Source organism: Medicago sativa, chromosome 3 (assembly GCF_051527215.1).
Source record: "Medicago sativa cultivar Bolivia chromosome 3, Bolivia_mono, whole genome shotgun sequence".
NCBI classification, from domain to species: Eukaryota; Viridiplantae; Streptophyta; class Magnoliopsida; order Fabales; family Fabaceae; genus Medicago; species Medicago sativa.
In genome coordinates, this window is record NC_140751.1 from 80672689 (window position 1) to 80802309 (window position 129621).

General features: G+C 33.4%; 13 protein-coding genes, 2 long non-coding RNA genes and 1 pseudogene across 25 annotated transcripts; 9 read left to right on the forward strand and 7 right to left on the reverse strand.

Moving 5' to 3' along the window:
* Nucleotides 1-292: 292 nt before the first annotated feature.
* On the reverse strand, nucleotides 293-1475 carry LOC146940747 (putative calcium-binding protein CML25). Its single transcript, XM_085754468.1, has 2 exons — nucleotides 1181-1475; nucleotides 293-1060 (listed from the first exon to the last, which is right to left on the reverse strand). The coding sequence occupies exons 1-2, from the start codon at nucleotides 1216-1218 to the stop codon at nucleotides 421-423; spliced, it is 678 nt and encodes a 225-aa protein (XP_085610594.1). The 5' UTR covers nucleotides 1219-1475; the 3' UTR covers nucleotides 293-420.
* A 1831-nt stretch (nucleotides 1476-3306) lies between these two features.
* Nucleotides 3307-5719, forward strand: LOC146940748 (E3 ubiquitin-protein ligase SIRP1-like). 2 transcript variants are annotated; one of them, XM_085754470.1, is made up of 2 exons: nucleotides 3307-3832; nucleotides 4321-5719. In XM_085754470.1, exon 2 carries the CDS (start codon nucleotides 4371-4373, stop codon nucleotides 5439-5441), a length of 1071 nt encoding a protein of 356 aa, XP_085610596.1. In that variant the 5' UTR covers nucleotides 3307-3832; nucleotides 4321-4370; the 3' UTR covers nucleotides 5442-5719. The 2 variants fall into 2 exon arrangements, with proteins under 2 accessions (XP_085610596.1, XP_085610595.1); XM_085754469.1 differs by having other exon boundaries at nucleotides 3307-3498.
* Nucleotides 5720-8574: 2855 nt separating this feature from the next.
* Nucleotides 8575-30884, reverse strand: GCT (RNA polymerase II transcription mediator). Of its 2 annotated transcripts, none has more exons than XM_085754472.1 (22): nucleotides 30552-30884; nucleotides 29208-29281; nucleotides 28986-29125; nucleotides 28762-28848; nucleotides 28450-28537; nucleotides 28292-28372; nucleotides 25281-25358; nucleotides 25119-25195; nucleotides 24425-24503; nucleotides 24015-24326; nucleotides 21737-21796; nucleotides 20935-21175; nucleotides 18986-19258; nucleotides 16372-17760; nucleotides 15011-15254; nucleotides 14828-14936; nucleotides 14511-14598; nucleotides 14295-14373; nucleotides 13524-13819; nucleotides 12279-13347; nucleotides 10498-10869; nucleotides 8575-9494 (listed from the first exon to the last, which is right to left on the reverse strand). In XM_085754472.1, exons 1-22 carry the CDS (start codon nucleotides 30573-30575, stop codon nucleotides 8926-8928), a joined length of 5829 nt encoding a protein of 1942 aa, XP_085610598.1. In that variant the 5' UTR covers nucleotides 30576-30884; the 3' UTR covers nucleotides 8575-8925. The 2 variants fall into 2 exon arrangements, with proteins under 2 accessions (XP_085610598.1, XP_085610597.1); XM_085754471.1 differs by having other exon boundaries at nucleotides 24015-24329.
* Nucleotides 30885-40712: 9828 nt separating this feature from the next.
* Nucleotides 40713-49404, forward strand: LOC146940750 (elongation factor P (EF-P) family protein). The gene is made up of 11 exons (XM_085754473.1): nucleotides 40713-41011; nucleotides 41093-41123; nucleotides 41230-41243; nucleotides 41341-41391; nucleotides 42948-43017; nucleotides 43693-43762; nucleotides 43883-43950; nucleotides 44684-44789; nucleotides 47105-47144; nucleotides 48191-48258; nucleotides 49022-49404. Exons 1-11 carry the CDS (start codon nucleotides 40802-40804, stop codon nucleotides 49032-49034), a joined length of 741 nt encoding a protein of 246 aa, XP_085610599.1. The 5' UTR covers nucleotides 40713-40801; the 3' UTR covers nucleotides 49035-49404.
* A 1428-nt stretch (nucleotides 49405-50832) lies between these two features.
* LOC146940751 (uncharacterized) lies at nucleotides 50833-60372 on the reverse strand. Its single transcript, XR_015032148.1, has 3 exons — nucleotides 59942-60372; nucleotides 59589-59655; nucleotides 50833-51059 (listed from the first exon to the last, which is right to left on the reverse strand). It is a non-coding gene; the product is annotated as an uncharacterized LOC146940751 (long non-coding RNA).
* On the forward strand, nucleotides 55444-56922 carry LOC146940752 (uncharacterized; annotated as a pseudogene). The gene is made up of 2 exons (XR_015032146.1): nucleotides 55444-56040; nucleotides 56212-56922. The product of XR_015032146.1 is annotated as an uncharacterized LOC146940752 (transcript).
* Nucleotides 60373-61224: 852 nt separating the features above from the next.
* On the reverse strand, nucleotides 61225-63912 carry SCL33 (SC35-like splicing factor 33). Of its 2 annotated transcripts, none has more exons than XM_085754475.1 (4): nucleotides 63614-63912; nucleotides 63031-63192; nucleotides 61899-62042; nucleotides 61225-61635 (listed from the first exon to the last, which is right to left on the reverse strand). In XM_085754475.1, exons 1-4 carry the CDS (start codon nucleotides 63844-63846, stop codon nucleotides 61434-61436), a joined length of 741 nt encoding a protein of 246 aa, XP_085610601.1. In that variant the 5' UTR covers nucleotides 63847-63912; the 3' UTR covers nucleotides 61225-61433. The 2 variants fall into 2 exon arrangements, with proteins under 2 accessions (XP_085610601.1, XP_085610600.1); XM_085754474.1 differs by having other exon boundaries at nucleotides 61899-62045.
* Nucleotides 63913-64884: 972 nt separating this feature from the next.
* LOC146940754 (IQ domain-containing protein IQM2-like) lies at nucleotides 64885-67047 on the reverse strand. The gene is made up of 7 exons (XM_085754465.1): nucleotides 66829-67047; nucleotides 66561-66741; nucleotides 66364-66452; nucleotides 66172-66259; nucleotides 65843-66082; nucleotides 65512-65613; nucleotides 64885-65406 (listed from the first exon to the last, which is right to left on the reverse strand). The coding sequence occupies exons 1-7, from the start codon at nucleotides 66915-66917 to the stop codon at nucleotides 65329-65331; spliced, it is 867 nt and encodes a 288-aa protein (XP_085610591.1). The 5' UTR covers nucleotides 66918-67047; the 3' UTR covers nucleotides 64885-65328.
* A 10043-nt stretch (nucleotides 67048-77090) lies between these two features.
* LOC146940755 (glucan endo-1,3-beta-glucosidase 4-like) lies at nucleotides 77091-80479 on the forward strand. The gene is made up of 4 exons (XM_085754476.1): nucleotides 77091-77268; nucleotides 77866-79116; nucleotides 79969-79996; nucleotides 80104-80479. Exons 1-4 carry the CDS (start codon nucleotides 77202-77204, stop codon nucleotides 80249-80251), a joined length of 1494 nt encoding a protein of 497 aa, XP_085610602.1. The 5' UTR covers nucleotides 77091-77201; the 3' UTR covers nucleotides 80252-80479.
* Nucleotides 80480-82237: 1758 nt separating this feature from the next.
* On the forward strand, nucleotides 82238-87229 carry UBP2 (ubiquitin-specific protease 2). 4 transcript variants are annotated; one of them, XM_085754479.1, is made up of 4 exons: nucleotides 82238-82387; nucleotides 83066-83172; nucleotides 83334-86325; nucleotides 86664-87229. In XM_085754479.1, exons 3-4 carry the CDS (start codon nucleotides 83339-83341, stop codon nucleotides 86902-86904), a joined length of 3228 nt encoding a protein of 1075 aa, XP_085610605.1. In that variant the 5' UTR covers nucleotides 82238-82387; nucleotides 83066-83172; nucleotides 83334-83338; the 3' UTR covers nucleotides 86905-87229. The 4 variants fall into 4 exon arrangements, with proteins under 4 accessions (XP_085610605.1, XP_085610603.1, XP_085610604.1 ...); XM_085754477.1 differs by having other exon boundaries at nucleotides 83088-83172; XM_085754478.1 differs by having other exon boundaries at nucleotides 83105-83172.
* Nucleotides 87230-92844: 5615 nt separating this feature from the next.
* LOC146940757 (acetylserotonin O-methyltransferase-like) lies at nucleotides 92845-101643 on the reverse strand. Its single transcript, XM_085754482.1, has 3 exons — nucleotides 100815-101643; nucleotides 96613-96894; nucleotides 92845-93384 (listed from the first exon to the last, which is right to left on the reverse strand). The coding sequence occupies exons 1-3, from the start codon at nucleotides 101595-101597 to the stop codon at nucleotides 93082-93084; spliced, it is 1368 nt and encodes a 455-aa protein (XP_085610608.1). The 5' UTR covers nucleotides 101598-101643; the 3' UTR covers nucleotides 92845-93081.
* LOC146940758 (uncharacterized) lies at nucleotides 99533-100601 on the forward strand. Of its 2 annotated transcripts, none has more exons than XR_015032151.1 (2): nucleotides 99533-99894; nucleotides 100448-100601. It is a non-coding gene; the product is annotated as an uncharacterized LOC146940758 (long non-coding RNA). The 2 variants fall into 2 exon arrangements; XR_015032150.1 differs by lacking the exon at nucleotides 100448-100601 and adding an exon at nucleotides 100246-100414 and having other exon boundaries at nucleotides 99560-99894.
* Nucleotides 101644-109294: 7651 nt separating the features above from the next.
* Nucleotides 109295-112014, forward strand: LOC146940759 (phytoene synthase 2, chloroplastic-like). Its single transcript, XM_085754483.1, has 6 exons — nucleotides 109295-109796; nucleotides 110106-110156; nucleotides 110249-110421; nucleotides 110606-110841; nucleotides 110960-111152; nucleotides 111447-112014. The coding sequence occupies exons 1-6, from the start codon at nucleotides 109472-109474 to the stop codon at nucleotides 111630-111632; spliced, it is 1164 nt and encodes a 387-aa protein (XP_085610609.1). The 5' UTR covers nucleotides 109295-109471; the 3' UTR covers nucleotides 111633-112014.
* A 329-nt stretch (nucleotides 112015-112343) lies between these two features.
* Nucleotides 112344-114312, reverse strand: LOC146940760 (F-box/kelch-repeat protein At3g23880-like). Of its 2 annotated transcripts, none has more exons than XM_085754486.1 (2): nucleotides 112969-114312; nucleotides 112344-112850 (listed from the first exon to the last, which is right to left on the reverse strand). In XM_085754486.1, the coding sequence occupies exon 1, from the start codon at nucleotides 114197-114199 to the stop codon at nucleotides 112976-112978; it is 1224 nt and encodes a 407-aa protein (XP_085610612.1). In that variant the 5' UTR covers nucleotides 114200-114312; the 3' UTR covers nucleotides 112344-112850; nucleotides 112969-112975. The 2 variants fall into 2 exon arrangements, with proteins under 2 accessions (XP_085610612.1, XP_085610610.1); XM_085754484.1 differs by having other exon boundaries at nucleotides 112344-112860.
* A 935-nt stretch (nucleotides 114313-115247) lies between these two features.
* On the forward strand, nucleotides 115248-117587 carry LOC146940761 (Tetratricopeptide repeat (TPR)-like superfamily protein). The gene has a single exon (XM_085754481.1). The coding sequence runs from the start codon at nucleotides 115283-115285 to the stop codon at nucleotides 117347-117349; it is 2067 nt and encodes a 688-aa protein (XP_085610607.1). The 5' UTR covers nucleotides 115248-115282; the 3' UTR covers nucleotides 117350-117587.
* Nucleotides 117588-123170: 5583 nt separating this feature from the next.
* LOC146940762 (DEAD-box ATP-dependent RNA helicase 37-like) lies at nucleotides 123171-128880 on the forward strand. Of its 2 annotated transcripts, none has more exons than XM_085754488.1 (7): nucleotides 123171-123309; nucleotides 123439-124172; nucleotides 124305-124388; nucleotides 124950-125192; nucleotides 125680-125847; nucleotides 126472-126585; nucleotides 127855-128880. In XM_085754488.1, the coding sequence occupies exons 2-7, from the start codon at nucleotides 123456-123458 to the stop codon at nucleotides 128368-128370; spliced, it is 1842 nt and encodes a 613-aa protein (XP_085610614.1). In that variant the 5' UTR covers nucleotides 123171-123309; nucleotides 123439-123455; the 3' UTR covers nucleotides 128371-128880. The 2 variants fall into 2 exon arrangements, with proteins under 2 accessions (XP_085610614.1, XP_085610613.1); XM_085754487.1 differs by having other exon boundaries at nucleotides 123445-124172.
* Nucleotides 128881-129621: the final 741 nt, after the last annotated feature.

The following is a 129621-nucleotide window of genomic DNA, read 5'->3' on the forward strand; positions in this document are numbered from 1 at the left end:
TATTTTTTTTTAACAAAAATGCTATACATCTCGAGAGATATATTCCCGAATACCAAGCGAATAACTGTGATTGGTTGTTTCACACCACCCTCCCGTGTTTTCTGACAATTACCGAACTTTAAGCAGTCATGCTATATCAATTTTACACTGTTAATAAGCTTTGAGAAATTTAGCGAAAATCTTTTCGCTATGTATATCACCTCTCTTTTTTTAATGATCCATGTTAGTACTTAACTCTCGTTATAAAAAGCAAATATGAAACTTTGACCACTTCTACATACCATATCATGAATAACATCAACATAACACAATTGTGATTCCAACCAAAAAAAATAACAACACAATTGTAGAATGAATTTGATCCAGTGGCAATTGTCTATGGATATACAAAATTACAAATGCAATACAAAGAAAGAAATGTCAAGTTTGATGTTGGACTCTATTATGGCGAGAACCCATCATCATGATTCTAAAATCCTCAAAATCAATCCTACCATCACCATCACTATCAACACGACCAATAATTCTTTCACATTCATCTAAGGAACACTCTTGACCAATGCTTCTCATAAGCGTATTAAGCTCCTTTGCGGTGATGAAACCATCGCCATCAATGTCATACACAGAAAACGTGCCCTTTAAGTTTTCCATTTCCTCTTCAGATTCATAGTTTGTTGTGCTTAGCTCAATAAACTCTTGAAGCGTGATAGATCCTCCATCAATGCCATCAACGTCATCTCCTATATCCAACTTTCCAGTTATCGATCTCAGATCTGAGATCGATATCTTTCCATCACCATCTGTGTCCAATTTCTTGAAGAGTTTTTCCATCTCCAATTCCAATGTGTTGACATTGACATTGCCAATTTTGTTTCTCCGTAGCAGATTAAGAAAGATGACAACAACAATAATGGAGGAGATGAAATAGATGGTGTATTGTTGTTTGGAAAATTTGTTTCCAGCTTCTGTGTAATTCAATGCTAACAAAACAGCTAAAACGGCAATCATTTTGTATAAGATTTTGGCCATGTCTTTCAACTTTCCTTCATTGCTTGTGATCCTTTGAGGGAAAACAAAAAAAAAAAGTACAAAAACTAATTATTATTACTAACTTGTTTGAACTTGAAAGGTGAAATGGTAAAAATAAAAACAATTCATAGTAGTGAAGCGAGGTTCTGACCTTGAAGCCGGATTATCTGAGTTGGAATTGGAAACCATCAGAATGACTTTAAGAATATAATAATACAAACTTCAAGCCAATTATTGTCATATCATATGAACGAAACCCCGATAATAAATTAAGTATAGCGCGTAGAGTATTGTTTAGTAGGATCTGAAAAGAAATTCCAGGAGAAAAAGAGAAAAGAAATATGAACAAATGTTCGATATAAATAATTTTTTTTATGTGAGAGAATCTGGATCCGTTTATACACACGTAACACACATATGCAATGGGTTTCTTTCTGTGAGTCGGTGGAAAGCCTAGGGAGTAGGGTCGGATTTAATTGAAAGAGGAGAAAATTTTGTTTAATTAAAAAAATGGACTAGTTTAAAATTAATATTGTTTAGAAGATTATCCTAAAGTAATTTCCAAAAATAAAAAGAGGACAATTTATTCAAAGAAAGATAACATAACCATATATAAGTATATAAACAAAAATAATAGAGCACCATACAACATTGATAAAAAAAATTCCTCAAAAAAAAACATTGATAAAATTTTGATTCTTCAAAAGAAAAATCGACAAAATTTTTATATCAATTACAAACTCCTATTTTTAAAATATGTGTAAGTTGAAGTTTCGAAAAAAAAAGATATGTGTAAGTTGAAAGTTAGATTTGTTACATGTGATATAAAAACGAGAAAATTATGGTGGTTAAAATCGAACCAATCTAATAAAAAAAATCATAAACTGAATCAATTCAAATTAAGTCAAACCGTAACATAAGAAAAAACACTAATTAAACTTATGTCATTTAGACGAATACTTATAGTGATTCAATGACAATCTAATATAATGAAATTTTCTCTTGTGAAGTTTCTTCTTTGTTTTTTATTTCAAAAATATATTTATGTACTACTTGAACTTTTAGGAAATGTTAAAATTTTAAAGAATATGATTACTTTTTGTCTATGCTTTTAATTTGGTCTATGTTGTTGGAAATATTGTTGGATGAAAATGAAATTATAATGTTAAATTAAATTTAAAACATTGTTGAAAATATATTATGTTTTCGCTTTTTTACTTGATTTTAATGTTGAAAACAAAACACTGCATTGTCTTAAAAAAAAATCGCACCAATTGATCCAACTTAAACCGCATTGATTTGGTTTGGTTTGATTTAGATTTCACTTTAAGTCAATCAAACCAAACCAAATTGCATGTTTTTTTTATCTTGTAATTCAGATGACTTTTAATCTCAAAATCGAAACAAATCACATTGCGAACACCTCTAATTAAAGTAATTCTCTAAATTCTAAGACACATCAAGTACAATTAGACATCTGACACATAAATGATTCATCATGGTCTATTTTTCCTCTCTTTACGTGAGTGAGTGGAGCCAAGGGTCCAATTTAATTGAAAGAGGTGAAAAAGTTTTGTTTAATTCAAAAAGCGGACCAATTTCAAATAAATACTTTTTAGGAGATTATCCCAAAGTAATTACCAAAGATAAAAAGAGGACGATTATTTTTGAAGATGTCATTTAGGATGTTAAGCGTAAGATAAGATAAGATAAATATTTATCCTATCATATTTTATACTTATTCAGCTCTTTATCATTGCACACCAAACAAATTCTTTGATTCAAATCGTTAAAATATATAGATTATTCTTTTTAGGACATTTATAAAATACTAGTTATTAGTGTGTGTGTTAGAAAAATAATCGTTAATGCTACTTTAATTAATGAAATTTTAAAATTGTCTTTAGGAGTAATTTGATTTTTTAAGTTTACTATTTTACTATTACTCCAAAAACTAAATGTAAGTTATATATATAAAAAAAATATATGTAATGTAATAATAGTAAGAAAAGAAAATAGGGAAATGAGTTAAGACACAGTACAAATTCTTTGATTCAAATCGTTAAAATATATAGATTATTCTTTTTAGGACATTTATAAAATACTAGTTATTAGTGTGTGTGTTAGAAAAATAATCGTTAATGCTACTTTAATTAATGAAATTTTAAAATTGTCTTTAGGAGTAATTTGATTTTTTAAGTTTACTATTTTACTATTACTCCAAAAACTAAATGTAAGTTATATATATAAAAAAAATATATGTAATGTAATAATAGTAAGAAAAGAAAATAGGGAAATGAGTTAAGACACAGTTTGGATTGAACGATTGATCGATCACACTTTCCCCAAATTCCAACTTCCATCTTTCTTTTCATCTCTGTTACGCTGCAAACAAACAAACAGTTCATTCATTCCTGCACCACCCAAGTCATGAACTCTCAAACGTTTCTTCGTTAATCTTTCTTCTTGGTACTTTTTCATCGCTCTCAATCTAACAATATTATTATTTGTTTATTATTCCGTCAATTTTCTTTCTATTTATTTATTAATTCTTTATATTTGCGTCTCAATTACGATCATCTTTGCTTTGCTTGCACCTTCTCCGCACGCGCTTCAATTTTCCACTTGAGCCGCGCGTGTCGTATTTCCGTTATTTCAACTTTTCCAGATCCTTCTTTTCATATTTTTTTTTATATATAAACCGATTCGCGTTATTTTTGTTTTTGTTATTGTTCGTTTTACATAAACCCTTCGCTTAACAAATCGTTGTTGCTTCGATTCTTTCATTCTTCGTTTGTTAAAGGTGATTATTATTATTCTTTTTTTTTTTCCTTTCTTTAATGTTCTTCATCATTATTTGATCTGTGCTGGTTTTAGTTTTTTTTTTTCTGGGTTTATTTTTGGGGGTTTTGGGTTTTTTTATGCGGTGATTGTGTTATGGATATTGGAACCTTGATTATTGCACTTGTTAATAGCTTATGAATTAAATTAATTTTGGTTTGCTTTTGTTTAACCAATCATTGACCTTGATTGCTAGATCAATGAAATCATGTTGATTTTGTGTAATGATGAAGATATTTGATAATTTCTTGATGAATTAGTGCATATTTGGTTTCACTTTTCGAAATTTTCAATTCATGGTTTGGGAAAAAGTTCGTTTCTGGCAATTTTTGCCAGAACCATGAATATTTCGAGGGTTTAAACCTAATTCTATGAACTCTAATGGATGTGAGTCCTTAATTTTCCGTGTTTTGGATTTTGATTCAAAGTTGAATTGGCTTGATGTTTCAGGAATATAGTATCTGTGATCTTTGGAGGGAACATTCTAAATAGAGAGCATCATGGACGAAACAATAGCGGCAAGATATTGGTGTCACGCATGTTCTCAAATAGTCAGTCCCATCATGGGAATGGAGATCAAATGTCCACTTTGCCAAAGTGGATTTATTGAAGAAATGAGCAGTGCTACTGGTATCAGTGACTTGCAAAATACACCAGAAACTGAGTTTGGAGTGGATCGTTCTCCCTCTCTTTGGGCACCAATCTTGCTAGGCATGATGGGTAATCCGCGGCTTCGTCGAAGATTGAGACGAATAGAGCTTGAAGATGATTATGAAAGTGGTAATCGTGATGATGATCATGGCGGTGTAGGACATTATGATCGAGAGCTTGAGTCCATCCTTCGAAGGAGGAGAAGAAGCTCAGCTACCATTCAGCAATTGCTCCAAGGCATAAGAGCTGGACTGACATCTGAATCAAACGAGAATACCGACAGTGATGACCGTGTTAGGGAAAGAGAAAGAGAGCATGTAATCTTGATTAATCCTTTTAATCAAACTATTATAGTTCAAGGTTCCTATGATTCAAACCGGGATCAAAGTGATAATCATAACCCAATTGGGGCTCTGGGAGATTATTTCGTAGGGCCTGGTTTGGATCTATTGTTGCAACATTTGTCTGAGAATGATCCTAATAGGTATGGAACTCCACCTGCACCCAAGGAAGCCGTTGAATCTCTACCTACTGTGAGGATTAACGAGAATTTGCAGTGTTCTGTCTGTTTGGATGATTTTGAAGTTGGTTCTGAAGCTAAAGAGATGCCATGTAAACATAGGTTTCATAGTGCTTGTATCCTACCCTGGCTGGAGCTTCATAGTTCTTGCCCTGTTTGCAGGTCTCAATTGCGAGTGGATGAACCTAAGCAAGACTCTGATGTCTCAAGGAATCACAGAAATCAAAGGGATGATGAAATTATTGGACATGCCAATGCCAATGCTGAAGGAGATAGTGAAGGGAGAAGTCCAAGTGGGGGTAGAAGATTCTCATTTCCATGGCCTTTCAATGGATTATTTTCTTCATCATCTTCTAGTTCCAATGCAAATGGAAATGGTACTCAATCAGAAAGAAACTGAGTATTCTTGCATATTCGGTGTACTATTCATGTGCTGCCTTGCTTTTGTACAGAAAGAACTACCGATTAAAAGATACAACGTTGACATTATCGGTTATGATTCTTTACGTGACTTTGTTTTTGCTAAATTTCGCGCACCATTGTTGTTATATTTTCTTCAACTTTTACCACCCAACTTGGTTTGTGTATATTTGACGTTGGTTGTTTTGTTTTCCCTATCTCATGAATTTGTACTACACTGGTATATATGCAGATTTATTAAGCAGCTTTGCTTTCAAATTTGTCTACTTGTAAAATTAAAATTTCTTGGTCATGATCATGAATTATATTTGTGTAGGATCTGTTGCGTTGTTGATTTTTATTTGACTGAGCGTTTTTTAATTTAGTCATTGGTCAGAAGTCATGCTTGAATTGATGAATCTTATTACTGCTGTTATTTTTTGAATTGTTCTCATGCAGATTTATTAAGCAGCTTTGCTTTCAAATTTGTCTACTTGTAAAATTAAAATTTCTTGGTCATGATCATGAATTATATTGGTGTAGGATCTGTTGCGTTGTTGATTTTTATTTGACTGAGCGTTTTTTAATTTAGTCCTTGGTCAGAAGTCATACTTGAATTGATGAATCTTATTACTGCTGTTATTTTTTGAATTGTTCTCTTACGATATGTTTGAGCAAAATCCTTTGATTCAGAAGTTGAAAATATATTTAGTTTTTATTAAAATACAACCTGTTAAAAATATTTATTTTTGTAATCAACTATGATCGAGTTTTATTGGAAATGATTAGCAAAGAACAGTGTGACACATGGATTACAAAGAAATTCGGTTTTTTTTAATAAAAATATTATAGTCCTTTTATTTATTTCTACCTATTACTGTTAAAACAAAGTTTTTTTTGAAAGAATTATTTCAAAAAATAAAATAAAGTGGAACAAGAAAAACAAAGTTGACAAGCTGCACTAACACTTTTTATGTGGATACGCCACAATCTTCAATTGATTTTCATTGCAATTAAGACGTATGGAAAATGTTTAAATATTCAAATATTTAGATTTATATTTAGATTTCGTCAACAAAAAAAAAATCGTATGTAGATATAATAGACCAACAATTCATAATACAAACAAGTTTGGTCAAGATGCAAACATATTGTGATAGTTGAATATTAAGTGTCACATGATATGAGTTTTCTTGTTTCAACCATGTGAATATTAACATTTAGGCCATGCCACAACTTCAACTCTACATGTTTCAAAGACGCTCATAAAATATACCACATTTTTGTTTCGACCCACATCACATCACTAACGGTCCTTTTAATGGTTACCGTAGAATCAAGATTTGAGAGTGTGATTGATGGGTAATTTAGAATGTCATTGGTTGTTTTAGTGGCCAAGTAATTGCAGCTTGTAATATCTTGAGAAGGAAGATTTATGATCTTGTTTATGGGTTGTTTTATGAAGCCTACTTTGCACAAGAAAATAGTGTAATCAATTGGTCTTATGTCGTAGATTAGTCCTAGATCAAACAATGAGTAGACTTATATAATGAATTTTGGTGAAAAACTAATCCACATTGACAATAAACCTCCATTAAACTCTATATAAGTATAGACTTAAAATTCCAATTTGGATGTGCAGGTTTATTAAGGGCTGTAAAACCTGACACATGAGGGCGTTCCATTGAAGTTTCAGACTTAAAATTCCAGCTTACAAAACGTTTGTTAATGGACGGTGATGAAGGAGTGGAATTTTCAGACAAAATATCTATAATATAATAGACTCGCAAATTCACAATTGTATGCAATACCACGATGCAATAGGATATTGATATTTTTTTAGCACAAGGATGGTTTTTCCCTTGAGAATGTGTGGTGTGATTGAGCTTGGTCCTTTAGATGAAAAGTATACAATTCGAAATATGGTTGAATCCCAATTAGACTATATAGACCCGAAATATTGTGAAGAAAACAACTAGTAATTAGATATAAAGAGAGCAGTTGACATTACTGTTGAGGAATTGGAATTTATTGAACGAAATAAATAGAACATAAAAGAAATAGACTCCAGAAAAGAAGGAAATAAGCAGCCATTTTCCTTGGAAAATAACTTTCTATAAACGATGACGGATTGTTTGAGAAAGTTCCAAGACAAGGTTTTGAGTGATGTTGTTGAATGATCTAGTATTTCATACTTTGGACTAAAATGTTTCCCAAATAAATTCCTAAAATTTCTACATATTTTAATATCAAGAGACATTTTTTTTTTTGAAATAAATACCAAGAGACATTTTATAAATTGTAACAAATCTCAATTAAATATCACAAATTTTGTTGTCCACTAAAAAATCTCGACAATCATAATTGAATACTACAAGACTCGTTTATATCTTTTACAAATTTGAATTGAATACAACAAAACTTATTTATTTTTTATTATCATAAAATATGACCGACACAATAAATCCTAAAACCTATTGTGAAAATTGAAACAAATGCTCTTTTTTTCTTTCTAAAATGAGGTCCTTTTAAAAATAGGGAAAAATACCTCCTTTGACGTTTCATTAAAAGACACTCACATCCCTCTAATTTTAATTAGAGAGGCTTTTAAGCGTATTTTTTTATTTATTTAAAAAAAAATGTAATATGCCTACCTAGTAGCTACCTTAGTCATTTGCTCGAGTCACTTTCCTAGACAAAATTATATAAAGCCAAGCCCAGTCTCATGTTGGAGAGTGGGAAAACTGAAAAGCTCAGATCAAATATTATCTACTATATGAAGGCAAAGATGAACTTGAGTCTTGCATAAAGAAAATAAAAATAGGCTTTGCCATTAATCCATTACAGTCTTAATACGACCCATCATGCAGTGATTTCCATTGATCATTACCATGTTGATTTCAATGTCCTGTGAAATTTATTTTCTTTTTGCATCAGGACTCATCAAAGAAATTGATTAGGAAATAATACCCAAGAACCACAACAAGAGTACTATTGTTGTTCGGGTTCAATTCGATCAGAATGCACAGCAGAGCATGAGGAATATTTCAAAGACACAGGCTGCCAAAAAATGGGTGATCGTTTCATATTTTTAACGTTCAGCACAAGAATTAACCATGGCCAGGAAACCTAAATTGAGCACAAAGATAAGTTATTGGCGGCAAATTATTGCCTTACAAAATATATAATTTACAAGGAAAATGAAATTACGGATGCCCTAATGCTATAGAAAATATGGTATTATTCTATTGTACAATCAACAGCTTCTATCAATTATGCTAATCTGAGTCAATGACGGCTGTTCTAGAAAGCTCATGTACACTCTCAACTATAACTTAATCTAATTCTTCCATCAACACATCAGCATGCTTTACATTTAATTTACAAAAGTCACAGAGGATCTAGTATGATACAGTCTACTCAGCTCAGTCTAGCTGTCTTTCCACTCAAACCAATGGGTAAAAGTCATTGTATATAAATTAAAGTCAAGATTTGTCTGACTGCTTGGAAAGCTCTTTGTCGGCAAAGTGAAGAAGTCGTCTTAGTCTCAGAACCATGTCACAATGGAAAGGAAGTGCTGTTCGTCGTTCTAGGTATGTGGGGCTGACTGTCATCCATGACAAGGCATGAAGCTCTGCAGCAAGGGACTCCAGAACCAAGTGTGTCTCAGTTTCAAAATCTTTAGCTTCCCAGTTCAAAGATCTACCACCTTGCTTGTTAATTCCGCGAACATTCTTCTCTTGAGGGATACTAGAACCACCATAATAATCAATGAGGCTCACTGAAAGTACTGAAGGCCATTCTTCTTTCAGGTTGCTTCTATAGTCCTTCCTCATTGAAGCAACTGCTTTTGAAACCACAAATCCTGTGGAGAGCGGAAGAGCAGAACCCTTGCTGTGAAGCAAATGAGCTAGAGGTGGAGACTCGGCAGTGAGGCATGTGGGGAGTTGAAGTGCTGTTGGAGGAAGGAACCGCATGCTGGGAGAAGGAATTAGAATATATGCAGAAGATGCAGAACCAAGAGACTTCACTGGAGTGAAACCTTCTACATAACCTACAATAGAAACCCCACAGCCACTTTCAGGTCCTCCCAAACATTTTTTTTCTATAAATACTTCAGTATGTACTTCATAATGAGTATTCAAGTATGACTTACTATCACAAAAATTCTAAAATTTGTATTTTGGTTATTTTGGAAATACTCTTCTGCTATTATGTGGTGTACACTTCAAACTTTTTTCCAAAATCCCCAAGTCTATCATTAGCATAATGCAGCAATTCCATTATGGTTCAGGCCCTGAAGGATGCTTTTCTTAGTCGACTCTATCATATACTTCAATATTTTAGTTTTTTAACTACTGGATTTAGTGCTATACAGATCAAATGATGCAATTATAAAATGCCAAAATTAGGTTTATGAAGAAACAATTAAGATATAGATCCATTTTAACATTTCCAACATTTCCAGTAAGAATTTTATTTCTCTTTCATTATCTTTAACAACAGACCATTGTACATCTCATCAACTCTTTTTTGGGCTTCTGCTAGCCTTCTTCTCACATGGCCAAACTATCTTAAGCACAACTCTACCATATTTTCCTAAATAGTCGCTATTCCTATTTTTTCCCAACCACACTCATTTCTAATTTTGTCTGTTCTCTAGTTCACTCACAGTATATTGTAACACTCTTGTCGAGATCCCAAATAAACTGAAGATATAGCCTAAGTACTCCTTTTAAGATTAAAACAATTCTGACTTTTGGAGTTGAATTAGGCATAGTCTAAATTCTAAGATAGTATCAAAGTCTATCTTATATCAGTTGATTAGGTCCCAGTTATTTGTCCACGCACTAGATACCTTCGGTATGAGGTGAGTTGAGATCTACATCAACTGGAGACATGACAAAAGTAGTCCCTACAAGACATTGACGATCCTCACCCCTTGAACTTGTTTTTAGATTGAGTTAGGAGTAGTTCAAAATTCTAAAAACGCTCAATTTGTGAATGTAATTTAATGAAATGAAGGGGAAAAAATTATGGTAGTAATGATCACTCACCAGGAGATGATGAATCAGCTGGGAGAACTGGTTGTAGCGTATGGTCCATTGAAACTGTAACAAAACTAATGCTTTGTGCCCAATGAAGTAAACCCCTTGAATTGTCAACCGTAGAATGTCCACCCATCATCTGTTTTCTTCCAGCAGATTGCCCTAAATTACCTTTTATAAAACCAGTTGGTTTGGGATGAGGGCTGTACAAAGGACTAGGGGAGGAAGGAAGAGTTCTTTCTGGAATCAAACTCATATCTGGTTGTTGCAAAGAAGAACCATTACTAGTTGAGGACACCCCATCAAACAGAGACTTGCGGAGTTGCAGGGGCCATCTCTTCATCTCAGATCCACCAACTGAATAAATAGCTTTCTGCCACTCTGTTTGATATATTATGGCAGACATAAGAAGCGAATATAATCCAATCAGCTACATTAGCATCCACTGACTATCATATGAATAATAAGAAAAATATGAATTTACAACTGAATGCAAGTATATATGAATAACTTGAAGGTTGGAACAGATTGAACATGGTCAAAAAGAAGACATCTAAATACGACTGGAACAATAACTGTCATGATTACCAATATCAAGCAATTGGTCTCAATTTGATTGACTAAACAGTGAATTGTCCAGACATATGTATTAAAAATTAAAACAAGTTATATAAATGCAAAACTCTGTTAAAAACCACAGGTTTAAAAAAACGATTTTTAACATAAAACATCAGAGAAGATGTATTTTGTATTTTACTTTCCCCATTCTCAGGCTCAGCTACTTATTTAAACATTACATGCTACAATGAAAAAAATATTAGATAATCGAAAGTGAGTCCTTTCTAGTCCACAATACCAAAGTAAAGTTAATGAAGCCAGCTAATGTCATTATTACAATTGAAAGAATAAGAACTGGTGTAAGATTGTTATTTTAAACTGAAAGGAGAGCCCAAGCTCTTGCAAGGGAAAACCAGAGTCTCAGCTTCTCAAAGAAATAATTTGTCTAAAAACAACCCAATGACTAACATCCTCTCAAGCTACTAATCGCCTCCCAATAATAAAGCAGCTTGGTCTAATTGACATGCAAATTCACCAGCCTAACTAATTCTCTTCCCCTACACATTTTGTGCGATTAATGAGTAGTGCTGCAACATCTGAATTCTGAACTTATCAGGACCTACACCAACCCAAATTTAAATCGAACTGGTTTAAAATTTTAGGACAATTATTGAGGACCATGAGAGCTTTGTAATGATCTTCGCTTGCCAGAGTTTTGTTTATGATGTCTGGGGTATAATCCCCCCCCCCCCTCTCTCTCGCACACAAACTAGTAAGGCAAGGATTGGTCAGCCAATTCACGGCGTAGATGTGGGATAATACTCAAGTCTAAAACATTGTGTGACTACAGCCCACTCACTTGCGGATGGTAGAAGTGTTCTTAAATTAACTTTTACTCAAGGTCATGTAAAAGAATGTCCTCCATATCTCCGTACAGTTTAAATGTATGCATGCAATCTCTCTCTCTCTCTCTCTCTCTCTCTCTCTCTCTCTCTCTCTCTCTCACACACAAAAAATAGTCAGCAAGGCTTGATTGGCCAATTCGCGGTATAGATATGGGACACTAGCACTCAAGCCTATAACATTGTCTGACTACGGCCCGTTCACCTGAGGACGGAAGAAGTGCTTTTAAATTAACTTTTACACAAGATCATCTAGAAGAATGCCCCCATGTCCCAAACCCATGTATGTATATCAAAAATGCAGCAGAGATGCCGAGACAGAATTCTTACCAAGGTACTCAAGCTCATAGAAACCTCCAATGCGTGCTATCACAAAATCTCGAGGCTTTGCAAGGCCGGGATCACAAGATTGAAGTATCAGACAACCTTGTTGGAGAACTTGAACAAAAAGGCACTGCAGACCTTTTGTATCCTGCCTACTGCTTATTCCACCAAAGGGGAAAATATTAGAGTCAAGCAACTCTCCCCTTGAATCTGTCCAGATGCATACAAGCCAACGCCAGTCCTCTGTCCATCCATAGCAACAATGTAAGCTTGGATGAGTCTTTTGGTCAGACCCAGATCCATCAATGCTTGAAGCAGAATCCACACTCCCAGATGTACTTGTACTCTGCACATGGTTACCACTACTGTCATCTGCCAATGCCTTGGAAGCTTCTGAACCGGGGCTACCTACAACTGAAATACCATGTTCTGGAGAACCTGGTTCAGCAAGAATAAAAAGGGGTTCAAACATGTAGCGAATTTCATCATGAAGAAAAATATCCCCGGTTCTACTTGGATCGCAGTTCAGAACCCCAGATCTCGTCGGTTGCCAAGAATTATCCCAATTACCAGGTCTCAAGCTAGTATCAATGTCACCATCTCTTGGAAGAGAATGTCCTGCCATCCGAGGACCACCACAGTCTTTCCACATCCCAGAGATGGGAGAGGGCATTTGTGGCAAAACAGACTGAGATCTACTAGAAAATGCCAATTGAGCGGAATCACTGGAGATGCCACGTGAAATGCGACGAGCCTTGCTGTACACAGTAAAGGCAGTCTCTTTTAAAATGACAAGCTCACTCACTGATGGACTTGTGACTCTAAAAATGGAATCAACTGTAACTATTTGCAAGACCAATTTAGGAATACTAAACCCAGAAAGCACAGGGATATTAGATGCTGAAGCTTCATCAACAGTTGCCAAACCACTCAATGCCTTTACAACCTGACTATGCAAGCTAGATCTCCTCTCTCTATCTGACTGTTGGATAACCGATCCAATGGCAACAGATGATTCAATAATAGTTTGCAAAATTGCAGAAGGATCAGGAAACGGGCACACCACATAGATTACCTAAATGCAAGGAAATTAAAAAAGGATGAGATCAAAAATCTCTAAGCATGTAGATCTGCCAAAAAAATATAGTGAGAAATATACAATTTTCTTATATGAACAGACCGTTTGTTATGTTAATTCATTAGTTAATAGCCATTAATCTACAGGATCAAATCAATAAACAAATCACTTACCAAACATGAACTGTTACTTCCTTCGGTAGGGTTCGCAGAAAAACAAGAGCTCAGGTTTAAAGCTCTCAGCGCCTTCGAAAGAGACTTGAGATAACTAGTCAGGTCCCAACCATTCGATAAGGATAAAAAATAATCACTTACGGAACCAACAAGAGATGCATTGCTGCTCTCAATTTTCATTGATTGAGGACAATCAAGTAAAACAAAACCACAAGATGACAGCTTCGCAGACTCCGTCTCCATCTGATTCCCCAAGACCAGAGGTGAATGAGTACCTAGCTTGCACATCTCGTAGACTGAAGAGTAAAAGAAAAATAAGATTGACAGAATAACTCAGTGCGAAAAAGCAGAGTAAATAAACAAAAATAGTTGGAACTTTTTTGTAACAAAAAATAGTTGGAACTTAAATCAACAATACTGCATAAAATTAAGCATGCTGCTGGCATAGCACACAGCTATCATTACTCTTAATTGGTGTGACACATAGGAAAGTCCAGCAACATAAACAGCTCTAAGAACTTTGAGATTTAAATAGAAACTAAATTAAAAGAAATAGTTTTTTCTTTCCCAAGATAAAAGATCCTACTATGGTTTCTCCACATTTCTTTCGTTCTTTTTACTGTCTATAATACATCCATTTTAAATAAATGGACATGTATACCAAATTTGCTATAGCCAGAATGTAACGATAATAGATTTCAAATATGCAACCACAGAAACGTCATCAAACAGACCTTATAGAGCAATTGAAGCATAATTACCATTACTCACCTGTTCCTAGTTGTTGAAAAAAATCGGCAGCAGCAGAAGTAAGGGGATCGATATCAGGACATACAACATGATATGCAATCTGTAACCACCAATAATTACAATTACATAAATGAAAGCAAGTTGTTAAAGTCAGTTTCCAGCAGATAATCAGGTCGGACTATATGGTAGAAACAGAGTTTAACTAGCAACACCGTCAACTGGTTATTATAAACGTACAGGTTTCTGCAGAGCATAAGGTTCTAGAGGAGCCTTTTCCCAATGCTGCATACAGTTTGCCGATGCCTTGAGCCAATCATCCTGATACCTATTGCATATGTTCCATTGGCATGAGTGGTTAAGGCAAAACTTCACAACAAATGGCATCTCTGATCAAATTTAATAGATGATGATGATGATGATGATATGTCAGTAAGCAAGGGATCAATCAACCGAATTTTTTGCACTCAAATACTATCAAAAGCCTTGTATTGTAAGTAATTATGTATTCAAACATGTTTATCTTTAAACATGAAAATGACTGCAAGTGCACATACCCCACAAGTATAGAAGGAAATGGAACAGCGATGAGGGTAGGTTTTAGCCGGGAACACAGCTGCTGCTCTGATTCTGAATTGCACATATCTTGACCAGTCAGGCTTGAAACTGCAGTAACATTCAAATTTTATCAGTAAAACAAAAATAAGACTTCCATCACTAATGTATAAGCAAACTTATACCTTTAAAACTGGATGATCCACAAACGGATGATTGTGATGGACTCAATGGTTCTGAAGAATCCCTACATTCACTAATGCTGGATTCAGCAGAAACTCCATCAACCATGCTTCCAGTATCAACTAATTGGCTGCGTCCTTTGCACCAATCAGTCACAGATAAGGGCCCCTCCAAATTCGTGAATGCTGACTTTAAAGCTGTTTTTATGTCAGATTGCAACAAACTGATCACAGTAGATGCATGAACCTGAAAATTCAGAATACTGCCAAGATAAGTATAAATTGAAACATAAACCAATCATCAACTCCACCATCGGTGCTGTCATGAACAAACCATCCTAACAGCTTAAGCTTTTAGATGAAGACATGCAAATGGATTTATATTATATTTCTAACACCCCCTCATATAAAAGCTCTATGCGCTTGGAGCATGAGCAATACACAGGCCCGCCTACATTGCCCTGAAGACACATGAATGGTTTACATAATATTTCTAAGTTCTAACAGGTTCAAGACATCATATGATTGAAATTGATAACCCAAAAAGACTACCATAAATATGGAACAGGAACAGTATGTTATATGAAGGTAATATAACACGAAAATTTAAACACATCCTACTCATGTTGTGAATCATACGCCAATAAAAACAGCAATGAATAAAGAAAAGGGTTAAATATGTTTTTGGTCCCTAAAAATAACAACTTGTCGCTTTAATCTCCCGATAATTTTCTTCCACTTTTGGTCCCTCATTTTAAGTCAACTCATGTGCAGACTTCATATTTTTTAATGAAATTTTAGGGGGACTAAAACGAAAAGTGGTATTTTCATAGGGACTAAAAACATATTTAACCTTAAAGAAAATTCATGCAATATATCTTGAGATACACAAATTTACTTTTACTAGGTGTCAAATCATATATATGCAACATTTATTACTTAATTCAGTGTATGTATTTAGTTTATATTCATAACCAATAAATGACATAAGCATATCCCTGTTAGAGTGATGGTAATAAATAACAATTTTCCATGCTTAAGAATGCTATGGAAGTCGACGACGAATAGCATCATATCATAGAACCAACATTTTTACAACAATTTAACACCAGTGAATGCATATATCCACAACAAATAAAAGATTCCAAACCCACAACTCTTCACACCTGAATATTTCTACAAACCACGACAAATATAACTTCAAGACATACAGTCTCATTGTGTTCTTACTCTCCCTATCTCTATTGTTTTTGTCCCAAAAGAAGAGGGGGGAAAAACGTTGTCACAAAAGTTGTCACAAAATGGTTGTATTACTTTTAGCAGAAGGAACATTTAAGAAAAGTATATATACAACAAAAGCTTACATCAGAAGAAAGTGGATCCACTAACTCCAAGCCAGCAATGTCCAGGGAATGAGAAGAGGCAAGAGTTCCCCCACAACCAGCATGGACCATTGAAGGCCCGCAACAAAACCCACGCCTCCACTGTTCTTGCAACGCAAGCAGACCATAAGGACCATCACCACAATCCGCATCCAAGGCCAGATCAACAAAGGAAGTAGCCTGTTGGACAAGCAATGCAATCCCATCAAGAAGCTCCTGAAGTGGTTTTCTTTGAGCATAAGAAAGGATTCCTTCTTCATTGAATGAATTATGGGAAAAGGAAGGACCAACTTCCATGTTTGGTGAATTGGAAGGTTTTACGACTTTTGAAGTTCCTACAGAGCGCCAAACACCAACAGGTGCATTGAGGTGTCCATCAAGCATTCCTCCATCAAAATCACCTGCAATCCTGACCGGTATATTCTCTTTCTTTTTCACCTCGTACTTGCCAGATATGTTGTCTGTGGTGGTACTTGGATCAGTTGGAAGCTGATTAGAAAATGTAACCCCAGTGGACCTATTCAAACCAACAGGAACGAGGTTGTTACCAGAAGATAAGAGTGTGTGTCGTAACCTACACATGGAAGCTTGCAACATAGCACAGGTAACATCAGTTGCTAATAAAGTTTTTGCAGATAGAGGAGTGAAATGCTCTGCGTCCTTTGGGTCTTCAGTCATCTTCCTTAAAACTGACTTGACAGAGACATTAGAACCAACGTTCGAGAATGGAGGCTGTACTATCCCCTCAGATTTAGCAATGTTGTTAGCAATACAAGTGACTGGTTTTTTCTCATTCATGTCTTTCCTACTCTCGACAAAAGTATAATAATTTTTTGAGTGGAGAGTCATACTTGTATCATGTTTTCCAGAACATGTTTTTGTATTGATGACCATTCCATTCTTCCCCTCTGATCCTTCAATATACGGAGAAGAGGGTGGCTCTGCACCATACAAGTAATTGTTTGAACAAGAATTTGAACTCTCGGCTTTTTGAAACTTTGGAAAATATGGGCTTCTGAATAATGTTGTGGATAACCCACTAGTAGGGGCCTCAACAGCTCCAAATTCAGGAGCAAATGTGATCATTGCTTCAGCTTTCATTATATGATCGAACTCCCCTGTATACAACATTTGAGTTTGATTAGTTTGACCCGTTGACATGGAGTTATTCAAGTTATCTTGATCTTTGTTAAGACATTCCTCCATGACTGCTGGAGAAGTTGGATTAAAGCTCTCAAAGGAAGAAAACCCAATAGGCAAAAGCACTTGATCTGAAACATCCATCACATCGGCACCAACTGGACTGCTGTTAACATCACCACAATCAGGGGCATACACCATAAGTGCCTGAGATTCAGCAGTTCCTGGGGGCTTTGCCAGAAAATTGATTGTATGATTAGAAACCAGTATATTAGAAACCAAGAAGCAGAAAGAAATAATTACAATATTATAATTATGGAAAGAAGCCTATAAATCTAAGTACAGTTCATCACTATATATGTACACTTAAATCAGAAAGGAATGTGAGGCATAAGAAATGAAGAGCATGCCTTCCACTCCCCCTCCCAAATAAATCATTAAAAGAGAGAACAAACTAAACAACCTAATTGGTACAATAAGGAGCTTCAAGCCCTCTGCGTATTCAAAACAGGAGGCTCCCAGTGTAGTATAGAAAACAACCAAAAAAGAACATAGTAAAATATGTATGTATAATGTTTTTTGTTCACAGGAAAAGCAAAATTGTATTGATCAAATTTATGAATTCCTAAAATAGAAAAATGCCTAAATATACTTCAAAATTATATTTTATTATGAAAAGAAACTGAACAAGGTTAAAAGTTAACTTATAAACGTTTCTTCTGCTCAAGGGAAACAGTGTGCTGACAGATGTTAAAATGTAACTACAAGTCTATAAATAGTCAAAATATGGACAATTTAATAGTCCTAATGTGTCGCACAACAGTTTAAACTGGGAAGCATAGTTGTCAAAGCGGAAACGCGGCGCGGCGCGGCCACCCCAAAAATTGACGCGGCGCGGTAAGCGGGCGCGACGCGGGCGCTTTTACATGACGCGGACACTAAAACTAAATATTATATTATTAATTAAGGACTAAAAAAGTATGAAAAAAATATATTTAGTATTAATATAGATGAGAAAATTTTATTTTGCATTCACATTTAGACTTCATCTTGATCATATTAATTCCTAGATCTCTGGATCTCTAATCAATCTTTCACTTCTTCCCTTTCTTCTTCATTTTGACTGTAAAAAAAAGGATGATTAACAGAGAACAGAGATGAGATTTTGTGGTTTCTGATGAGATTTTTTTGTTGACCCGCTTTTTGCCCGCGTTGATCCGCTTTTTGCCCGCGTTGACCCGCTTTTGTTCCGCTTTTGCCTAACGCGCGACTCGGTCGCGTTCTGACGCGCTAGGCTGTTTTCAGCCGCTCCGCGCCGCGATCGCGCCGCGTTAGACCGCTATTGACAACAGAGCTGGGAAGCATAACTTAATAGCTCTTACTTTATTATAGAGAGAAAAATATGGAAATCAAAAGAAGGAATCCTCTAAATATGGTACTGTAAATATTCAGATACCTCTCCAAAAGGCAATTCATCACGAACGAAGAAGTCATCAAAACCACGACCAAACTCTTTTAAAAGAGCTTCCATATTCAATTCCATGCCTCTATTCTCCTCATCATTATCATCCCAGTCCCAGTAAGACCCAGTTGGCTCATTCCCTACTCTTGTAATGGCTGAATTGTTAACTTCCATGGAACCAAAATCAGACATGTACGCATCTTGCCCAGGAATATTTGTAGTCGTACTTAGTGACTGTATCAATCCTGTTCGAGAACGCTTGGAGCCCTGCACAGCGATAACAGTCACTGTTAATGCCCAATTGTACAAATGTTAAGATTGGCCAAATAGGAAAGTTTAAAAAGATTTGCTAATCTAAAAAAAATAACTATGATGTCAAATAATCATCTTTTCAAAACAAAAACAAAAAAACTAATAATCAATTTTTCTCAATGAGTCAGGATCCGTTGACACCATATGTCAAAGTTAAATTTGACACCAAATCTCGTCCATTCAAATGTTTGATCCGCAAGTCCGCATTTACTCATTCAACCATTGATTTTGTTCCATTTTAGGAAAATTATATCATTTATTTGCTTAAATCTTGATTTGAGATTCTTTCCAAAAACGCATTCACTAGTCTCTCTATGTTCACTGATCGCTTCTTCTCCAAATTGCTAGAGAATTTTTAATTTAAACCACAATACATTACTCAAATATCTATTTGTGCGTTATCAGATTTTGATAGATAGGAAAGCAATATGAAAACATGTGTCACTGTCAATATGATGGGTTAATTCATATATCTATGTGTGCATTACCAGATTGATAGAAAAAATGTTAATAGTTTTACTAACAAAACAAAGGAACAATTATTCCATAAACGTGCTGTGAGTTCAGAGAACGTGCTATGATGTTTGGTTACCATTAACATATCTAAAAGAAGTGGTAAAATGTGAATTCAAAGAATCACATGATTCTGCACCCTGTTGCCTTTTCTTCACAGATATTGATCACAACGACTCAAATAATTGTGATATAAATTAATAAAATATATATATATATATATATATATATATATATATCTCAATCTGTAGAGGAAGCGATAGAGATTAGTATGTTTCTGGAAAGAATAAAAAAAAAATCAGGAATTAAGCTAATAAATGAGATACTTATCCTAAAATGGAAAAAAATTTAAGGTTAAATGAATAAATAAAAAAAGGCCTTTGGATCAAATAATTGAACGGATGAGATTTAGTGTCAAAGTTAACATTGACACTTGGTGTCAACGGATCCTGACTCTTTCTCCATTTACTTCATAAACGCAGTAAGTTAGCCATCTTCATGTGCATACAACAAAATAAGTGACTAACTTGTGAAGTATTTCCTTCAAAAAACTTATGAAGTAGCAAGCATGTAAGCTACTATGTTGTAGGGATAAACTATAAGTACATGCATACCAATTCCAGAACTTATGGAGACCACATATGAGTAACAGATGCATTCAAACATTAAACTTGAAAAAAATGCAACACCATTATTACGCCTCCTTTTAATCCAAGAATAAAAACCATCACGGACAACAGAGGGAAATTTTTGGGGACTAGCTTTAGCAGTTTTGAAATTAGTAGTTTAGTAGAGGGGAATGTTTATGGCAATGTGAAGTGTAAGCTGTTATCTTGTTCATTCGACCGAAGGGTAACATTTTTAGTATGCTCATGAAAGCCAGAAGATTAGGCAAATGGCTTCTATTTGGTGTAAAACACGGATGGTTTTCTCAAGGGGTCACTAGCAGATAGGCAGAGTGATTTGGTTGACTTTGTTTTCTTGCTTTAATTTACCTTCTCTACTTTTTAGATAATCGATTATCCTCCAAGTTCTTTGTAATTTTGTTTTACTCATCTTGATAAACTTTCTTGGTAAAATAATCTAAAGTACCTTTTGAGAAATAGATAAAGACATACCGATTTGGCATCACTTCCCAACCGATCAGCGGATGATATCATAGACTGTCTACACGCTAAAGAATCAGCATCTGCCTCTAGTTCACTTGGTCCTGTAGTCTTGTAATCACTATCACTAGAGCTGGCACTTAAGCTACTGATACTGCTACTGTTGCTATTGCTACTACTATCATAACTATTTTGAGTTCGGGATCCATTGTACTCAGCCCAAGGATCTTCAGTAGATTCCACATTACCCGCACTACATAATGTAGAACATTTAAGATTCAAGATATGAAAATTTAGGCTTTAACCAAAAACCAGAGCAAAACTGAGCATATTTATGTGTTCAAAAAATTTAACCAAAAAAACATTATAGGGATAATGTTTGCTTAAGAAATATATATATGTGTGTGTGTGTGTGTGTGTGTGAGAGAGAGAGAGAGAGAGATTCATCAATAAACCCATTACTACATACATACATGTCAATTCAACGATATTTTTAAGAAAGGGAAATGTTAAATGGTGCCCCTGGGAAAAGGAAATATTTTCTTGAAAATTGTGTATTCTATTTTTTAAAAGTTGAAATATTGCTCTTTTCAATGTAAATCATGTCTTTTACGGGCGCACCAGTTAACAATACCCTATAAGAAAATAGAAAGAAGGAAAAAACTGAGAGAATAAGATATCCACAAACAGAAAATTCTATAGAAAGAAACGGGAGGAAAAAATGCAACAAGGCTTCCTATTTTCTCTCTATGCCAGAAACAGAAACTCACATGAAACAGCCATGAGCAGAAAACATAAATAGAGAACAACAAACCAGTGAATAAAGGATGAGGAACCAGCCAGGGATGGACCCATCCAATTCTGCAGCCAAAATCTGTATGCTCACATTATAGAGAAAGAATTAGAGCTCCTTTAGGATTGGAGTGCATGGTTTGTATAGCGGGACATTCACATTCCACATGTAGGTATGTAACAAATATGTCCAATCTAATGAAAAAATTGAAATTGTTGCAGCTCAAGTAGCATCAATAACTGTAGCTGAAGATAGAAGTGGCACAAATTAAGAGTAAGAATTCACATCCCAGAAGAGTAAAAACTAAAGGGAGTAAAGATGCCTGTACTGCATGTGAAAGAGAGGCAGCCTTTGGAAACCATAAAATTCTTCAAAACAGAGATGATAGCAGCTTATGAACTTAAAGCCTAGCTATTGGACTTTGGGTTCTGGTCAGTAGATGATGAGTTCTCCAGCTAACGATTGGATCGGCTCCTACAAAACTTCTTACCATCCCACTCGGACAGTTTTTAATCTCTTTATCGCTCTAAATTTCTTTCTCTCTTAGGCTGCGTTTGGTAAGTAAGAAAAGCTAGCTTATAGCTTGTTGAATTAGCTTATAAGCTTGTTGGATCAAAACATGATGTGTTTGGTAACAAGCTTTTCTCATGAGCTTATAGCTTTTTTTGAGAAGCTATTTCAAGTAGCTTTTGAGCTTATAGCTTATAGCTTTTTACATTTTCTTCCATTTTTAACCTTAATAACTACCCACATTCAAAGTAACTACCCATGTTCTCTTTTCTAGTAAAAGCATCCGCGTTAGTGCTTGCTCTTATTTTCCCATTGTATCAGCATACATTATGCACTTTTTATGACCTTGCTTTTAACTCTATTGCCATTGCCTTAATTTTGGGCTTCATAAAATATACGTTTTTTATAAATGGAAACAATATTTATAATTTTAAATAAAAATATACAATAGTAGAGGTTAAAAAAGTTTAGTTAAAAAATAAATAACACTGTCCTCGTGAGCTTAGCTCAATTGGTTGGGACAATGCATAAAATATGCAAGGTCCGGGGTTCAAACCCCGGCCGCTACCAAAAAAATAAAATAATAAATAATACTTATATAATATATTTACGATTCTAAAGATGAAAAATAATTTAAAATAAAATAGAGAATATATTATGTAAAAAAAATTAAATACAATTTCTAAAAAAACTTAAACAATGTGTACTTTTATGTAATTTTATATTTGCAACAGCTAAATTTACAAAACACTATAATTTAAATCAACTAGCTTTTCAGCTATCAACTAGCTTATAGCTTAATTTTACCAAACAAAGCCTTAATCCTTTTCTCGTATTTTTTCTTTTTCTCTTTCCTCCCACTCTCATTTCTACTTGTTGCGAGGATTCAAGTCCCTCCAACTAGGGGTCACAAAAAATAAGATCAGCATCATATGGAGTTTAAGTGTAACTATTAGATAAGCACTAGTTAAGCATGTAATTAGTTTAGAACTAGTTAAGCCAGCTGTAATGTATACAGCTGGCACCTGAGCTGTCATGTAACTGACCTGTCTGAGTTAGAGATAGGTTAACCTGCTATTGCAGGTATTCACCAGCTTCATATATATAGCTGTTTTGTAACAGAATTATTCATTCAATTAAGAAAAGAGATTTGTGATAAAAGTTTGTTAGAAAATTCTCTATGAAGTTTCTCTAAGTTTTACATGGAGGATGGGTTCTGAGCAGCTGCAACCAGAACTGTAATAGTGGTTGCATGGCTACAATTTAAATGGCTACCAAGCACTATTGCAAAACTCTGCCACAATGGGGAAATGCTATATCATATGGCATTTGGGAGCAATAAAGTTGTGCTCTACTAACTGCACCACCATTAACTACTCTTGGTGATCCATGATTCTCTTTGGTGCATTTTGATTGGAGCTTACACCAGTATTTTTAAGAAGATTTACTTGCTAAGGAGCTAATTCAAATAAGACTAAATCACTGGATTCTATTTGCAGTAACATGGACTTTTCAAGGAGGTTTCCCAAGTAGATATGGAAAGGGATTGAGCAACTTTCCTCTGGTGATTTTTCTCTTTTTCTTTGTTGCTTTGTTTTTCCATTTCCTTACGCACAGCCCCATATTCTCTAATTCCCATGTTATTTTTGTGTCTTAATGACTATTAAAAAACATTATATTGCACAAAAAAAGAACCAAACGGGAAACAAGCTTGACCAGATTGTCTTAAAAGCCACCTAGAACTCTTATTGAAGAAAGGGAAAATTAAGACGTGGAAAAATAAAAATACCTTCTCAAAGATGACCTAGCTAACGACGTTTGAAAAACGGGTACAAGCACTGCCTCAGCTGGATAGAGAAATGTTTTCTCATTATCTGATAAATGATCCGGTGATCCCTTGCCATCACTGTGTCCCATGACAGGAGATTTGGGTAAATTCCTAATATTTTTGTTTGACTGCAATGCCTTGTCAGTTTCAGATCTAGGGAAGCCAAGGCTTACTTCAACAAAACAATTCTGCCCCCTCAGCTGGCAACCAACACCCTGGGAAACATGATAAGGGAGACCTATAATTCCATTTGACACCCTAAATTTGGCAGAACTGCTACACAATAAAATTAAAAAAAAAAAAAAGTGGAATCAGTCAGTGGTGATATCTTCATACATCAGTTATACACATAAAGGGTTATAAAAAAGGACCTGAAATAACTTTGCTTGACAAGATCACTTGATGAACAACCAGTCAGGTTGCCACGTATTCCATGAGGAGAAACAATCACTGCCACATAATAATGTAAAATAATTTAAAATATGCTGCCAGGAAAAGCCATCTGGAGAACTAAAATGAACTTGGTAACCCTATGGACATTGGTAAGTACGAAGAGACGTGCATTAACATATGAATCATGATAAAACACCTAAAGACAGAATATCAATGACAGACATATTGACAATAGCTCAACAAAAAGGTGGGTAGAGAAAGAAAAGATTAGCTCCTCTTTTGAAATAGCAATGAAATTAATTAATTTGAAAGAAAATAACAATGAAAACTAGTGAGGGATACATGTCCCATTGAATTATCTAAATATCATAAACAAATTCTCTAACAAACAAAACTCAGTACAACAAAGCATTCCAAATCCATCCCTCTAAACATCTGAAAGAAACCAGCAATTTCATGAGCACAAAAAAAAAAAAAAAAAAAAAAAAAAAAAAAAAAAATCGAAAAGCAAAATGATGTTCAAAGGAAAATGGTCCAGTCCCCTTAAGCCAATCCTTGAAAATACAACCATTGCTCATAGCATTGCATACCAAACAAAAGCCGGCATAACACAAATGTTTAATGCAATCCTAAGAGAGCAACCAAAAACTCATGGACAAAAATCCTGCCAACCTGGAAGTGTATATGTTGTCTCCGTAGAATGTTTCAATAATTTTTCTAGATCACCGCTTGAGAGCATCCGGATATTCCTGACAAAAAGGAGAGAAAACAATAGGTAAATATTTTAATGCAAACTAAACTATAAGCCATCTAAAAATTCTAGCAGCATCATACTTTGAGGATACTATGACATGTATAAGGATTGCCTCCTCTGTTGCAGCAAAAACAAACTCAAATGCAGGGTGTCCTCTCCTGTAAATATCAAAAATAGGCAATAGCAGGGTCACAGTCAAAAAGCAGTACAGAGGCAACACAACACAAAATGCAGACAACGGTCCACTCAATCAGCTTTGGTGGATTTGGATTTCGCAATTTTGTTCGAGTTCAATGCAAACAGCCTAAATCTATAAGAAATCTAAGGTCTCATGGGAAATAAACCTGTTATGGTAAAGTTTATAGTTGTGAAACTTGTTCCAACATAAATTTTGTTCCGCGAGTTACTTAGGTATAGATAGTTACAGCGACTCGCACTATACAGTTGAACCATGCTACTATTAACTGAAGGCTGCAAGCAACTTATTTGAAACAGAAGGATAAGACAAAAATAATCTATTGCGTGTACTCCAAAATTAAAGCTGTGTGCATATCATGTACATACAAGTTGGATACATGTGAGTACACATTAGGGATATATAATCATAATAATAATAATCTATTATATATATATATATATATATATATATATATATATATATATATATATATATATATATATATATATAAATATCCTTTGATAATATTATTATAAATTTTAATTAAAAAAGTTAAATCCCATTAAAATAGGAAATATCCCACTACAATAGGAACGATATTATCAATATTATATTTGAAGGGGATAGAGATTTTGGGCTGAAATTTTTATAATTTCAATTATACCCTTAAACAAATTTTCCTATATTAATGTTATATTGTTGGTGGTATTAAAAAAGATAAGGATTTATATTATATTTGTTAAATTATTGTTGTTATTGAAAATTTGAAAAAGATAAACATGATTTTTTGGGTTTGTTACAATTTGAAAGTCACAAATATTTGTACTTATAATTTTAATCAAAGTCAAATTTCATATAAAATATCGTTTATAATTTACACGCGTTGGCGCAATAAAAAGAGCAAAAAGACGGTCATTATAACAGGCACTCAGTTTGCGTACACGTGGATGTTTGAGTGTGTACCAACCCGTATCCATATTAATAAAAAAAAAATGAGGTATTCTTCATTCCTTTTGTTGAGAATGTTAAAACTAATATTTTCTTGCTATGTAAATATTCTTTCATGATTTTTCGCTGCGAAAGTACCATTTTTCCTGATCTTAAGTATGATTTGTAATGTAGTAAAATAGGAAAGGATTCAAGAGAGTAATTAGTTGAGCAATCCCAGGAAATGGAGATCCTAACAAATATTGTAAGATCCTACAAAATATAATTAATATTTTGTGTGTATATATAAACTCACACATACACACACAAACACACATAATAAGAAGAATAAACCATACTACAAACGGTAAATTAAACTAATAACAACTTAAGCTACTAAACAAAAAAGACCCAACCATTTGTAAATATTATTGTGCCTTTTTTTATTAGACTCCACCCAAACCAAGCAGGAATCAGGGGAACTTTATTAGTTCACTATATCGTTTTTAGGACGTAATCTAGGATTTTAAAATTACACTGCAGGAACAAATTGGAGCAACGATTTGAAAAACAAGTTCAACAGAGTCATTCAATTTTCGTTGTACCTATGAATCCATCTATTGGATCAGGGGAACTGTAGCCAGCCTTGTAATTATGGGATTTGGAAAATACTTGTAGCCAAAGATCATTTTTATGTGGTTACACATGACCCTATTAATGATTGTTTAGAGTCGGGATCCATTGACACCAGGTGTCAAAGTTTATATTGACACCAAATAATAGCTGTTGATTTTTTTTAATCTGATGCCTCAGATTCACTTAAAAAGTCATGTGACTGTCATGGAGCTTCTATTCACCTTGTTGAAAATGTGACCTAACTTCACTCTATTTCAATACCGTCGTATTTTACTCATTACCACACAACCCTAGAGAGAGAGAGAGAGAGAGAGAGAGAGAACGAAGGAGATATGAACAAAGTAGCCGACCATAGGTCGGTGGAGGCCGGAGAAGTCCGCCCCGGGCGAACTGGGTGACAAAAGAGAGGGGTATGCCATTGGCGGTGGTTGAACGTGAAGACGGCGAATTCTTCCTAAAAAAACATGTATGACAGTGGCACAGTGAGCTGATGACAGTGACACGGTGGTTGTACTCGTAGATATGGTCCCTTTGCATTCTACTATATTTTTTTTACGGTGGTTCTTCGAAACGGTTGCAGCTTTTTTATTCTGAGGTTGTTTGACAAACTTTGGAAACAAAGCATAAAGTCACCATTTGAAATTTTTCTTTATCACTGTTTGTTTTACACACAAATAGTGTGATTAAGATTTAAATAGTAGAGTACATGGATGAAGCATCAACGTCGAGCTTCTTTTTACATGGATGAAGCATCAGCGTCGAGGTTCTTTTTAGAAGAACTTAGAAGAAAAAAACGGTGAGAGTAAAATCCAGAAGAAAACACCATGTGACTCTTTTAAGTGAGTGAATATGAGACGTTAGATTAAGAGAAATCAACAGCTATTATTTGGTGTCAATATAAACATTAACACCTGGTGTCAATGCATCCTGACTCAACTATTTATTATAAAATAACTTATTACATTTTTAACGGGCACACATCATTTATTGCTCTTCAACAAGTTAATATTTCTTTTATGCAGATCATTGCTGGCTACCCACAGTGTTCCCCACTGACAACGTGAGAATAATCTCCGCTTGCCCGGGGACCAAGTAAAGGCTAGCTAACACTTTTTTTTTTTTCTGTATTGTTGATTGCAATCAGATTTCGTTATTATTAGCTTTCGTAGTTCCCTTAGATAGTTGGTAACTGATTTGATTCCAAAATTATAGGATAATGTTTCCTTTTCAGATTATATTTCACTTGTTATATATGTGTGTGTGTGTGTGTACATAACCCTGTAAATATTAGTGAAATATTTAGATTTAATTTAGCCAAAAGTGTTAAATCTAAGTACAGTAAAAATATACCTGAGCAGTTCTTCACTTTGAAATTGATGGACCTTCAAGAATACATCTCCAAATCTCATGTAATAAAGCCCAAGCAGTGCTCTGCCAAATTCAACAAGATAAATGGCAAGATATGACCAAATTTAACATCACTTTGAAGAATTGAGGGGGAGAAAAACCTTTCAATGCAATTCCTTAAAGCCTGAGAGAGAGCGGCTGCAACCTCTTCTGAATCCCCAGGAGCGAGCCAAAGCCCAGACGCGACAGCTTCATCCAAAAAACTTTCCCATGTAAGAGTGTTTTCAAAAAACACAAAAGTATAAAAGCTACAAAGCCACTATCTTTGACGAAAGAAATGTATATTGTAACATCCCGGTATCTATAAATGGGATTATTATGTTATTAAATATTTGTAGTATGTTGTTTGAACTTTATTATTTAACGGGGTATTACATATATGCCCAATACAACAGTTCTGTTAAGTGTGATACCTCGTAATCCAGTTAAAGCTGGCTGAGCAGTTTCAGAAACTGTTAAATGACGTCCCGGAAGAAAAAGCCACAGCTTAATCTTTTCATCTGCATGTTAAGTACAGAAAGCAGAAATTTAGATAGCAAGAAAATGGATGACCATTTCCGTTCTTTCCTTTTGCTAAAAAGACAATAAAACTGTAAATAATCACAGATGACAAAACCACTAAGTCAGCAATCTCTACCAGGATTATGCAAACCCTGAGATGGATCCCACGGTCCAACAAAAGAATTGGTCCATGCGCTGAGAAATCCTTCCTTCTGCAGTTGCAAATGTGATGAAAGCACCACTAACATTGCAGCATCCTTCTGGTCCGCTTTTACACTGTTTGAACAGAAGATGGCCCATTAATAATATTAAAATAGTGAACCAGAAAGAAGGAGAAAAATAGAAAATATATTCCAACCTTTTGTCAGGTAGAGGGTTCAGATCAGGTTCGTGAGGGAGAAACTGAAACCATGATATCTGATGCAGACTACCCTGTACAAATTTCAAACAATATATACATAGTTATATACATATAAAGACAACCAAATAAATTCTGAACAAAAATGGAGGAGCATGGAATATACATTAATTTATGGTAAAAGCTAACTAAACAGCAGCATTGAGGTTTAACCTTTTGCACTCATTTCTAATAATGATATTATTCTTGGAGAAGGAGATTTGACCTTAAGATCTTTCGTTAGACTAACAGACATTTTTTCTTCTATTTTATATATCCTAGTGTTAGTCAATCGCAGAACGATGAAAATAGCGGTTTTGTTCAAACTCTGCTATGCTATACCACTATTTGACAATGCTTTGTACTAAATCGCATATCGGGTAACACTACACAATAGCACCGCTATTTGAGAACAATATTATGAAACCAGGTGAGCCAAGACGGAGGTTGATATCGATCCACGACATTAATTGACATGATCGAGCAAGTAAACAATTTTTTTGTCGTCATCCTAGCATTAATACAAGCCGATATTATATTGTCCTACTAATGTATTTACCATTTATTTTTAAAAAAATAACAGTCGGATGGACACGTGTCGCCTCCTAGTAATTTGGTCACCCGCCGAACACCTTTCTTTCCATATCCGTGTTATTTATTACACACGGCTTTTCATTGCCACTAATACCGATCAAAAAGAAAAGCGAAGCATAATCATACATAAGCCGAGTTCTTGATCAGGCAATTCACATACCAACTAGGGTGATATAGCTAACTCACAGTTTCTTTAACATAATCCAATAGGACCAATACCAAACATAATTATGAAAGCGACAGAAAGTCACGATCATCGGTGTTCCGGCCCAGGGCAACCAGATATCGAATGACGTGGTTACTTAGCAAATGCGTAATCTCCATTAAACCCTAGCAACGCTTGATCGGAAGAAAAAAAATCACAATTCCAGTATATGATGAAATAGAAAGAAAAAAGCAAGTAACATAATCAAATAAGTTTTTCATTTGTATAAAACATATATCTACAAGAAAAATTTAAACATTCACAAACCAAATCTAACTAAAACAACATGAGATAAACATGAGATAATTTACAAAGTTCTCGGTTCATAAACAAATTAACCGACTTAGTCATGAGATTAACTGCAGCTGAAAAAATGAAAGCATGTTTTGTGATATACTAACTAGGTTAAAACGAAATTGAACCCTAAACCATAATATTCCAGCTGAACACGCAAAATAATGAGAAATAGTAAAAAGGAGTAGTGAGATTAAGAAGAAAAAACGTACGATTTTGAAAACGTTGGTCCACATAGCTGATGAACGGTTCCGGTGAATTGAATAGGGTTTTGGATCTGTGTTCGGGTTGGGTGAGACTTATGAAGCGTAAACGTGCTTCTGCTCTAGAAAAGCGAAACGGAAAATGCGAATTCGGAATCTGATTCAGAAAATGTAACACTGAGTTTGATTTGATCCTTACTTCGCTTACCGCTTAAATTGAAAAGCGATTATGAAAATCGCTTCATTCAGCATTCCCGCAAAAATCACTCGAGTAGGGTTTTTTTGGTTTTGTCGATAGAGTTGAAATTTGTGACCGCTTAACTTAGTTCAAGTATTCATGACAGAGAGTTAAAAGTTGTTGGTGTTTATATATAGCATTGATGAATTACACTCAAGGTATTTTTTGGACAATGTTACTTTTTATCGTTAGTCAAAAAAAAAATTACTACTACTTTCTATGCTAGCTAGTATCGTGTATTTGTTTGACAAAATTAATAGTGAAATTGAAAGTAAAAAATAGATTATGACACGATTAATGAATTTTGATTTTTGTCTTTGAGTTATTAGTTGCTTTCAATGAAGTAATAAGATAGATGACAAAAATGTGTGTTAAGTTACAAGATCGAGGAGGAAAATATGGTTAAACTTATAGTGTGTTATCGTTTGATTTGATTTGGTATCATGGAGATGAGAAGAAAATGGTGTATTTTTAAAAAAAAATTGAAAATTTTGAAAAACGATTAGGACTTTTAGAAGAACTAATTATATGTTTTCTTTTTTTTTTGGTGTTATCTGGGGTTCAAACCTCGGACCTTGCATAAATTATACATTGTCCTTATCAACTGAGTTAAGCTCACGGAGACAAGAACTAATTATATGTGAAGTATCACAAATGAGGAAAAAAGGGATGCATACATTTAGTTGTGATAATTTAATGTATTATTTTTAAGGGTTAATTATGTTTCTAGTCCCTATAAAATAGCGACCTTGTAAATTTAGTCCTTACTTAATTTTAATAGCATTTTTAGTCCCTATAAAAAAAAATTTACTTATAATTTTAGTCCCTGCTAAAACAAAGTTTGATTAATTATCATTAAACTCTTAAATTTTTGAAAGATTTTTTTAAGACAAGATTAGAACATTATGAAAGGTTCGTTTACTAAAATTTAGAATTTTCTGATATGAAATGAATTAAATATGAATTTTTTAAAACGACAAAAGTTAAAGATAAAAAGTAATAAAATCTGGATGTAGAAATCAAATTTTACGATAATTTTTTGCGGAGGAACTTTTAGTAATGTTCTAAACATGTCTGCAAAAAATTGTTCAAAAATTTAAGAGTTTAAGCATAAATTAAACAAATTTGAATTGAGTAGGGACTAATACTCAGTGCAGAAAAACAAAATTAGGGACTAAAAATGCTATTAAAATTAAGTAAGGACTAAACTCACAAGGTCGCTATTTTATAGGGACTAAAAACATAATTAACCCTATTTTTAACCGTATGATAATATGTTAATTGTTATGTTAGTATTTTTTTTCTTGTTAAAACTTGTACCTTTAACAATTTAACTTTTTTAATATTTTAGCTCGAACTAGTTTAATGTTGTTAACACGTAAAACAGGACAATGAACTTTTGTTTAATTGGTGCACATAATCTTTTAACTTTTAGTTTTTTTTTTTCAAAAATAAAACAAAGATAAATTAACTAAAATGGCGCAACAATTGATTGTTAGGTCGGGCGCTTTAAAATTCGAGTGATGATTTGTGTTGCTTTCAAGGTGGAGTATAACATGGGAAAGGGTAATCCTTTCCCACCATGGGTCAATTGGAGTTTTACCATTTGATTTAGAAAAGACCATGATATTATCATGTTCCCTCAGCACTGTAATTTTTCACAGTTTATTCTTTCCCAACCACTATCTCTTCTTCATGTTTTTAACAGATATCTCCCCACACCATGGCAACCCGCCATCAGTCCACCACCACCAACCCCACTCCTATATCACAGTAACATAGCCCAGAAAATCAATTGAAGATAGATAAACAACTCCATATTAATTTCAATAAATAACTCATGAATTAATTTCTGTAAAAAAAATCATATATTAATTAATTTCAAATTAGAGTTCAAGCATCATGATTTTTGGAAGGGAAAATCTTGGCATGATATTGACTAAAAATTTCCTGACGGGAATGGCAGTGGTATTACAAGAGATTGAATAATTTAGTTTTAAGAAATTTGCAAAATCAAATTTCTATCAACTTGTTTTCTTGTTTGTTGAGGAAAAACATTTGAACTTGTTAGATCTAGAACAACACTAGTATCAAAATTTTGGATCTTTGAGTGAAATGTAGCTGTTATAAGTTTTATGACTTGGATATTTGAGTTTAATGATGATTAATGTTTACATTTATTTTTTGGTTTTCAATTAGAAGCCATTGGAGATGATAGTGAGGTTGGTTGTGGTGGTGGGTGAGTTGCTGCAACCTGCAAGTGGTGGGTGAGAGAAACGAGAGTGAGAATGGTTTGGGGAAGATGGTGTGAAAAAAAATATAATGCTGAGAGAGCACAATAATATCATGGTCTTCTTTTAATCAAATGGTAAAAATCCAATTGACCCATGGTGGGAAAAGATTACCCTTTCCCATGTTAAACTCCACCTGCTTTCAAATAAGAAATAAAATTGATGTTGAGTTTTTTTTTTTTTGTACGGAGAGTGTTTTGTTACAACGATTGTTTTTTTTTTTTTTAGGATTACAACAATTGGTTAAATAATAAATAACTATATAAAAGAAAAAAGTCATTGATGAATAATGTAAAAGAGATAACCACAATCTCATTGCGTGTCAATAAAAAAAATAACAACGACGACTAAAACATCGTTAAGTGGTTCGTTGAATTAGTAAAAGATGGTGTGAACATACCAAAATACCCTTGAGGCTTTTCAGACAAACGTGAAATTGCGAAAATACCCTTTAAATATTTCATCTTCCTCTTCTCCTCCCTCTTCCTTATTCCCTCGTCATCCACCACCACTTAAAACAAACTCAAATCTCTGCTCCTCTTCTCAAACCCACAAACCCATATCTCAAGTTAATGATTCTTATTTCTTCCTCCTTCAAAGCTTTCTTCCTTCCTCCTTTAAGGCTTTATTATTCTCCTCATTTTCCACCATCAATTTTGGCACCTCCAACATTTTACCACCAAAGGGTCGTCGTCCCCCCTTCTACCACCAATTTCGGCGCCCCCAAACATAATCGTCCTCCAAACCGAGTTAAGAAGAAGCTTGCATAACCTGGGCCCACCATCGGATCTTAACCTCATTGTAGCTTAACACCACCGTGTCCGTGACTAAGTTTCTATCTCCTCGAAATTCAGAACTCACCCCCATCATTTTCCTCACTCATTTCAATTTTATGTTCTTCAAACAAATTATTTGCTTCTTCTTGCCTTGGATTGGGAAAAAAATGTAAATTGAAACCGAAAATGGATAACAAGATGGGTACGCGAGAGAGAGAGAGAGAGAGAGAGAGAGAGAGAGAGTTCGATTAAATTCATGCAATTGGTACTTTGATTTTGAGATGATGAAGGCATGGTTGGAAATTTTCAAACACAATGCTATATGAGTGTTTTTGAGATGATTTTGACAATTAGTTTTTTGCTAGTGGGTCTGTAACAAAATATTGGACAGTGTTTTTGGTAATTGGCTTGTTGTTGTACGAGTCAATATATATGTCCCTTCTTACATTCTCACACATGACAGTTCATCTTATAAAATCTCTATACAAATTTTGACTTTATTGGTAACGTCGTAGGGTTCACGATATACATTTTTTTCTATAAATATGTTGTTCATTCTCTCAACAACTTGATTCATTTCATTACACAACTGCACATTTATCTTGAAGAATTTCTTCTTATGCTGTTGCGACAGATCGCTGGGGATCAAGTCCCCTACTTTGAAATTTGTCATGTCTGCAGAGCATGACCTTCCACCGATAGCGAATAATTGTTCATTTGGGAACCCTGCTACAATAGTTTTTTCTTCCACGGTCACCTCTGTAACACCTCGTTTTCCCAACATATAAATATTATAAAATAAATTAGAGTTCATCACAAAACAGGATGTCACATTTCTTTAAAATATAAATCAAATATAAACAGAGTTATAATCTACTCTTTATTTAAAAACAACTGTTGTCAATAACTTCTAATATGTCGCAGCGGAAAAATTCTTAATATTTAAACAAGTACTTGGCACTAAAAGGCCTCAACATAAACAACTTATTAAACAATCCTTTTCAAAGGTCCATCAACATAAATCATAAAGACACGTAACAAAAGGACACAAAGCAAAGATCTCCATCCCGTTACGTATCAGAGCAACCCTAAGACGACGCGTGAGAGAATTAACTCACATCAACAGTTATTCCTGGTTATCTGCACGTTACTCACGTAGAGGCAACATTCAAACAGAAGGGGTGAGATTCACATTCAATAATAATAAGCATATAATTCATCAACAGAATTTAACAACATAGATAACAACAAATTTAACATCATAAATAACAATTATACAACATTAATGCTTCACATAATTACTTATTATCATCTCATTAATTATAATGACAACTTGACAACACAACAACGACATCGACAACTCAACATCAACTTAACAACTTGACTTCAACGACAATGCAACGATAACTTCGTCAACTTGACAACTTAATTATGCATGTGGTACCAATCAGGGCATCAAGCCCTCAACTTATAAAGCATAGGCTCTCAACGCGGTGAATGACTAAGCATTTCAGGGCATAAGCCCTCAACTTCAATGGTGAAAGACTAAGCATTCCAGGGCATAAGCCCTCGACTTTAAATGTGAATGACTAAGCATTCCAGAGCATAAGCCCTCGACTTTAAATGTGAATTGCTAAGCATTGCAGGGCATGAGGCCTCAACTTTAAATGTGAATGGCTAAGCATTCCAGGGCATAAGCCCTCAACTTTAATGATGATGCATGGACTCAACGACAATGCAACGACGACCAACAACTTCAACGACATCGACAACAACTTACAACTTTAATGACAACGACGACAACAGCGGCAACGGCAACAACAACGACTTCGCATCATAATCCCATAATTCATCAATCATAAACAACATCATATAACATCGTATTTAAACATCAACAATTCATCATGCATCTTTGTAAAAACATAATAAATTATCCACAGCATATTTCCATGTCAAACCAAGACTGCTAGAAAGATATCATAATTATCAACAACTTTCATGTTTATACCAAAGACCAATTCAAAACAGAAACGTGTGAAACAGACGCAAAAACATGAAACAAAAAATGCTGTCACTATGCAATTTCGCTAAGACCTCCTTGGAATATTTTCATCATAAATCAAAAAGCAAAAATCATTTTCAAGTCAAATCAAAGCCACTAGAAAGCTAACAAAATCATCCAAAACTTTCATGTTTACACCAAAGGCCAATTCAAAACAGAAACATGTGAAAAAAACGCAAAAACATGAAACAGATAATGTTGTCACAGTGCAATTTTGCTGTGACCTACGTGCAGTAATTTGACCATAACTCAAGTTTTATGGGGAATTAGTCACTTTAGTCCCTGAATCGGAAGGGATTCGTCACTTTAGTCCCTGAATGCAGATAAATTGCAAAATAGTCCCTGAATGTAGACTTTGTTAGTCAATTTAGTCCCTAAATGCAAACTTCGTTAGTCAATTTAGTCTCTGAATGTAGACTCTGTTAGTCACTTTAGTCCCTGAAATTGACCATGCAAGGACTGCTTTGCAATTTCTCTTCATTCAGGGACTAAAGTGACGAATCCTCTCCCATTCAGAGATTAAAGTGACTAATTCCCCCAAGTTTTATATATCATTTTGGAGTCAAACCAACAACATTAGAAAGGTAACATACATACCTACAACTTTCGTGTTTACACCTAAGACCAATTCTGCACCTATCAATACCAGTTTTTATTTCAAAATTCGGGGAAGAGATGAAAAAAATCAGAAAAAGCAACTTATATTATTCAAACTTCACATTCATTCAAAATCAATACAATCAACAACAACAACTCAACATAATTCATACCCAATTCATAATATGACATTGACAACCACAACTCATAATCATGAATACAACCACAAATCAACAACAACATAACATAAATCATCAATTGAGCCTAATTCATCAAGTATCCAAATACATATACCAAGTGTAACACCCCATTTTCCCAACATAAAAATTTCACATAAATCAGAGTATTTAATTCATAAAAGGGATGTCACATACTGCTTGAAAGTCATAAGATAGATAATAATAATTATCCTTCAAAATTTAACATCATAAAATCTGAAACTACGCAGCGGAAATAGTTCAACATGATAAAAGTCTTGGCACGCAGGCCTTATTAGGAAATCTCATAAACTTTGGTTCAACATTTATTCATAAATAATTATCCTTCAAAATTTAACATCATAAAATCTGAAACTACGCAGCGGAAATAGTTCAACATGATAAAAGTCTTGGCACGCAGGCCTTATTAGGAAATCTCATAAACTTTGGTTCAACATTTATTCATAAAAAGACATGTAAGGAATAGATAAGAAAGCAAGCCCCATCCCGTTACGTATCAGAGCACCTAGACACAATGAGGAGTCCACTCACGAACGCCTCTAGTCTTTGTTACCTGCAAGTTACCCATACGAAGGGCAACATTTTCAAGCAGAAGGGGTGAGATTTCACAGTCAATAAATTAAGCATATAATTCATCAAAATGCATTTAACAACATAAAACATAATTAACATATCAAACATTTATCACTTAGCATCATATCAACTCATAAACAAACATCATCATTAGAGCATCATAAACATCAATAACAATAATCATTTATCATCTTATAATCATCATAAGACATCATGTTCAACTTAGCACTTGACTCGACCACACGACTCAGCTTGACAATGCGACTCTTAACAACTTAACAACTTAAACCATCGTGAAACTTCTTGATATGCAAATGCATGTGGTACCATTCAACAACATATATGAGCGTAATTAGGCTCTTCATCAAGTGAGCATAAAGCTGCCGGGTTTAAAGCCCCCAACGTAATTTGAGCATAAAGCCGCCGGGCCTAAAGCCCCCAACGTAATTTGAGCATAAAGTTGTCGGGCCTAAAGCCCCCATCTTTAATGAGTATGCAATGGACTCAATCTTCCTACAACTTAGACAACAACGTGAACATCTTAAACAATCTCATAATCATGGACAACTTCTTAATTCTTACAACCTAGACCGACTCATGCAATTTTAAGACTTTAAAGGTCAGCAGCAATGAACAGCAACATATTTACAACATATAACAGTGCTGGGATGTCTCAACATCATTTAAGGAATGAATTACATCAACATAAATATCATAAAACATCATAACATTGTTCATGCAACATTACTACTCATCTCAGTCCTATAAACAGACTTCTGTAACATCTGGAAACATCCTAAACAACCCTCATTCTTACTTCCAAGATCAACTCAGGACTACATGTGCGAAAGGATCGCATCGGAACAATGTTGGGCCACTAACAGCCTAACTCGCAGTGGCGAGTACCTGGTTCAGCTCGCAGTGGCGAGCGATCTTACTCGCAGTTGCGAGTGATTGGGTTCCTAGCTCGCAGTTGCGAGTGTCACTGCTCGCAGTTGCGAGCGATGAATGTCAGTACGGCCAGAAACCTAAAAATCACAACTTTTCATCTATCCTCGTAGTTCTTTCATCCAAATAGCATCTAATTATCGCCCTAGGTAATATCCGTGGTCTGTACACATGTTTTGCATCAATCTAACATCTTTTCATGGTTCAATCATCAAAATCGATCATAACCTAAATTCCCAATTCTCACAAAATCTCAACCTAATCATGTTAAATTCATTCTACAGAATTATACCCTTGATAATATTGAAAGTTAGTCTCACCCTTACCTGGTTATTGCAGGAAAATCGCAGCCCTCCTCTTGTTCTCCTCTTGTTCTGACTTTTCTCCCTTTTTCTCCAAAAACGCACGTACTATATTTCTAACTTATGTCTGCCCTATTTATCTTTCCACATTACCCTACTCACCGCTAAACTTACTCATCTCACCTCACAGTCCAACTTCTAATATTTTTATTTTATTTTCATATCTTATTTTATTTAATAATAAAATAAGTCTTAACACCTCACAACATCTCAAAAAATCATAACATCGCATATATCACATAATTTTCATATAAATCATATATCTCTCATAAAATCACGTAAACCTCATAAATCACTTAAATTCATAAATCATATAAATATATATAAATATATTTCTAAATAATTAAATAATTTACGACGGGCGTTACACCAAGAGCATGCAATTTAATCAATAACAATTCATTTATCAACAAATTAACATATCCAAACATATCACTACAACTAGAGCACAAATTTCATCAATTAAATTGCAATTCAAAACCTAACTTCTTTTCAAACCCTAACTTCTCTAATCATCAAAATAAAACAACAACAAACATGTTAAACCCTATTTCAGAACCATATACTCATGATTAAAGAAGGTTAGTCCCACCCTTACCTTAGATTGATTGGTTGCAAGTGTTCTAAGACTTTCTCTTCTCTGACTCTTCTCTTCTCCAGGTTTCTCCTCTTTCTCTAGGTTTCTCCTCTTTCTCCAAAACAGTTTTGCACGTAATATAATTTTCTAACTCTAGCTCTCCTTTTTATATAAACCTTAATCTATTTATTTTATCTCAATTCCAATTCTGCCCCAAAACCTCATTATTCTAAATAATTATATTTCTCCACTAAATATATTTTTCCACTAAATATATTCTTCCACTAAATATATTCTTCCAATATATAAAATATGGGCTACTAATAAATATAAACACACAACAAATATATCACTCATCAAATAAATTTAATTATATTATAAAAGAAACGACTCTAAACTCAAACAAATAAATAAACAAGTAATAAAAATAGGGTGTTAAAACCTCCTTATTTTCCAACCTCGAGAGGTGATCCACCACTACGTTCTCTGCTCACCTTTTATCTCGGATTTCCAAGTCAAACTCTTGCAATAAGAGTATCCATCCTAACAACGGGGGTTTTGAATCCACTTTAGTCGACAAATATTTAATGGTCGCAAGATATGTAAAAACAACAATAACCTTGGAACTAATTAGATAAGATCGAAAGTTTTCCAAGGCAAATATCACCACAAGCAATCCATTTTTATTTGTGGAATAATTGACTTGATTTTCATTTCAAACATTGCTTGTGCAATAAATGGCATGAAAAAATTTCTCATTGCATTGGCGTAAAACTGCTCCAACCGCGCAATAACTTGCATCACACATAAGTTCGAATGGCAAGTCCCAATTCGGTGCGACAATTACGGGCGAAGTGACCAAATTATTTTTAATACAGAAAACGATCATAAACATTCAGCGTAACAATAAAATCATTCTCTCTGACCAAAAAGATTACACAAGATTTTGCAATTTTTAAAAAATCTTTTATAAACCACGAGTGTTCAAGAAACTTGTTACCGCTTTCACGTTCCATTGATAGGAGGGGGTCATTCAGACGTGCATCCCCTTTAGTTGCTTTTAAGTCAAACCCTCGCTGACAACAATACATGTGGAGACGATAAGTTAGCTACCAACTTATTATTTATGGTAAATTACATCAGGGGTCCTTTAAGTTTGAGGTTTGTAACAGATTAGTCTTTTAAGTTATGTTGGTCACACATAAGTCCTTTAGGTTTGTAAAAGATTGATTCTTTAAGTTATCTTGATCTCACATAAGTCCTTTTAAGTTTATAAATATTTTCAATTAGTCTTTCTGTTAACCAAACATTACAAAAACGATGATGTGACATAATGACTAAGTTGAAAACGTTTACAAAGTTAAAGAACTCACGTGTGACTAAAATTAAATGACTACTCCTGTTAAAAACTTAAAAACGTAATTGACCAATATAACATTAATCTATTACGAAGTTCAAAGTTAAACAACCGTCGTAATTTAGAATATTATTTTTGTCATAATATTCATATTCCATCGAATCCGTTAAATAGGAGAAGTGCGTGCGTGCGTACTTGACTACTTTTGGTACCCAGGGTTTTTGTGTTACTTCGGCCTCGGCGCGGGGTGGAGTGAGAAAATGCAAGCTGTAATGAAGCAGAAACTGAAACTTCTCTACAATTCCAACTTCAAATCTCTCTTTACACTCTCATCATTCAAATTTCATTCTTATTCCTCTCCGCTAAACTCACTACCACATTCTTCCACTTCCGTTTCCTCCGCCACCAACTCCTTCACCACTCCATGGTCCACCATTCAACGACGTGGAAACAAAATCGTTGGTTCTGATGTACGCATCATCTTCACCTTCATCTTTCACCGTTTTTAAATCTTTGCCGATTCTTATACTTTTTCACATTTTTCACTGCAGATCAGAGTCGGAAAAAAGATCGGAAAACAAGGTTACTTTGCTTTTTCTATTATCATTCAATTGAAATTTAGCATCTGATTGTTCATTTCATCAATTGTTATTTTCTTCTTACTCACAAATTTATGGCTTAATTCCAGGGCGCATTTACGAGGTAATGATTCATTTCTTGATCGAGTTGTTATCAGTTTCTATTCATTCATTCAATGTTTTTATCGAAAGTCTTATTCTTTTATTGTGAACTTGTTCAGGTTCTTAAAGTAGAGCATTCTCATGAAGGACGAGGAAAAGCCACACTCAAGGTTTTTTTTTCTATTCAAGATTTTACATGTTCCCAATCATTATTTATCAGCTCACAGATGTTATCTGCTGCCTGTTTGGATTGACTTATCATGATAAGTGTTTATGTATAAGCACATAAGCTATTTCTATAGCAAAAGATAAAATAAAGTTTAATTGTTTTTGTATATGCTATAAGTTGTTTTTATGAACTATATTAGAGAACTAAGAACTTATGACAATAAGCTGAAAAAAACTTTTGAAAATTGTCATAAGCTGTTTTCTTAAGTTCTCCTATACAGTCTCACAAAACTTATGTCAGTAGATAAGCTCAAACAAGCTAATCCAAAAACAGCCTTTATTTGAGGTTATCTACTGACATAAACACCTGTTTTCAGCTCTCTACAAAATAGCTTATGAAAATAGTTTATAGCTTATATGAAAATAATTTAATTTAACTTTATCTTTTGTTATAAAAATAGCTTATCATAAGCGCTAAGTTGCAAATTAAGCCGTATATTCAAATGGGGCCTTGGTTTTTCATCTATTACTATTAGGGTTTGAAATGTAATGCTGTGATGTGTGCATAAATGTACATTGTCTTTAATAGAGAACTGGCCAAGTGAATACTGAATATTAACGTGCAAGTTATATTTTAAAAGAATTATTACTATTTTATATATTTACGATGGCTTTTATTTGACCTACGGAGAGGCCTTTTTGCCATAAATTTAAAGGAAAAATGTATTTTCTGCATTCTATTTCAGGTAAAATACTTGGAGGGGCACGACCTCTCATGTTTTAAACTATTTCATTTTTTCACTAACATATTTGGTTATTGTGTGTGTGTGTGTGTGTGTGTGTTGTAACAAGACACTGACTTGGTATTTTGGCCATTTGCTCTCTGAGTCTTTGACTTTATATCATTGGTAATTGCTCTCTCTATCGGTAAATCTGTGCCTTCGGCACTGCATACTTGACAAATAGAACCAACTTCTTGTTGCAAAATACGGCATGCTAGATTTTGTAATCCACCTCTCCCTTTGGTAGGAAAGTTTTAATTGTAGATTGCTAGATTTGCTTGCTTGACCGAAATGGCGAAATGTTAGAGATGTATTTTTGTAACACATGATTGATAGGAAAACAGTTTTCCATGAAGCAGTCTCATTGAAGGATTAGGATCAACTAATAACTGATGAATACGCGATTTTTCGTACCTTTAACATAGATGTTGATACATGATCTCAAAGGATCATATTGTTTAATTTGATCAAGTAATGATTTTTTTTCAGAGTGTTGATTTAGGTTTTATTCTAACTTACCAGTCTTATTTGTGTTTAACATGGTATTATCCAAAAATAGGCTTTGTGATATTTGGACAGTGGCATTTGTCAATCCATTTTAATTTGCCAACTGTGGAACGACCAATGATTAAATGCAATCTCATTTTGCTTGGTTTGTCCAACTGCCTATGCATATTTATGCTATTGGTATTGGATATAGTTGTTTATTGTAACTTATAACTTGTAGACTCTCAACTCCATGCATAACTGACAATTGTAGCTCTTTCTGATGATAGGTGGAACTTCTTGACATTATCCAGGGAACCAAGGTATCGCAAAGAATTGCCACTGATGAGGAGTTCGAAAGTATGTCCCTGTATTCATATACAAATTTATCAGCAGAGCAGCATAACATCATGTATTTTGTTTGTCGGTGTCAAGATTTTTTATTTAGTTGTTGATAATATGGTCAGGATTCTTTAATTTGTTTATGTTGAGTCATTCTTCCTAGGGAAACAAAAAACAGAAGGACATATTATTGGGTCACTAATAGTTAGTTAGAATAGTAATGAAGTGAAGTGGTTGGGCAGTTAAGACTGATGGGTTTAGAAATTTAGATTAAATAAAAGGAGAGGGGGGAAGAAAGGATGGTAGATTTGTTAGTTTGTTAAACAAAGTAGGGTATTGGTTGTAAAATGGAAAGCCTTTTACCGAGTGGGAAACCCTTGAAAGTTGAAAGTATTCCCCTCTTTATTCTTTGTCTGTGATTCGGTCATTCAATACATAAGTGTTTTTTCTGTCTGTTTTGGTGTGTTCAAATGAAATCTTTCGCAAAAAATATTTTGGACTTTGTTTTGGGGTTTGTAACAGCTTGTGTCTCCGCTCTCTGGATACATATTCTACAATTACATCTTTTAATTTGAATGATAAGATTTGGGACAATTTGTTCTCTTTCTGATTAGTGGCATGCTAGGACATTTCACACCTGCTGAGAGCTGACCAGTATCCTTTTCCGTGCTTACAATTCTTAAATTGTTGCAGAAGCCTATATTCAGGAAAAGAATTTCATGTACATGTGCACGGATCAAGATGGTACTGTAGTATTAATGGAGTGAGTTCCTACATCTTTCATCCTGTTTCGCTGTCGGTATGTCATTCTATGCTGTTGCGTACAAGAAACTCTTGGGGAGCATAGCTATTTAACGCGGTTTCTCCATTTATTTTTGCTCAGCACTGATACGTTGGATCAAATTGAAGTTTCCAAAGAGTTGTTTGGCAAGAATTGTTTGTACATACAAGGTGTGTTAAATTTTACCCTTGATCACTATTCTTTTGCTGTTAAAATTAAGAATCTTTAGAGATTCCTATCATCTATTATATGGAAAATTAAGACATTTTCAACTGCACTTAATGGTCATACTCAGCATCCTTATCCCAATAAACTACTAGCTCGTTACCAATCATTTTCTAGTTTTGTCATCAATTCTGATATTGTTATTGCTATGTGTTACTGTGAATTCCCTACATAATCAATGTCATGACTGGTGCCCGAGTATTTCCCTGAATTTTCATTTCTACTTAACCTTTCTCATTTGTAGTTTACTCTAGCTGATTAGGTGGTCAGTGTTGTATCTCCTTCTCATAGCTGCTTAAGTCTAAGTATCTTCTCTGTGGGTTTATTTATCTGATGCATTCATGACTGTTGTTGCGTAACAATTCAAGCTTTATTATAGTCAGTATAGCGTTCTCTTCTGTTATGTATATGGTGTCATTCTGCATTTGTAGCTTCTCTCTGTCATTCTGCACTTATGGGATAACCTGTTTTTTTGTCTTCAAGGCTTGTACCCCCCTCCGACCTTGTTCTACCTTCTTGCTGTGATTTTTCGTATGTTCATAAATATGATTAGCAAACTGTAATGTTATGTTTTATTTTACCCTCTGATAGTGATCGAGTAGCAAACTTTAATTTCATGAATATGATTAGTAATAGAAGTATTACTAATTAATTATTATATTGTTGCCCGGTTGACAGATGAAATGAAAGTTAAGGTACAATTTTACGATGACAAACCTATATCTGCAACAGTTCCAAAACGTGTAATATGTACTGTCAAGGAGGTGATTGCAGCCACTCCAAGGTACATATTTTTCTCCATTACTGGATATAGAAAAAACTACTTGATCTTGTACCTTTGCATTTCTTTTCCTTCCTCTTGTTGTGAATGCCTTTGAATATTTTTTGATGAAATATGCCAATGAATTGTCTTTAAGTTACAATCACTCTCTTATTAGTTAAAAAAATGTCACCTATTTTTGCGGGCTTATGTGCCCTCTCGTTAGGTCGTATTTGATATTATTAGAAATGTCTTTAACATCGTGGAAGAGTGAGCAAGAATAAAAGTTTCCTATGTTGATACAGGAGACCAACTATGTTTCCCAGTCATAGGACATTCCCAAGCATGCAGTTTTCGAATGATAGTTAAAAGTATCATCATCACCTTCATAGGTGGGACTTTTCTGTGGAAATGGAAAATTATAGGCTGTAAAGTTACGAATTCACTCACAGTTGCTGCCAAAGTTATAAACAGCACATTCATCAATTTTTAAAAAAAAAAAACAATTAGAAGTTGATTATATTATTGGCAATACCACTTTAACCAAACATTAGGATAAAACTTAGGATAAAACTTTTTAAGGAACAGAAAGAAAAAATTCCCAAAAAAGTTGAATGGCAGCCAAAATATATCATAAAATTTGGATCCCCTCATAAAGATATGCCCAAGGAGTGAAAGATTTCCTGCAGCACTAAACACCACCTTAATGAGGTCAGTGTAGCTTCTATTCCACAAATTTTGATGCCCAAAGAATAATATGATCGTGTGAGTGTTTTCTTCAATTTCACATCCTGTCAAGACTTGGGACAGTTAGGAAAGATAGTTTGACTTAGGATAAGAACAAAAATATCCAATAGATTTGAGAATAGGATAAGATCCAAATCATTTGATTCAGCCCTGAATCATGTTATTTCCTCCTTTGTATTTTTCCCTAATTGTAGTAGAGTGGTTGTTTCTGCAATCTCAGTATTAATCACATAATAATTACGATATTGTTTCTATCTTAATTACTTAATATTACTATAAACAAAATATTATTTACATAAATATTAACACTGCTTAACCAACTATGCTTTATATTCTAGCAATGTATGACTCTTGAGCAAAAAACAATATAATCTCTTCTCCAAAGTTACATTTTCCTTAAACAATTAGGATTAAGAGTCTAGTTTAATTATAACTCGCGTTAGAACGTTAGTGCTTTCTCTACTGGATCACACAAATATACAGAGGAGAATGTTATCCTCATTTTCTGCCAATTTCTATAAATTCCGAGATCTTCATTGATTATCGTGTTTGTAAAATCATTGTCCTGTGTCAAGAAACATTCCTTTCCTTTGGTTTCTTAGCCATGATCCTGACTAAAACTTGTGGCAGTCCTACATCATCCATTGTTATGTAATATGTGTAGTGATACCTTGCTGTCATTCACATTATCATATGTTATATTATGGTTCACAATGTCAACTGGAGCTGCAGTCTTCATCAATTTTGAGAACTGACTTGAAAGTTGAAGAGTCTTTTGTTGTCAACATTACTGTAGATCTCTACTTGGTGTAGGAGATGAAAATTTTGAAATCAAGAAAAGAGAACAGGCAGAGGAAGGAAGTTTTTTACCCACATTAGTCTGGTTGGAGATTTGCAATTGAGACAAACTCTTAAGACATTAAAGAAAACCTTGTACGTGGAAGGGCCGTCTAATTTCCCAATCTCTTCGATCTGATTGTTTGTTGGTAATGGTAACTCCGTTTAGACATCCATGAGCAAGTGATTGAATATAAGTTAAGAACTTTTTCCTATCCTAAAGTAAACTTATGGGAAAGGAATTGTCCTTAAAGATAGTAAAGTAGCTGCTTTGCAGTGCATGAACAAGTTTCCCACTGTTGTAGAGCTTGACTGAGTTGTACATAACATACTTTTCATGCGAGAGAGAAATCTGAGACACAAAACCTTTGAATCTGTATCTAGTCATTAATATTTGACCTACTAAGTAATGCTGTCCAAATGATTAGATTAGAGAGTAGTACTTAAATTGTTTGCGTTCTTACCCCATATTCCTAGTTATATATATTAAACTTTAAAGTCTCACACTTGTGATATTTCTTCACATGTGTAGTTCTCAATTTGTGTGAGGATGCTGGTTATTTTTTAAGTGTCCGACTAATTTTATGTTTCTGCATCAATAGAATTTTGCTTACTATCAGTTTGAATCTAACAAATGTTAAACATAGCATGATAGCAAAGACGAAGTCAATTTCTGAGATGGAGTATAACAGTATCTCTATAATTTCCATTCAATTTAATTATGTACTGATTTTTTCCTTCCTTTTTGTTTTAAGGAATAAAAAGGTAACACTGGACAATGGCCCTACAATCGAAGTAAGTCAAATGATTATTTCATTTTTCCTTCTTTGTTTATTCAGTAGCATAAGTAATTGGTAAAAAAATGACTTAGATGTGCAACTAATCATGGAAATCTTATTGTTATGTCATGCAAAAGTTACGATTATTTGAGACTTTTTTTTTCTTTTCAAAAGTCGGAGACTGTAGCAGTTTCTTGCATGATACTTATTACACACGGGATCAGTTTAGCGTCTTCTTAAAAATGAGACGAATATAATTTGAGGAGTTTAATATGCGAAATTATAAAAATCCAATCCCTGAAATTTTACCCTCATTTTAGGGGGATACCTAACTAAATCTTAATGGAATATGATTAATTAAGATGTCTATAACTATTTTCTTTCAAATATATATCCTGTATTGTATCCATGATATAATTTTGGCAAAATTCTAAAATTGTGTCAATCAATAAGAATATGCATTAGTTATTTATAACTATATTATTATCCCCTCAATAATGCAATGAACAACATTGGACCAGCATTTTTTAAGCCCAGGAGGTTTATGTATTCTGCTACTGATTGTTATCTAACCATCTGACCCAAGGCTGAAAAGTTCCCTGCCTGGAGTTGAATTATAATTTTCTGGAAAAAACATTTACAGGATGGTAGTGAGTCCACCTGATAAGTATGCGATGTGTTTGGCTCGTCTTGGGCTTTGAATGATATCATGTAATGCGAAGAGGAAAATGAGAGACACATAACGAAATCTATTCGTCGCAGTGTTGGAACTCTGAACTATATAGAGCACCAGGAGGCTCTATCATATACACAATGAAATAATTATAAGAAACTCAAAATATCATAATCGATGTACTTGCAAGATATTATTCACATATTTACAATATTCACATGTGTTTCAACAAAATCAACATGACTAGCGAATTAATTTTTAAAAGATAATATGGTGGTATCTCTGTTATAAATTCTTTCCCTTTGACTTAAAATAAATCGATTCAATATCTGTTGTTGGTAAGGCCTAGTGCTTATGTCTTGTTTGTCCATATGATCAACATCTTCCAGGTCCCCCCTCACATTGTAGCCGGTGATGCCATTCTTGTTAATACAGAGGACGACTGCTACATTGAAAGGTTAGTTGGTCTACTAAAAGTCAAAGCATTTGATGATAAAACTTATGATATTTGCTATTTTATTAAGCATTAAGCCACTCTTGTATTTGTGAGATTGATTATTGTTCCCCTTTATTAAGGAGGATATTCTTTCCCACAACTTTTGTATTCCATTCTTTTATGGCTTCTCAAGAAAACTGCAGTAGCTAGATTTTTTTAACTGTGATTTGACATGGAATCATGATTGTCATTTTTACGTAAGTGTGAAAGCAAATTATTAATTATAGCACGTGTAAGTTGTTTCTCTTGCTATGTCCTTCTCTTTAGCAATGTGGAAAGTTCTGAGAAGGAACATAATCTGTAACAACCCCATCCGTTTTCTGGCGTGTTCAGTATCATCCCTATCAGTCATCACCAACATTATAACATTATAAACCAAATCCTACGAGCTCGCTCTCACGGGATGACCACTGTACATTTGCTTTTCATATCATGCAGATGGAAAATTTAACTATTGGAAATGAAAAACATCTGCGAGGTTACCGAAAAAAATAATACTAGCTACTGTATCAAATTCTCTGCTATAAAATGCTTTCTCGTTCTTTCTCATGTTGGTCCTGTATGTTGAGGATGGGCAAGGAATTTATCCCCTTGGTCTCTATTACTGTAGGCTCTGGTGGCATGCTGTTATCGGTTGAATTTATGAAATATATGATACTACATGATTTAGTGTATTTTCATGTTAATAGCAAGGCTGTTTTAACTTTTATCTCTTCATTCTCAGGGCTAAGGCATAGGGTGTGTTCAGCCAGAATTTGAGCAGACTGTGTGACACAAACATCCGTTTTATTATGCTCATGAATTTTGAACCAGATACAACCTATGCTATCCTTTCCCCCTCCCCTGTATCTCTAGGTAATAAGCCTTTCCTTTATGTCCCAATCGATGATTTTAATGTATCCGTGGGCAATGAATTTAGGTTTAGTTGTGATATCTGAATTTTATGTATATCTTGGTTCAGTTTATGTACGTCATAGAGAAGCATTGGAAAATTATTTCACTTCTTGAAGTTTTAAAAAAAAGTCATCGGTTCCACTGAGTTTACTCATTGGTGTTTGGGATCCGGGGCAAGATACTTTGATTGTCAACTGCAAGAGATGTTTTCAATCCTTGTCTTCAATTTCTTGTGAACGTCATCTTTTATCAACTTATAGATAGATGACTTATTTGGGTGTGACAGCAAATTTGTTATTTTACGTCATTAAATGAAAGTATGAAAATAAAGTAAGCGGTGCCAATATATAATGGGTCGAATCAGTGTAGTGGTCCCCGCTATAGGATATGCAAAAGTGGAACAATTTAGCGGCCGCTGCACGGAATGAGATAATTTTGTCTCCATTAAAGGCCCTTACAAGATGTTAGAGCTTTAAAAAATGTTAAGAGGTTTATCCCTAAAAAAAAAAAAATGTTGGAGCATTAATATAACAAAAAAAAAGATGTTAGAGCTTTAAAAAAAAATTTAAGAGGTTTATCCCTTAAAAAAAGAATTAGTTCCTCTAAAAAAAAGTTACAATTAGTTGTTAAGTTTTTATACGTATGACATAACTACATTATGGTTGCGTTTGTTTCAGCTTTTAAAAAAATAGATTTTATGATAAAAGAATCTAGAGATTTTTTTTTAGAGATTTTAAAAAAAATCTGAAGTTATTTGTGTTTGTCTACTATCCATAAAAATCCATTTTTTTTAGAAAAATGAGTTCTAACATGCACATGTGTTATCTCCTTGTTGTTGAAAAAAAAATAGATTTTGAGAAAAGTTAATCCTAATAGCTTTTCATTTTAGGGTCAAAATAGATTTTTTTTTATAAGGGAAAAAAAAATCTGAAACAAACGGGCCCATTATAGAAGTTACAAAATGATTCTGCCAATGTCATTATGAATCCAAACATCATTATAAGGTTTTAAAATAACCAACATCATTATAAGGTTTTAAAATAACCATCATCCTATTTAATTATATTTTGCTAGTGTTTTTAAAGTTGAACGCTTTGTGAGATTGAAAACATTAAACGAAATATGTTTGCATGATATAGAGTTTAGAAATTGTTTTACCTTAATTTTCAGAACAAAAGGATTTATTTAAATTTTTAGAGTTAAAATCTATCGCATTAGTCACGATATTTCAGTGGTGTTGGTAATGGTTGGTGTTGGGTGGTGGTGATGATCGTGAAGGGTGTCTTGCGGTGGTTAGAGAGGATGCTACATGGTAATTTTTTTTATAAGCAAAAACTATTCAAACCGACTACAAGAGATACTCCAACTCGATTCATCAACAAGAAAGTTCAGACGACATGTATAGTATACCACTTGGGAAGTTTATACCCCATCCTTTACAAACAAACCATCCCTAAGATATGGCTTTTATATAGTTACAATTATAATAGTACTCCCTCCGTTTTTTAATATAAGCAAAATTGACTTTTTAGGTTCATTCATTTAATGATGTATGTGGTTAATAATATGGAACACATACACCATTGAATGAATGAACCTAAAAAGTCAATTTTGCTTATATTAAAAAACGGAGGGAGTATTTGTAAAAGGTTGGTTATATTATTGAACTTGAACGTACGACCTTTTAGGGACATGACATTGTTATGTATTTTGTGCTGATAATAACTATGTTCATGTAGGCTCAACCCACTACCCCCCTCTGAATAATACAAGGGCCAAATTTATTCATGAAATTATACCTTGGCAAACACTGCTACAAATTTTGTCAGGTAGTGAGTTTATATGGTCCCAAAAGATCAGTGTAATGCCTGCAGAAATTTAACAAGAAGCAAATCAAAACAAGTAAACAACTGGCATAATTCATACATGCTGATTATTAAATTACTTTTCCTCCCGAATTAAATTACTTTTTTGTCAGTAAGCAGTTCAAATTTGTAGGAAGTTGTAGGAACTAGGAACTAGCAAGTACAGTAAATAAAAGCCACCTCAAAAAGAAATTAAACAAATTCAACCGGGGCCCTACAAAGGAAGAACAGTACTAATTACCAAATGACAATTTTTCTTCTTCTTCTTCTTCTTCCAGTTTTGGAACGTGCCATTGATTTATTTCGTTGTTTAAAAAGGAAATGCTAACAATGTTTCTAAGATCTATTTAAGAAAATAAATATAGTAAAAGTATTGTTGTATCATCAAACTCAAGTATGAATGTAACCAAAAAATAAAACTCAAGTATGAAAGAGGCTCTTTATGATACATTTTTTCTGTTTCTTTAACTAATGTCTAAAAAACCGATGCAAATATATTGAGATATTATTAAATGAGTTTTTTTTATTATATGCAAATTTATACATGTTAAAAAATTTAAAATGGTAGATTTGTCTTAGAACTTGTAATTTTATATTAAATATATAGTTTTTAAATAAATAATTAATGTTTTTTAATAAAAATTATTATTTTTAATTGTTTTAACATGTGCACTATTACACATGTTAGACAAACTTTTATTAAAAATAAGGGAAAATTCCAAGAAGTGCGTCCTGGGGCACTTGTTTGAAAGTCTAAAGATTGTTTCTTTTTTTTTTTTTCTTTTTTTTTTTTAAGAAAAACCAATACCCGGGTTGATTAGCTGTACTCTAAACTCTCACACCAAATCCAATTAAATGCACCGTGTATGACTGACTGTATGTGATAAACAACTAATAAATAATAGTTTATCTAATAAATAATAGACTTCAAAGTTGCTAAAGCCACCCATGCAGTCCAGAGCTAGCCACTCAATTTATTTATATTTACCGAACTTTTAAAATTTAAAATTATATTAATACATTAAATATTTTGTAGTACTCCTTCCATCCTAAAATTAGTGAATTATTTGATTATTTTGCACATATTAAAAAAATGTATAAGTGAAAGATCGAAAAAAATGGTTTTGAATGTCCTTGATAAGTATTGATGCATTCATCATTATCATATTTTTTTTTACGAATAAATGTAAGGTGGAATATTAATTAAAATGCATAATTTGAAAAAAATAATCAACGTTGCATTCATGATATTATTTTTTTACAAATGAGTCACTTATTTTGGAACGGAGAGAGTATATTTTTCAAACAATGTTTGATCAATTTATTTTTAGAAAATGTTTGATCAATGTTAACCATAATTTTAATAATAAGTTTTAGAGAATTAAAATTATTATTTTTTAAATGTATAAGATTTCATATTTTCTAACTTTCTTAAATGTCATGATAGTTTATTTTGGTTTTATTTTTTAGAGGAGGCAAAATTGATAAATTATTATTTTTTAAATGTATAAGATTTCATATTTTCTAACTTTCTTAAATATCATGATAGTTTATTTTGGTTTTATTTTTTGGAGGAGGAAAAATTGATTCTAGATATAAACCTTAAAGTTGATTTTGCCATATTAGATTTCTCCAAATTATAATTGCGTTTGTCTTCAAAATTGATTATACTTGAAGTTAAAATTGTAACTTCTAATTTTAAAATTGACTTTTTACACTTAAATTTATTGTTTAATTTACTTTTACATAAATGTATTATAACATAAATCACTTTATCTCTAATTCAATTTTCACCACAATCAATTATACATATCAACTTGTTCGATATCAATTTTTCTCTAACCAAATATGCTTAATCTAGTTGATATGTTAATGATAAAATAAAAGTACTAAAAGAGTGACCTGTATTATTTTATTTTTAAGGGAAATGTTAACCAGTGCCCCCGGGGCACTGGTTAAGACCTTTAAATAGTAACTTATCATGAAAATATGTGTAATCAATGCATCGGAAATTGAAACATTTGACTTTATTATAAAATAATTTCTTCTTTTAGAATCCTTAAAGAGTATCCTGGGGGCACTCGTTAACAAGACCCTATTTTTAAAGGGTGTCTTGGCTACAGAGTCAGTGTCAATACTTTAGAGCATCCACAATGGTAGTTCCCTAACAAGGACTCCTTAAATGGACCCCACGTGACACATCACTTATTTATAATTTTTTAATAAAAGTACCTATTAAGGACTCAATGACTCCAATGACAATACACTAATAATGACTCCAATGAAAAGTACTTAAATATGTCTCACTATCTTTACATATTAAACAAAAATAATTTATCTATTACTCATTTTTACAAGTGGGACCAAGTAGTACACATTTTATTACTCCTTTATGCAAGTGGGACCAAGTAGTACACATTTTATTATTTTTTAAACGTGGGACCCGTTAGTTACCTAGGAGAGAGAGGGTCCTTATATAGTTGTCTGTTCCTTAACGGGGATCTATTTTTTCTTCCTCCAATGGAGGGTCCTTAACGGGGAGTGGTCCTTGTTAAGTAAGGACCCCCCATTGGAGATGCTCTTAGAGCATCTCCAATGGGGGGTCCTTACTTAACAAGGACCACTCCCCGTTAAGGACCCTCCATTGGAGGAAGAAAAATTGAGTCCCCGTTAAGAAACGGGCAACTATATAAGGACCCTCTCTCTCCTGGGTAACTAACGGGTCCCACGTTTAAAAAAGTAATAAAATGTGTACTACTTGGTCCCACTTGCATAAAGAAGTAATAAAATGTGTACTACTTGGTCCCACTTGTAAAAATGAGTAATAGATAAATTATTTTTGTTTAATATGTAAAGATAGTGGGACATATTTAAGTACTTTTCATTGGAGTCCTTATTAGTGTATTGTCATTGGAGTCATTGAGTCCTTAATAGGTACTTTTATTAAAAAATTATAAATAAGTGATGTGTCACGTGGGGTCCATTTAAGGAGTCCTTGTTAAGGAACTACCATTGTGGATGCTCTTAGTAAAATCAACTCCGTGATTGGATAGTTTGGCTGACAGTATAATGGCTTGTAGTATTAATCACCTGACATGCATGAAGCTGACGGAACACAAGCCGTTATTCTTCTCCGTAAGAAAGAACAAAAATGATATCGTCATGTAACGCAATATTTTGGTATTTCCTCTAAAAAAAGTTAGTTGTATTAATTAAACCTGTGAGTTATTACATATATTTTTCAATAATATATGTACAAACTGAAAGGTTTAATAAATACAACTAAGATAATTTCATAATCAACATTTCATCGTTGTTTAACTATGACCTAAAGTTTTCTTTTTGGTTAAAAGGCTAAACAAACAACAAAAACAAAAGGAAGGAGGTAAGAACAACAACTACTATCTTCGAATGAAAACTCGACCGCGTCGATCTTAAGGAGATTCAGAAGACCTTTCAGAAAAGATGAATAGAGAAAAAGATCATAATCTAAAAAGGTTTTAAATTTGGTCATGTAATCCGCATAATGATTTCTTTTATGAAGAGTATGATAAATTGAGACATTTCGTTGCACAATCAACTCTATATATCGTCTCGAGTTAATAATTAATACTCCCTCCGGTCCTTATTATAAAAAAAAGTTGACTTTTTAGGTTCATAGAATAATTAATGTATCTTATTGTAAATATAGACTAGATACATCACTTACACAGTGTACCAAAAAAAGCAATTGTTTCTTATAATAAGGACCGGAAATGAAATGTTGATTATGAAATTATCTTAGTTGTATTTATTAAACCTTTCAGTTTGTACATATATTATTGAAAAATATATGTACTAACTGAGAGATTTAATTAATACAACTAACTTTTTTTCAATGATGAAGCTATAATTTTTTTTCAAGGTGATGTATCATGTATGTGAGTATTTTTTCTTTTCTTTTCAGCTTTAAGTTGAATAGGTCGAGACAGGGCCGGTCATAGGATTTTTTGTGCTCTAGGCAAATCAATAAAGTTGTACCCTTTTAATTATTCGAATATCTTTTTTTTTTTTTTGCTGCAAAAGATTCATTGAAAATAAAGGTTTTCTAAAAACACATTTTCAAAAAAATTAATCAAAATAAGTTAAAAAAAATATTTATTTAATACTAACTACGTACTAAGTAAAATTAATAACTTTGATACCTTTTATAAAATGGTGTCCTAGACTGCCGTCCCTCCCGTCCTTCTTCAGGGCTACCTCTGGGTCGAGAATTCTAGATTCAATTCTCATAATTCAAACGTTTCTATCTACAAATAGGGGTTGTATTTATGTAAAGAAGAAGAAAGAAAAATAAAACAAATTTTGTAAAAGAAAAAGACAGGAATGTATAGGTGCGGCTGGTAGTGAGAGTGAGAGAGAGACGTGGATCTCAGGGTGGAGGGTTAGCGCGTGGGTGTTAGTGAATTGTTAGTTAAAGCAATATGAAATGAAAGTAAAATAGAATCTCTCTCCCGTATCGGGATAAGAGAGAGAAAGGGTGTAACTTACTGAACCCTATGCACTTACCTTACACAAATTGTACTTCCCAGTCTCTTTAATTTGCATATATTAAGCAAAAAAATCCATTCAGAAATTGATCGATGATGAATCCTTCTTCTTCAACAGATCAAGACAAATCAGAAACAACAAATTCAACTCCAAACAAAAAACAGAAGAAGATCAGTAACAGTACAACAACAACAACAACTACACCTTGTTGCAGTAAAGTAGGGTTGAAGAGAGGACCATGGACTGCAGAAGAAGATGAAATTTTATCAGAATATATTAAAAAAGAAGGTGAAGGTCGTTGGAGAACTCTCCCAAAACGTGCTGGTCTTCTCCGTTGCGGCAAAAGCTGTCGTCTCCGTTGGATGAATTATCTTCGCCCATCCGTCAAACGCGGTCAGATCGCTCCTGATGAAGAAGATCTCATCCTCCGCCTCCACCGTCTTCTCGGCAACAGGTATACCGTATATATACCAATTCCTCTTATATAGGGTTTCATTTTCATCAATATTTAGGGTTCCTTAATTTGTTACCCTTATTTTCATCAATTAAATTAAATTGATCGATCTAATCAAACAGTTAATTAATTGATTAATCAACAAATTAAAAGAATTAATATATGATTCAGGTGGTCATTGATAGCTGGGAGAATTCCAGGAAGAACTGATAATGAGATAAAAAATTATTGGAACACACATCTCAGCAAGAAACTTATTAACCAAGGGATTGATCCCAGAACTCATAAGCCTCTTAATAGTGTTAATACTCCTTTCTTTGCATCATCTTCTGCTCCTCTTTCTGATCATCATCAACATCATCCAATTACTACTAATTATACTATCACTAACAACCAATCTGATGATCCCTCTCATCATAATAATCATTATTCAACACAACAAGCTCAGGGTTGTGATAACTTAGTTAATGATGTTTCTGCAATGGATAATCATCATGTGCTTACCAACAACAACAGAGGGGATTATGGTGACAGTAGTAATAACAATTACGGCGGTGACGATGTGTTTACTTCATTTCTGGATTCATTGATCAACGACGATGCATTTGCTGCACACAGATCAGAGAATGATCCTTTGATCTCATCTGCTGCACCACCAGCTTTGTGGGAATCGCCGCTCATCATGTCTACTCATAATTTCACCCAAAACCAAGACGGGAAAGCTTCATGATGCATAACATTCTCATTTCTCTCAATAATATATACCTACTGAGATTTCATTATATATTATATTATTATTATAGATATATATGTAACATGTGTGTGTATTTTACATGCATTGTATTTTAATTGCACTTTAATCGCAGGTATACGTGTGTCGAATTCGGGGTTGTCATTTCATGCATGATTACATCTGCAGCTTGCTCTCTGGTTGATTTTTTATACATATATAATTAAAATCCAATTAAGTATTTTTATCAAAAAAATAAAAATAAAAAACCAATTAAATATTTACGCATGCTAATTTTCTTTACAAATTATTACACTCTCACACTTTGTTTTTTTATGCAAAGATCCACTCTGGATTCAGATGTTTTATACTGTATTTCTTCATGTATTGTTTTTATACTGGTGGATCATTTAATAAAGGGTGTACGTCAAAATATATCTTAAAAACATCTTTGAATGTATTTCTACAGCAGATATAATATATATATATATAATCTAAATGTTGGATGATAAATCAAGAGTTTGATAATGAAATACCGATTTCTTTTTTAAACAATAAATTGAATTATATTTACTATTTCCTCACATTTTAATATATAGTTTTTTATTAAAATTATTAAACCTTTAAGAATGTAGTGAAATATAGTCAAATATCTTTGTACAATCTATTTATACTATCAATATATAGTAACTAATTTAATAAATCAATATTTGTTGGAAAAAGAAAAGCACAAATTTATATATAAATCAAGAAAATCCACTTAAAGATGAAGTTCTTAATATTTGCTTTTGAAAAATGTTATTTTACGAAAGACATTGTATACATGTATTGTTTATCTCTTATTACCCGTTACCGCAATTCAAATGCATCCATTGCAACTAATCATGTATTTGAACCGTGCTCACTATTTAGCTAAGTTTGCATTTACTATATCATCGGGTTTTATTTGGATTGAAGAAACTCTTTTATGTATATTGATACGCTTTTGGCTTTCGATTTGATGCTCAACTCTTTTGATTGAATGAAATTGATTTTATCGTAAAAAAATGCATATGAACCGTATTATTAACCATATAGTTATTTTTTTTTTCCAAGGAAACCATATATAATGAATAAATGAATAATGGTGTTGTAAAAAAAAAGGAATAATATTGTCAAAATCTCATTGTATTCAAATTTAATATCTATCAACCAAACATAATTAACTACATATTTGAATTGTTTAAACAATGTAATAAAGTTCATGTGTATTTGTTAAAAGTGGCATACATTATTCAAAAAAAAAAAAGGGCATACATTGTCTCACAACAATAAAAATATTGATAGGGGTTTCGTCCCTATGAAAAGCAAAACAAAAATCTGTGAAACGTATACAGTCATCGCAAAATATTTGTGAGGGGTTAACCCAACAATTTGTTTGACCAACAATTTTTTTTTTGCCTTCACAATTCTTCAAGCAGTAGGTTTTTTTTACCAACAAGAATTGTTATACATATTTTTGGACACATTTTTTTGACAAAATATTTCTGGACACACTTGATACGACAGAATAGTCATTTTTTTTTTTTTTTTTATAATTAAGATGCATGGTAACAACACCATGTCAAAAACAGCCTGAGCATTTACGCATTATTTCTTAATTTACACTATAAGTACACACACACATATATGATCCTATCCGTACACAAAATTCTTAAATTTCTAATTATCGTGGGAGGATATTATGTTTACCTGATGATGATAACCGAAAGCAGCAAACGATTGTATCCGTGACAAGTCTTGTCCTTATAGAGAAGGATTCCTCGTTGCCTCGTGTATATTTGCTTTGATGATGGAGTGTAATATATTCATGTGCATAAAGGTCGCGACCTTTATGCACATAATTAAGTAGGGACTAAAAATGCTATTAAAATTAAGTAGGGACTAAACTTACAAGGTCGCTATTTTATAGGGACTAGAAACATAATTAACCCTACATTTAATGAGACTTCTAACTCATACTTGACATAAAAACACTACAAATAATCATTTGGTGAGCAAAATTATTGATTTGATCTGTGTTTCGTCCTTGATCATGGTTTTGACTAAATGTTGCACGAGGCTTGTGAGTTTTCCATTCAAATTAGTACACGTGTCCTTTAGTTGTGTGTGGTATTTCCAAGATTTTTTTGCGATCTCTTTGTTGGATGGTTTTCTGATTCAGTAAGTAGATAGAGACATGGTGCTTTGTGTTGGACACTAGCATTAACAATGTTTCTTGTTAGGAGGAATAGTTACATAGAGACCTTCTTCAATGTCTTCTTTTGGTTAAACTAGTTTCTCATGCAATTTCAAGTGTTGGTACAGAATGAGGGAAGGAAGTTTTTTTATTGAAGTGTACATACTCTGTTTTATGTGTAAAATATCATATTCTAGTAGAGTTGTGGGAGAGCTATATCCCAAATTGGTAACGAAACTAAATTAAAGAACCCAGATTGATTGGTTGCATTGGAGATGATGGTATGAAAAATAAACATATGCCATGTAAAGATATTCCAAGCTACATAATATTATATGGTATCTTTTTGTCAAAAAGAAGCTAAATTCAAAAACAAATAGATCATATCATGTTTTCGACCATCAGACAGATCACATCTCTATATAGTTTACAGTAGAAATGATATTTAAAATAAATTCAAGATATGTGATTCATAGGCACCAACTGTGTAAAGATTTTTTTATAATTGCAATCTATCATAATCGTTGGACCACTAAAATATTTCACTTTAACTATATCTACCTTACAAAGAGTGACATATAATATGGAAATGATATGTACCTTTCGTTCCTTTTGGCCTAACACATTCATTCTCAGGTCTCACACCAAACTCTGAAGTTCATAATCTCTGAAAAATTCAAAAACAATAAATATCTCACTATCTTAAAACTATTTCCAATCAAAACAAGTAGATGTATATATATAGGGCTCAATTAGGCAAAACTCCCAAGTAAAGTGGAACAACATGCCATTGAAATGAGGAATCAACAAAATACGATTACTTGCAAAAGATACATGTTTAATCATTAATCAGATGTCAAAACATTAAACAATTTCAGTTAAGTAGCAGAAAATAAGATTATACAATCATATATATACATGTATATTTATTTAACATAAGGAAGAAATGGTACCTGTATGTGGCTGCTTGAGACACAATGGTAGAGGCAGAGCAACGCCAAATCCGAATGTTCCCATCAATAGTTTTGAGTTGATGTAGTAATCTCAAAATGAGTAGATAATAAAACAAACAACAAAATATGAATGGGGTGTAATGTGTGTTTTGACCGTTAGATTTGGTAGTCTCAAACTAGGAAAGTAAGACTCATTCACTGAGGTAGTGACCAAGACCAACCAAACGTTCTTGGACCAACCAAGCCAACTTTTCTTTTGTAAAAAGAAATCAAAATTCCTCGACCAACCAAAACTAACTTTCCTTGTGATAGGGTCTATGAAATCATTGAAATGAACACTAAAATCAGAACTCACAAATCAGTAGTCCCAACATCCTTCTTTGCATACTAGTTACATGCGTATGATATCAATGATACAGGTACCATTTTGTTGATTATTTTTTATACAACATCATTTTATGGATTCTTAAAACACTATGTAAAAGATAGCGAAATATAACTAATATTAATATATTGGTAAAAAAAAAACTAGTTTTAATTTGATCAAAGCAATGCCAAACACCATGTCTCCACCAACTTTTCAAATATTTGACTGTTGAATATGAAATGTGATCTTGCCACCAAACATCCTTGCTGCTACTAGAACGAGGTTTTCTTTGTCCCTTTCAGAAACTTAAATTACGACAAGTGAATAAATATTGAAAAAAAATAATCATTTCAAATTAACTAAAAATAAAAATTAGGGTCAAATGCACTTTATCCCTCTAATTTTCAAGATTATTTGCATTTTATTAAACTCTTGAATTTAATTACCACCTTACACCTGTATATATAGTACCCAAATGACGTCCTCGTGAGTTTAGCTCAATTGATAAGTACAATGCATTATATATGCTAGGTTAGAGATTCAAATCCCAGCCACCACAAAAAAAAAATTACCCAAATGACAATACATCAAAAAAAATAGTACCCAAATGACAAAAGGGCATCATGGGACGTACAAAATCATGCAAACACAATCTTTAAAAAACATGCACAATTTTTGAAATTTAGTTAATATAGCTCAAGGTCATATACCTACTTCAAACAATTAACTAAAGCCAAACTTGTTTAGTTTATTCTTTTAAATTGTTGCTACAAATATCAATGCTGTCAAATTCAACCGGATTGCTATGCTTGCTTTCGAAACTTTTAGGAAGAACGGTAGAAAAAGAAAAAAGGTCATGAGACCGAAGGAGTTATTTTGGCTCCATAATGAAGACAAGACAAAAAAACACAGAAAATTTCCAGAAAAATCCATACCAATATAATTCTACTAAATCTAGATGGAATATAGTAACAAATTTCAAATCAACATCCAGCTAGCACTAAAACATTTTTAATTTAAACACAACTCTGATATATGAAACTGACAAATTAAAATCCAAATCCATTGTTTTGCTGAACATTCAACGAAACCAAGCATCTATTGTCTAATGGTTCTCTTCCATTGTCACTGACTGGGAGACCTACTGCGGGATGCTTCCCTGACATCACGGCTCGGACTTGGACTTCTGCTCTCGACTGAGCCTTTCACTGGACTCTGACTACGGCTTCTCACATCCCCGTTCTTGGGTGGAGAGCGTGAGTATGACCTCTCTCTGCTGTGTTGTGATCCTTCTCGACTGTGCCTTCTATCCTCAGGTGATACAGATCTACAAAACAGGCAATGTATGAAAAGCCTTATAATTAAAAAAAATAAATTAGCAAAGACTCCACCAATATCTTTTGACCGGAACAAACACATACATAATCAAAGTTCAACTAATCACACTGCACATCAGATTGTTTCGACCCAAACTAGAACCAACAGTATGTGCTAGTCCAGCTCTTTCTAAACATTTATATACCATTATTTTAAGTAAATACAAATATATGCAATAAAATGAATTATTATTAAGTGACCACTGGCCAATACCTTGAATATTCCCTTCGTTTAGGAGGAGGGGAATAATAGTCACGACTGCCGCGAGAGCGAGATCTGTGACGAGGTGGAGACCGGGAATAGCGGGGTGAACGAGAATAACGTGGGGGAGACCTCCTTCGATCAGAATGCCGACCGCTACTGAAACATAAACATTAAAAATAGATAATCAGAATTTCACCTCACCTCTTAGCTGAAACAAGCAGAAATTTATGCAACATTGCAATGAAGAAGCTTAAAACAGTATACTTATAAGTATTGGTAAATGATGATAATAAATAAGGAAAACAACAATCATTTAAACTTTGGATGAAACCCAGGACATTTTAATGTCTCGTCAAAACAATGACAAGACCCATAAAAATGACAAGACCCATAAACTGGCCTAGTGTAATTTACTTGCAGTAATCAATGGCTAAATTTCACTGGAAAAAAGGCCTTCATTACATTTCAAACAACAAATTCAGGCCGAGCTCATCGATGTTATTATAAATCATAGATTCAAACCGAGATCGGCGGGATTGTTTATATGCAAATAAGGGCAACCCGGTGCACTGAAGCTCCCGCATACGCAGGGTCCGGGAAGGGGTCCCACCATTTGGTGTATTGTACGCAGCCTTTCCCTGTTTTTACACAAGAGGCTGTTTCCAGGACTTGAACCCGTGACCTTACAGTCACATGACAACAACTTTACCAGTTGCGCCAAGGTTAACCCTCTGTTTATATGCAAATAGATTGGTAGATTTCATTGGGGGGTAAATTATTTTAGACTATGTATTTTATCTATCAAATATTTAATAAGTTCCGTGATCGATGGTGGTTTAAGTGATTATAAACAGCCTGAAATCCAAGGTTTGAACCCTACCTGTACCATTATAACGCAATAAAAGACAGCTACAAAAGTCAATCCCATCTCTTCCGAGGACCAAAATAGGGCCTTACTAGTATACCACACAATTATTGTTGAAATTCAAAGTGGAAACAATAGCATAAATAACCACTAAACTAATCTTATAATCCTAGACTATGTGTATTTACAGGAAACGGTTCCAAATGCAAGTATCCCATATTGATTCATTCAAAGTCAAATCCAAAATTGAAAAAGAAACGAAGAGGGAAATCTTACCTTCTCTCTCTGACCCTCATCTCAGTTGGCTTCTTTCTATTTTCCTCAGCAAAAACAACAGTTATCTCCCTACCAAGAAGAACTTGACCATCCATATGATATTTCGCATCAGCAGCATCCGCAGGATCCACAAATTGAATAAAACCAAAACCACGAGGTTGCCTGTAGAAAGCCGAATAAAACAGAAAACCCAACGAAAAAAGCATTAACACATGAAATAGACCAAAATCGAAACGAGACCCATATGCAGTGAGTAAAATTGGTGCTAAGAAGTTGGTGAAACAGTCCCAATAATATAAGATCAAATCAAGCAAGCAAGCAAGCACTATGCTGCTGACCTTTTGTGTGAAATTAAGATGAAATCTTCTTCAAGACTTGGAAGATCTTCATCTTCATTATCAATAACATCTTCTACTTACTTCATACATGTCTTCAAAACTCTAAATCACTGATAAACCTAATTTCTCACAATTATTAAAAAAAAAGCCCCAATAATATAACCCTAAATTTTGAAAGCATTCAATGAAAATTCAGAGCAGACGAAAACATAATTGAGTGAAATTGAAGATTGATTAGTACTAACCCAGTGTAATAATCTTTGGGGAGATAAATATCCTTAAGAGGACCAAAATGACCGAAAGGTCTACGGAGATCTTCAGGCCTACAGTCATGGCGAAGGTTACGAACAAGGAGACTGGTAGGTAGATCGCTTTGACGGGGAGCGTAACGCCGGCGAGGACTTGGACTTCTTCCTCCTCCGCCGCCTCTTCTGCTGTAACGCGGTGGTGGAGATGGACTGTAGCTTCTTCCTCTCATCTTCAGATGACAACGCCGGCGAGTGATCCTTTGCTTTGCTTCTAATTTTTATTTTCTTTCTCCTATGCTAGGGTTACCACCGATCAAAGTAAAGTAGTTGAATTACGGATCCGTTTAATGCTGCTCCGACCCGGCCCAATTATTATGTAAGTTGGCCCATTAACTTGCTTTCTTTTACCCAATTCAATAACCTGCTGAAGAAAATGCCGAAGGTTTGATATTATCTGTGAAAATAGGTTAGACCGATTTTTTAATTTTAATGAAAAATATTGGTATGTTAATTGTTATTTTAATTCTTATTATTTTTGTTTCGTAATCAGTTGGCAGCGACAACGCATAATATATGTAAAGTCCGGGGTTCAAACATTGATCACCACAAAAAAAATCCATAATTTTTTAGGAAATAGTCTTTGTGGCGTGCGTGGAAGATATTCGGTTTACACTAAAAGAAATTAGTCTCTTAGCGTGGAGGTTATCCGCTTTACGCTAAAAGAAATTGTTATTTTAATTTTTTTTCTTTCTTGTCAAACTTGAACCATAAACTTCATACCAGAACTTGAACCATAAACCTCCAATTCTTTAATCGTTAGCTCGAACCAATTGAGCTAACCAACTACGTAGGTCAGGCCAATTGACGGAGAATAACGATTTAGGTTGAAATTTTTTAAAAGTTTGTTTACTTAAAAATGTCTAACTTATAGCAATGAAAAAAAATCTTTTAAACGACCTTCTAAATATTTGATCAATGTCATAAAGATTTGACTAATTTTACGTTTATCGTCTAAAAACTTTGATTGAGATTAAATATTGTTAAATATTTTTAAATTTTATCTCTTCTTTTTATGTCAAATCTTAAGGATACATCTGATTCTCGAAAAGGTTAATAAGCAATGATAGAAAATTATGGAGTTAATAATATTCTTAGAATAGAATTTCATAGTATAATACAGCGTGTTGATTTATCGGTTGTTGATTTGTTTTACTCTACTGATTATCCCTTTAGATGACTCAAATCTAACATGCATTTTCTTTCAAAAGTTCAGTATACTAGCTCCATAGGGAGATAATGAATTTATTTCCTTTGAACAATATTACAATGGGATAGACCTTAAAAAATTGGTCAAAATTCATCTTGTACAATATATACATGAGTAATGGAAATGAATAAATAAGAATTACATACATGAATCGGTGGTAAAGAATGACAAAATTTCCTGATTTTCCTATTTACACAAAAGAATAAACTGATTTGGCATCCTATTCACTCATGACATAGGAATAATTTGTATCAGCAATGTCCTTTTGATGGCTCAACCTTGCCCAGTGTCTCTGAGACAGTACAAACCATTTCTTGGAGACAGAATAATTTATTCTAACTCAGTTCTCTTCCAGAATTCTGACATTTTCTTGTCTTAGGTGTATAGACTCACTCTCAATTTTAATCAAATTGGCCTTGTCTTTAATTGAGTCTTCAATAGTAGCCTATTCATCCTCCAAGCCACTCATGTTCCCAGTTAAGTCCTCTTCAGATGAGTGGATTCCATCATTAACCGGAGCCATCTGCATATAGCAAGCAGAACTTCCTTAGAATATGTTCTCACATTTTTTAAACAGATGCAAATTTCGAATCACTCAAAGATTTCTAAAGCCTTTAAATTATAATACCTTGACATTAGAAAGGTCCACGTTGTTCTCCTCCAAAAATGAAATAAATTCCTTAAAATTCTCTTCTGTCGGACGATAGTGACCACTGTGAGGCCAAACAGCCTGTGCAAACAAAAAAATCATTCTTAACTAACCACAACAAACAATCAGATAATAATTAATAACCACCGTGGTTTTAAATTGCGGCACACTATAGATGATTTTGTGGTCTCCGGCATTGTAACCATATTTTGTCGTAATATAAAGGTTTGCAGTTACCACAATTTAAAATCATGTTGGCCACTAATGGCAATAGGAATGAAGCAAATGAGTAATAAATTTACAAGCCTACCTTCAAAACACCATGTTCAACAACTAGTCTTCCAGCACAAGATGTGGCTCCTCCAGCAAGAAAACTAGAATGCTGAAATGAACCTTTCTTCTTTTTACCAACATATAAATTCTTAGATGTGCTAAGGACAAAAATCCACTTGCCACGTGAACCTTCTTTCGTAGTGTGAAGGAACTCTCCTGATTGCTTGTACAAGAATCTTCCATCGTCCACAACAACTTCATAAGCCAGTCTTCCCATCTGGAAAGTATGAAAATAATTAATGAAAATTTAAATCAAATATATCCCAAAAAAATAGGATGTTCACATAAATGGAGAGGGAAACTTACAGGACTAAGATATTTAATACATTGCTGTTGAAGTTTAGCTCTAGGGCACTTCTCAAGATTTATTTCCTTTCCTTCTCCTATATCTAGCCTACAATTTCAAAGAGTAAGATTAATTTCATGAATCATAACCTTGGTAATTCTACATTCATTTATGTATGCATAATGAATAATATAGTTTGCAAAGAATGTTACCAATAGAAAAAGGGTTCTCTGCTCTTAGACTTGAGCCATTTATCATAATAAAAATGTAGGTTATGTCCATATCGATGCTGTGGATCAATCTGTTTCACAAGCATTTAAAGCATTTCAGTAAATAATGATTGATATGAATGAAGACATATAAACTTACAGCTATATAAAGAAATAGTATGATCAAGTGTTTGACTTACTGCTTCAAGCCAATGCAGCAAAGCAAGTTTCCTAGCTTTAACATCTTTTGATAAACCTTTACCAACTTTAGCAGCTCTTGTTCTAGCTCTAGACCAACGCGAAATGGCAGTTTCGTGTTTCTCAATGTCAAAGAACGATATAGAGCTGCGTTTTAGCTCAGCAAAATCTAAAAGCTTCCACCTATATATGATTAAAACAAAAGATGAAATTAAAACACATGAAATTTGTGTACAATTGAAGTTGTCAATATTAAGTAGATATATATACCAGCTTTGGTTGATAAGAATTGCATAATCTGCTAGCTTTCTTATTGTGTGAAAGCTCTTGTATACTTTTTGTAATTTAAGTTCGGTCATGTATGTGTGAAGAATAAAATCAGGTAGGTGGTGATTGTTAAGCACTTAATTATAGTTACACCCTGGAACTTAATTTATATATAGAAGAGCATGGATGAAAGTGAAGGTGAAATTGGGAGAGAAAGAGAGTCAGATAGTTGACAGAGAAAGACAGCGTTCCCTTTTCTCAACCACACGGGGTGTTGACTTTCTGACTATAACATAACACCAAGAATTTAGGAGGAGGATTCCTTTGTACGCATGACATGACATAACCAACAAATTACAAATATTTAAAGTCTTAATTTGTTTTGTTCACATAGGCTCCCTCCATCGGTAATTATATTCGAGATATTGTCGAGTACTAAATGTATACACCTCTCTAATTTTGAACTCAAACTTTAATTCGTTGAGTTGGTGGACCTTATTCTCTTTTGTTAGTCTCAACTCTCGTTACTTTAAGTCTGTTTTTTGGTGGTGGTCGGGGGGTTTGAACTCCGGACCTTAAATATATTATGCATTATTTCTATCAACTGAGCTAAACTCACGAGGACTTTTAAGTCTCTGTTTATTAGTAATTTATTAAGTCAGGTTTTTGAATGATTGGTTAGATTATTATTCTCGTTAGGAGTCTTGCAAACTTTTAGGGACAACGATATTGACTCGATGAAAATTGATTAACCATTGTTGTCATTGCTTATGTCATCTAAGAAATTTCTAGCTATTAGTAATCTCGTTCCTCCGCGTAAGTACTTACGTTAGCTTATGCACCAAGCTTTTTACTTGACAACCACACCAAACATATATAATCTGATCAATTCATCTTATAAATTTTAGTATTGTTTTAAATTTCATGTAAGCGTATGCAGCAAGACATACCGGTGACTTTTTAAACAGTACACTAATTTACAATTTCTGGCCACAACGAATGTTTCCTGCTTGCTATATCAATGTTACCCTCTTATATTAAAATTAAACTTCTCTCCCCATAATAATTTAATATTTTTTATTTCACAACTTATATTTTTAGTTGTTTTACGAAAGAGTCCTTATACATGGACTACCTTAGATGACATACACCCTTTAACACTCACACAATTGTGTCCTGTAGCATAAACATCCTTATTTATTAATTTTGTTACGTCTGCAGCAACTTAACATAATTTTTTCCCGCTCATTTGCTTTATTAGGTTTGCAATTATTTAACCTAACAAATTTCATCTAAAAAAATGCATTGCACACCAATTTCATTCCTATCCTCTTGTTTTTTTTTTTTAAGAATATATTTTCTACCATATCAATGGTCATGTATGATCCTTCTATTTTATACTCTTTTTTTTTTGTCAAGAATTTTACACTTTTTATTTTTGATTTTTTTTAATTTCATTCATTTTGTTTTTGACATCCTTATTTATTAACAACAACTTAACCTAATTTTTTCCCGCTCATTTGCTTTATTAGGTTTGCAATTATTTATCCTAAAAAATTTCATCTAAAAAAATGCATTGCACACCAATTTCATTCCTATCCTCTTGCCTTTTTTTTTTGAAGAAAATATTTTCTACCATGTCAATGATCACGTATGATCCTTTTATTTTATACTCTTTTTTTGTCAAGAATTTACACTTTTTTTTTTGGATTTTTTTTTTAATTTCATGCCTTTTATTTTGACATCCTTATTTATTAATTTTGTTACGTCTGCATCAACTTAAATCTAATTTTTTTCCCGCTCATTTGCTTGAAATTCCATCTAAAAAAATGTATTGCCCACCAATTTCATTCCTATCCGCTTGCCTTTTTTTTGAAGAAAATATTTTCTACCATATCAATGATCACGTATGATCCTTCTATTTTATATTTTTTTTTTGTCAAGAATTTTACACTTTTTTTTTGGGATTTTTTTTAATTTCATGCCTTTTTTTACATCCTTATTTATTAATTTTGTTACGTCTGCAGCAACTTAACCTAATTTTTTTCTGCTCATTTGTTTTATTAGGTTTGCAATTATTTAACCTAACAAACTAGAATCATGACCCGTGTTGACACACGGGTCTTATTTTCATGTAGAAACTCACAAAGTTACATAAGCCAATGTTATACGATAGCAGAATAAGTCATAATAATTATAACAATAAGTCGTAAAACATAGAGAGTACAAAATTTATGATACATTTCAAGCCATGAATCATAGGAATAGAAGAACTTTAATTCTGTTAAATAACAGAAATTACACAACCTAGGGAAAATTGTCAGGCATAAATAATTAACAATGAAGAAGTTTAATTTCGGTCAATCCTTCCAGGTACACAATTTAGGATACATTGCAAAAAACTTCGTGATAAACTACATTAGAAGTTACATCAGTGTCTTCACCACCAGCATTAGATATTAATATCTTCAAACATTCTCTTGAAGTAGCCCTTGACAAAGCCACGTACAATTGACCATGAGAGAAGATAGGCGATGACAAATATACACCAACATGTTTCAAAGATTGACATTGGCTTTTGTTTATAGTCATTCCAAAAGAAACGGTAAGCGGAAATTGCTTTCGTTGAAACTTGAAAGGAATTCTAGTATCAAACGATATCAAAGATATTCTTGGAATAAAAGAAAATTTCAACCATGTGGTTTTAATGCTAACCAATATACAATTGATTGTGTCTTATTTTATTTCCATTATACAATTTTGTACGTAATTCACGGGTCTAATTTGGGATGGCAAGTAATACAGCAATCATGCGTTATTCTATTTCAGAAATTAAAATTATATGCAATCGTGTTATAAATCGCAATTACTATAACCTGTAATGAAATGACTTTATGGCGTGTATTAAAGGTGAGGCGGTCAAGCGTCTACATATTTTTTTTTTAACTTGCAACTGGTACTATTTTTTTTTAATATGCAACTGTGTGGCCTTTTTTTTTTAAAAGAAATTTTCAACCGTGTGGTTTTAATGCTAGTTAATGTACAATTGATTGTGTGTTATTTTATTTCCATTATGCAAACCGTGTGGTTTTCTTTTAATATGCAAAAGGTGCTGTTTTTTTTTAATATGCAACCGTGTGGTTTTAATGCTAATCAATATACAATTGATTGTGTCTTATTTTATTTCCATTATACAATTTTGTATGTAATTCACGGGTCTAATCTGAGATGACAATTAATACACCCTTTCTTTCATTTCAAGTAGGCCACTTTTTCCGGACAACAATCATGTGTTATTCTATTTTAAAAATTAAAATTATATGCAATCATGTTATAAATGGCAGTTACTACAACATGTAATGAAATGACTTTATGGCGTGTATTAAAGGTGAGGAGGTCAAGCGTCGACATAATTTTTTTTTAACTTGCAAACGGTGCTGTTTTTTTAATATGCAACCGTGTGGCCTTTTTTTTTAAATTTTTTTCCTTCAACCGTGTGGTTTTAATGCTAGTTAATGTACAATTGATTGGGTGTTATTTTATTTCCATTATGCAAACCGTGTGGTTTTCTTTTAATATGCAAAAGGTGTTGTTATTTTTAATAAGCAACAGTGCGGCCTCTTTTGTTTTTAAAAGAAATTTTCAACCGTGTGGTTTTAATGCTAATCAATATACAATTGATTGTGTCTTATTTTATTTCCATTATACAATTTCGTACGTAATTCACGGGTCTAATTTGGGATGGCAATTAATACATCAATCATGTGTTATTCTATTTCAAAAATTAAAATTATATGCAATCGTGTTATAAATGGCAGTTACTACAAACTGTAATGAAATGACTTTATGGCGTGTATTAAAGGTGAGGAGGTCAACCGTCGACATAAATGCTTTTAAAATGAGCGGGAAAATGCTATCTTTAGGGTTAAGGTTAGGGTTAGCTTGACCTGACATGCTTTAGTAAGTAAGATTCCATCTAAAAAAAATGCATTGCACACCAATTTCATTCCTATCCGCTTGCCTTTTTTTTTGAAGAAAATATTTTCTACTATATCAATGATCACGTATGATTCTTCTATTTTATACTTTTTTTTTGTCAAGAATTTTACACTTTTTTTTTGGATTTTTTTTAATTTCATGCCTTTTGTTTTTGACATCCTTATTTATTAATTTTGTTACGTCTGCAGCAACTTAACCTAATTTTTTCTCGCTCATTTGCTTTATTAGGTTTGCAATTATTTAACCTAACAAATTCCATCTAAAAAAATGCATTGCACACCAATTTCATTCCTATCCTCTTGCCTTTTTTTTGAAGAATATATTTTCTTCCATATCAATGATCTTACGGGTTAAAAATTATTTATTGGTCTCTATTATAGTCGAGACCAACCCGTGCGACGCACGGGTCAAAAGTCTAGTTGAAAGAAAAGATGAGAGGGGGCGATGATAATGTAAAATTACTAAAATACTCCTGACATATGAGGTGTACATAAAAAGTGTATAAAAAAGGTGTCTACCTATCTTTTTCTTTTGCGAAACAATGACCATCCGTTAAAAAATAATAATTAAACAGTGGCCATGAGTTTGTCCCTCCTGCTCTGTCATCCACATCTGTTTACGGTATGTGTCTCATTTTCATTTTCTTAATTTTTTGGTAAATCAAGGTATCATCCACTTTCTTTATACGACACTCATTTACAAAATGTATAATTCATATTAATTTCAGTCGATAAAAGACTGAATGTCAACAAAATTTTTTATTTTTTTGGGTTAAATATGTTTTTGGTCTCTATAAAATTGGGACCTTTTAAGTTTAGTCCTTACTTAATTTTAATAGTTCTTTTAGTCCCTAAAAATAATTTCTACACTCAGTATTAGTCCCTCCTCAATTCAAATTTGTTTAATTTATGCTTAAACTCTTGATTTTTTGAACAATTTTTTGCAGACGTATTAAGAACATTAAAAAATTATCGCAAAATTTGATTTCTACGTCCAGATTTTGTTAATTTTATCTTTAACTTTTGCTGTTTTAAAAAATTCATATTTAATTCGTTTCATGTTAAAAAATTCTAAATTTTAGTAAAGACAGATACTACCCACACCCCAAATAATCCAAGTTACACCCCAAAATTACTAATATAACCTTTATTCATGTTCACATGTATACGTAAATTCAGTTTACATAGTGTAAGTAAACTCAGTTTACGTAGTGTATGTAAATTCAATTTACGTAGTTTATGTAAATTCAGTTTACATGAGTTAAGTAAACTGAGTTTACATACACTACGTAAACTGAGTTTACATACACTATGTAAACTGAATTTACATAAGTAAGTTAAGACTGAGTTTTTAGTTCATGTAAATTGAGTTTACATAGTTTATGTAAACTGAGTTTACATACACCAAGTAAACTGAGTTTAGGTGTATGTTATTCATTTTTAGAATATGTAAGTAAACTAAATTCACGTGAGACCTATATGTAAACTTAAATTATGTTACCCTTCTACGTAAACTTAAATCAAACAAATCGATGTCGATAGACAAAAGTGAAATTAACTACAACTATAAACATCCATGGTAAAATTAACAACATCGAATAAATCATAGAGCAAACGATAAATAAAAACTCGAAGAAATTTATGAAATTCACTTACTTGTATTAATCGAGTACGTATCAATGGAAGAGAAGTTGATTCAATTGACGATTTTAGTAGGTATTGATTGCATATCCATGGTGGTTTGTGGGTGAAAAAGGGGTGATGGTTCAGAATGATAATAAAAGAAGGGTTTTTAGAAATTTAGATGAAGAGGGCAATTTTGGTATTATTGTAAAAATTTTAATAAATTTGGGTGTAACTATGATTATATGGGGTGAAACTAGAAAAAGTCTATTCTAAACTTGTCTCAAAAATATCGTACAAAAATTTAAGAGTTTAAGGATAATTAAACAAACTTTGTTGTAACAGGGGCTAAAATTAAAAGTAATTTTTTTTGTAGGAACTAAAAAACCTATTAAAATTAATTAATGACTAAACTTAGAAGTTTCCAATTTTATAGGGACCAAAAACATATTTAACTTTTTTTTTTTTCTTTTCAAATAACTTATCATAAAACAAATGTAAGTGAAACATCAAAAGTACCAACTCTGTGTCCATCATAAAAGTTTGTATACATCAGGGAAAATGAAAGAAAGATACTTTTTGACATTGTAGGAGCATTAGACTGCTTTATGCACTTTACAGCCAAGGGTGGCCCAATTTCATTTTTCCCTTTCCACACGTGACGGTGCTCACAGGTTGTTGCGTTGATATTCACTCTTGAATTTTGCTCTCCACCCAGCATAAATCACTCGCACCCTGCAGCATTGCCATTTTTACCCCAGCGCAAGTTAAGTCACACTGCACACTTTAACTTGCGCAAGTTATATATTATGCGTGACTTAACATGCGCTGCGTGAGTTAACTTGTACAGCGTTAGTTAAGTCATATATCAGCAACACAGAAACATATTTCCCTCAATTGTCCAACTTCCCAACTTCGAAATTTTTCCCCTCATATCCGATTTTCATCATTCTTGCGCCATTCAAAGTCAATTTCTCCCACATTATCAAGTAAGTGATGATTACCCTACTTAATTGCATTTAACTTGTAGAAATTTTAGTTTTTTTTGAAGAAATATGACATTTTTAGGTTTTTATAAATTTGACTTGCATGTTAGTTTTGATGATTGTTAGTGACAAATTAACTTAGGAATTGTTGTTTAGAAGTTGTTTAGAGTAGAATGTGGTAGTTTATGGACGAGTTGGACAGCTGGTCATGGGGTGGGATGAGACTTGCTTTCCTTTATGAGCAGCTATCTCTTACCTCCGACTCATCTGTGGCCTCCATTGGTGGTTACATGACATTGCTTGTGGTAATATTTGTTTTTCTTCTTTTTACTTATTGGATCGTAAATGTTTAGTTGTTTATATAATTCTTGCAGTGATATAAATATTTGTTTCTTTGTGTTTGCAGGGATGGACTTTGGCGCACTTCTCGAACATCATTCCGAGGATTGATGAGCTGCCATCGATTCGATGGACCTTTCTCATGTCACCTGGAGGCCGTACGAGAGACGACGACACATCACGCCCTTTCAGGATATATGCCGGTACTCTGGATGGATCATGGCCGGCAGCGACAGGATGGTTCGTCACTTGCCAGAGCGGATTCTTAGACAGTACGGGTATGTCCAGAGAATTCCCAGGCCTTCTACACACATTGAGCTTCTTGCGGCGGATGACGTGGCCCAGGCCTTCACGGAGTTTGCTCTACATGTTCTCAGCCATCAGCAGAGGGGTCATTCGGTTCCAGATAACGAGCTGTGGTTTCATACTATGGGGTACATGAAATGGTTCGTTAGAGTATCACATCCTATTGTGAACCCCCTGCGACCATTCCTGACTACGCAGTTGATGCCCCTCCTCGTCTTGTCCCTCCTTATGAGGAGGTTCTTGTTGAGCATCAGTGGGTCAGACATCCTCCCGACCCATACCAGATCATCAGCAACATCAGAGCTAGAGTGGATAGTGCAATTGGGCATCCAGATGTGTTTGGTAATCCAGAGGTTCTTCGCATCATGTAGGGCATACAGTCTGAGTGGAGCATGCTGGAGCAGGTGCCGACTCCGCGGAGGAGGAGTAGGAGTCCACGGGATGAACCAGCATGACTTGTGTAGTTTTTTTTTTTGTTTGACATTTTGTTGGATTTGGGTGTAATCCTATCACACTTGCGCTTTTTAGCGTTTTTATGACATTATGCGTTATTTTATTCCGTTGTTTTATTATGTTATTTTTTCGTAATATAATTATGAGTTAATGCTTGATTGAATGAATGCTTGAATGAATGATGAAAAATGTATGCTTGAATGAATGTATGAAAGAAGGACTGAAAAAATAGGGAAATAGAGGTTTCTGCCTCTTCTGGTTGTATGCACAGAGTGTGCGTGAGTTAACTCACGCAGTGTTCACGCATGTGCTACTGGCTGCGTGAGTTAACTCACGCAGTGTTAATGGCTGCGCAAGTTACTGACGCAGTGTTTAACACTTGCGTTACTTAAGTTGCGCAACGCATGTTAACTAACGCATACATTTACACTTGCGTTAGTTAACATGCGCAAGGGTAAATATGGAAGGGTTGTAGGGTGCGAGCAAAATGTGCTGGGTGGAGAGCAAAATTCTTCACTCTTTAGATCCTCGCGTTGCTCTAAAGTCCCCCAGTTTCTATTGAAAGCTACTCCAATAGTGTGGTTTTTACTCTTCTTTCTTACACCCTCCGTTTCAAAATGAGTGTTGTTTTAGCCAAAAAAAATTGTTTCAAAATGAATGTCACTTTGAGTTTCCAATGCAATAATAACTTTTTAATTTCAATTGTACCCTCCAATTAATACTCTGCACACTACTTCCAAAGTATTACTTTTAAAACTAACCAATAGTTTATAAGGATAATTTGGTAAAATAATCATTCTCTTTCTTTTAATCATTGCATTTCTTAATATGTGTGTAAACACCTAAAACGACACTCATTTTGAAACGGATGGAGTACTTCTGAAAATAGCCTATCATAAGCCATCTTTCGATAAGTCATTTTGTCTATTTTGACCAATACGGGGCCTTAAAAGCAACCATCTATTTCCTTTCACTTGGATTCACAAATATTTTGTGTTGACCAATATGGTGAAGAATAAGAAGAATACTAGTATGGTTGTAATGGATAAACGAGGGGAAAATGAGGGTAAACAAATGGGGGAAATGAATAAACTAGCTTATCCAAAAAAATCCCGCAAATTTAGCCCCATTATGGTGTGGCATAATTTACCCTAAATGTGTCTCTAACAAGGTTAATTTAGTAATAACTAGACCAACGACATGTGCTGCCGCACGGGTCATATATAGTTTAGTATATTACTTGCAATTCATTATAATATTAGATGCGAAATATTAGAAACACCGTGTCAAAGAACTCATGAGTACGTTTCTATCTTAATGTGTTTTTTTAAATAAGTTTTTCCTTGTCCGTAATTTATTTTTTAAATAAGCTTTTTCCTAGATCGTCGACCCATGTTGTCGAACAGGTGAAATATTTGTTAGATTTATTATTTTTTATTTTTCAGTCAACTTGATAGTTCCTCTAAATCAATTGGTGCACCAAAAATAAACCAACTAACGAAAAAGTTAAGTGTGAAGAAGTTTGATCTTTTAAGATCTCCGGATGATATGTCTTTTATTGATTCACTCCCAATGCTAATTCTAGCGCCCAACCACAAAACCCTTTTTCATGAAAAAATCACTGGCTAAAGAGCAATCATGTTGGCTTCAGCTGCACCATGTTGGCTATAGATTACACGACTATAAATTCCAAAAGTATTGAAAATATAATCCAAATATTATCTGTAATATTTCCATTGCCTTTCGAAACACCAACATTAATATCATGTTACAAAGGTTAGATGACGCTAGGAAGCAAGTTGTCTTTTAAAAAACCACAACAATTATAATATTATGATTATGATATGATTTTAGGTAAAATTACTTGATACACTTGATAGGTATTTTATGATTATAATATTATGATTATGATTATGATATGACAATTTGATGTATTTCAAGAATGTCTGCGTTGATATGTTGTAATTGAAGTATTGAATGAATTGAAAATTGTAATATTTAAGTTTTTAATCAACAAATTGTTAATTTAGAATCTTAAAAAAAATCTCAAGAATTTGTTAACAACAAGATAACTTGACGTAAGTCAGATATCTCGAGCACAAAAAAGCGGCAAACTCTCTAGCTTCTCCTCGACACTTCTCGTGTGAGGAAAGTAAAGTCATTTGATTATATATAATTTCATTTTAGCTCTAAAAAAAAATTAATTTGATTATATATAATTTTATTTTAACTCTAAAAAAAAACTAAAAGAGATGTGTGTCATCTCAAATAAACGTGGGGGAATGTAGTCATTCAATAGGAGATCGAAAAGCAATGGCAGAAAGCCAGAAACCCACGAAAAGTGGTAAATTAAACATATAATAATGATATAGTAACGCGTGTTTGACCTTTTGGCTCCGTTTTCACTTTTGGTTTCGAGCATTGTGTTATGTGTTGACAGAAAGAAAAGAAAAACAATGCATGACTTTTTTTATTTGGTTTTGTTTTTGGTATTGGAGGGAAAATCATAGGAACAGAGATGACATTGACATAAAAGTCTCATTTTCACATGTACTCCAGTGTTGGACAAAAGAAAAGGACAACCTCAACTCAACTGAAGCTGCCATACCTATTCTTGGTACCCCCTTTTCCGCTACACTGTTCCTTCCTCTCTTTCTTTGGATTAGAAACTATGAAGCTTCAAAAATGGCTCACCAGTGCGTTATTGCTCACTCTTGCTACTGTAAACAATGTATTAGGTAATTTATGCCACACTCCTTTGTCAATCTCAATTATTCTGTTCATTTTTGCTTTGAGTTGAAAAAACTATTATTATTACCATGTTCAGCGTTATACTATGTTCTTTTTTTTTGGTTTCATTATACCATGGTTTTTCATTTGTAAAGATCGGGTTATGTGTTATCAGTTAACTTTTATTCGCAGTTACAGATATTTCTAAACCATTTTTTTAGTCAAAATACAATGTTTGATAGTAGCCATGTATTCTTGTAATCTTTTCTTCATACTATGAGCATAATCGATGAAGCACGGATACGGACACGGACACTCTGACACCGCTAATAATTTGAGAAAATCACATAATTCGGTGTAATTATATGTGTCGGTGTCGGACACAACACATGTCCTACACCAGGACACAAGAAGTGTCCGTGCTTCATAGGAGCATATGCTACTTTATTATTTAACTTCATAGTTAGAATTTTAAAGAATAACATCCTGGACATTTTTCTAACGAAGTAGTTGGTTTTGAAACTTAATAATAATTGAGTTAGAGTGTTGCAAGGAATATTTTTCCAGTTGATATTAGATCACATTATTTATCATGTATGATGTAGGTGCATTTGTGGGGGTAAACATTGGCACTCATGTTACTGATCTACCATCAGCTTCAAATATTGTTGCTATTCTAAAATCTCATCAAATTACTCATGTGCGTCTCTATGATGCTAATGCTCACATGCTACAAGCCCTATCAAACACCGGCGTTGAAGTCCTTGTTGGCGTCACCGACGAAGAAATATTGAGAATTGGAGAATCTCCATCAGTGGCTGCAACATGGATTAGCAAAAACGTAGCTGCTTACATGCCTCACACAAATATCACAACAATAGCAGTTGGAAGTGAGGTTCTAACTTCAATCCCAAATGTTGCTCGTGTTCTTGTTCCTGCCATGAATCATCTTCACAGTGCCTTAGTTGCTTCAAACCTTCATTTCCGCGTCAAAGTTTCGACGCCTCAGTCCATGGATTTAATCCCTAAGCCTTTTCCTCCTTCTACAGCCACTTTTAACTCATCATGGAACTCAACAATTCACCAAGTCCTCCAGTTTTTGAAGAACACAAACTCTTCTTATATGTTAAATGCTCACCCTTATTATGGATATACTAAAGGAGACGGCATTTTTCCAATTGAATATGCTTTACTTCGATCCCTTCCTTCAACAAAGAAAATTGTTGATCCGAACACATTATTCCGTTATGACAGTATGTTTGATGCTATGGTGGATGCTACTTATTATTCAATACAAGCATTAAATTTCAATGATATACGGATCATTGTCACAGAAACTGGTTGGCCACATTTAGGTGGACCTAACGAACCGGACGCTAGTTTAGAAAATGCTGAGACCTACAATAATAATTTGATTAGGAGAGTACTTAATGATTCAGGTTCTCCTAGTCAACCGATGATGGCTATTAATACCTACTTATATGAATTGTTTGATGAAGATAAGAGAATAGGACCTATATCTGAAAGACATTGGGGACTTTTTTACACTACTAATGGAAGTAGTGTTTACCCTTTGAGTTTTAGTTCTTCTAACAAGATTTTCGGAAATTCTTCGAAGTCTTTTTGTGTGGCTAAAGATGGCGCGGACGCTGAAAAGATGGAAGCTGGTTTGGACTGGGCTTGCGGAGAAGGCCGGGCAAACTGTGCAGCTATTCAAGCTGGGAGACCTTGCTATTTCCCCAATGATGTGAAAAGCCATGCCTCTTATGCTTATAATGATTATTATCAAAAAATGAATAGTGTGGGAGGAACATGTGACTTTGATGATACAGCTATGATAACTACCGAGGATCCAAGTAAGTTAACGCTGTTAGAATTAGTTGCAGTTGGTTATAAGTAATTACTTGTTGGTTTAGTATTAATTGCAAGTTACTTGAAAAAAATGGTGTTTAGGATTGCTGTATAGTGTATCCTACACTCAACAAGTAGCTTCTTTTAGGATTGTTATAAAGTAATTTTGATGATACAGCTATGTACTTTTATTTTAGTAAAATTTGTTAGCTTATTTAGGATTGTTATATAGTGTATTACACTCAACAAGTAGCTTCTTATAATCTGTTTTAATTCAAATCTTTCTGTATGTCACTTTTGTAACATATCAACTCATTCCTTTATAATGTCATATAACCACATGCTTTTCAAATTATTCTATACACCATTGCATAATTTAGAGGACTTGCTCTTGCGAAGCCAGAAATTCGCACCCAAAAGTGACGTAATTTTCAACCGTTAATGAGCTATGAAGCACTGACACAACACAGACTGGAACACAACATTGACACCGGTAATGATTTGAGAAAATGACATTAATGAGCTATGAAGCACAAACACGAACACAACATTGACACGTTAACACCGGTTATGATTTGAGAAAATGACAAAACTGAATGTAACCTTATGTGTCGGTGTTGTGTCGGTCTGTCAAAAATTGACACGTGTCAGACATTGGGCACACCTTCGATCAGAAGTGTCGGTGCTACAAAGTTAGTGAGCAAACATTTAATCTGAATATTTCATGGTTTTTCAAGGTCCCAGTTCACCTTTTTTTGTGATTATCACTAAAATGTTTGTTTGTGAATAATGACATGCCTATATTGAAGATTTGTATAGAGAATAAAGCAACTAATAATGAGTACTTTGTTATACAGGTCATGGATCATGTGTATATGCAGGAAGGTAAGAATGTGACTCTTTTGTACATCCATTATAATGAATTAGAGTTACAAGTAAACTTTTACATTGTTATATAAAACTAATATTGGTATTGAATATTTTCATATCAGTTCTAACTTGAGCACGGGTGGTGATGGGAGCTTTTCTTCTATTGCATTTGGACCTGTAAGTCCTATTGGTGCTGGATTGAAGTTGCAACTGTCTAACCTTCACTATGCATTCTCTTCTACTAGTCTACTTTTGGCTCTGATGTTGTAATGACCCGAAAAATGATGCCTTTTTAGCTTGCAATTGCAATTCAATGGTCATTGGAATGTAGTTTTCATTGAGTTTTATATTTTCTTTTTAAAGGTTTTCTGTTAGTTTGGTTCTTCAGATTTGTGTTCCATCTTGTATGGTGTATTTGGGGTCAATGTAATTTACACTCTCAAGATAGGTACTTGCAAAAATTTAGTGCTTTAGAACTTAGCAGTAGAAGACAACAAACGAGGTATCACGGTTTTGCTTATCTTTTTGAGCGAATAGATTTATTAGGGTTAAATATGTTTTTGGTCCCTATAAAATGACAACCTTCTAAGTTTAGTCCTTACTTAATTTTAATAGCTTTTTTAATCCCTACAAAAAAAATTTACTTATAATTTTAGTCCCTGCGAAAATAAATTTTGTTTAATTATCCTTAAACTCTTAAATTTTTTAACGATTCTTTTTATACAAGTTTAGAACACTATGAAATGTTCATTTACTAAAATCTATAATTTTTTAACAGGAAATAAATTAAATATGAATTTTTTAAAACGACAAAAGTTTAAGATATAAGCAACAAAAATATGGATGTAGAAATCAAATTTTTACGATATTTTTTTCGGAGGACCTTTTAATAACGTTTTTAACACGCCTGTAAAAAATTGTTGAAAAACTTAAGAGTTTAAGCATAAATTAAACAAATTTGGATTGAGTAAGGACTAATATTGAGTGCAGAAATTTTTTGTAGGGATTAAAAATGCTATTAAAATTAAGTAAGGACTAAACTTACAAGGTCGCAATTTTGTAGGGACCAAAAACATAATTAACCCGATTTATTATGCAGTATTTGACATGCATTCTAAAAAAATTAGCTTAAGTGATCAATGTTATCCCCTTTCTTTTGGAATGAATCATTGTTAGCACCTGTTCTCTAACAGAGTGGAATAACCAGTCAAGCTCAATACAAGGCTTTTATTTGATAAAATAATAATGCAGTTGGATATATAATCAAAACCTTAAATACGTGTCTTCGTGAGCATAGTTCAATTGGTATGGACAATGCATAAAATATGCAAGGTCCGGGGTTCAAATCCATCCGGCCACCACACAAAAAAACGGCGTTTATTTTGACACATTCTTTTTTTAAACGGTCAATATGTTAATCGATAATTTGTTGGTATTTGTTGGAGATATGAATAATACCACTCTACTCTTTAACTCTTTTACAGAATAAAACGTGTTATCACTCTTATCACTCTACTCTTTAACTCTTTCACTATAGTCATCAAACAATGTTTGTCGATTGACAATTATGTAATGCTCAAGAGTTAATGTTTCCTTGCCTCAAAAGGAAAAAAGAGTTGGTCTTTCTTTTACAAAGCAACATAGCTCAAACACATTTAAGAAATTAATGTCTATTTACATGCATTTTTTTATGCACACCACTAAAAATGAAATCTCTATTGTAGATAGAAAATGTTCGTTTCAAGGTTACCTCAAAGACACAATTTCTAAATTTTTTATTCCCATATTTAAAGAATGAATTTTTTTTAGAAACATCAAAAATTTATCAATCATATATGTGAGGTTAATATTGAGAATAAATTTTGAAACTATGAAGTAGACTTACTCTAAGACACACATAATTATTAAAAAAAAAAAATCTCTAAAGAACCAAAATATCTATTGTTTATTTTTCTTTTATGATAATTGAATGATAAAAGTGACGTATTTTTTGTGTCTTTGTATTTGTGAAAATCATACTAGATATATATATTAAATGGAAAAGTCCGGTTTTAAACTTTTATTCAACTACAATTTAAAAACATATCTAAATCTTTAAAATAAGAAGCATTTAAAGTCCGGTATTAAATGAACAATTTCTAAAAATATTTTAAAATTTCAAATATAGTAAACATGAATGTTATCTTTAATCGTATCTTATTTTAAATCTAAATCAAATTAGGGTATATTAACAGTGGAAAGAGGATTGGATCGGGCAGTGTGACCCGACTGGACTGGTAACACAAACCAACCTTGCACGTCTCTCTCTCTCTCCACCCGAGAGAGAGCTCATCCACCACCACCATCCGCCGCATCTTTCAATCTTCTCTTATCTTTCTCTGATTTTCAATTCACTCAAACACAAAGGTATGAATTCACTACTCACTTTATCTTAAGTTAATTAATATTACTTATTGTATTGTTTCTTTATTTATTTATCTATTTATTAATTCATCACTTCCTTCGTTTCCTTATTTTCTGGGTTTCACTTATCGATCTCATTCTGTTGCATTACTCCCCACACTTTTATCCACCGCTTATTGCTTCGCTTCATTAGATAGTAAATGAATTAACTTTATCACTAAATATATATATATATATATATATGAATTCATGTTTGTTTCTAATTTCTATTGATTGATTTTTAATCCCACTGTCAACCTGATTCTGTTAATTTCTTCAAAAAAAAAAAAAAACCTGATTCTGTTAATTAGTTATGACAAATTCAATTGCATTTGCTTTCAAAACTTACTCTCTTGTTAAGCACTCTCTTTATGACCCTGTTTGGTTAAACAACTTATTTTGCACCTTATAGCATAAGCACTTTTCGAATAACCTCTTCTATAACACAATATAAAATCAAGTCCAACTGTCTTCATAAGCTAGTGTTTATGCCAGTGGTTAAGCTCAAATAAGTCAATCTAAACAAGCCCTGTGTGTGTAACTGAAGTGTTCTTTTGCTGTTTACTTCGTTTAAATTTTCAAAGCTTTGTTAGGTGTTATTATTGGATAAGATTTATGGCTTACAATTGCCCTTATACTTAGATTGAACCTTTTTTGAATCTAGCTTATTGTCACGTATAGTGAAGCAGCAATTCTTTGAAGTTTGAAGACCCTTGTGTTGAAATTTTATTTTGCCTCCTGAATTGCAGGTATAATCATTTCTACACCGTTTTTTTTGTTCTTTTTTGCTTTCTTCTGGTTGGGTGTGTATAACATGCAACACGTGTTGTTATTTAATGTTAGTGGGACGTATATCTGATTTCTTGTTTGTGTATGTTGGCATAGTTCATTGATTTGTTTTCGATTATAGGAACAATGGCGAAGAAAATAAAAAAGAGGGGTCGAAGTTCTGTTAAGGAGAAGGCGGTTGTTATCTATTCGCCGCCAGAAAATGTTACGGAATCATGTAACCCGCCAACTACCGAGCCTGTTGGTGAGGAGGTTTCAGTTGCAAAAGAGACAAATCCTTGTCCTCATCTTGTTAAAGGTATTCAATTAGATATCTTGTCTAGTAAGGTTGAGTCTTCTGCACCCATAAGGTGTGAAGGTTGCAGGGAAGGTGCGGCTGATAGGAGGGGCAGTAGAGGAAAAGGTAAACATGGGAAGAAGAAAGGAGGTACAGACTCAAAATCCGATTCAAAGTCTATATGGGTTTGTTTGGAATGTGGTCAATACACCTGTGGAGGTGTGGGGCTACCTATAACCCCTAATTGTCATGCAATTGTGCATTCAAAGAAAGCTCGGCACCCGTTAGTGGTTAATATTGAAAAACCTCAACTTTGTTGGTGTTTTCGTTGCAATATGCTTATTCAAGTTGATAAGCTTGAAACTGATGAAGCAAGTCATGTTATATCTGATGTTGTGAAATTGTTAAAAGGACGATCGTCAGGAAGAACTTTAGTAGATGTTGAGGATGTTTCCATTGGGGATGGCAGTGTCACTTCAGAAATTAAGTTAGGATCTCTGTCCACAAGCGGTTCATATGGACAAGGTGGTTATGTGGTTCGAGGCATGGTTAATCTTGGGAATACTTGTTTCTTTAATTCAATCATGCAAAATCTGCTTGCTATGAATAAATTGCGGGACAATTTCCTAAGGATTGATGCTTTTGTTGGGCCACTTATTTGTTCGTTGAAGAAGTTGTTCACTGAAACAAACCCAGAATCAGGATTCAAAAACATTATAAATCCAAGATCCTTTTTTGGTTGTGTATGTTCTAAGTCTCCTCAATTCCGAGGATATCAGCAACATGACAGTCATGAATTGCTTCGTTGTTTACTGGATGGTTTGAGTACTGAAGAACTAGCTGGTAGGAAGCAGAATGGCTCTCTCAAGAGAGATGGGACCTCTTCCAAAACTTTAGTTGATGCTTTATTTGGGGGGCAGATATCTAGTACTGTATGTTGCAATGAATGTGGGCATTCGTCAACAGTGTATGAGCCTTTTTTAGATCTTTCCCTCCCTGTTCCAACCAAGAAACCTCCGCCTCGGAAGGCTCAACCAGCACCCCGAACCAGAAAGACGAAACCTCCACCAAAAAAAGGAGCAAAATCTCGAGTCAAAGTTAACAGGGACGATGATCCGTTATCCGTTCAAAATGTACCAAGCCAATCATCCAGCCATGAATCATCCTGCCCTGATCAGTCTGTCACATCAGTTGCTGGAGAATTGGTGGCTTCTTCTGGTGTTTCTACGATATTAGGTTCTAAAGAAATAAGCAGCGAGGCCAAAGTTAACAGGGATGATGATCTGTTACCTGTTCAAAATGTACGAAGCCAATCATCCAGCCATGAATCATCCTGCCCTGATCAGTCTGTCACATCAGTTAATGGAGAATTGGTGGCTTCTTCTGGTGTTTCTACAGTATTAGGTTCTGAAGAAATAAGCAGTGAGGCCAATAAAGAGGACTTATCTCCACCAAATTTGGTTACAGTTGTAGAGTCTCAACAAATGCAAGGGCTTGACAGTGTTGCAAATAAAACGTCAGATTCATCAGATGCTTTTGCATGGTTGGATTATGTGGAAGCTGAAACCAATGAAGAGGACTTATCTCCACCAAATTTGGTTACTGTTGAAGAGTCTCAACAAATGCAAGGGCTTGACAGTGTTGCAAACAAAACATCAGATTCATCAGATGATTTTCCATGGTTGGATTGTGCGGAAGCCGAAACCACGATAGATGAATATGCTTCCATATCCCAGAAGGAAGATGCACCGGAGGTACAGGACTCCGAGAACAAGGATGAACGTTTGAGTGCATTCCCTGAACAAGCTAGCTGTGAAACCAGTGGTCCTGTTTGTTTTCGTAAGGAGGATCAAAACCAAAGGCCTGATTTTTCTTCATCAAATGAGCGGGAAGATGAGGTTCCTTTACAAGTTCAAAATTCAGAAGTGCTGTTACTTCCATACAAAGAAGAAAGTTCCTCAGCCGGAGACATCACTGGAATAGATGGTGGGGACTCATCGTCTGTTTTGGGTGGTGGTCCAGAAGAATCAGAGTTTGATGCCTTTGGTGGCTTATTTAATGAGCCAGAAGTTGTTGCTGGGCCTGCTCCCAGGCCTTCTTCGTCTGGTGATGTGGAAGCTGGCATTATCATAAGAAACATTAGTGAATCTGATCCAGATGAAGTAGATGATACAGATTCTCCAGTCTCTGTAGAGAGTTGTTTGGCACATTTTATAAAGCCCGAGCTTCTTTCAGATGAAAATGCTTGGCATTGCGAGAACTGTTCAAAAATCCTCCAACGTCAGAAGAAGAAAGCAAAAGAGCAGGAAAAAACTCTATCCGATGGAAATGCGAGTGGTAGTCATGATGAATCGTGGCATGCATCTAAAGCGTGTTCTTTTAAAGTCAGTAGTACAGGAAATGAAGATATTAAAAATGACAAGAATATAGAAAGTTCAGTTTCACATGTTCAACATGTCACAGAGCTTGAAAACGGTCAAACAGATGAGCTGCATAATTGTGAATTACAGTCTTCAAGTTTACATCAACCCAACAATGAAGAAAGCTGTGATAATTCAGCTGTTGATTCTTCTATTACCGGAAATGTCCAACAAGATGCTCCAATGTTAGATAATGATGATAATGACTCAGAAGAATGCAGTGGCAAAGAGACCGACCTAGAAAGCATTAGAGTGAATAGGGATGCAACTAAGAGGGTCCTCGTTTATAGAGCTCCACCTGTCTTGACCATTCATCTGAAGAGATTCAGCCAGGATGCCCGTGGTCGCTTAAGTAAATTAAATGGTCATGTCAACTTCAGAGAAACAATGGATCTTAGACCATATATGGATCCCAGGTACTTCGTTACTTGCTAGTGTTCTTGTTTGAAGTTTTAACTACTTATAATTGCCTAATGCATCTACTTCTATCAAGTTTTCTTCATTTTACATATTTACCCAATTATCTTCTCTAATTTGTTTTTATTTTCAAGTGTTAAAAATTATCAGTTTATTTTAGTTTAATCTTCGGAAATTCGGAACAATTTTGGAAATATTGAAAACCACTGTGTACAATTTGGATTTCTGAATTCAGTTTTTACCTTAAATTTTACTTTTTGTAGATTTTACCTCTTTTCTTTATACATTTGTATTGGTCCACTGGCATGTGATTCACTCCCAATTTCTGTTTAAAAAGGTGTATTAATGAAGAGGAGTATAGATACCAGTTGGTTGGTGTCGTGGAGCACTCGGGAACCATGAGAGGGGGCCACTATGTTGCTTATGTGAGAGGGGGCCAGAGGAACAGAGAGAAGGTTGATAATAAAGAACATGAGAGTTCCACATGGTATCACACGAGTGATGCGTATGTGCGTCAAGTTTCCCTTGATGAAGTTCTTCGTTGTGAGGCATACATTTTGTTTTATGAAAGAAATTGAGTGGACCATCTACTTTCTATGCAATTTATACTTGAGGTAGAGACACAAGTTTACCAAATTTAGAAGAGTGAGAGATATACATCATTGCAGGTGAGTATAAAAGCAATTGCCAGATATTGTATACCATTTTTCCAACATGTGATGAGGTATTGAATGTACAATGCGGTATCATACAATCAAATGTCAATTTTTCCATCTTTACATTATTTTGGTGCTAACTGTCAAATCCAGTTCAGCTACTGTGCTTTGTTTAAATTTGTGGGACAGGATTGTCCATTCTGCATTCATTCAATTTGATTATAAAATTAGTTTTGGACTTTTAAAATGGTAATGTTTGTGTCGTGGTTTTTTTAATTACGTTTCTAAGGCTATGTTTGGATTGGTGGTATGTGATGGAATGAAGTGGTAAGTAATTAGGATTTCATTGTTTGGATTTGCAAAAAATGAATGGAATGGAATGGAACACAATGGAACCCATTCCATTCCATTCCATCCAATCCTTCAATTTTTCGTTCCCCCTAATTTGGGGTTTATGCAATGATATGGAGCTTCAGAGTTAAAACATAACCCCTCTATCCTCCTATTCTCAAATCCATGACGTGAAATTGCTTCGTGTTTTAAATCTGGATGATGTTTGTATCAACTATCAAATATTTTATTATAAGTGTATCACTAATTACATAGATATATAATTTTTTTTATTAAATACATTATCTATTATTTTATTAATATAAGATAACATGCTTTATTTCTATACAATTTATATATATATATATATATATATATATATATATATATATATATATATATATATATATAAGGGTGAAAATGGAGTTAAAAGATTATAATTTATTTTGTTCCGTCAACTTTTCAAACAATGGAATGGAGCATTATTCTATCACATCATAAAATATCCAAACAATAAAATGTAATATCTGTTCGATTCCGCTTCATCCACTTAATTCCATTATTATTCAATTTTGTTCCATTCATTTTCATCAATTCAAACGTAGCCTAAAAATATTCTGAGATGTTTCTTATTTTCTTTGGGGTTTACATGGGAGGCTCTCGGACCAATATTAGGCATGGAGAAGGGCGCGTTATTAGGATTTAATAACGCAAGAATAATTTCTATGTACCGACAGTGTAAATAATTTCTATGTACCGATAATGCAAAAATATGAGATGCAAATTAAATATATCTCGGACCAGTATCAAAATTGTTCACCCGGGAATGATTTTGTGAGATATTTAATTTGCATCTCGTATTTTTGCATTATCTTTTCTAATAAATGTTTGTTTTTATCAAAGTAATTGTTGTTTGTTTGATCTAGTCTCGGTCAGGTTTCAGAGATGAATTTGAAAGAGCAAGAGATAGTACTGCTGAATAATATCCTGTTTGTTCACCCGGGAATGATTTTGTGAGATATTTAATTTGCATCTCGTATTTTTGCATTATCTTTTCTAATAAATGTTTGTTTTTATCAAAGTAATTGTTGTTTGTTTGATCTAGTCTCGGTCAGGTTTCAGAGATGAATTTGAAAGAGCAAGAGATAGTACTGCTGAATAATATCCTGTTTGGCACTGGAATAAGACAAAGGATCGAAAATTATCAAAAAAGTATAGGTGATGTTCGTTTTGAATTGACTGATTAGAAATAAATTGGATTTTCAACACTGAGCATAAATTTCATACATGGACCCAAAAGCAAAATTCTGATCACGTTTTTTTTTTCTTTCAAAATTCTTACCACGTTTTAATAAAACATTTTTAGTAATGTTAGCAACACTCTCTACGACTCAACCACTCATTTTTTTTATTGGCTTAAATCATGGTGGTCTCACATTTTGGAAATAGATTCCACTAAAAATGGTGGATCATGCATTACTTTCATCTAATAAAAGAACGAATGTTGAAAATAGTGTCCTAACATTCCTTCACATTTTTTTTAGAGATTTCCAAAAAAGTGAATATTATACTCCTTTTATCCATATATTTAAGAACCCTTTTGACTAAAAATTTGTCTCTAAATATAAAACCCCTTTTTAAATTATTAGTTGCATTTGTTTTTTTTCTTCCTAAACATATCCCTAATTAATACTACTAACTTATCTTAAAATATGAAAAGTCAAATTTAATACACATACAAACAAAAGACAATTTGATAATATTAACACATAAAATAGACCCATTAATTGTGCTAACATCTTTTTTTAAGAAATGTGAAAAATGCTACAGGGACGGGGGTAGTTGAGTGAGAAAATGATGGGTTGGAATGAGTTATCCCTGATCTTAATCTGGCTCCAAATTTTTGCTAGCTCAATTCTTTAACACTTATTTATCGTAAGACTCGAATATGTTCAATGTTCTGCTTGCAAATTAAGATTTGGTCTATTTAACAATTTAAGTAGGACAAGTTTCTCCTTTTGCAGTAACATACGTTGTGCTGGGAGCATGAAACATATTTGGGCTATACAATACCAACCTGGTACTTTAATTGGCTGCCCTAAAAGGGGGTAAGTGCAACATTGTTTACGGTCTAAATAAGAGATAGACGGCCATCACCAAACCAAACTCCAATTATCCCACTTTGAGCAATTGGAACTTGAAAAAACATCATCAACAAACATACATATATGGAAGTAAAAATAGAAGAATATTTTATAGTAGTATAAAGGAAGAGATAGGGCTAAAAAGTATATAAAAGAAGAGGGAGATGCATCAGCCGCTACTAGTATGGCAACTGTCGTGCTGCGTGGTGCGCAGTGGCGGATCTTAAGTTAATTTGTTGGGGGTGTCAAACTTCTATGGAATATATATTAAATGGTTTCAAGAATTAATAATCAGACTAGTGGTATAAATTGTTTGAAAGCAGCCTGAGAATGTGGGTTTGAATCCCCTCAAAAACGATTTTTTGAATACAATATGTAAAAGTATAAGATAAATAGGTAAAAAGAAGACATGGGAGTGTTGAACCCGCGATCTTTAGCAATTTATGGTACCCCCTTTCCACTGCAACAGTCGAAATTTAATTGATATAATACATCTAATATAGTATATAAGGAAAACCTGGGGGATGATGTGGCCTCCGTCGGTCCCTGAAGAGATCTGCCACTGGTGGTGCAGCTCATCAGTGCACTTCTCCACTGCTATCCCGTGGCATGCCTTCTTTCTCTGCTGACCTCCCTATATATCAGGTTTCTTTCATCATTGACACATGTGGCGCCCACGTCTCTCCCCTTGCCTGAGTTTGTCTCCAACGACTAACGAGTACAACAAACGACATATGAGAAATGGTGACACCACGTCGTGACACCACCCTGACATCGACATCCCTTTCCCTCCATTTCATGGTTGCCCTTGTTATATCTCGTTTTTGCCACATGCGGCGGGGTAATGGATCACGGAGGGAGGTTGGGGCAAATGGTGGGGGATGACAAGGGAGAGTAGAAGGTGAAGACTGAGGGAGAGAGAGAGAGAGGAAAAGCTGAAAAATTGATATTATACTCCACAATAAAATATATTAATATGTTTTGATCTAACGGTTTTAAACTATGGTCCATAATAGACCACCTATTAGAAGATCCATGATAAAAGTAGTAGAAAAATTGTTTAAATTTGGACAGAACTTTCACGGATATGTATTGTCTCTATTATAACAATCCTAAAAAAATTAAGAGAAAATTTAGACAAGACAATCTATTCCCACCTTTCACATGGGAGGAGGGGTGCTAGAGATCAAAACACATGATTATGTAGGCTCTTTACAACCCTTCATAAAAGGTGGGTATAATTTTATGTTGGGTTCAGACATTCATTTTTAATTATTGAAAAAAAAAACCATAACATAGAAATCCTTTTTTTTTTTGAAACGGCAAAATATCATTAGGCAAAGTCAGCGCAAGGAGCACCTAACCTGCAATAGGAGGAAAAAGAGTACATACAACGAGAGTTATAGGACCAAGGCAACTCTCCACCAATATAACAACTCGATAAAAAAAAGAGTAATGATATTTTGACATCCATTTGATGACAACTTTGTTGACAACCTTGTTTTTCTCACTTCTTATTGATCAAAAACAATGAAGAGAGAAAAAGGAAGAGAGAGAATAACAACATCATGTGAGTATGAGAGAGAAAGTTGTCCAAAAGTTGTCAAAAAGTGGTTGTCAAAATATCATTTCTCTAAAAAAAAAACCCCTAGATTCCAAATTCTATGGCAGAACAGGAACTAAATCAAAATGGAATTCAATCCCAAACAACACCTAACCACACCTTCCCTAAAAAAAAAAAAAAAAAAAATCTAACCACACTTCAGGTCACCTAACAAAAACACCCTAAAAGCGCAGCTGTAGAAATCCATTAAGCACTCGTTTGGTTGTGCGTTTGCAAACCTCAAACGTGAGTTTAAAATGGTAAACGTGAGTTTGTTAAAAACTAAAGTGTTTGGGTAATCATTTTTGAAAATTGATTATGGCCCTCAAAATCGCTTTACATCGAAGCTAGTACTTGTAGCTTCTAGCGGTCACGGTGAAAATTCATTCAACTTGATTTGTTATTTTATTAATAGCTGCTACCAATTTTCCATGTTTATCCTTATTTCCATTTCATTTCATTCAACAAACCTTCAATTTTATTATTTTCCTGGCTTTGAGTTAGCAGATTAATTTTTCGGTGAATTTCAATTACCTTGGGTGAGTTTCTAAATCAATTTTATTTTAAGGTGAGTTTTAGTTTTAAATAAATTTGAAACCCTTTTTGGTAATTACATACTCAAAATCAATTTTGATTCAAATTATCCAAACATCATCAATTGATAAGAATCACTTTTATGTTAAGGTATCCAAACATAAATCAATTTATGTTCAACTCACTTTTAACCAAAATCAATTCAATCAAAATCAATTCTGACAAAATCAATTATCGTCGCCGCATAACCAAACGCACACTAAAGCTGATTTGACATGAAAGATGCATAATTTGCAAAACAATTCACCACTTGCATAACTTTTTAATCGGTATATAAGATATTATTGTTTTAGTAAACAAAAATTTAAGTGAGTTGAGTTCGAGAGCTATCAGGATCAGAGGAGATTTTATGATCCAACGAACGTTTATAAATATATTTACAAGCTCACTTATCAAAGAGATCTTCACGTCAACAACATAAATTTAAGTCAATTATTTATCAACTGAATCAACCTTCCATAACTATATAATAAAGTTTTTTTTAACTTTGTCCAACAACTGATAAAAGTTTCCAATAAACATAATTGTATATTATTCTTTTTTAAAAACAATTACTGTATTACTGATTAAAAAACAATTATTATTTTTTTGGAAAGAAAAAGAAACAATTATTGTTTAGTTTGTCCAAATAAACTAAACATTTTTTTAGGAATATCAACTAAACTTTATTAACATGCAAAACACGCCACAGTATCAAATTGGCAGACAATTGAAAGTGCAAAATGATTTTTCACCTGATCCATATTTGTTTATTAGTATCATCCAATTTAATTATTGAGAACGAGATTTTGTCTGAGCTCGGCGGAGATGCTGCAACTGATGATGATAAAATAGTGGCACACGCTCGTGTTCAAAATGCTCATAACACGCTCTTGAAGAAATGCACTTTAGCCTGGTTAAAAATCTGAAAATCTTTTTTTTTTTCCGATTTACAGTTTTGTGGTTGTACAATTTTTTGTAGTCATTTGAATGGAAAACAACACCTTGAGTTCAAGTGGCACTAACGAATTTTGGTTTGTGGTTCCATGCCCACTTGAATAGTTATAATTGCAATTAAACTTTTTAGCAATCTAACGATCAAGATTGACTGACGATGCAAAAGAACTTTAAATTGACGGTATATATCAATTAAATTATTTGAATATATTTAGGAAAAATATATTTGAGTTTTAGTTTATACCAAATATGGACTACACAATCAATCATCGAAATATATAAATTAGGTTGAGAGGCTCGTTGGTATGCACCTCATTTTTAATGCATTTCACTCTCACACTAATACAAATACAACAAAGTACATAACATTCATGACAATCGACACAAATGTTTTTATTTTTATGACAATAATGCATTTTGATGATGACAAATACATGCAAAGCTTAGGTCTATTATAATTTATTTGATTTTCAGTGTTTGTTTGTCATAATCTTAACAGGAGGCCACGATTACACTCTGAACAGCATTGATAGATTTCACAATGAATGCTTTGAATCCAGCCATTTTGATCACATATTTCCATTCTTTGAGTGTCCTTTCTTTGCCAATGTTGGTGTATGCCATCATCACCATGTCTAACATTAACCCTACGTCTTTATACTTGTGTTTTCCTTCTTCTCCTTCTTCAATCACTGCTTCCACAATAATAACTTTTCCATTTTCTTTTGGAATTGCTTCCCTACAGTTCTTCAAAATTTGGATGCACTCTTCATCACCCCAATCATGCAAAACCCACTACAATTGAATTGATATATAATTCAATCAAATCATGACCAAATCACATATTTTTAATCAAACCACATCATACACTTCAATTAATTGGTGTATTGGTTCCCTTTATTAATAAAAAGTTAACAATATTTTACATATGTAGGCCTGGTGCAAATTTTAATATAAAGTATTCTTAAAGTTCGTAATAATACTTCAATAAAATTACCAACTTTTGATTTAAGTGTTATTTTTTCATGTTTATAATGCAAAATCATATATTAAATAAGCCAAATCAATTTTATTTAATTTTTCTCAGTTAATATTAAAGATTTCGGACTTAATGACAATATCAAAATTCTACTAAAAAAAATTAACAAGTAACATTAGTAAAAAAACAATTAACATACTAATATTTTTTGTTTAAGAAAATATATAAATTTAATTTTAGATATAATTTTTATTTTTATTTTGAAAATAGTAGACTATGATGAACACTTTTTATCACTCAAAAATTTATATTTTAAAGGCCTAAAGCGATTTACATTTGTGGTCTTACCCTTAAACCTACTTTAATTGAGACGATTTATACTTGACTTCAATTCATCCTCCATTTTGATTCAACCTATTCTTTTTTAAACTAAAATAGTTTGTTTGTAGACTCAAACAAATCGCATGCTCTATATATCAAATTAAGTCTGATTTATTGAAGACGAGTTGGCCTAAAAGACAACTACTATACAAAATTCTAAGGCGGTCACTCTATTAAACTAAAAGTTAAAATAAAATAAAATATTGATATCTTTTCAGGAGAGTGTATTTTTTTTGTCAAGTAGCCTAGTGACTAGAATTCACATTTTTCAAGATAAATAAGTGGGGTGTTCGGAGTTCGAACCCCGACCCCTGAATACATATAATAATGCATGTCTCTGCCAATTGAACTATACTCACAGGGACCAAGAGAGTGTATTTTTAACAACCCAAAAATTGTCTCATAGCGTATTTTTATATGATTGTCATTTTACTAATGATAGTAATATATCTCTCATAATCAAACTAACACATATATGTCCTCGTGAGCTTAATTCATTTGATAGATACAATGCATAATATATGTAAGGTCCAGGGTTCGAACCCTGACCACCATAAAAAAAGAAAACTTACACATGTTTTACATGATTTTCCTGACCAACAAAAAAAAAAACTAACACATTACACATGTTTTACATGATTTTCCTGACCAACAAAAAAAAAACTAACACATGTTTTACATGATTTTTTATACGGTGTTCTGATACATTACTAAATTTTAGTTATTCAAATATGACTACTTTAAAACAAAGTTTTATACAGCATACTAATATTTTAACACGAAGTTCAATTTAAATACTTTCATTTTTTTTAAAAAAAAAAACCTAAAAGATTATGTTTTCGAAAACCTCAAAATCACAGTGGTCACCATTTTTTTTATTTATTTACTAACGATGAGTGATTTAGGGTCAATTTCGACCTTGAGTCACCTCTCCAAATTGTTTTTCTTTCTCTTTTAGATAAATAAGTGATTTTCACATATTTTAAGTTTTCTTTCATTTGTTTTTGTGATTTCGTCATCTAGCACAACTTTGTTTATTTCGATTTCTCGTCTTTGTGCGGTGTGCTGATTTTCCGTCTTGTGTTTGTTTGATTCAGTTTGAAAGATTAACTTTGATCAAGTGCAGATTCAATAAATGTCTTTTGTGTCGTCCACAATGTAGATCCATAAACATGAGTATTTCGGTGGCTTTAATATAGTCAGATTTATAGTCATATGTGCTCTGTCATTTTATGCTGTCAACATGAATGTTGTGAGTTTGTTCACAGATTCATCCTTTTTGTTTTTAGCGACTTTGAATTTGTATTGTATCGATGTACTCTATCAATTCGAATGAATGAATATAGTTTATTTTTGTCAAAAAAATATTCAAACATAAAAATAAAAAAATGGATTCTGTCTTTTTTTCTTATCCAAATTTAAAAAAAATGTTAAATTAAAGGTAAGTATGAGAAAAATTGAAATGAAATACTTTCTAATGCGTGTCTAAATTTTGACCAAGCAGTATTCCACATCCACCAAAATAATGAAACCAAAACAAGACTAATATTTAGATTAGGTTTGGATTTTTTTTTTTTTACAAAGATTAAGTTTGGGGTTGCCACCGAATACTTCCTGGCTCAAAATAAATGTTTTTTTAATATTTTTTCCCTTGTCTCAAGATAATTGTCACTTTATAATATTAATACAATATTTATTTTTTTACTATTATATTCTTATTTAATAAATTTCATCTAACTTAACTAATTCAGTAGTTTGGTAGCTACAATTAACGTATGTATTTTAGTAAATTCTATTATTTTTTTGGAAAGAAAAAGAAACAATTATTGTTTAGTTTGTCCAAATAAACTAAACATTTTTTTAGGAATATCAACTAAACTTTATTAACATGCAAAACACGCCACAGTATCAAATTGGCAGACAATTGAAAATGCAAAATGATTTTTCACCTGATCCATATTTGTTTATTAGTATCATCCAATTTAATTATTGAGAACGAGATTTTGTCTGAGCTCGGCGGAGATGCTGCAACTGATGATGATAAAATAGTGGCACACGCTCGTGTTCAAAATGCTCATAACACGCTCTTGAAGAAATATGCACTTTAGCCTGGTTAAAAATCTGAAAATCTTTTTTTTCCGATTTACAGTTTTGTGGTTGTACAATTTTTTGTAGTCATTTGAATGGAAAACAACACCTTGAGTTCAAGTGGCACTAACGAATTTTGGTTTGTGGTTCCATGCCCACTTGAATAGTTATACTTGCAATTAAACTTTTTAGCAATCTAACGATCAAGATTGACTGACGATGCAAAAGAACTTTAAATTGACGGTATATATCAATTAAATTATTTGAATATATTTAGGAAAAATATATTTGAGTTTTAGTTTATACCAAATATGGACTACACAATCAATCATCGAAATATATAAATTAGGTTGAGAGGCTCGTTGGCATGCACCTCATTTTTATTGCATTTCACTCTCACACTAATACAAATACAACAAAGTACATAACATTCATGACAATCGACATAAATGTTTTTATTTTTATGACAATAATGCATTTTGATGATGACAAATACATGCAAAGCTTAGGTCTATTATAATTTATTTGATTTTCAGTGTTTGTTTGTCATAATCTTAACAGGAGGCCACGATTACACTCTGAACAGCATTGATAGATTTCACAATGAATGCTTTGAATCCAGCCATTTTGATCACATATTCCCATTCTTTGAGTGTCCTTTCTTTGCCAATGTTGGTGTGTGCCATCATCACCATGTCTAACATTAACCCTACGTCTTTATACTTGTGTTTTCCTTCTTCTCCTTCTTCAATCACTGCTTCCACGATAATAACTTTTCCATTTTCTTTTGGAATTGCTTCTCTACAGTTCTTCAAGATTTGGATGCACTCTTCATCACCCCAATCATGCAAAACCCACTACAATTGAATTGATATATAATTCAATCAAATCATGACCAAATCACATATTTTTAATCAAACCACATCATACACTTCAATTAATTGGTGTATTGGTTCCCTTTATTAATAAAAAGTTAACAATATTTTACATATGTAGGCCTGGTGCAAATTTTAATATAAAGTATTCTTAAAGTTCGTAATAATACTTCAATAAAATTACCAACTTTTGATTTAAGTGTTATTTTTTCATGTTTATAATGCAAAATCATATATTAAATAAGCCAAATCAATTTTATTTAATTTTTCTCAGTTAATATTAAAGATTTCGGACTTAATGACAATATCAAAATTCTACTAAAAAAAATTAACAAGTAACATTAGTAAAAAAACAATTAACATACTAATATTTTTTGTTTAAGAAAATATATAAATTTTAGATATAATTTTTATTTTGAAAATAGTAGACTATGATGAACTCTTTTTGTCACTCAAAAATTTATATTTTAAAGGCCTAAAGTGATTTACATTTGTGGTCTTACCCTTAAACCTACTTTAATTGAGACGATTTATACTTGACTTCAATTCATCCTCCATTTTGATTCAACCTATTCTTTTTTAAACTAAAATAGTTTGTTTGTAGACTCAAACAAATCGCATGCTCTATATATCAAATTAAGTCTGATTTATTGAAGACGAGTTGGCCTAAAAGACAACTACTATACAAAATTCTAAGGCGGTCACTCTATTAAACTAAAAGTTAAAATAAAATAAAATATTGATATCTTTTCAGGAGAGTGTATTTTTTTTGTCAAGTAGCCTAGTGACTAGAATTCACATTTTTCAAGATAAATAAGTAGGGTGTCCGGAGTTCGAACCCCGACCCCTGAATACATATAATAATGCATGTCCGATTCAAAAAATATAATAATGCATGTCCCTGCCAATTGAACTATACTCACGGGGACCAAGAGAGTGTATTTTTAACAACCCAAAAATTGTCTCATAGCGTATTTTTATATGATTGTCATTTTACTAATGATAGTAATATATCTCTCATAATCAAACTAACACATATATGTCCTTGTGAGCTTAATTCATTTGATAGATACAATGCATAATATATGTAAGGTCCAGAGTTCGAACCCTGACCACCATAAAAAAAGAAAACTAACACATGTTTTACATGATTTTCCTGACCACCAAAAAAAAAAAAAAAACTAACACATGTTTTACATGATTTTTTATACGGTGTTCTGATACATTACTAAATTTTAGTTATTCAAATATGACTACTTTAAAACAAAGTTTTATACAGCATACTAATATTTTAACACGAAGTTCAATTTAAATACTTTGATTTTTTTAAAAAAAAAACCTAAAAGATTATGTTTTCGAAAACCTCAAAATCACAGTGGTCACCATTTTTTTTATTTACTTACTAATGATGAGTGATTTAGGGTCAATTTCGAAAACCTCTCCAAATTGTTTTTCTTTCTCTTTTAGATAAATAAGTGATTTTCACATATTTTAAGTTTTCTTTCGTTTGTTTTTGTGATCTCGTCATCTAGCACAACTTTGTTTATTTTGATTTCTCGTCTTTGTGCGGTGTGCTGATTTTCCGTCTTGTGTTTGTTTGATTCAGTTTGAAAGATTAACTTTGATCAAGTGCAGATTCAATCAATGTCTTTTGTGTCGTCCACAATGTAGATCCATAAACATGAGTATTTCGGTGGCTTTAATATAGTCAGATTTATAGTCATATGTGCTCTGTCATTTTATGCTGTCAACATGAATGTTGTGAGTTTGTTCAGAGATTCATCCTTTTTGTTTTTAGCGATTTTGAATTTGTATTGTATCAATGTACTCTATCAATTTGAATGAATGAATATAGTTTATTTTTGTCAAAAAAATATTCAAACATAAAAATAAAAAAAATGGATTCTGTCTTTTTTTCTTATCCAAATTTTAAAAAAAAATGTTAAATTAAAGGTAAGTATGAGAAAAATTGAAATGAAATACTTTCTAATGCGTGTCTAAATTTTGACCAAGCAGTATTCCACATCCACCAAAATAATGAAACCAAAACAAGACTAATATTTAGATTAGGTTTGGATTTTTGTTTTTTTTACAAAGATTAAGTTTGGGGTTGCCACCGAATACTTCCTGTCTCAAAATAAATGTTTTTTTAATATTTTTTCTCTTGTCTCAAGATAATTGTCACTTTATAATATTAATACAATATTTATTTTTTTACTATTATATTCTTATTTAATAAATTTCATCCAACTTAACTACTTCAGTAGTTTGGTAGCTACAATTAACGTATGTATTTTAGTAAATTCTATTAATTTTACCAATAAATTTAAGGCTTAAACGCACTTTTCACCCCTTAACTTTGCAAAAGTTGCAATTTTGGCCCCCTATTAAAAAAAATGGCAAAAGTGACCCCCCAAGTTTACCCCCTTTTGCAAAACTCCAATTTTGACCTGGTCAACGCCATGTGTCAAGCCACTCAGCATGAAAAGTTGCCAGCTGTATATTTTTTGAATTTTAAAAAATAAAAAATCCACATATTTACCATTTGAATTAAAAAAAATGAAAAAGGAAAAGAAAAAAAGGTAAGGGCACGTGAGAAAAAAAGGAAATGAAGGTAGTGAACCACACACTAGCAGCTCTCTCCCTCACCTTCATCTCTCTCACTATGATGTCTCATTCATCTTCATCCTTCTTCTTCAGAAAATCATCAATCTTCAATATTCATAAAATCATCAATTCCAGATATCTAACACACCCAAAATCTTCAATCTTCATTAATTAAATCATCAATTCAAATAGAAAAACAAGCAAAAACAAGGACCAAACACGTTCAAGCAAACCTAAATTCGTTTACCCCAAAATCATTAAACCCAAATTCAAGTTCGATCAGATTATGTGGGAATTTGAAGGATGATGCAGTGGTTGTGGTGGTAGCACCAGATTGAACAAGAGTAGAAACTGCAGTGGAAGTAGAAGAAGCAGGTTCGTGCGTCCTTGCCCTTTCACAGTCCTTGCCCTTTCACAGTTTGTTTAAGCTTTCTCGTTAAAACATAAATTCCTGCTAAACCCAAACCCAGTAATACCCATAAATTGTTCGAAGATTGAGAGGACGCCATTGATTTCATCAAATCAAATCAACTCAACTCTGTGACTGAATATAACAACACTCCTCACCCGCCGCCTCAGCTTCTTCTAAGTTCATTCTCTCTTCCTTCTCTATCTCATCATAAATTTATTTTTTTTTAAATTTGAGATATTTGAGAATGATGTTTACCTGACAAAAAAATATGATAGTCTAGTGTTTTTTGTTATGTTGGTGTTGTGATTTTTTAGGGGAAATTGGAAGAGAAATGTGAGGTGAAGTGTGTAACCGTAAAGGAGAAAGAAGAGGTGAAACAAGGAGTGATTTTTTGTTAAGGAGAAAGAAGGGGTGAAGTGTGAATTTTTGTTAATTGATTTATTGTTGCTGGAAATCTATTGTAATTTCATGTTAATTGATTTTTTTTTTTTGTTTTGCTGGATTTGGGGTATGAAGGAATGAAGGAAGAAGATGAGGGTATGAAGAAATGAAGGAAGAAGATGAATGTCACGTGCTGCCTTCCAATCAATCTTTTTTTTTTTAATTCTGTAAATACACATGTGGCTTTTTTTATTTTTATTAATTCAAAAAATACCCATGTGGCATGACACGTAGGATTGACCAAGTCAAAATTAGCTTTTTACAAAAGGGGGTAGATATGGGGGTCACTTTTGCCATTTTTTTAATAGGGGGCCAAAATTGCAACTTATGCAAAGTTAGGGGGTGAAAAGTGCGTTTAAGCCTAAATTTAATATAATTAATCATTTCTTTAAAAATCATGCATAAATTTTAAACATCTATTATTTTGATACCGATGATTTACCTTAATAATTGCAGCATCAGCTTTGGGAACACTTGTAAACATGTCACCTGCCACATGTTCCACCCCATCATACTTTGGAGCCATGTCAATGACATGGGGAAGATCAAAGTTAATTCCTCGAATCCTAGGAAAAGCCTTAGCAAGGATGTTCATGGTGGTACCATTTCCTCCACCAACATCCACCAAAGATCCAACACCATCAAACACTTCGCTACAACCTTCAACAATTGCAGGCACAACAACTTTAGCATCACAAGCCATAGCATCATTGATAAGATTACTATGATCAAGATTTGAAGCAGCATAGCGCCACAGATCTTCACCATGAACCTTCTCAAACGAAGGATTGCCATTAACCAAAACACGATCACTTAGACTAAGCCAAGGTGCTACCATTACAGGACTACTCTCTAATAAGAGAATAGCAGCCATGCTATGTTCACCGTTTCGAATCAAACGTCGAGAAAGTGGTGTTTGAACATAACTAGGATAGTCGTCATGGTTGGTATTCATGGTTTTGAATATTTTCCTATGTGTTAGGAATCTCATGATGCGGTTAAGATATGTAGAATCACATTTTAGGGTTGATGATAACTCTAATAGTGACATGGGTTTTTTGTGCTTTTCAATGGCTTCAGCTATGCCAAGTTCAATTGCACATTTCACTACAGATAGCTCAACAAAACCAAATATGTACTTCCATATTTCTACTTGAGCTTGTGCTTCTTCTTTTTCTTCTTCCTCCTCCTTCTCCCATGTTACCTCACTATGTATTTCTCCCATATTTACCTAAATCTCAAAAATTACTATATAGTGGTGAACCGGTGATGATTTTGGTTGAAACTAGAAAGCGTCATTTATAGAAGTTAAGCTGGCAACATATCTCACTCATGGATCACCTTTTTATTTATTATAATTATATTGTGTGTATCACGGGTCATGGATCACCTTTAAAATGTGGGCACTATTATGTTGCTTAAAAATAGAAATGAATTCGGCTCTTTACCCAAACTGTTCTGCTCATTCTCAAAGTAAAAGTCCAAAATGCCCCTACGCAACTTAACATGCGTAGCGTGAGTTAACATGCGCTAGTTATAAGAGAAACGTAACTTAAGTCACGCTAGATTTTCCAAACCATTTTCCTTCTCTTCTTCTTCACATGAGTTAATCCATGAAGCATTGTTAATACCCCAGAAGGGTTTAAGCTATGAAATTGGTTCAGAGAAAGTGAAAGTAACAATTTTTGTATGTACCCACAAAAAATAAAGAGTGGATTTGAATTGGATTCGTATTTCGTATGAATAAAAAAACATCGACATTCTCACATCTCAAATACATTATGAATCGCAATTTATCGTTTTCGATTTTTACTATTGACAGTTCCATTAGTTAAATTTGGGGAAACAGATGAATTGATGGTGTGTTAATGGCAGCAGATGAAGAAACAAATGAAGATGAAAAATGGGGTTAAAACTAACGTGAGTTAACTCACGCTAGTGCAAATCTCAGCGCGAATTAACTCACACTAGTGTAAATCCTGTGTAAATCTCTGCGTGACTTAACTCACGTAACGTGTGAGTTAACTCGTGCAAATTTAACACCAGCGTGAGTTAACTCACGCAGGGGCATTTCGGTCATTTACTTTGGGAATGAGCAAATCCATTTGGGTAAAGAGCAGAATTCAATAGAAATTTGGTATTGTAAACGAATTTTCCGATAAGGGCCAGGTTAGAGGGGCAGCCACTAAAGCAAGGGTTTTAGGTCCTTAAAATTTTTAGACTTCGTAAGAGGTTTTTTAATTTTTTTTTGTTTGCTTCAAACGTAATTTTTTAAGTCAAATTTTAAACATTTTTACGACTATGTCGGTTGGTAGTTAAATTGAGAGTTGTACGTTTGTAGTTTATGTTGTAAGTTTGATCTCAAAATAGCTATTTTATTGGTTATATGTATCATAAATACTTTTTTCTTCGTATTTCTATTAATATGATGTTAGTTGTTGAAAATATATTAAGACATATTGTGTGCAATCAAAATATGCAAAAATAAAAGGGTAATTTATATTTGTCTTAGAATACAATATTAGTTACTATTTCAAGATTTAACAATTGGTAAATAGTGTCTATATTAAATATTATTTTCGACATATATTAAAGATTAAACTAATTTTTTTTAAGTAAAAAGGCAATTTATATTTGTCTTAGAATTCAATATTAGTTATCACAAAAAAAAAAAATCAATATTAGTTTGGTATTTCAGGGATTAATAATCGGTAAATAATGTCTATATTAAATATTATTTTCAACATATATTATAGATTAAACTAAATTTTTGTTTAAAAAACTTCTTCAACTAGGTTGAGTCTAACGAAAGCACTTAGACTCTTACAACCTCATAAATCAATGTTCAAACTGTGATTGAGAGTAATACTCATATTTAGTGTATGACATATATGCTTCAAATAAAATTAAATATTTAATGTTCTTAATTTCTATGTTTCGCTGTCAACACACTTAAAAGGTCTTAATTTTAAATCTTTGGGTCTTGTTAACTTGTGCCCTAAGGGCACAAGATAAGAAACTAAGTAAAGAAATTTAACTTTGGAAATTGCGCATTCATAACCTTAAAAGCTTAAAAGTTTATATATTCAATATAGTATTTATTGTTTCATTCTATTTTAAGATCTTTATCTTGTGCCTTAAGGGCACAAGTTAACATTTCCCTAAATCTTTTAGACCTACAAATGCATTGAACCGGCTCTAGTTCTCATGACATTGTTCTATTAACATTCTCTATGGAATACGTCAGAGGAAATTTTTTCTTGAAAATACATAAGTTCTTACTTTTGTCAATAATACACCATTTTTTAATACAAACTTATTCTTTTGGTACTCTAATAATGTATTAAGGGTTCTAATTAGCATTTTCCATATAACTTAAGGTTAAATAAGTTTTGGAAAATGCTAACATATGTTCTAAGAGTACTCCCATCGTTCTAAACTATAAGATCATTTACAAAAAAGTGTTTGTCGGTAAAATATAAGACCATGTACAAATTTATAGATGCATTCGCCACTCGTTTTTCAACTATACCCCTTATTAATACTATCAATTTATTTGTAATATAAAAAATCAACATTAAATGAGTTTATATCTAAAGAGCAATTTAGTAATAGTCTCACATTTTTCACACAAATTTACTACTCTAACAATTTTTCTTAATACCCCTGATTTTTGTCAAATACTCATATATTAAGGGACAGAAGGAGTACTTGTTAACGAGCCAATATAGTAATTATATCTTGGTATTTGTGTAATCAATACTTTAAACTTTAAAAAAAATGTTATTTTCAAGACAAAACTTACACTTTCAAGTTCATTAACAAGTGTCTTAGTTAGCAAGACCCTTAAGTTTTTTAACCTGAATAAATATCTCAAATTTCGTTTTTTGTCGTTCTAAAAAGATTCGACAAATTTTGGTCCCCAAATATTTTCTGTCACAATCTTTGATCCATGTTTATAAATCAATCATGACTTGGAGATCCATATATATGAGTATTTCGGTCACTTTGATTTTGATAAAGTTGTAGGAATTTTGCATTTTTTATGTTATTAACTTGAGTATTATTGGTTTGTTCGCAGATTCATCCTTTTCAATTTTTAGCTAATGAATTAATTGGCCAGTGGGTATAGAAAATATTTGTGGGAGATGCCAAACTCTAATTGAAGATCAAATTATCAATTACCTTGAAGAGCACGTGGGGATACTTTGGATAGTAAAATAGCATGGTTAGGTTAACAATTGTCATAAGAGCATTGTTTAAGAAATTCATTATAATAAATTTTATCTTGAAATCAAAAGTCGAACCAATGTAAAAGTAATACTTGCACATCTTTCATGCAAAAGTTACTATTTTTGGTTGTTTAAACAATGCCTCAAGGATACTTGTTAGCATTTTTTAATATAGTATGCAAGATATTCAAGACCATGAATTAATTGTGCAAGGCATGAAAGGTAGGTAGTAATGGTTTAATTGTGAAGTGGCTGATCAAGGAAGGATGAGCCAATGAGATGTTATGAAGTGGGCCACAAAGCATTGCATTGTGACTCAAATAATGGAGGGGGCGTGAAGGTGATTTCAGGGGGCGTTGGAAGCAGAATGGAAAGTGGTCTGTGTGATGGCTTGGATTAACCGCTCGAGTTAGGCTATTTGGCAGTGGGCTTGATTGCAGATACAGTATGGACCCAATCAATTTGGGAGGTGCAAACAGTAATTTATTGGTTTAGCAAGTGTGTATAAGATGATGAAGTAGAGAACATTGGAGTTGAAATGGTTCATGACAATTGTGCGGGACCTAAAGGGATAATGTGTAAAGAAGGCTCTAATTTTGTGGAGGTGTAGTGTCCTTCAACCTAAAAGAGAATTTTCTACTATGAAGGCTATTGCGAGATTGCCCGAGAAAGAATGTCACGAAAAATCCTTTTATTCCTTTCAATTTTTAAGCTTTCTCTATGTTCACTTTTATAATCAATTCTAGTACGATTTTAAATTTCAGATCAAAAAAGATTATACTTTGCATGATTTGTGCTTTAGTGGAAATATTTGTTTGGTGGTTTATGACATAGGCATTATCTCTTTGCATATTTGATTTTTCATTGGAGCACCGATGTGCCTTAAGACCGAATTACCTACCTGGTGTTTATGCTCAAAATACGGGATAATAATCTGTAATGGTGAAACAATTTGGAGCAAAAAACCCTTAAACCCACTATTCCTGCTGCGTTTATGTTTTCATAATATTAAAATTAGAGTTTATATTGTATTTCCTTTTAATTTCAGAATTTGTTTGTGTTACTTTTGTGACTTTATAGATACACATTTATTTTCTATCATCATTTTCTCTCGTATCATATTACTACATAATCACCTTATTTTCTATTCATTTTTTTATTTTTTGTTACTTTTTTTCTTCTAGCTTTCCTTCATTAACCAAACAAATAGTAAAGAATGTCTACTAAGTTCTCCAAGTTTATTTTTCTCAATAACTAAAAGTTATTTTTGTTTTTTTAAGAGACTAAATTGAGTCTCGCGGTTTTTTCAACGACCAAAATGAGTTTCTATTTTTTTTCTTCCCTTTATCAAACTTCCCCTTTCATGTGGGAGTTTAACCAATGGTGGATTAATCCAATTAATTGTATGAGTTTCTATTTTTTTTCTTCCCTTTATCAAACTTCCCCTTTCATGTGGGAGTTTAACCAATGGTGGATTAATCCAATTAATTGTATTGGTGTATCAATACTCTGATTGTTTGACCGGCGGTTTTGTTTTGGTGTTTTTTGAACGAGTTGTTTAATCTAGTGTTTTAAAACCCGGACCGACCCGATCGATCAGACCGATCGGCCCGCGAACCGGAGGGTGCAGCGGTTCGGACTGGCTAAAGGACCGGATATGCAATTAATCTGCTGAAACCCAGTGTAACCCGGCCGGGTCAGTGGGCGGACCGTTGAACCAGTTTAGCCCACTCGACCCATTTTTCCATTTTTTTAATAAAAAGGCACGGCATATATAAAGACAAAAACCCTAGTAACACATAATCTCAACCCAAATGCCATTTTCAACCGCTGTTCTCCTCTCCCATCTCAACCGATGAAGATGATGAATATGGATATCAAGACTATGACAATTTGACTCAGTGACCCAGTGCCTTGACCGAGTCGATCACTGATCTGGGTTTTAAAACATTGGTTTAATCCTTGTTTTTTACTATCGGTTTCGTTTGTGTGTTTTTTGCTGATTTATTTTTTAGCTTTTGAGCTGCTTGTATTTTTTACCCTTTTGAGACACCGTGTGTTTAAAAGCAAGTTCTTAAAATATCATTTTGGTTGTTTAAAAACAAATGGAAGGTTGGTTGGTTAAAAAAAATGTTATTGCTTATAATCTTATATGATACATTTTGTTTTAGGGATGCTTACATGATACATGTTCATATTGTTTTTGCACACAAAAACTAAAAACAGTTTCAAAAAATCAATAAGAATTTTTTTTGGTGAGCAAAAATTAACAAGATTTGAACATGTGCAAGAACTATTTTAGCACGATCTCAAATGGAGCAAGTGTTCACACAATCTTAAATAAGACCTATTCTGACACATATTTTATACGATTGAAAGTTACGATCTAATAAATTCGAGAGATTTTTGAACGTGAAGAGAAGCTCCTAGAGCAATTCTTGTATCTTGATATAAATTACATCATGTAATATATATTTTTAATTGAGTAAATAGGCAATTACCCCCCTGAAATTGTAAGTTTCGTCAATTACCCTCCGAAATTGACAAAACTTCAATTACCCCCCCTGAAATTGCGCAACATTAATCAATTTACCCCCTCCGTCAAATTTTTCTGTTAGTCAACATGACGTTTTGCAAATACCCCCCTGAAGTTTTGCACCTATGTGCAAAATGCCCCCCAAACTTGAAAATTTATATTTTTTTTTTCTTATCCTTATCCTTGACTACTAAAATAATATTTTTCTGTTCTTCTTAACCCATTCAGGCCGCGCCACCAAGGAGGAGGTGAAAAATAATCCATGATTAATTGTGTTATGGCTGTACCATCAAACTTGCTCTAGTGGAGTTAAGTTGAAATTGAGATTAGAATTTCTCTTACAAAATTGAAGTTGAAAATTTTACTACAAATATTGTAATAAGAAATAAGAATTATAGGATTAACCTAACCTATATGAATGATTATTAATTGTTATGCATTGTGTACTGGAAGAATGCAAGACCGTAAATTAGTAGGATAGTTAAAGACTACAAATACTCTAAAACTTATTCTCTTCTTTATTCATTATGCAAAAAGTTACATATGGTACTACACTCTCAAGGATTTGGAAAATATATTCTCTCCAGCACATGCATTTCTTATTAGTTCTCATGATTTAAGCTAACGAGAAGGGTGATTCATTTAGCAGAGGTACATTTAAGATGGTCAAATGTGGTTTGAGGAGCTTCAGTCCACAAAAACGCATCTTTCTTAAGCAGTGCAGTTCAAGGTGCTGCAATTGAGGAATGATTTCGCACAAATTTGTGATAAAAATACTTTGAGACCTAGGAATCCTAGCAATTGTTCATTGGTAAGATTCCTGTCAAGGATAAGGAAAAAAAAAATATAAATTTTAAAGTTTGGGGGGCATTTTGCACATAAGTGCAAAACTTCAGGGGGTATTTGCAAAACGTCATATTGACTAACATAAAAATTTGACGGAGGGGGTAAATTGATTAACGTTACGCAATTTCAGGGGGGTAATTGAAGTTTTGTCAATTTCAGGGGGGTAATTGACGAAACTTACAATTTCAGGGGGGTAATTGCCTATTTACTCATTTTTAATTTAAGGAACATCATGTAATATATGTGATAAGATGTGCATAATTACTGGCATGCCACTCCGGCAAATGATGAGTGAGCATATTGCGTGGTGGAACTTGTGCTTAAAGACAACAAGTAAAGGACGAGACAAGAATTGTTAACCCCACACAACCAAAGGTATAATCGAAGAACATACGTAAGTGGGGGTTGGGAAAGGCATCAAAATCACTATGATTCTTTACAATGAACTCAACTAGAAGACACAATCAAGTTTATGTGGCTTTCTACAAGACAAAACAAGCATCTTTGTTATTGTAAACCAACTTCTTCATCAAATCAAACTGTGTGATGTGACCTAAACTGTGTTATACAAATGCTACATTGTTTTCTTGATATTGCATAAATTTTCGAATTTTATTTAATTTAAAGACAAACTCGTGAGAAAATTATCAGGTTCAAAAGTACAGAAGCAAGCAATTGGAAATAAATTTCAATTATTTTTATCTATAGACAAAGTGGTAAACACTTCTTAAAAATTATACATGCAACTGCGATGTTCCGAGTTTGAATCTGAATGAAGGTGTTATTTTTCACTTGAGTTAGACAAGTGTCATTTTTAACATAGTATTTAATTTTTTTTACAATTATATTGTCTAATTAATACTATGTGCATTATTTTCGATTTTATTTATGATAATGATAAATACATCAATTTTTAATAAAGAAAAAATTATATTGCTTAAAAAAAAGAGTAATTTTATTATTATTTTTATTTATAATTTTATAAGTTGTGTGAAACAACTTAACATGAAATTCAATGAATTATTAAGTTTTTTTTTTGAAAAGATGGAAAACCCCCATTGTTATCCAATACAAGAAATTTCAAGTGGCTTTAAAATAATCACTCAACAATGTATTCCAAATTTACGCTTTATCCATAAATAAAATAAAATTACCCTTCAGAAAATATTTTATATCACCCCCAATTTTCTATGGGATGGATAAGGATAGAAATATATAAAAATGAATCAAATGATCAACCAACCATTGTTCATTTCACTATCTATGTACTATATAACTATGTACCTAATCTAATGATTGCTACAATACAATACAATACAATACAATACAGAATGCAACAAAAATAAAATGATAGTAGTTTTTTTTTTTTTTTAAGGAAAAAATCCTAGTAGTTGATATATATAGCTTCTTCCTCCACATTCATTTGACAGCAATAGCTTAAAAGTACTACTCATCTGTTAAACCTTCAGAGTAGATCATACTAAAATGAGTATACCATTTTCTGTGGCAGCTAAGTCTTCCATCATTAGGACTAACAGAAAACCATGTTATAGAAGATATGATGTTATAACATCAGAATTAATCATGGTTCCAAAACATAAAACAGCCACCTTTCCTCAGTTGTCAAAACAAGGAGTTTCTGTTGCTGATCTACATGTACAAGAAGTTGTTGAAAAACAGTCTCAGACAAACAATTTTGACACTCCATGTTCTAGTAATTTCAAGCCACGGTTTGAGCCTAGTTTTCTCAAGGATGCCTATGAAATGTGCAGAAATATCTGTGCAGAGTATGCCAAGACATTCTATCTAGGTAAAAATCTAGAGTACATGCTTCTAAATGCGTCTTTGGAATCACGGTGAGTTTAAGGAAATCACGGTGGAGCTATGATTTTATTGAAGCTCCAAAGTGTAGTTTTTGGCAAAATCACCGCGACACATTGAATTCTTCCACACTCACCGTCAATCCAAACATGCACTGATTATTTATCTTTTATTTTGATTCTTAGAAAACTTGATTGGTAAACAAACTTGACAATTCTTTAAAAAAATTGTATCAAAATTTTTTGCACTCTCTTTGATACCATAAGTTTAACAATTTTCATTTTCATTTCTTAAACAGGAACTTTGCTTATGACCGAAGAAAGACAGAAGGCTATATGGGCTATATATGGTAGGAAATTACAATAGATCAAGATAGAAACAATGTTGCAATTAGTTTTGCAAGTCAAAATATATCTTATTTATTGAAACCTTTGTTTGCAGTTTGGTGCAGGAGGACAGATGAGCTTGTTGATGGTCCTAATGCTGACTATATGAGCTCTGCTGTTCTTGATAGATGGGAAGAAAGATTGCATGACATTTTCAATGGATGTCCCTATGATATGCTTGATGCTGCTCTTACAGATACAATCTCCAAGTTTCCCTTGGATATTAAGGTAACAGCTAAAATTCCTTAACTATCAATTCTCATACTTCCAGAATCAGATTAATATTTTACACTACTAGAAAAAATGATTTTGCGATGAAAAATCACAAATATGTTGTGTCTGTAAGTGTTTTTTCTGTTATAATTTCTGTCTGTAATTCAACTAATGAGATAATGCTTGTGTTTTATTGCAGCCTTTTAGGGACATGATAGAAGGTATGAGAATGGATACGAGGAAATCACGATACAAAAATTTCGAAGAATTATATCTTTACTGCTACTATGTGGCGGGAACTGTTGGTTTGATGAGTGTTCCAGTAATGGGAATCGCGCCAGAATCCCTTATCCCTACTCAAAGTGTATATAAATCAGCATTATATCTTGGTATTGGAAATCAACTCACAAACGTTCTTAGAGATGTCGGGGAGGAGTAAGTTTATAATTCTAACCGATTTGCTTCACTTATTTGATATTCACTTTTCTGCTTAATTATTTTAATATGATATATGATCTTGATTAAAGAATTATATGATTTTGATTGACTATAGTGCATTAAGAGGTAGAGTGTACCTTCCACAAGATGAACTTGGTGAGTTTGGTTTATGTGACAATGATGTTTTCTCAAGAAAGGTGAGTGAAAGATGGAGAGAGTTTATGAAACAGCAGATTGCAAGGGCAAGATTCTACTTCAACTCAGCAGAAGAAGGAGCTTCTCACCTTGATAAAGCAAGCCGTTGGCCGGTACATACATTTTTCGAATCTACTCAACCACATATCAAAGAAATAAAACAATTGAGCATTGCATATAATCCTTCCTCACCGGTGGTGATATTAGTTTAATCAATTAAGTTCAGTATGAGATTAATTTCCTCTAGACACTAGATTATCCAGCTCCAATTATAAAGTGGAAGAAAGGCGTTGAATCAAATGATTTTTAAGATTGGCATGCATACCAATTAGTACATTATGATGCCATGCATATATGTCACTAAAGGTAATGAGCAGATGTTAATAAAGTTTATGTGTGATTTGCAGGTTTGGTCCTCCTTAATATTGTATCGCAAGATCTTAGATGCAATCGAAGACAACGATTATGACAATTTGACAAAACGAGCTTATGTAGGACGAACTGAAAAGTTTGTGTCATTGCCTGCAGCTTATACTAGATCTCTCTCAATTCCCAAAACCGAATCGCATACTTCCTTCACAAGGCATATGTAGCAAATTTGTACCCAAAAGCTAGCGTTATTTGTTTATTGTGCAAAATGCATACCACAAATTAATTAAAAAGAAAAAAACTAGCTCAATATGGACCAGTAAAATACTTGGCTTCAGTTCCAGAAATGAAAAACAGTGGAATAAACAGTTTTACTATTCATCAAGAGTATCAAAGTTAGAAATTCAAACCATGGTGGCAGCAAAGATGTATGACAAAACATATTTATGAATTGGTCAAGTACTGTAATTAAATATAAATTTGATGTCTGTAAGTGTTTTGTATTAACAGAGAGTTGACACGTGAACTTATCTCAATTACTGGTTATGAGTGATTATACAAATTATACAAATATATAAATAAAATAAAACACCTTGTTCATGTCAATGTCATACTCTTCTCGCACGGTTCCTTTTGTCATATATGTTTTTCTTATTTGGGGTTCGGCTATATATGCTCATGTATAAAAATTGACATAGTAGAGTTGGGATTGTGAGTTCAGAATATTGTTTAACTATACATACATTGGAGATTTGATGACAAATATGAATGAACAATATATTGTTTAACTATTCATTGGATTTGATGACAATTGTTGGATAGACAAGTTATGTAGTAATTGGCTTAATGATTACCGTTATGTAGTAATTGTCTTACCTCACTGCATATTCAAGGAATTAAAGCTTCTCCCCCAGATATACATACATGCACTAATCTTAAGCAATAACATGAACAATTAAATAGTAATAGACTTTCTCTAACTCATTACACATTACTGTGACAAGGGCTAGGCCAATCCCATAAGTATTTATCGAACCAACAACTCAAACTAACAAACAATTGAAAATAACAAGGTGCATCTGCCATAAACTTAACAGTAACAATGATCCCAAAAGACAGCAATAGTCAGAACATGCAAATACATATCATAAATAGAAATTAACCGTATAAAAGTTGGAGTTGAATCCTATGCTTAAACGACAAAAGATAGCATCTACATCTTGACATTAAGAACAAGTGATATCAGACTTTCAATTAGTCTTGTGGATCCATCCGACAGTTGATGTTTTAAATCTTGAGAATCTTCAAAGTATCATTTTTGGAATCGTGTACAACCAACTTCAATTTGATGCTTTGCAACTCATGAAAATTCAACAGGACTTAGGCATCCTCAGAAATATATAAAAAGTCTTGCATAAGCAATTGAAAACAACAAGTTCCATCTGCCATTAACTAACAATAACAGTAATTAAAACATGCAAATAAATATATCAGAAACAAAAATTAACAATATATAAGCTGTGGTTGAATCCCATGCTCAAATGACATAACATAGCATACCTTGACATTAAGAACAAGGTGATATCAGACTCTCAATGTAGACTTTTGGATCCTTCCATCCATTTCTATTTTGAATCTCACGAATCTTCAAAGCATCAGTTTTGGAATCATATACAGCCAACTTCAATGGCACAAATGCATCCAACACCACTTGGCCATCCGCAGAAAGATAGAAAGCCTTGTAAAAAGCACGCAACCTCCGACTTTGATCTTCCAAGTAAGGAACCTTGCACAATTTAGTCCAAGACTCTTTGTTTCCATATTCCTTCATAATCCAAACATCCATAAACATTTCATTACTTGCAAAGATGCACAGACGATCCCACGCCTCCCCTAAGGTCCACAAATCCGTCTCCAAATCAGGCGGAAAAATCTCATAATACGACTCGTCCTCCAAATCAAGAGAAACAATTTCACGCTGAGAACCCGGACCATCATATGTCAACCAATTAACATAACCTGCCACAAATATTCCTGAATCAGGAATAAAGCTATAAGATGGGAAGTCTTCAATCCTTCTCCAAGAAGACGTACCCATAGTATGAACTTCAACTGTAGTTCTCTTGACACAAAAGGTAATAGCAAAAACCTTATAATTATCGGCGAAAGGATCATACCCAAAGCTAAATAAGGTAGAAGGAATTCTTTTCAGTGAAATATATTTTAAAGGAGGCAATGTTTTGAATTTATTAATGAAAGGATTCCACAAAACAGCGGAACTATAATCAGTGGTGAGACAAATGATGCCATCGCAAGTACACCATTTATAAGGAGAATCAAATTCCTCTTCCTCTGTGAGACAATTAGGGTAACTGAGTTGTGTCTGTGGAACTGGAGCGGTAGAAGATGATAGAACAGATTGAATTGGGGAAACAATGAGAGTAAAATTGCCTAAACTGTTCGCAGAGCGTACAATAAGGTGGTGGGGCGTGGTTGACAAACGAAGGTGCTTCTTTGCGAATTTGGGATCGGAGATAAGAGAGTTGAAGGACTTACAAAGGCACCGGAGTTGTAAGAGTAACTTGACTGGGAGTCTGCATAGAATTTCTGCGACCAATTCGAAAGGAAGAGTGGGCAGTGGCGGCGCGTAACGCGATTGTGGTGTTAGGGTTTCGGTGGATTGCTGCATCTCAGTGACAGTAGGTGACAGAGAAGAAATGGCGATGTTAGGGTTTCGGTTTCTACGCCGCTTTCTTCTTTTTCTTCTCTTTGATAGTACGGTGGCCTCCATTTCAGTTATATGTGAGAAGGGTTCGGATCGTCACATGCTCAACCCAGTGTCTGAGTGCCTGTTAGTATATTCTTGTTTGGGCAAATACAAAACATAGTACAAGACGAGTGTGTGTTTTGTAAAGCCAAAAAAACCAGTTTATAGTAGCTTATAGTAAGTTGGTACCAAAAAAATACATTACATTTTTTTTGAAGGAAAAAAAAAATTAAAAAATACATTACATGTTTGGTAATACTCTCTCCTATCCTTTTTATAAGAAGAAAAAACCAAAAATCATCAAAACCAAGATGATCATTAGTTGTTGTAATTTTTTGAATGTTTTTACAAATATACCCTCATAAAAATTTGTGAAGTATTAAATATACCCACTAATATTGAAAATACCAACATTAAATGAGAGTTAGAAAAGTCTTTTAAACAATAAATATATCTTAAAAGTTGTGACTTTTTCTTATAAATAGGACCAAAATTTTTTTTGAAAATTTTCTTATAAATAGGATCGGAGGGAGTAGTTTTTTATTTTAGCTCGATCGATCTACAACATAAAAAAATTTTTCTTATAAATAGGATCGGAGGGAGTAGTTTTTTATTTTAGCTCGATCGATCTACAACATAAAAAAAAAAAATGAGCTCAAAATACGAAGAAGGGAGCTTTATATAGTGTCTAGATCCTGAGAAATTGTGCCTCGATTTTCAGTTCTTACGCATTACAATTGAACGTTATACATAAATCATACCCTAATTTCTACAAGTCATACAACGTTTTTGTCGAACAAAAACTCAAAAATTTGCACAAAATTGTGCCCCAATTTCTCCAAATCGTGCCATGATTTTTGCCGAATCTCATTTATCAATTTTGAGTCAATTTTTAACGGATACCCATGATCCAATTTAAAAATAAAGATAAAAGATATTGACCGAAAACTTTTAAAGACTAAAAATTAAGAAATTTTTACGAGGATTAAAAGGAAAAACTAAAATATTTGGAAGGACAAAAAATAATAATTAAATTATGGATAAAAACCAAAGCAATACCGCATACAAGCTTGATTGAAGAAGTTTAGTTACAGTTTGGAATTTACAATGTTCTCACTCTCATTCTATGCGACCCTTGTGGCTTCTTCTTCTTCTTGTTCATTCCCTTGTTCCTCTTCCAAAACCACCACAATCTTCAACAAAACCACAACCCCCAACACCAACACCAACACAACAACCATTTCTACTACATCCACATCAGCCACACCCAAACATGTCTGGACCCGAACACCTCGTCCTCCATTTTCCAACACCAACAAACAACAACAACAACAACGTCATACCCGAACCCAACAACAACAAAAACAACAATCCCCGTACATGGACCGCAGTGTCGACATGAATGAACTACTAACCTCAATGGCACAAACCCAAAACATCGAACAACTCTACTCCATATTGTCCCCTTACAACGACAGACAGCTTTCAATTCGTTTCATGGTTTCCATTCTCTCTCGCGAACCCGATTGGCAACGCTCTCTTGCAATTCTCGATTGGATGAACGAAATAGCTCAATATTCACTTTCCCTTAACGCTTACAATGTTGTTCTTCGCAATGTACTTCGTGCGAAACAATGGCAACTTGCACATGGACTGTTCGATGAAATGCTTCAAAAGGGTCTTTCACCTGATAAGTACACTTACTCAACGCTCATTACACATTTCAGTAAACAAGGTTTGTTTGATTCATCTTTCTTTTGGCTGCAACAAATGGAACGTGATAATGTTTCTGGTGACCTTGTTTTGTATAGTAATTTGATTGAGCTTTCGCGGAAGTTGTGTGATTATTCTAAGGCAATTTCCATTTTTAATACGTTGAAAGGTTCGGGTAATATTGTACCTGATCTTATAGCTTATAATACGATGATTAGTGTGTATGGTAAGGCTAAACTTTTTCGTGAGGCTCGGCTGCTTCTTCAGGAGATGAGAGATAACGGTGTTAACCCGAATACTGCTAGTTACTCGACACTTCTTGCGATTTATGTTGATAATCAGAAGTTTGTTGAGGCGGTTTCTTTGTTTTCTGAAATGAACGAAGTTGAATGTCCGATTGATCTTACTACATGTAATATTATGATTGATGTTTATGGTCAGCTTCAGATGATCAAGGAGGCGGATTGCTTCTTTTGGGGTATGAGGAAAATGGGAATTGAACCTAATGTTGTTAGTTACAACACTGTCTTGAGGGTTTATGGAGAGGCTGGGTTATTTGGTGAAGCTGTTCACCTTTTCAGTTTGATGCAAAAGAAAGGTGTACCGCAGAATGTTGTGACCTACAACACCATGATTAGTATTTATGGCAAATCTCTTGAGCATGATAAGGCAACAAATCTCATTCAAGAAATGCAGAGTAGAGGTATTCAACCAAATGCTATCACTTATTCAACCATAATATCTATATGGGAAAAGGCAGGGAAGTTGGACAGGGCAGCGATGCTTTTTCACAAGTTAAGGACTTCTGGAGTTAAAATTGATGAGATTCTTTATCAGACAATGATTGTGGCCTATCAGAAGGCTGGTTTAGTTGCTCATGCTAAAAGACTACTTAATGAGCTCAAGCAACCAGATAATGTTTCGAGGGAGACGGCAATCACAATACTTGCTAGAGCCGGTAAAGTTGACGAGGCTATGTGGGTTTTCCGGCAGGCTTTTGATGCTGGAGAGGTGAAAGATATATCTGTATTTGGGTGTATCATTGATATTTTCTCAAGGGAGAGAAAGTATGCACATGTGGTTGAAGTGTTTGAGAAGATGAGAGAGGTTGGACATTTTCCTGATTCTAATGTTATTGCTCTTGTGCTGAATGCTTTTGGAAAGCTGCGCAAGTTTGAGAGAGCAGATGCTTTGTATAAACAGATGTATGAAGAAGGGTGTGTTTTCCCTGACGAAGTTCATTTTCAGATGCTCGGTCTATATGGTGCGAGAATGGATTTCAATATGGTGGAATCATTGTTTGAGAAGCTAGATTCCCATCCTAATATCAACAAGAAGGAGTTGCATTTTGTTGTTGCCAATATTTATGAAAGAGCAGATAGATTTAACGATGCTTCACGAATCATGAACAAGATGAATCACAAAGCAATAAGAAGTCATGGTAATATGCTTAGAGCATAGAAATATGAATCTGCCTTTCCCTTTGTAACTTGTGTTGATTGACATTCTTTGGCTACCAATCATATCCATAAACACCGTATTCAGAAAATCTCTCTTATTCCCAAGTAATAAGTGTCTAATTTTCTCTTGTATATATTGTATCGAGCAACAACAACACATTCTGAATAGCATCATCCCTGTAATTAATCATTACAGTTTTATATATTCAAGCTTATGAGCACTATAATCTTTTTATCAAGCCCCTTATGCCTCTTTACAGACAATGGAGCCACTTTTTCATGAATATGATAGTTGTGTATCTGCTGAGAGTTTCAATGGTGAATATAATGTAGCTCAGAGCGTACCTAAGACCAGAGTATCAAGTATTTTATCAAGTGTCCTTGTTATGTCTGTCTTGTATTATCCCTTGTATTTATAATGAAATGTTTTGATTTTTCATTGTATAAAAAAAATGTAACACTCACTCCCATTCTGTGTTCAATTTTATGAGCAGTTACTATTTCACTTGATTAAACACATAAGGGGAGTGAGCTTTTTTCAAGAAATAGATGAAATGTGTGGATCATTTCTGCAGATCCAAGAGAAGTTGGGAGCAATTTCCCCTTCAAATGATAAAACCTACATTTGGTATATGGAAGTCAAATTGGACCTCAAATGATCCAAGTTGAGTGTGTAGATCTATATAGAGGCAAAATCATACAATTCATTTGGATGCACAAACTAAGTAGGAATTAATTTTTGATTAATTATTGGTTTGCATGTGTTTGTGTAATTTGGAAAGTAAGGAATAAAATGTTTTTACCATACATTAGGTGGGAGGTGGAAAAAAACATTGGAAGAGATCAAATTTGTGGCTTGGAAACGTTTAAAACTTAGAAGTGAAGATTAAAAATTCTGATTACTCGGTAAATCAATGGTGCAGTAGTTCACTGATGTGGCGGCTATGAATTAGTCTTGGTTTGTGGCAACTGCTGCTTTTGTATGGTCTGTGTTTCAGGATATGTGGTGAAATGACTTAGCTTGAATCAACAAAAGTTTTCCTGCAGACTGGGAAGTCCTAGAGTTTACTTGCTGCATGAACTTTACAAAGGTTTGGTCCAAATTCATTTCAAGCTTGTGTGTGGTGTTCTGTTGCAGTTGGTGATTCAATGTAATGGAAAATCTCCATGAAACCACTAAAGGCTTAGGGAGTAGAAGCTTGCATTATGTGTTATGCAGCAACTCATTTGATGCACAAACATCTGGCCCATGTAGAGGTGGCGGAATGTTTTAAGCCAACTTAACATGTGTTTGTTTTGGTGTTTCACCACTGCTACCGTGCGTTTGAGAGCCTTGGGAATTGATAATAGAGAAGCTACAAATTGTAGGATCTCTCCAAACGCACGTTCACTACAAATCCACCGCCAATACAAGCATAGGCTTAGCAACACATTGTTTATGCATGATGAAGGCTACTGGTGTAAACTGTCATGGCATGATGATTGGTTTAGATACTCTATAGTCTTGGATTGGTGATTGAATTATTTAATTTAGTGAGCAATTTGATAGCTGATTGCGCAGCAAATGAAGAAGTGGAGGCAATTAGAATCATTTATTTGTATTGCAAAGGAAAAAGTATAATGTGTGCTTGAATTGGATAGAATATAGACTTTGATGATCAAAGAAGAGATAATTGATAGAGTTGTGGTTGTTTGTTACAGAGATAGATTTCCATGGTACTGTTAAGTTGTAAATTTGCCCTGCTTGTGCTTTTTTGTTAATGATAAATTTCTGCCTTTTTTTTAAAAAAAAAAATTACACGTCGCATCCTCAAAAGTATATAGTTTTGAAAAATATTGTTAGGTTTCTGTTTGAGTCAAACGCATACAACTTTAACAATTTGGGGTGGATAGGCATTATGAAGTTAGAGCTCTATGACTCAATTTCAAGTCCAACTCCAGGAGTAACGTAAAAAAGGGGAGTCAATGTGGGATCATCCTAAAAGTCTTACCGAGTCCTTTTATTTTCCTAAGAATCACCGAGTACTTTTTTTCCCCCTAAGAAGTAAGAATTACCGAGTCCTTTTAGAAGTCTATAATATGTGATGATCCCGTTTAGATTGATTTATTTTCGAGCTTATATAAAACAACTTAAACAAATAAATAAGTTTTTATATATTATTTATGAGGTTGTCAAGATATTTTCCTTCAAAATAAAAAGTTTGTCAAGATATTTGTGAAAAAAACGGTTTATGAAGATTAATTTTCGTTAGCGAAAATTTATGAATTAAGATAAAAGTTTATTTATTTGTATAATCTATTGAAGCTTAAAAATAAAAAATAAAAATACACAATTACTATGATTAGTTAAAGGTATACGGAAACTCTTGTGTTTATATTAAGTTTTAATTATAAAAAAAAAGTATATGTTTCATGTCATTTGTAAGAGTCGTTGAGGGTGTGTTTGGTAAAAAGAAGCTATAAGTTAGCTGATAGCTGATAAGCTAGCTGGTAGCTGAAAAGTTAACTTTATGGCTGAAAACTTATAGCTGAAAAGTTAGCTTATTAAAATAAAAAATGTTTGGTAAAATTAGTTGTTGAAGTAGCTGATAAATATAAAATGACGTAAAAGGGCATGTTTGTGTTTTTTTTTTATAAATCATATATACAATTTTTATATTACTTAATGTATTTCTTTTTAAATGTTTAAATTTATTTCAAAATATTTTCATCTCCTAGGTGATAAATGTATTTATTAATTCAATTGACAATTTTTATTTAACAAAACTTTCTTTTCATGAATTTTACTCAACTAAACTTGCATCACTATTTATTGTAAATTTTATATAAAATTATTTATCATTGAATTAAGAGCATGTAAAAAGGAACGTGAACAAGAAAAATTGAAAAGTCATATCATGATGCTAAACGTGGGTAGTTATGCGTAGTTATAAGCTCAAAAGCTACTTGAATTAGCTTCTCAAAAAACGCTATAAGCTAATGAGAAAAGCTTTTTACCAAACACGTCTCATTCTACAAAAACAAGCTTATAAGCTAATCCAACAAGCTATAAGCTAACTTTTTTGTGTTACCAAACACAGCCTGAGAGTCTCAAGTAATGTCCCATAACTTGTAAAAAAAAAAAAGTAATGTCCTATAAGACTAGGACGTTACAAAAATTATATAAATATTTAATTATAAGGCTACTTTGTCATTTTGTATAATATATTTTCTTTTATTATAAATTATAATTTTTTTAACAAATTAAATATTTTTGTCACAATGTATTTTGTTTTAAGGAGTGCAAACAAAACACACTTCTCAAGTTCCAATTATCTCTCTTTGATCGGTTAAAAATTAAAATGCACATGGATCTCACCAAATCATGTGAAACACAATGCCTTAAAAAAAATCACGTGGAATCCATGTAAATTTTATCCAATCAAAGAGATGCTGTTAAAAAGTGTGTTGCTATACCATTATTCATTTTGCATTTTACATGTATTCGATATAATATCATTATTTGTTTTGTCTAAAGTATAATGGAATAAGTGATTAAGCTCGCGTGTTTAACGAACTTCACAAAATGATGAATCCTTTAGAAGAATTTGAGATTCAATTTTTGTATGAGACGATTTTTTTGCTAGACTTTACTTACCTCCGACTGAACTCTGAATTATTAGGGCCCTCTTCCTCTCGTAATTGGAGGGTTACACTAAAAAATTAATTTTTGAGTGGTTAAATTACGTGAGCATAACTTCGTTTATAGTGATAAAAACATTTAATACGCAGAGACGTGAGCCCGAATTCGAGATTCCCCATTTTTCAACACAAAAAAGAAAGAATAATATTTACTTTTTGGTTTCTTATTAGGTGCACATCAAACACAAAATAGTTTAACATAACTTAGGGCGTTTGTTTCAGATATTTTTCAAAAAAAATCTAATTTTTCCCTTAAAAAAATCACTTTTTTCATTTTTAATTGTTTGTTTAGGATTTTTAGAAAAATCATTTTATCAAAAAAATCTATTTTGACCCTAAAATGAAAAACTATTAGGATTAGCTTTTCTCAAAATTTATTTTTTTCAACAACAAGGAGATAACACATGTGCATGTTAGAACTCATTTTTTTTTTTAAAATAGATTTTTATGGATAGTAGGCAAACACAAATAGATTCAGATTTTTTTAAAAATTTCTAAATCTCTAGATTCTTTTGACACAAAATCTATTTTCTATAAAGCTGAAACAAACACACCCTTATATTAACAGGACCAAACAACCATAAGTCTCTAAGTAAATTCACGAGGGATTGAATAACTCACCTAATTTGAATTAAGAATTAAATAAATTGAAGGTTCTGAGTTCAAACATTGACAAAACACAGAAAAAAATACTAATTATGATTCATAAGCAATGTTGTTATCGAATTATAGTTTTTCTTTCAAAAAAATCGAATTATAGTTTCATCTACATGATTGATACCTTACTTAAAGCATTTGAGTAATGTTTGGTGTACCTCCAAATCATTTTAAACGTGATACTTTCTTTTTTAATATCAAACGTGATACTCTTTTTCAACTATTTGAAACGTGATACTTTTAACAAAGAAAAAAGATCTGAAAAATACTATTTTAAGTTCTAAATTCGGTATATAAGAGAGAGTAAAAATATTTTAACAGCTGTAATTTAGGGAGGATACGTTGTTTGGTAAACAAATCTGGACTTATTCGATCACATTGGATCTCAAAAGTAAGAATGGCCAAAAGAGATTTACGGAGCCGCAAATCCTTAAAATGGGTTGAAACTTTTGAAGCGTAGAGAGTGGAAGAGATTTACGTTACGTTAAGTACCGTAGTATCCTAAAAAAATCTCAAAAAGAAAAATCTCAAAAAGAAAAAATAACATAATAAAAAATAAAATAATTAGTGAAAATTCATTTTCGCCCTTCACAATATTTTTGCTATTCAATTTAGTCTTTGACAAAAATAAATCATTGACATTTACGTTGATGATAAATTAGTCTATAACGAGCGATAAACAATTTTTTTTTTTTTTTTTTTTTATCTTTTGTCAACTAAAGTAGTGACCCAATTAATATGAATAAGTCAGGAATTTAAGTTTGAACTCGAACCTCACATATTGGAACGTCTATGCCAATTGAGTTATGTACATGGAAACAGTTTGAGACTTTTTTTTTTGTTGATAGACAAAATAACGAGGGCTATTGAAAGTTCACACACATGTGGATGAATCAGAGTTTGAACTTCGGTCACGATCTCTCATCTAACAATTTCGACATTTTTACACAAAATAAACCAAGACTTATGGACTCAAAGACTAATTTATTCCGCATATAAAGAATGTCAGGGATTAATTTAGCTTTAGGAGGAATGCTAACGACACACATTTTAACGCACATTTTCTCTGATTGTTTAAAATTCACACGAGTCCCATCAAATCGTGTGACTCCCATATAAATTTGAGAGTCTCATGTGAATTTTATGGGTAGCACTTCGGTGCCTTTGTTCATATCTCTTTCTAAACCATTTATTCTCCCTCATCTAAATAATTTATTTTAATCATTCATCCAACATTCTCTCTCATTTAAAATGAACTAAAGACACTCAAATGCACCGAAGTTAAAGGCACAGAAGTGCCATCCGAATTTTATCCAATCAAAAAAGTGCGTTGAAAAATGGATGTTAAAATGTGTGTTGGTAACATTTCTCATTTTGAGTTTGTGAGAGTCTAAATTGGATCATGCAAAAATTGTGAGGGACAAAAATGGATTTTCGCATAAAAATAAAATAGAGAAAGAGAAGGCGCACCCTGAGCCTGAGGTAGAATAGATATTTTTTGTATCCATCCATCCCAAAATTGAAGGCGTTTCTTTTGCTGTCGTTTAGGGTTTCTCATTCTTCGTCAACATTCCTCTCTTCCTTTCTCCATTTTCAGGGTTTTACTTTTTCATTTCAACACAGGTTCCTTCTTCTCTCTCTTCTCTCTCTCTCATTTTTTCAAAATTTTTTTCTTCAATTTTTTTTTTGTATTCGATCGTTGTTACTTTGAGCAATTTACGAGATCTAAATGTTTGAATTCGATTTATGGAGTCTTAGGTTTTGATACTATGCGATCTTCATGGGCTGATTTGGCTGCAAATTCCGCGGCCGAGAATGCACCAACACCGCCACCTTCTGCTGCTGCTTCTGTTAACAATGCTGCCAACACTCGACCTGTTTACGTTCCTCCTCATCTGAGGAACCGTGGACCTTCAGCACCAGCACCTGCACCAGCAGCACCTGCTTTCGATAACTCCGGATCGCGTTGGGCACCTCCGCCTAGGAACGATTACCGCGGTGGTGGTGGTGGTCGTGGTGGTGGTTATGGGAACAGAGGTGGTGGTGGTGGTTGGGATCGTCGTGAAGCAAATCCATTTGCAGATCAGGATGATTCTGAGGAGCCTGTTACTCAAGAGGAGCAGGAGAATACAGGGATAAACTTTGATGCTTACGAGGATATTCCGGTGGAGACGAGTGGTGGAAATGTTCCTCCACCGGTGAATACTTTTGCTGAGATTGATTTGGGCGAGGCGCTTAATCAGAATATTAGGCGATGTAAGTACGTGAAGCCGACACCTGTTCAGCGGCATGCAATTCCGATTTCCCTTGCTGGAAGGGATTTGATGGCTTGTGCGCAGACGGGTTCAGGAAAGACTGCTGCGTTTTGTTTTCCAATAATCAGTGGAATTATGACGGGACAGCCTGCACAGAGGCCGCCTCGTGGGGTGCGTACTGTGTGTCCGCTTGCTCTTGTTCTCTCGCCAACTAGGGAGCTATCGATGCAGGTGAGATTGTTGTGTGATTAACTGTGTATTATGATATTCATTTTAATTTGTGGTGAAAAAATTATATACATCAAATGCTATTATATACATCAAATGCTATTATATACATCAAATGCTATCATTTTGTTTCAGATACACGAAGAGGCTAGGAAGTTTTCATACCAGACAGGGGTTAGGGTGGTTGTTGCTTACGGTGGTGCTCCAATAAACCAGCAGGTTTATGTCCCATTTTTAATTTTTTGCGTATAATTGATTATTGCTATATTTATTTTATCAAAAGTGATTATTCAGGATAATCATGTGACATGATACTATTCTTCATAGATGATGCTTCAATTATTATCTTTTTTGCTTAGTGATTGATCCACATAGCTAACCCAACCTAATGGTATAATGCTTAGTTGTTATTCGTTACTTGAGTTTTTGTTGATTCTGAATCTTTTGTGGTTAAGCTTTTAGATTATGCTGTCCATAAGTCACATTCAAGGTTTTGTTTTGTATATCAGAGGTTCTGTGAATTACTATATCCTTACAAAAATTTGAATACAAACTGCTTATAACTTTTTCATTAAAGCATGAGAGATTTTGAAACTGTATAAAGTAATCATGTCTCTATCTGCTACACTCTTGTTGATTTCGTTCTTATTTGGTGAAATAATTCAATTTGGACTAGACACCAGCGTATTGTTCTTGAATGACCAATCATATTTTACTTTTGAATTCCAGTACAAAACATTTATATTTTTGTATAGATCATAACTAAATTAATTTGTACAGCTACGAGAGCTTGAGAGAGGAGTGGACATTCTTGTTGCAACTCCAGGAAGGCTGGTTGATTTGTTGGAAAGAGCCAGAGTTTCACTGTCGATGATTAGGTATCTAGCCTTAGATGAGGCAGATAGGATGCTGGATATGGGTTTTGAGCCACAGATTAGAAAGATTGTTGAACAAATGGACATGCCTCCAGCAGGTGTCAGACAAACTATGTTGTTCAGTGCCACTTTTCCAAAAGAGATACAGGTCTGTTTTTTTATTATGTGAAAAGGAAATGAGCAAAACATCCTTTCATATATGTGTGTGTAATTTGTTTGTTAGTTAATTTCTCTAGCTATTCTACTTCATTGGGGCCAGTTAGACTTTGTCTCTCCGCTTTTCTTGCCTCCTTGTCTCTATGGATACATTTGTTATACATTTCACTGTGTTGAAATTTCATGAAGATGCATTCATCCATTTAGAGAGATGCACCTATTGAATGTTGTTTGAAATCATTTTGCATATGTGTTTGTGCATTCCATATTTGCATCTGGTGTTCTTTTGTCCTCAATTGCTCCTTCCATCTTAATTCTTAGAAAGGTTAAGTGCTGTTAGAGTTAAATAGTGGATATGTCTAATTTGAGTTGAGGCAATAAATTGCCTGGAGGTATATAAATAGTGATTCTTATTTGTTCGACATATAATTTTCTCGTCTCGTCTCTGACTTTTGTGGTGATTTACTGTTGATATGCAGAGACTAGCCTCTGATTTCCTTTCAAATTATATTTTTCTGGCTGTTGGAAGAGTGGGATCAAGTACCGATTTAATTGACCAAAGAGTTGAGTACGTTCAAGAGTCTGACAAGAGAAGCCATCTCATGGACCTTCTTCATGCACAAAGAGCAAATGGCGTACAAGGAAAGGTATTATCGGTTTGCAGAAAGTGCATGTCACCTCTATAAAACTGTGTTTTTGGAAATTAGAAGTAAAGAAATACACCTTTCCATTGTTATATTCATTTTTTTTGTCATCAATCTGCCGTTTAACACTGCTGCATGTATGCATTTATCTGGGAAACTGAAAAGCTTTTTTCTTTTATAAAATGTGGCTCTTTCAGCAGTGTTCCAGCAAACTTAAATGATTTTAAAGTGAACTTGATGATTAGTATTGTCTCAAATCTGTATAAATTCAATCTGGATGGGTTGTTCTGGATGAGCATTATGCCACCCTTTTTTTAAGCACACGATGCATGCGATGCATGCGACACAATACAAATGTTGTATGTCATATTTGTATTGGTATTTTAGGGCAATGCATACAATCTGTTGTCTTAATTTTCATGATATTTCTACTCCTTGTCTGTCTGTCTTAGCTCTGTCAGGTTATGCCAACCTCTGGCAGTTGCACATATATTTCTGCTGGTGTGGAAGAAATATAGCTAGGATGTCCTGTTTTCTTATCGCGCGTGTGTGTGTGTGTATTATTTCCTGTTTCTCAGAGAATAAACTCTTCTAAGACTATTGCATGCTTTACTTTGGAATTTGCAGCAAGCTTTGACTTTAGTCTTTGTGGAGACAAAGAAGGGAGCTGATGCGCTGGAACACTGGTTGTGTCTTAATAATTTCCCAGCAACTACTATTCATGGTGACAGGTCACAACAGGTTAGTCTGTTCTACCTTTATCTTTGTCTTTATAACAGTAAGAAGACCATGTAAGTTTAAGGTTTTTGATGAAAGAAGATTGCACTTGTACCCATGTTTTCTCAATTTTCTTTTGTAAAAGTTTGCAATGCTCTTGAAAAGCAGTGGAAAATTCATGGGTGTGTGAGGTAACCTTTTCTTGTTTGGAGTTGGTGAAGTGTCAAGTTGGGACGCCATTAACCGTCTCTCCTATATATTTGTGTTTGGCTACCTACTGTATTAGGAAAAATTTAAGAATATATGGGTGAGCCAATCAAGTTGTCAGACATATAGCGAAAACTAAGATCCTGTTTACTTTGTGAATACATTTTCTGTTTTCATTTCCTGAATTTTGTGTTAGTTTTACTTGCTAACAAGGAGTTACTAGACTCATGAAGTGTACAATTGTTCACATTTTTTGGAAACAATGAAAATGTCAAAAGAATCGTTTTCATTGTTTCCAAAAAAATGCACACAATTGTTCACTTCAAGCATCTAGTATCTCATTGTTAGTAAGTAAAATTAACACAAATTTTAGGAAATAAAAAAATGTTCTCACAGTAATTGGGTATAAATAAAAAAAACGATGAAAATATGCATGACAATACGTGGCCTAAAAAATGTTCAATTTACAAAGTCCTAAAGCATAAGTTTCACATAAGATGGATGTTCAATTTACAAAGTCCTAAAGCATAAGTTGACATAAGATGGGGTCAGCATGACAATATGCAGGCTTGTGGATGGAAGAAAGATTCCATTTGCATTCCATTATTTAAATTCTTAGGAACCTGATTCCTTCAAGTATTCTTTTACTAGGAATTTGTTTTAAAAATTGTTTGGTTCACATGAAGCATAAGGATTACTTTCGATTCCTTTTTTAACAAGTGTTTGGTTTGCATTAAGCACCCCGAGAAATTGTAAAAAATGTTATACCTTGAAAGCCATTAAAAAAAAGTGGTTTGTGTGGAGCACAAGCATCATATGGATCATTGACGATGATGGGGGATTTTTTCTCAACTCTAATATGAATACATAGGTAATTTAGTTATTAGGCTCAAATCAATGTTTTCCCCCAGAACTCTTGTCTATGGTAGTAGTTATTTGCGCAACAGCTATGTTGTCTCAAGGTTAATGTTATTGGAATCATTTTTCAAAAACCATATTGCTTTTGATTTATAATTATTATTTTTGAGAGCATTTTTAGGGTTATCTGTGCGTATATATGTTCCTCATACTTGGCAATGCCTGCAGGAAAGAGAGGCAGCATTAAGATCATTTAAAAGTGGCAACACCCCCATATTGGTTGCTACTGATGTGGCTGCACGTGGTCTTGACATACCACATGTTGCACATGTAGTTAACTTTGATCTTCCCAATGACATTGATGATTATGTACACCGTATTGGAAGGACAGGGAGAGCAGGAAAGAAAGGTCTTGCAACAGCGTTCTTTAATGAAAACAACACATCTATGGCAAGATCTCTACAAGATTTAATGCAAGAAGCAAATCAAGAAGTACCTGCTTGGCTCTCGCGGTTCGCTGCACGTTCATCCTTTGGTGGAGGAAAGAACCGCCGTTCAGGTGGAGGCCGATTTGGTGGCCGTGACTTTCGAAGAGAAGGTTCTTTTAGTAGGGGTGGTTCTGATTACCATGGTGCAGGAAATAGCGGTGGTGGATATGGGGCTTCTGGTGGGTATAGTGGAGGATATGGTGGTGGGTATGCTGGAAATAGCGCCGGTCCTGGGGTGACCAGTGCATGGGACTGATTTTTCAACTTTTGATAGCATTATATACTGTCTTAGGTATTAGGTGTGAGAACATACACCACACCTATAGATTTATTTTTTCTCCCTTTCTCTCTTTATTTGAAGTTTATTTTCATTTACTTTTTCCCTCCTAGTGTTTTCAAGCCAACATCATTACTTATGGTTTACAACGCTAATCGCCAAGAGACATGTGGGTGTGTATGTGGTATTTTTACCACTCGAATAGAAGTTGTGTAGTGTTAGCAGGTGTTGGCAATGGTGATTACTAACATATTAGGAGTTTCTTTTTTGACAGCTTTCTGTAACCAACATTTTCGGTGGTTATTTCGGGGAGAAGATGTAGAATATGTGGTGAGGGGTTGATTGAGGCTTTTCATTACAGTCGTATCTGTTTCTCTTTATCACGTTTCTACTAAATATATTGTTGTCATTTTAACATTTCCTACATGGATGGGTAAGGTTTTGTAATAGTTAGTGGTGTCAAATGAATGAAAAAGTTCTCTTGCTGGATGCTTGTATTGGTCTTGCTTGTATTGCTCTAGCTGATTAGCATGTTAATGTTTGTTCTGATTGTGTTTCTATGATTAAGTTATACATGCTTGAATGAAACTGAGTAGGTAGATAAGCATGCAACATGACTTCAATTAATGTTAAAATGCACAAAGTAGCATTGGTTTCCTTGGGGCAGTATGCACCATACGTTCCAAAGGTTTGGAAGTGATTCTGGTTCCGCTCATGAATTTTGGATCCATAATTCCATCTGCTGGCACTTGCGAGAATCATGTTTTTCAACTCAACTTATGCACTTGTTTTCATGAATACAAATCAAACTTATTAATATCTCAACTCTTATGTCACTTAAGCAAAAAAAGTTCCAAATAATATTCATTTTCAAAATTTGAGCTTTCAATTGAATATGAAGATGGTTCATATCGATATGTACTGCACAATAGCTACGAAGAGGTGATAAGCTTAAACAAACGCATTGATATCTAAGTCTCCCAACTCCCTCATTTTATTTAAGTGGTTCTAGAGGAGTTTGTTAGCGGCAGTCAGAGAAAACAACCTCTTTCCTACCCGCTAAAAAAATAAATTATGATTAAAATAAAGGGAAATGTTAACGAGTGTTCCAATGTATTCTTTAAGATCTTTAAATGGATTTTTTTTTATGAAAATATGTGTTATCAATGCATTGAAAATCAAAATATTTTACTTTTTATAAAATAATTTATTTATTCTTTAGGAATCGTT

What these genes read in the sequence shown, in the direction of transcription:
- LOC146940747 (XM_085754468.1), bottom strand. Translation starts at nt 1,218, where the DNA reads ATGGTTTCCAATTCCAACTCAGATAATCCGGCTTCAAG. An exon ending in TCAGATAATCCGGCTTCAAG is followed by an intron (nt 1,061 to 1,180) that starts GTCAGAACCTCG and finishes TTTCCCTCAAAG; the next exon opens with GATCACAAGCAATGAAGGAA.
- LOC146940748 (XM_085754470.1), top strand. Translation starts at nt 4,371, where the DNA reads ATGGACGAAACAATAGCGGCAAGATATTGGTGTCACGCATGTTCTCAA.
- GCT (XM_085754471.1), bottom strand. Translation starts at nt 30,575, where the DNA reads ATGTGGACCAACGTTTTCAAAATC. An exon ending in AACCCTCTACCTGACAAAAG is followed by an intron (nt 29,126 to 29,207) that starts GTTGGAATATAT and finishes CTGTTCAAACAG; the next exon opens with TGTAAAAGCGGACCAGAAGG. An exon ending in GACAACATATACACTTCCAG is followed by an intron (nt 24,504 to 25,118) that starts GTTGGCAGGATT and finishes ATTATGTGGCAG; the next exon opens with TGATTGTTTCTCCTCATGGA.
- LOC146940750 (XM_085754473.1), top strand. Translation starts at nt 40,802, where the DNA reads ATGCAAGCTGTAATGAAGCAGAAACTGAAACTTCTCTACAATTCCAAC. An exon ending in ACAAAATCGTTGGTTCTGAT is followed by an intron (nt 41,012 to 41,092) that starts GTACGCATCATC and finishes TTTTCACTGCAG; the next exon opens with ATCAGAGTCGGAAAAAAGAT. An exon ending in GGTACTGTAGTATTAATGGA is followed by an intron (nt 43,763 to 43,882) that starts GTGAGTTCCTAC and finishes ATTTTTGCTCAG; the next exon opens with CACTGATACGTTGGATCAAA.
- SCL33 (XM_085754474.1), bottom strand. Translation starts at nt 63,846, where the DNA reads ATGAGAGGAAGAAGCTACAGTCCATCTCCACCACCGCGTTACAGCAGA. An exon ending in CCCAAAGATTATTACACTGG is followed by an intron (nt 63,193 to 63,613) that starts GTTAGTACTAAT and finishes GGCTTTCTACAG; the next exon opens with GCAACCTCGTGGTTTTGGTT. An exon ending in ATGAGGGTCAGAGAGAGAAG is followed by an intron (nt 62,046 to 63,030) that starts GTAAGATTTCCC and finishes TTTATGTTTCAG; the next exon opens with TAGCGGTCGGCATTCTGATC.
- LOC146940754 (XM_085754465.1), bottom strand. Translation starts at nt 66,917, where the DNA reads ATGACCGAACTTAAATTACAAAAAGTATACAAGAGCTTTCACACAATA. An exon ending in ATTCTTATCAACCAAAGCTG is followed by an intron (nt 66,742 to 66,828) that starts GTATATATATCT and finishes AATCATATATAG; the next exon opens with GTGGAAGCTTTTAGATTTTG. An exon ending in GTATTAAATATCTTAGTCCT is followed by an intron (nt 66,083 to 66,171) that starts GTAAGTTTCCCT and finishes CATACTTTCCAG; the next exon opens with ATGGGAAGACTGGCTTATGA.
- LOC146940755 (XM_085754476.1), top strand. Translation starts at nt 77,202, where the DNA reads ATGAAGCTTCAAAAATGGCTCACCAGTGCGTTATTGCTCACTCTTGCT. An exon ending in TACTGTAAACAATGTATTAG is followed by an intron (nt 77,269 to 77,865) that starts GTAATTTATGCC and finishes TGTATGATGTAG; the next exon opens with GTGCATTTGTGGGGGTAAAC. An exon ending in GATAACTACCGAGGATCCAA is followed by an intron (nt 79,117 to 79,968) that starts GTAAGTTAACGC and finishes TTTGTTATACAG; the next exon opens with GTCATGGATCATGTGTATAT.
- UBP2 (XM_085754479.1), top strand. Translation starts at nt 83,339, where the DNA reads ATGGCGAAGAAAATAAAAAAGAGGGGTCGAAGTTCTGTTAAGGAGAAG. An exon ending in AGACCATATATGGATCCCAG is followed by an intron (nt 86,326 to 86,663) that starts GTACTTCGTTAC and finishes CTGTTTAAAAAG; the next exon opens with GTGTATTAATGAAGAGGAGT.
- LOC146940757 (XM_085754482.1), bottom strand. Translation starts at nt 101,597, where the DNA reads ATGGGAGAAATACATAGTGAGGTAACATGGGAGAAGGAGGAGGAAGAA. An exon ending in CTGATGCTGCAATTATTAAG is followed by an intron (nt 96,895 to 100,814) that starts GTAAATCATCGG and finishes ATTCAATTGTAG; the next exon opens with TGGGTTTTGCATGATTGGGG. An exon ending in CTATCAATGCTGTTCAGAGT is followed by an intron (nt 93,385 to 96,612) that starts GTAATCGTGGCC and finishes ATTCAATTGTAG; the next exon opens with TGGGTTTTGCATGATTGGGG.
- LOC146940759 (XM_085754483.1), top strand. Translation starts at nt 109,472, where the DNA reads ATGAGTATACCATTTTCTGTGGCAGCTAAGTCTTCCATCATTAGGACT. An exon ending in GGCTATATGGGCTATATATG is followed by an intron (nt 110,157 to 110,248) that starts GTAGGAAATTAC and finishes CTTTGTTTGCAG; the next exon opens with TTTGGTGCAGGAGGACAGAT. An exon ending in AGTTTCCCTTGGATATTAAG is followed by an intron (nt 110,422 to 110,605) that starts GTAACAGCTAAA and finishes GTTTTATTGCAG; the next exon opens with CCTTTTAGGGACATGATAGA.
- LOC146940760 (XM_085754486.1), bottom strand. Translation starts at nt 114,199, where the DNA reads ATGGAGGCCACCGTACTATCAAAGAGAAGAAAAAGAAGAAAGCGGCGT.
- LOC146940761 (XM_085754481.1), top strand. Translation starts at nt 115,283, where the DNA reads ATGTTCTCACTCTCATTCTATGCGACCCTTGTGGCTTCTTCTTCTTCT.
- LOC146940762 (XM_085754488.1), top strand. Translation starts at nt 123,456, where the DNA reads ATGCGATCTTCATGGGCTGATTTGGCTGCAAATTCCGCGGCCGAGAAT. An exon ending in CTAGGGAGCTATCGATGCAG is followed by an intron (nt 124,173 to 124,304) that starts GTGAGATTGTTG and finishes ATTTTGTTTCAG; the next exon opens with ATACACGAAGAGGCTAGGAA. An exon ending in GTGCTCCAATAAACCAGCAG is followed by an intron (nt 124,389 to 124,949) that starts GTTTATGTCCCA and finishes TAATTTGTACAG; the next exon opens with CTACGAGAGCTTGAGAGAGG.